General features: G+C 37.0%; 13 protein-coding genes across 14 annotated transcripts in view; 8 read left to right on the top strand and 5 right to left on the bottom strand.

Moving 5' to 3' along the window:
• rft1 (RFT1 homolog) overlaps window positions 1-10243 on the top strand; it is an 11064-nt gene extending 821 nt beyond the window's left edge. The window contains exons 4-13 of the mRNA XM_056460294.1: window positions 1394-1583; window positions 1685-1786; window positions 1865-1999; window positions 2084-2162; window positions 3283-3333; window positions 4722-4852; window positions 4937-5081; window positions 5186-5291; window positions 7327-7576; window positions 9483-10243. Of these exons, the coding sequence (XP_056316269.1) occupies window positions 1394-1583; window positions 1685-1786; window positions 1865-1999; window positions 2084-2162; window positions 3283-3333; window positions 4722-4852; window positions 4937-5081; window positions 5186-5291; window positions 7327-7576; window positions 9483-9647 (1354 nt within the window). The 3' untranslated portion in view covers window positions 9648-10243. The remainder of the gene's footprint in view (window positions 1-1393; window positions 1584-1684; window positions 1787-1864; window positions 2000-2083; window positions 2163-3282; window positions 3334-4721; window positions 4853-4936; window positions 5082-5185; window positions 5292-7326; window positions 7577-9482) is intronic.
• Window positions 10244-10971: 728 nt separating this feature from the next.
• mustn1a (musculoskeletal, embryonic nuclear protein 1a) lies at window positions 10972-12742 on the top strand. Of its 2 annotated transcripts, none has more exons than XM_056460288.1 (3): window positions 10972-11083; window positions 11169-11292; window positions 12552-12742. In XM_056460288.1, exons 1-3 carry the CDS (start codon window positions 11075-11077, stop codon window positions 12638-12640), a joined length of 222 nt encoding a protein of 73 aa, XP_056316263.1. In that variant the 5' UTR covers window positions 10972-11074; the 3' UTR covers window positions 12641-12742. The 2 variants fall into 2 exon arrangements, with proteins under 2 accessions (XP_056316263.1, XP_056316264.1); XM_056460289.1 differs by having other exon boundaries at window positions 10974-11083; window positions 11172-11292.
• Window positions 12743-12983: 241 nt separating this feature from the next.
• Window positions 12984-22758, bottom strand: ruvbl1 (RuvB-like AAA ATPase 1). The gene is made up of 11 exons (XM_056460287.1): window positions 22487-22758; window positions 21072-21158; window positions 20781-20913; window positions 19103-19254; window positions 18897-18986; window positions 16782-16931; window positions 16643-16706; window positions 16361-16559; window positions 15231-15333; window positions 15027-15118; window positions 12984-13450 (listed from the first exon to the last, which is right to left on the bottom strand). The coding sequence occupies exons 1-11, from the start codon at window positions 22625-22627 to the stop codon at window positions 13291-13293; spliced, it is 1371 nt and encodes a 456-aa protein (XP_056316262.1). The 5' UTR covers window positions 22628-22758; the 3' UTR covers window positions 12984-13290.
• Window positions 22759-23072: 314 nt separating this feature from the next.
• On the top strand, window positions 23073-32438 carry eefsec (eukaryotic elongation factor, selenocysteine-tRNA-specific). Its single transcript, XM_056460286.1, has 7 exons — window positions 23073-23644; window positions 25938-26145; window positions 27714-27810; window positions 28175-28339; window positions 28899-29528; window positions 30451-30607; window positions 32183-32438. The coding sequence occupies exons 1-7, from the start codon at window positions 23353-23355 to the stop codon at window positions 32362-32364; spliced, it is 1731 nt and encodes a 576-aa protein (XP_056316261.1). The 5' UTR covers window positions 23073-23352; the 3' UTR covers window positions 32365-32438.
• A 17176-nt stretch (window positions 32439-49614) lies between these two features.
• gata2b (GATA binding protein 2b) lies at window positions 49615-64567 on the bottom strand. The gene is made up of 6 exons (XM_056460285.1): window positions 64481-64567; window positions 63827-64114; window positions 62238-62774; window positions 61464-61606; window positions 59110-59235; window positions 49615-50395 (listed from the first exon to the last, which is right to left on the bottom strand). Exons 2-6 carry the CDS (start codon window positions 64083-64085, stop codon window positions 50162-50164), a joined length of 1299 nt encoding a protein of 432 aa, XP_056316260.1. The 5' UTR covers window positions 64086-64114; window positions 64481-64567; the 3' UTR covers window positions 49615-50161.
• A 9442-nt stretch (window positions 64568-74009) lies between these two features.
• Window positions 74010-80593, bottom strand: si:ch211-157b11.8 (fibroleukin). The gene is given in 7 exon segments (XM_056459121.1): window positions 74010-74341; window positions 74433-74632; window positions 74634-74696; window positions 76915-77027; window positions 77147-77245; window positions 77909-78095; window positions 80304-80593. Coding segments are annotated over 7 exon segments (1179 nt in total). The 5' UTR covers window positions 80490-80593; the 3' UTR covers window position 74010.
• Window positions 80594-84890: 4297 nt separating this feature from the next.
• LOC130230954 (histone H1.10) lies at window positions 84891-86796 on the top strand. The gene has a single exon (XM_056460284.1). It carries the CDS (start codon window positions 84968-84970, stop codon window positions 85541-85543), a length of 576 nt encoding a protein of 191 aa, XP_056316259.1. The 5' UTR covers window positions 84891-84967; the 3' UTR covers window positions 85544-86796.
• A 1381-nt stretch (window positions 86797-88177) lies between these two features.
• On the top strand, window positions 88178-95703 carry arpc4 (actin related protein 2/3 complex, subunit 4). The gene is made up of 6 exons (XM_056460273.1): window positions 88178-88255; window positions 89202-89320; window positions 91635-91746; window positions 92987-93082; window positions 94682-94852; window positions 94948-95703. The coding sequence occupies exons 1-6, from the start codon at window positions 88253-88255 to the stop codon at window positions 94951-94953; spliced, it is 507 nt and encodes a 168-aa protein (XP_056316248.1). The 5' UTR covers window positions 88178-88252; the 3' UTR covers window positions 94954-95703.
• Window positions 95704-101569: 5866 nt separating this feature from the next.
• myhb (myosin, heavy chain b) lies at window positions 101570-112092 on the top strand. The gene is given in 45 exon segments (XM_056460279.1): window positions 101570-101587; window positions 101809-101860; window positions 101999-102209; window positions 102284-102427; window positions 102525-102681; window positions 102780-102807; window positions 102893-103004; window positions 103293-103385; window positions 103499-103562; window positions 103649-103747; window positions 103854-103957; window positions 104088-104226; window positions 104319-104437; window positions 104526-104675; window positions 104755-104925; window positions 105029-105124; window positions 105126-105336; window positions 105495-105562; window positions 105649-105736; window positions 105856-105973; window positions 106276-106353; window positions 106355-106397; window positions 106475-106611; window positions 106685-106904; window positions 106906-106941; window positions 107032-107278; window positions 107353-107415; window positions 107418-107524; window positions 107652-107797; window positions 107902-107992; window positions 108071-108460; window positions 108547-108673; window positions 108969-109087; window positions 109164-109384; window positions 109444-109627; window positions 109720-109885; window positions 109980-110104; window positions 110196-110504; window positions 110591-110794; window positions 110880-111005; window positions 111091-111261; window positions 111339-111443; window positions 111526-111621; window positions 111704-111835; window positions 111970-112092. Coding segments are annotated over 43 exon segments (5829 nt in total). The 5' UTR covers window positions 101570-101587; window positions 101809-101860; window positions 101999-102005; the 3' UTR covers window positions 111991-112092.
• An 826-nt stretch (window positions 112093-112918) lies between these two features.
• p4htmb (prolyl 4-hydroxylase, transmembrane b) lies at window positions 112919-122767 on the top strand. Its single transcript, XM_056460259.1, has 10 exons — window positions 112919-113200; window positions 113422-113812; window positions 113889-113970; window positions 116480-116670; window positions 117071-117167; window positions 117283-117445; window positions 117533-117718; window positions 119905-119995; window positions 120104-120227; window positions 122128-122767. The coding sequence occupies exons 2-10, from the start codon at window positions 113447-113449 to the stop codon at window positions 122331-122333; spliced, it is 1506 nt and encodes a 501-aa protein (XP_056316234.1). The 5' UTR covers window positions 112919-113200; window positions 113422-113446; the 3' UTR covers window positions 122334-122767.
• Window positions 122768-124488: 1721 nt separating this feature from the next.
• slc26a6l (solute carrier family 26 member 6, like) lies at window positions 124489-135615 on the bottom strand. The gene is made up of 19 exons (XM_056460280.1): window positions 135384-135615; window positions 135157-135296; window positions 134970-135080; window positions 134649-134824; window positions 134293-134457; window positions 134061-134213; window positions 133667-133749; window positions 133277-133424; window positions 133065-133178; window positions 132601-132678; window positions 132370-132465; window positions 131547-131653; window positions 131374-131443; window positions 131050-131142; window positions 129754-129864; window positions 127905-128327; window positions 127755-127809; window positions 125609-125754; window positions 124489-125513 (listed from the first exon to the last, which is right to left on the bottom strand). The coding sequence occupies exons 1-19, from the start codon at window positions 135515-135517 to the stop codon at window positions 125490-125492; spliced, it is 2427 nt and encodes an 808-aa protein (XP_056316255.1). The 5' UTR covers window positions 135518-135615; the 3' UTR covers window positions 124489-125489.
• Window positions 135616-137256: 1641 nt separating this feature from the next.
• kbtbd12 (kelch repeat and BTB (POZ) domain containing 12) lies at window positions 137257-142248 on the top strand. Its single transcript, XM_056460254.1, has 6 exons — window positions 137257-137367; window positions 137610-138784; window positions 139402-139672; window positions 139873-140023; window positions 140317-140514; window positions 140647-142248. Exons 2-6 carry the CDS (start codon window positions 137703-137705, stop codon window positions 140814-140816), a joined length of 1872 nt encoding a protein of 623 aa, XP_056316229.1. The 5' UTR covers window positions 137257-137367; window positions 137610-137702; the 3' UTR covers window positions 140817-142248.
• Window positions 141367-143818, bottom strand: LOC130230952 (interactor of HORMAD1 protein 1). Its single transcript, XM_056460281.1, is given in 7 exon segments — window positions 141367-142504; window positions 142609-142706; window positions 142821-142911; window positions 142979-143027; window positions 143123-143274; window positions 143487-143643; window positions 143763-143818. Coding segments are annotated over 7 exon segments (1629 nt in total). The 3' UTR covers window positions 141367-141478.
• Between the last annotated feature and the right edge of the window lie 361 nt (window positions 143819-144179).

Here is a 144179-nt window from a genome sequence, read left to right as displayed (position 1 = left end):
TTTCCAAGTAACTAGTGAAATTATGCTTTTAAATAAAAAATTCAGAGGTTATTTTTTTGTTTAAAAGAGTTCTTGCCTCATTAACATTTTGTAAACAATAGTAAATAAGGTGAAAGAAAGAGTGAATGATTGAATCATTATGCAATATACACTCATTGGCCACTTTATTAGCTACACCTGTCCAACTGCTTGTTAACGCAAATTTCTAATCAGCCAATCACATGGCAGCAACTCAATGCATTTAGGCATGTAGACATGGTCAAGACGATCTGCTGCAGTTCAAGCCGAGCATCAGAATGGGGAAGAAAGGTGATTTAAGTGACTTTGACTGTGCATGGTTGTTGGTGCCAGACGGGCTGGTCTGAGTATTTCAGAAACTGCTGATCTACTGGGATTTTCATGCACAACCATCTCTAGTGTTTACAGAGAACAGTCTGAAAAAGAGAAAATATCCAGTGAGCGGCAGTTCTGAGGACTCAAATGCCTTGTTGATGTCAGAGGATAATAGCCACACTGGTTGGAGCTGATAGAAAGGCAACAGTAACTCTGATAACCACTCGTTACACCCGAGGTATGTAGAAGAGCATCTCTGAACACACATCACATCGAACCTTGAGGCGGATGGGCTACAGCAACAGAAGACCACACCGGGTGCCCCTCCTGTCAGCTAAGAACAGGAAACTGAGGCTTCAATTCACACAGGCTCAGCAAAATTGGACAATAGAAGATTGGGAAAACGTTACCTGTCTGATGAGTCTCGATTTTTGCTGCGACATTCAGATGTTAGGGTCAGAATTTGGCATCAACAACATGAAAGCTTGGATCCATCCTGTCTTGTATCAGCAGTTCAGGCTGGTGGTGGTGGTGTAATAGCGTGGGGGATATTTTCTTGGCATACTTTGAGCCCCTTGGCACCAATTGAGCATCGTGTCAACACCACAGCCTACCGAAGTATTGTTGCTGACCATGTCCATCCCTTTATGATCACAGTGTACCTATCTTCTGATGGCTTCTTCCAGCAGGATAACGCACTGTCATAAAGTGCGAATCTCACAGTCACCAGATCTCAATCCAATAGAGCATCTTTGGGATGTGGTGGAATGGGAGATTCGCATCAAAACTGCAGCAACTGCGTAATGCTATCATGTCAATATGGACCAAAATCTCAGAGAAATTTTCCAGTATCTCGTTGAATCTATGCCACGAAGGATTCAGGCAGTTCTAAAGGCAAAAGGGGGTCCAACCCAGTACTAATAAAGTGGCCGGTGACTATAAGCAAATATTTAAATATGTTAAAACAAATGTTAAATGTATTTAATCTTGTTTTTTTTCCCCATTTTATTTCCTGCCAACCTCAACATCAGTGTTGTTGTTTTATTTTCCTTCCTCACAGATTTCCTCTGGGTTGTCTGTGGGGTGTGTTGTTGGTGTGTGTGTGGTGGTGGGTTCTCCAGGCTCCAGATCCGGACTCCATCCCTCATTACGTTCCTGCTGTTGGATTGTTCTGTCTGGCTGCACTTACAGAGCTGCTGGCTGAACCTCTCTGGGTTCTTGCACACGCACACATGTTCGTCCGGCTCAAGGTGTCAAACTTCACCTTTTACTCTTTATATCAAACTTAGTGGACTCATTGTTCAATTAATAAGATGAAGCTCCTCTCTGATCAAATGATGCACATTCACAGGTGATTGCTGAAAGTTTAGCCATGATTGCTAAATGCCTTGTTACTGTAGTGTTGGTGGTGTCTGCCCCTCAGTGGGGGCTCTTTATCTTCTCTGCAGCCCAGGTCTGTATGTTTCCACACTGAACATAGATTGTGCTTGCAGTGCCTTTTTGTTTATAATCTCGTGTTTTCGTTTGACAGTGTGTCTATACAGGGTTTTTGCTGACATGTTATGTGTTATACTTCATCCATTTTCTTGGATCAGAGGAAGCAGAAAAGAAATCCTTTCCCGTTCATCGAATGACAGATCTTCTGCCATCCAAAGTGGATCATGAGGTAACTTTTTAAAAATAAAATTACTCTACTTTGGAGTAATACAAATATGGTATATAGGCCTATATTTTTTTGTTTTGTTTTTAGCCACTGCTAAACTGGAAGTTAACCACACTAACCTGGAGCTTTTTCAAACAGTCATTTCTTAAACAAATACTCACTGAAGGTAAGTGACTGTTGTGTTCATTTATACAGAATTGTTTAGTCTGAAGGTTATTCTTGAGGGTGGGTATACACTACCTGACAAAAGTTTTGTCCCAGTTGTAAGAGCAACAAATAACTTGACTTCTAGTTGATCAAGCGGAAAAGTGGCAGAAGGTAGAATTTTCAGATGAATCAGCTGTTGAACTGCGTTTCAAGCATTACAAACACTGCAGAAGATCTACTGGAACCTGCATGGACCCAAGATTCTCACAGAAATCAGTCAAGTTTGGTGAAGGAAAAATCATGGTTTGGGGTTACATTCAGAATGGGGGTGTGCGAGAGACCTGCAGAGTGGATGACAACATCAAGAGTCTGAGGTATCAAGACATTTGTGATGCCCATTACATTACAAACCACAGGAGAGAGCAAATTATTTTGGAGGATAGCGCTCCTTCTCATACTTCAGCCTCCACATCAAAGTTCCTGAAAGCAAAGAAGGTCAAGGTGCTCCAGGATTGGCCAGCCCAGTAACCAGAAATGAACATTATTGAGCATGTCTAGGGTAAGATGGAGGAGGCATTGAAGATGAATCTTGATAAACTCTGGGAGTCCTGCAAGAACTCTTTCTTTGCTATTCCAGATGACTTTATTAATAAGTTATTTGAGTCATTGCAGAGATGTATGGATGCAATATAATTTTTTTTCCACTGCACCATGACTATATTTTACACTCTACATTATTTCTGTTAAGTGACAAGACTTTTGACTAACAAAGTCAGACCTTACTGTTCTAATTAAATGATTACAAATCAAGGCAAGCATAATCTAGAGGCCTTTGATATAAGCCACTTCTGATACTAAATCATCAAATAGAAGTCAAGTTAATATTTGTTGTTCCTAAAACTTGGATGGGCTACAAGACTTTTTCAGATAGTGTATTTTATTTTAAGGTGTCCCTGTTACAGTGTAACTATTAATTTAACTAATGAGGAATATTAATAGACTATATGCACTTGCTATATTGTTAGGGTTAGAATGCAAGTTAGGTTTAGTTGCATGTAATTAATGATGCATTAATAATTGTAATGTGCGACAAGGATTAAATTTTTTTTTAAAAACAAAAGTTTCTTGTTAATTTACAGGCGAGCGTTATGTGATGACTTTTTTGAATGTGCTTAATTTTGGAGACCAGGGTGAGTTTGTACACTCGTACACAAAATCAATTTACACAAACAGTTAATTTCTTTTGATTGTTTTTTCAAACATCAAAACAATAAAAGTGTAATAGAGATTCAAGTTAATGTCTGTACATTAAAATATGTCCTGTTTACATTTTTTTTAATAAAAAAAGAATAACTGTGATGCATTTTTCACCCTGATTTACAGAAGACGCCCACTAAAATGTAATTTAATGTAACAATAGTTTAAATACCAAAATATTTACTCAGGATATTTAAATTAAGAATAATTGTTAACACTTTACAATAAAGTTGTATTAGTTAAAGTGTTTTCTAACATGAACAAACAATGCACAATACATTTATTACAGTATTTATTCATCTTTTTTAATCTTAGTTCATGAAAATAAAGTCATTCATTGTTAGTTCGTTAACTCCCAGTGCATTAACTAACATTAACAAGCATGAATGTGGATTTTAATAATGCATTAGTAAATGCTGAGCTAGTCAGCCAGTCTTTATTCATTTTCCCAAAGGCAATTTGGTTGCAGCATACAAGCATGTCACACTTAATACACAAAAACACACCGTACATAACAATCTACACTAATTTTAAAAACTTTACAGCTGAGGGGATAAATGAAAGTTTAAACCTATTTGTTTTACTAATAGGACTTCTGTATTGAACATCAGAACGGAGAGATAAAACTCATGATGCATAGGATGAGAATCATCTGACAGAATACTCTGAGCTTTACCCAAAACTTGCCTATGGTTTAACTGAGCCATAGTCATCTGTTTTCTCCCTGATATTGCTCCTCCTAGGTCCACAATTCTCCAAACAACTCTTATATTTTCACACTTGAACCAATAAAGCAAAGAAAAAGAGAACAGTAACTGAATATATGAACTGTAAAATATGCACATGAGTGATTTATGATCAACACTCTCAACACCCACTTCATGAATACTTGTATGACTAATAAATGCTGTAAAAGTGTTGTTTATTGTTTATTATTAGTTCATGTCAGTAAATACATTAACTCAAATTAACTAATGAAACCTTACTGTAAAGTGTGACTGAATCATTCAATTACATATTAAAATACTCTATTTAAAGATCTCTGCCCTAAAACACAATTTAATTGTAACATTTAATCATTTTAAATCTAATAAAATTGAATATGATCACTTATTATTTTATATAAATTAATAATCATGTATAATATTTCATTTTTAGATAAATATAACCCATTATTGTCATAATGGAGCGTTATTTTACCAATTAATTTATTTTTTTTTAACATTTTATTTGCATAAAAATAATTCATAGTTTTGAACTATGCTTTCTATTTAGATAAAATCACTTTTGCACATTTACTTATTTAAAACATATTTTACAGGAGTTTATGATATAATAAATAATCTGGGCTCAATGGTGGCAAGATTTCTGTTCTTGCCCATTGAGGAGAGTTTCTACGTGTTCTTTGCTAAAGTCCTGGAGCGAGGACGAGATGTACGACATCAGAAACAAGTCAGTGTTTGTTTATGTGCCTGACATTTATTTCACCGGCCAGATGTGTGCTTTGATAATTGTTACATGCTGATTGGTCCACAGGAGGAGGTTTCCATGGCAGCTGAAGTACTGGAATGTCTTTTGAAGCTGGTGCTTTTGATTGGTCTGATCATCACAGTTTTTGGTTACGCATATTCTCATCTCGCACTTGACATCTACGGCGGGGAGCTTCTGAGTAGTGGAGCTGGTAAAATACTGGAGAACTTTTATTTTCAGTTTAAAGGAATACATATTTTATTTGTGTTTGTGTGTGTCGTAAAAGTTGAAATGGTTTGTTTGTGTGTTTTGCAGGGCCAGCTCTCCTACGGTGTTATAGTTGTTATGTTCTGCTGTTAGCCATTAATGGAGTGACGGAGTGTTTCGTTTTTGCTGCCATGAGCAAAGAGGAGGTTGACAGGTGAAAAACCAAATGATTATATATATATAAAGTATTGTTCCAAACTTTAGGATCAGCATATAATTACCATCCATTTTTTTAAAAAGTCTGTTATGCTCACCCAGGCCTTAATTTGTTCAACAGAAAGAGTATTTATTATATATATATATATATATATATATATATATATATATATATATATATAGGCGACGCAGTGGCACAGTAGGTAGTGCTGTTGCCTCACAGCAAGAAGGTGGCGTTTCTGTGTGGAGTTTGCATGTTCTCCGTGCATTCATGTGGGTTTCCTCCAGGTTCTCCGGTTTACCCCACAGTCCAAAGACATGCGGTACAGGTGAATTGAAGAAACTAAATTGTCCGTAGTGTATGGGTGTTTCCCAGAGATGGGTTGTAGCTGGAAGGGCATCCGCTGCGTAAAACCTGCTGGATAAGTTGGCGGTTCATTCTGCTGTGGTGACCCCGGATTAATAAAGGGACTAAGCTGAAAAAAGAAAATGAATGATTGAATGAATATATATATATATATATATATATATATATATATATATATATATATATATATATATATATATATATATATATATATATATATATATATATATATATATATATATATATATATATATATATATATATATATATATATAAATATTTTTCGATATTTTATTGGATATATATTAATAAATTTTTTATAAATTAAAATATTTTATTTTTATGTTATTTATTGATTTTAATATATGTTATATTGGTGTTGTTCTTATTATATATCATATTAATATTATTATATTTTTACCATTTTAAAAATGTATAATTTATTCTTGTGATGTCACATGATCTTTCAGAAATGAGTTTAATATACACTACCTGACAAAAGTCTTGTCGCCTATCCAAATTTAGGAACACTTTTAGGAACTTCTAGTTGATCATTTGGGATCGAAAATGGCTTATATGAAAGGCAAAGGCCTCTAAATTACGCTTTATTTTAGCAAAATAAAATATGATCATGCTTTGATTTTTAATTATTTAATTAGGACAGTAAGGTCTGACTTTGCTTAGACAAAAGTCTTTTCACTTAACAGAAGTAATGTACAGTATAGACTATAAAGTCATGGAGCAGTGGAAAAAGAATTAATATTGTTTATGACTCCCATGAGCTTGGAGGACTGCATCCATACATCTCTGCAATGACTCAAATAACTTAAGTCATCTGGAATGGCAAAGAAAGCGCTTTTGCAGGACTCACAGAGTTCATCCAGATTATTTGGATTCATCTTCAATTCCTCTTCCTCCATCTTACCTCAGAAATACTCAATAATGTTCATGTCTGGTGACTGGGCTGGCTAATCCTGGAGCACCTTGACTTTCTTTGCTTTCAGAAACTTTGATGTGGAGGCTGAAGTATGAGAAGGAGTGCTATCCTGCTGTAGAATTTGCCCTCTCCTGTGGTTTGTAATGGGCAGCACAAATGTCTTGATACCTCAGGCTGTTGATGTTGCCATCCACTCTGCAGATCTCTTGCATGCCCCCATACTGACTGTAACCCCAAACCATGATTTTTCCTTCACCAAACTTGACTGATTTCTGTGAGAATCTTGGGCCCATTCAGGTTCCAATAGGTCTTCTGCAGTATTTGTGATGATTGGGATGCAGTTCAACAGCTGATTCATCAGAAAAATCGACCTTCTGCCACTTTTCCAAATGATCAACTAGAAGTCAAGTTATTAATTGTTGCTCTTAACTGGGATCAACGACAAGACATTTGTCAAGTAGTGTACTGATGTGATGATCAAGAAACATTACTCATAATGTTAATAAAGCAGCTGCTTAAATTGACGGTGCAATTATTTTCAGGGTTCTTTGATGAAATATTTAAGCAACACTTCATTTTTGTGCATCAGTCAAATGCATTACCTCTTGTATATTAAATGTATTAATTTCTTTCATTAATGTTTTCGAATTGAAAGTAGTCAAGTATTTGACCATCGTCAGTTTTTACAATCAATTATTTAAACATCCTTTTGTCTCTCTTTCTTTCTAGATATAATCTAGTGATGCTGGGCCTGTCAGCCTCTTTTCTGCTGCTGTCTTATTGGCTAACCTGGATGTTTGGGGGTGTTGGCTTCATTCTGGCAAACTGCTGCAACATGGCTTTACGAATCACACACAGTATTGTTTACATACGTCAGTACTTCCTGCAAAGTGAACACAGGCCACTGTGGGGGCTCCGCCCACATTCTGCTGTCCTTGTAGCACTTGGAGTGAGTGCTGTCGTCACAGCTTTCTCTGAGGTATTGTGCACTGTGACTTGTTTTAAGTATGTTTACATGACAAAAAAGTATTAAAAATGGGATTAAATGTATTACAAATTTATTTTTAAGTGAAGTTTCACAAACTAATTTCGAGAGGAGCACGTGACTGCAGCTGGCCACTCATCTACATTCACTAGTTAGCCAATCAGATTAACCCCAACTCACTATAAGTAGCCTAGCTAGAACTACTCTCTTATCTTCGTTTTTCGAAGAAAACCCCCCATCCACCCCTTCTCCTCCTTTCTTCCTTTACCATGGGGAGCTCTCGAGAACCACCTGATCTCGTACTCCCCTCATATGCTCTATGGACCAGGCGGGAGCCCTGGGCTCACCTATCTCCGAGCTCAGGGTTCTCTCCCGGAACAGCATGCCAAACCTTCTAACAGTTGTCAAACAATATCTAAGTGTGAACTCTTGAAATCTAGTATTCAGTGCCAGTTAAATGTTTAGAGATGAAGATTTATAAGTGTTTTTAACCGAAGATTCCTCTGCTCACTAAGGCTGCATTAGTTTGGTAAAAAACAAGGTAATTTCAGCATATATTAACTATGTTTTGTATGAATGTAGGTTAAAATGTTACTTATTTCTGATTCAAAGCTCCATGCATCAGTGTCACATGACCCTGCAGAAATCTTACTAATAAATCCTGATTTTCTGCTCAAGAAATCTCTTTTTGCTTATTATCAGTGTTGAAAACAGCTGTCACCATTCAATATATCAGTTCAATGAACCATTCAAAAGTAGCATCATTTAAAAAAATATGAAAAAATACTTTAATTCATGAAGGATGCAGAAATTGTGACAGTAATGACATTTTAGAATGTAAATAATGTAAAATATGTACGATTCAGTAAAATAAAACTTTTCTGTTCATCATAGAATACTAAATGAAAAATGTAAAATGGTTTGCACAAAAAAATAAAGTACCATTATTAATAACAGGACATAAGTAATAACTGATCATAACATTACAATGATTTCTAATGCTTCATTTTTCATGTGACTCTGAAGACTGAAAAAATAATTTGTAATAAATATAATATAAAAGTATAATATTATAATATAAAATAATATAATAAATGCAACCTTGGTGATCAAGAGGTGACTTCTTAGTAAGTAATGTGTATTTATATAGTGCATTTATCGTGTATGGTCATACACTCAAAGCGCTTCACAATCATGGGGGGGGGGTCTCTCCACACCCCCACCAGTGTTCAGCATCCACTTGGATAATGTGATGGCAGCCACAGGACAACGGCGCCAGTGCGCTCACCCCACACCACCTATTAGTGGAGTGGAGAGATCATGATAGAGCCAATTTAGTAGATGCGGATGATTGGGAGGCCAGAATTATAAGAGCCTATGGAGGGAATTTGGCCAGGACACTGGGGTTAACCCCCCTACTCTTTACGAGAAGTGCCATGGGATTTTTTTTTAATGACCACAGAGAATCAGGACCTCGGTTTTAACGTCTCATCTGAAACACGGATGAGACAATAAAATACTTTAATAAACAATAACATTTCAAAAACAATAGCATGACTTAATAGTTATTAAAACTATTATGTTTAGAAATGTATTCTTTCGGGAGGGGGGGTGCATGTGTTATCTATCCCTATTCACATGGATTGTCGAAAAGACAAAATATACTGTATAATGCATTCCGGGCCTTTAGTGTTGTAACACTGTAAAGAAAAAGATTGCATCAGTTCACATTGGGTCCTGTACTCCAGCTTTGGTATAATAAAAAAAAACAGCACTTTGAAACCTGTTTTCAAAGTTTGTATTTTCAAGCTCCCCAAAACTCTGTTGATATGCACATAAACAGCCAAATGTTTGACCGTACATTATCTTAATTGACAATCAACTTCTTTGTGTGTTTCAGAGCGTGTTTTGCTGTGATGACGGCTGGCTGCTGAGACTTTTCCATGTAGCTATTGGAGCGGTTTGTCTCTTGACTGTTGTGATCACAGTATTTCTAACAGAAACAAGACTTGTGCAGTTTGTCAAGACTCAGTTGTTACCCAAATACAACAAGAAACGTACATGAGCTTTTATTTGGAAAGCAGCTGACAGTGAAATCTCTCTGAACTGAGGTCGACACTAACATGGCATGGACCAAAGGTTGCAGATTTGAATGTCTCACACTTTATTTTGTTTCTTTGCTTGTTTTTTTAATGAGAAAAGACGTTTAATCTGAAAGATACAGTTTCTCCATATGCAGATTTTGCTTATGATGTCTAAAGAAGATGCTGACAGTTTGAAGATGGTAAGATGCAGGATATAACTTAGTTATAAGTTACGCAAAGATATCAGAGTCCATCAGATCATACCAACTGTTCTAATGTGCCTGTCATTCCTTTATTGATACAAGGATTTCATTAAGATTCTCTTTAAATCAAACCTTGAGGCTTTATTTGAGAGACTAAAGGTGTACAGTACTTTGACTAAATGTTTTAGAACATTGTGCTACAATGTTACTAGATGTACACTGCAAATCAGTGGTGACTGTATAAATGGCATGTATGAATGAAGTGGTTAAAATAAATGTAAACGGTACTGGTTGCCATTGTTTTTGAAAATATTTTAGATGATACTGGATACTTTATTTACTCTTTAAATTTGTTTGGGTACAAATAAAAGTTTTTCTATTCTGATAGTACTGATTACTGACTTTAATTTGCATGCAGCACAGTTGGCGGTCAGTAAGTAGTTTTTTTTAATCAAAGTGGCTATCATTTTTGATGGTGTCTTAATGATTTATAGGGGTATGTTTAAGTAAAATGTGATTTTTGTTTTGTTTTCTAAGCCAATGATCACATTTATTAAAACTTATTTATAAAAATTGAGTAAAACAAACAAAAATGTTGTTTTCAGACATTTGAAATTATTTGAGATCAAGCAATACCAACGCTTCAAAATAGCTATAGAACGGTCGTCATTTTGTGCGTTTTTCAGAGAATAATTAAAAGATACATTCTAACATTGAATTAATTGTATTAACGTTACACTTACATTTGTTTTGTTGGTTAAACGCTGACATTGAAAGAAAAAAGGGAGGATATTGTGTCATCCTTCAAATAAAAAAAGTGTAATTCCAAAGCAATAGGTAAGAGAGACAAATTACTGCCCACAAACAAGCACATAGCAACCCTCAAAACAACAAACACCAGCAGCACTCCAACATGAGCAATAAAGCAGACACAAACCACTAACTGTTCATTTCTGAGCTGCTGGAACTAATTGAAGATGTCATCTTTAAACAACCATGTGTCTATCTTACAACAACAACAGTGACTGAGATTAAATGGGAGGAGGAGCAGTGACTCACACTTTGGCCAAAGGAATTATGGCCCATTTGGGATTGGACTCTGGGAAGGGACGAGTTGTGTGTGTGTGTGTGTATACCATATAAACGCACACGCGACGAGTATAAAACAGAAACTTCAGAAAGACCGCGGACTTTGAGAGTTGACCATGTCTCAAGTAAGACAAAGAACTGAAACTCATTTTTGTTGTCATTCATTGTTTGTCATTCTTTTTTTGTTTGTTTTGTTCTTCTCTTCTTCAGCAGAGCGAACAAGAGGAAGTGAAGAGGCCTGAGGTGAAAACGGAGGATTTGATTGGAGCCAGAGATAAACTTGCATCTGGAACTGAGGTGAAGAGCAAGACTTTTGAGGTGATGCAGGAATGTGGTGAGTCCAGCAGCAGAAACTGCCGTAATTCAGTGTTTTATGTGATGTTTTAAGTGTCCTCACGTCCTTGTTTGTTTATTTGACTTCGCGCCAAGAAGAAAAAGAATAATTGTGTTTGTGTGTGTGTGTGCGCGCGCGTTTGGTTTAGTGTTTCCACTCCATATATAGCAGGAAATATGAGAGAGGACACTCGTTTATCATGTCTTATGTGCTTAAATTTTAGTCAGGGTTTCTGCAGGTTTCACCAAGTTAAATCTTTTTCAAATATCCCAGTTAAAGATTTTCAGTTGCTCTATCAAAAGTACAATAAGAATAATTTAGCTTGAATATTTTTTTAATTCATTTTCAAATATATCCATTCACAAACCCTATAACCTTTGACAAGAATAGAACAAAATATAGCTGTCAATTACTTCAGTCTACAATAATAATAATAATAATATAATAACAAAAAAAAAAAATAGGTCAGGTCAGCAGTAAATACATTGAGAACTTTTAAGCAAATGTTACTGTAAGAAAAGTAATTAAATGCTATTTTTAAATAAAATATTGGAAGTTTTGAGATGGATTGTTGATGATTGTACTGTATGGGTGTTGATTTAGCTGAATAGCTAAAATTTTGCTATTCAGATTTAGGACATTTTAAGACCCCAAGATACCCTGGTGGTAGCCTTTCATTATCTTGAATAGAAGACCCTAGCTGTTACATTTTACAAGATAAGCTTATCTCAATTGTATATGGGTCAACAGTTTTATGTGAAATAGAATTTAGAAATGTGAACACATTAAATACAGTCAACTTTACTGTGGTAAATAATGTAAAATGGGTTCTTTCATTCAGCCAAATATTGTATGTGTTCAAATAAAACATTTATGTTGATTTATAAAAATATAACATGGTGTTTAAATTTACCATAATGTTTAATATAATTTAAAAACGTTTATGTTGGCAAATGGACAAAGCAGAGTGTTTTGAAGGAAGGTATAGAGATTTAAAAGGGCAGTTAATCAGGATTTTTGAGGCTACACTGTGATTCTTAAATAGTGTTTTAATTTGTCATCAAATAATTCTCGTTCAAAACATGCCTGACAAGGTATTTGATAAATAAAACTATTGTTAACCGAAATCACTTTGTGTGTTTTTTTCTAAATTTGCTTTGTGTCAATTTAAGCATGTTTATTTCTGGTAAATGTAGCACTTAGCATTGAGGAAACTGAGATTAAATGTGTTCTGAGTATCACTCTGTCTCTGCTTTTAGAACGAGCTGGGAAAGCCGCTCCATCTGTCTTCAGCAAGGTTCGCTCAGGATCAGAGACTGCCTTTAACAAACCCACCAAGAGGAAGTAACACTGTAGGACTATTCTGTTTTATTGAATCATACAGCTGAAGCACGTGGTGCAAATTAAGATTGTAGGAAAATAAATAAAAGTTTGAAAAAAATCTTAATAACCTGCATCAGAATATAATATTAATGATAATAAAAGTTGAGTCATCTTTTGTGAAAGTATGACCTCAAAAACAAACTCAACGTGCATTTAAAATAATTAATTTCCCATTTAATGTTTCTGGTCAGACACAGAAAATTATTCTGTTGGTTTAGTTGAAAAGATGTTAAACATTTAATAATAAGACATTAAAAACTTGTCATATTAATAAAAAACCTTAATTCAATGCAATTTATTTCACACTATTATCAAAAAAGATTTATTTTCAAAACAACACAAAAATAAGCAAAGGACAACAGAGAAGCATTTTTTAACCTAAGAATAACAAAAATGGGGTTTAAAACTAAAGAAATCAGTTTGAAGTTATGTAATTCTTAAATTTACGCTGCTCTTCATCCACACTCGTGACTGAAAGAGGTATAAGATTGCAGTAGCCATGCATTGTTTGGCTTAGAACAGCTGTCATGTTTTGAGAATATCACAGCAAATGTGAACTAAACAACCGTTAAAGCAAACTAAAGCAGGGGTGTAGAGAGGGGGCAAGTGCTGAAGTTATTTCATAAACTTGGTGTGCTGATCTTGTAGAATCTTTGCAGAAGACTTGGCATCATAGAAGAGTTCATTAATTTCTTCCACGTGTTCCTTTTCGACTACTTCCCTCCCCTGAACTCGTGCCAACAGACTGGCAGGGGTCAGCAGTTGTACTGCATATCTGCATTTACAAAAGAAGACACATTCGCCAAAATTATAAACAAACTGCAGAAATGAAACACTCGCCGGACACTTAATTGGGTACATCCATTCATTTAAGTGACTTTGAAGATAACATGGTTGCTGGTGCCAGATGAACTGATCGGAGTATTGCAGAAACTGCTGTGGAGTTTCACAAACATCTCTAGGATTTAAAACGAATGATCCAAAAAAAGATCAAATCCTTTGGGTGCCAGAGGTCAAAGGAGAATGACCAGACTGGTTCAAGATGATATAAAAAAAAAATCAACAGCAAGTCAAAAAACTGTGTTAAGCCAATGTTTTCTCTCCCGCCTTATGGAGCACATTTACTTTGGGCAGTACAACTCTTACATGTTGTGCTGCTGACTCTTATGGCATTACATCATATTGCCTATATTAGAGGCATGACCTGACATGGCAGAGAAAACACTGGTGAACAAAGTTTTTTTTTTTGGTGTACAACTGTTCTTGGAGCTTCATATGATTACAGTTGAACCACTGAAGTAACATGGACTTGTTTTGACAATGTTTTTGGTTCCTCTTCTGGACTTCGAGCATCTCATGACCCTTGCTGTTTATAGAGCTTCAAGATTTACGTCCTATTCACACGAGGTGTCAGCATCAACACTTCCCATTCACTTTGAATAGGTGATGTCAAGCATTGGCCGAACTGAATTGTGGATCCGTCGGCACCACGTTAGAGGTGTTGCTCACTGGAGAATTTGGGAATTTCTCAACTTTTCAAGCACCAATGGAAGCTTCAGCGAATCAGATCACTTTGTGCAAATACCCCAGTTCAGACGGAAGCCAATTGCAGTCTAATTAACTGACTGACGCTGCTATGATAATCATGTCAGCTCCAACTTCAGACGCCCTCTGTCAAGTGCTGACGGCCGTTTGAATGTACCATTAATCTAAAATATCTTCATTTGTGTTGTGAGATGAACGAAGGTCTCAGCATTGCATCAACATGAGGGTGAGCAATTTTTAACAATTTTCATTTTTGGATGAACTAAACCTTAATGTTCAGGCTGCGGTTACTATAATGGTCTTGATATTATTTCCTGGCACACTTTGGACGTGTTACTACTAAAGGAGCATCATTTAAACTCCACAGCATTCTTGATTATTGTTTCTAACCACATCCACCTCTTTATAACACAGTGAACCCATCTTGAGTAGACTATATAATGCAGCAAGTCACAAAGCTCTAATGATCTCAAACTGATTTCTTGAACATGACATTCAACATTCAAATCTCGTCCGCAGCCACCAGATCTCAACACAGTTGGAAAGTTCTAGAACAGGAGTTTCACATCACTGATGTGCAGCCTATAAATCTGCAGAAACTGGGACGCCACCACTTTAATATGGAACAAAAAAATCTGAGGAATGATCCCAGCAACTTCTTTGCCAGGGAGAATTAGGGCAATTCTAAGGGCAAAAGGGGTTCGATGCTGTACTTGAGATGTACCCAATAAAGTGTCTGGTGAGTGTAAATCCATAACAATAAAAACCAGAGAATAAAAGAATTGATTACAAGTAATGAATATTACCTGAGAGTTGTTTTGGTACCGATCTCTCCAAGATGAGATAATGCCTCCTCACTGATGTTGAGGCCTTCTGTCTGTGCTCGGATCTTTATGATCTAGAAGATCAACATGCACATTAAACAACAGAATGTAATGTCTACTTTATCTATTTATAATGTAAAAGCTTATTTGATTGAGGACTTGTTTTGTCAAATCGTTGATGCTCACCTGTTTCATTTCTTGAGGAGTGTACAGCATAGTTCTGATAATCATAACTCGATCCAGTAGATCCAGTGGAATTCCATGAGGAGAGCTGATGTCCTCTGTCCCCCTAAAACAGAAGCACAGAGAATAATCTTGTCAATCCAATGTAAATTCTAATAGCTGGTCACGGCAATACTGGTTCTTTTAAACAAAATTTCCTAGGCTAAAATGAGTTAAACAATACAGTTAGAGCATTTAATAGTCTATGAAATGTTCATTTCTTTTCTTTACAAGCTTTACAGATGATTAGTCTATAATGAACATGCATAAGTATATTTGTAAAATAAAAGTTCCAATTGTCAACATTTTTTTAACAAACAATGAAGGATACAGATTCCTGCCACAATTGCCAAAATGTTTTAATTTCACAGAGATTTTTCAACAGAAATCGAAAGTATTGATATTTAATATGAATTATAGTTTGAAAGTAATTCTTCTGATTTTAAGAGTATAAAAACAATGTTTTTTTTCAAATAAAAATGTGTTTAACATATTTAATTTTATTTAACATTACATTATATTTTAAATAATTGAATCTGTTTTAGTAATAAATATTAGTTTGTTCATTTCAGTAGACCATTTCAATGTAGTGATGTCATTGGCCCATGAACATTTCCTGCTTGTTATCAAACGATTTCATAACTGTAACGGGGCGATTTAATTATAATTTAATGTTAAAACGGCTATAATTTATCAATATGTGGCTCTTTTTGGATTCTTGGAAGCTATAAAAATTAAAAAATGTAAAACAGGAAATACGTTGGGACTATTGTTTTCGTTTACAAACCTTAAAATGGTCTATAATTACGAATACATTATTAAATCTATTCTACTCAATAAAATTAATGGACCTGAGCTAACGTAAAAATACACCTAGTCATTTATTAACAAATGTTACAGAATAAATACTAAAAACTATCATTTATGGTTACTTATTGCATTAATCTTAACTTTTATAACCTAAAGTGTCACAAAATATACATTAACCGAAAAATGCTGTGTTCATTTTCAAGATACCTAATGCATTAATGAATGTTGATAATTATTACCTACATACGATAACACACGTCCCACTTTATCAAACACACACACACCTGATTAGGCAGTTTCCTCGATTGGATGCAAACACTACAATGGGGGCGATGGAGCTCTCCAGGGCTCGGTGCAGGTAAGTGAAACACTCAATGTCCAGCATGTGAACTTCATCAATAAACAGAACACCCGGAACCAGCTCTGCAACACCCTGATCAATGTACTTGTTCACAACCTTATTGATCTCCCCTCGCAGTTTATCTGCACACACACGGAGACACAAAGACAGTTAAACATGGATTGATCCAAAATCCTGTCAGGATAATCAGCTTCATTCACGTTACCTGTGATTTCTGTCTTTTTGGGTTTCATCAGTTGACCCATCATAGAAAGTATGTCCTGGCCTCCCTGAAAAACACAGTCACTAAATGATTAGATTTATTAAGATACATTAGAAATAATGTAATGTTGGTGGGCTCATACCTGTGGTCTTGCATTAGCAACATCCAGGTCATGAAGTGTAACATCCTGAATGATCTCTTTTTTCTTGTGTACGTCACCTTTGGGTAGAGGTACATACTCTTCCGCCTCCAAATCAAACTCTGTTGCAAATGTGTCACATCGTCCCTGTCTCTGCAGACCCCCAAAAAAGGAAAGATGGATTATGAATAAATTCCATAAATGCATTGAGACATTGTGACGCACAACACATGAACATGATCTCAATCAATTTGGGTGATGCAGTGTATATCGCCCATACATATAAACCAATTCTAGCAACATTTTAGCTGATTGTGCAACATTTCGAACTCTACTGGAGGTGTCCGTGTCAGAATGGTTAAAAAAACACTATAGTTAGTATTTACTATAAATTACTGGCTGTTTCTCGTCCTTGTGTGACGTCATCATCAGCTGCCAAAGGTCAGTTCCAATACTCAAGACCGCAAGAAACTTCCCGGATGTGTTCTTGATATCGATGACGCAACAATGCAAAGACTTGAGCACCGATCTCGCTCTAGAAGTCCCATAAGTCATTGCGACTGGAGGTGGGAAGCGCAGCATTTTATATTGGTTTATTATTAAAGTTCAGAGATATCGTTTATTTACACAGGACGCATTCTCTGTTCTCGTGGTCTCCAGAGTTCGTTCTTCCGAGGACACCTGGCAAGACCGGTCTTCACAAGTCTGTTCTCTGCGTTCTTGGAATTGAGAAACAGCCACTGTGTCTGACAACTGAAAATAGATCTGGTAGCAGATATCACAGCCTCTGTTACTTTTTACCTTGCACTTTTTTTTGTTGACATTTATTATTATTATTTAAGATTATATAATATTATTATATTAAGAATTTCACATTCTGATTTTAAGGCCTAATTACTAAATTGTAGAAATGACTATAATTAAATATTCTTAATAAAATTATGTGTTCTTTGGAAAAGTGTAATTGCAATGTGATGCTATTATATTGTCAATCTGGCATAATATATGACAATAAATGGTCTTGAAATTACAATAATATCGTTTATCACAATATATTTTGGTGCAATATATCATACAACAAAAATAGATATCGTGACAGCCCTAGTGCCGTGAGATATTTAGCATTTACGTTAATATTATAACTATTTTATGAGCCTGTTAAAATGCACAGAATTCAGGTACCAAAAACACATCTAGAATTTTTTATTATTATTTTGCTTTTATAACTTTACTAGGATATGATATAGTTACGATGCAGTAACATCACACAAGCAAGAATGCCATTTTCCAAATTACCATGCAAATGTTGTATTAAATTTATTCAATAGGTTAATAAACAAGAGGTTGCATCTACAGTTGTATTTTAGAAACAATATTGCCTGATTTATTTTATTTTTGTAACTAATAATCAAACTAAAATCATCCATTCACAAAGGCATTCATGTAGTTTCTAAACGAAGTAGCCATACTGAACAAATCATTTGAATAAATAGTTCGTTAAATCACGTATTAATACTTACCACGATCTATTAGTGACTTTCAGAATCACGTTTATTTCCCAAAACAAACTAATGTTTACTGTTCAATTATTATTCACAAAAAAGGCAGTTGTGAGTATCATACACAATAGCTGGAATCAAATTTGCCCAGTCTATTTACTAAATTTCTAATTTCAAAACTGCATTTATTTAAGCTTTTTTCCTTCAAAAATATAAGTTATTCCCGTAATGGCCAGAATTTTCAGCATTGTTAGTCCAGTGTCCCATGATCCTTCAGAAATAATTCTCATATGCTGATTTGGCATTCAAGATTTTTTTTTTTTCACTTTCCAAAAGTAAAAACTATTTTAAGGCTTAATATTTTTGCTAAATACATCTTTTTTCTTTTAGGATTTTTTAAATGAACTCAAACTGAAATCTAATCTTTTGTAGCATTATTAAAGTTTCTTTACTTTGAATTCCCTTAATCCATTCTTTCTTAATAAAAGTATTACGTTCTTTTAAAAATTCCTTTATTCCACTGCCAGACTACCTGCCCACCTGCACTGACAAAAGATTACTTCAACATGCCAACTCTAGAACCGCAGGAGAGAGAATAGCTAAGCATATCTGTCCATACCTTGACTGCCCCACTGTTAGCCTCAATGTAGATAACATCACCGACCTCCACTCTCTCCTTCTGCAGACTTTCATAGATACTGGGATCCAGCTGCATTAGAGATGAGATATGACTTCAAACAACCACATAATCAGCTTCTATCCAGCTTATCTCTGAAATATAAGCATGAAGAAAAAAAAACAACAACATGCTTGCACCTTCCTTACCTTCAACTGTTTGGTTCCCTTAGCTGTCTTCAAACCAATAATGACATGACTGATAGTTTTACCGTAGCCTCCCATTGGGTTCTCTGTCTCACAAGGAGTCAGTTCGGTGACCTCTCCTTCATACACCTCTTTTGTCTCCTTGATACGCAGACCTAGGTGTCACAAAACCGAATTTTAGGTACTAGACTGATGTAAACATTTCTAATAGGTTTTCAGTTTTACTGCACCACCACATTGGTTTACAAAAACGACCTATTTAGCTATATATTAAAAAGCAGAGAGTGTGTTTTCAATGGTTCATGCAAGTACATTTCTCTGTCAGCGCAGTAATAATGTGTGCATTCATGCATATCTCATTTGATCACATAGTCTACATTGTTTCAAAGTCATACTGGCAATGTAATATTATGCTACAGTGTGTTGAGGGGTGTGTGGTAACTAGAAATGCAGTACAAGGTCAGGCTCAAATCTATAGGAATACATAAAGGAAACTACAGATTTAATAGTTTCTTTATTGTAGGAGTTAGGGCTGCACAATATATTGCTTCAGCATCAATATTGCAATGGGTGCATCTGCAATAGTCACATCGCAAAATCTGCAATGTTGAGTCCGAATTATAGTTGACCAGGAGCTACAAAACACGTGATTTGTCACTGCTAAGTTTATCCATAATAGAGTGAAGGTTTATCACTTGAAGGCCAGTGACTGAGCATTTCAAGAGAATTTAAAACATTTGGGCACAAAAAAAAGATTGTTGGAGGTGCAACAAAGATGAATTGCATTTAATTATTTTTACGGAGATAAATGTTTTTCTTGCATAGAATTTTTGTCTCGTTTCTAGTCCAAATATCTACATTTTAAAGTAAAAAAACTACATTTTAGCTCCCTATATGCAGATAATTTTGCTTGTCTTAAGAAAAAACTCAAAATTGACAAAAGAATATTGTCACTTGATTTATGCATTTGAGATATTTCATCTAGAAATGAGACAAAGCAAAGTACGAAAAGCTTTTTTTGCATTGTGATTATTCAACTTCTGTACCTGAATGCTGTTAGACTCCCCAGAAAAATGTTAGAGCTATTCAAACTCTTGTGAAACTGTAGTCATATCGCAATATTTATCGTAGAAAAATAAAATATTGCAAGATCAGATTCATCCAATATTGTGCAGCCCTGGTAGGAGTTTATCATCTAAAATAAAATAATATTCACGTCATCCTGCGGTTTAATGATGCACGAGCTGATATTATAGAGTCCAAAACACTGTGATTAAGCCTATAACAATGAATTTGGATTAGCCTTTTAATTCAAGTAAACATGCAAAAAAAAAAAAAAAAAATCAACAACTCAACAAACAGAAAGTTAACATTTTAAAACAAAAATAGTTTTTTTTCAATGGATAACTTACAATTGTTAACTGTTCAACAGTTCTGAACAGTTGTACTAGAACATATTACACATTTCAGAGCAACACTGTCATGTATTGTTCCAGAACGAATCTGTTTTTGAACAAATCGAATGAGCCAATGACTCCATCTAATATTAAATACAGTCACTTGCTTATTTTCTATATGAATCAGCTGTTTTAAATGAATTGATTAAATGATGTAAGGAATCACTTTTTTTTGACAGGTTATGGTGAGATACCGGTGCGTATTTACTGGTGTGAGAGCTCACCTATGGCTCTTCTGAAGTTCTCCATCAGCACTTCAGTCTTCTTGATTTCTGTTGAATAAACTTCACTGCCCACCATAGGACAGAATGGCACTTTATTTCCCAATTCCTGTGCCATGGCCAGTGCTAGAGCAGTCTGTGGTGGACAGAAAACATATCAGCAAACTATAAACACCATCGTAAACAACAGCTCTATTTTAAACTATTCAATGACACTATTTATTAGACTAGAAACTATTTCAATGTCAATTTAAATTATACAGCGCTGAATAAATAGAAGCAGCCTGCCCTTACCTTGCCTGTTCCAGGTGGTCCGGCTAGTAAAATAGCTCTTCCAGCCATCTTTTTGGAACGAATCAGCTCAGTGATGATGCCACAAGCCTAATAAATATGCAAGAATTCGCCAAATGTTTTAGTCCCAGAATCAGATTTTTAAAAATCTCTTCACTAAACTACAGGCCAGAAAATTTCACAAATATGAAAACATTAATACTTTGCAAGTTACACATTTGTGACCACAATATTCCACTCTTACTGAATGTGAAATTGCATCTTTTATGGGAAGGAGAGAGGTATGTAAAATGTAGCTTTTTAAAATGTTTTTTTACTATTAGTTTTGCATATATATTTGTTTATTAAAGTGTCAGGAACAATACATTTAGCTTTCAAAGCTGTTAAATTGTCCGTTTCAAAATATCATCCTTTTTTAAATGTCAACAATAGTGGACAATCAGGACCATCTTAATGTAATTAATGACTGCATGTGTTGTAGGAGGCAGAACTGAAGCAGAGAGGATTCTTTATAAGATAGTTGAGGGAGACTCTGACTTGGAGCTGTCAGATGAGGAAAGAGGAGGATGAATTTGAATGTAACATACAAGAAGTTGTTGATGAAGAGGAAGAAATGACAGGAGACTCAGATGAGCAGACAGAGACAGAAAGGGAAGAACAGGAAAGATGTCACACTCTGTGGACCAGGAGTGACACGTGAAATAATTTTGATTTATTTAGCAGGATAATTCAGTTCTAACATTTAGCCTCTGATATAAGTCCATGCGCGCACACACACACACACACACACACACACACACACACACACACTATTTACTACATCATATGATAAAATATTGATAACATTTATTATTGAGACTTAAAGGTTAATCATATGGGATCAAAATTATTTTTGTTTTAATTGAGTTCGGCTCTCTTTCAGATTAAACTGTTCCAGGAATTTCAATACAAAAGAAAAATTGGCTTTTGTTTTGTTTTTATACATTAATGTTGGATTAATATCCCTTTACAGCCATATCCAGTACAGTTTTGTTGTCTTGAGTTTGGCTGTCGTTTCTAACTAAAATGGTCCTGTGGTCCGCTACAGTATACATGCTGTAAAATTAAAAATAAAAACAAAACGTAAAAACTCTAAATTGTAAATTTTTTTTTACCAAAAGGATGTAGTAAATCACAATAAAACAACGAAAAAAGACAAATTTGGGGTCTCAGGAGGATATATATATATATATATATATATGAAATAACCATATTTACAAGACTTTGCTTGCTGCTCCTGACACAAGCAAATAAATTTGCAGTTTTATATTCATTCTTCACATATAGCCAGCTACATACAAAACATTCGTGATTATCAAATTTACAGTTTTTTTCCTTAATTATTAAAATAAATAACGGAAATTGGTCTCTAGCATTACCTCTCTGGCGCTTTCTTGTCCCACTAGCCCGGACGCGGACTGTTTAGCATTACCGGCCTCATCCAGACCGAGGCCCTTCACATGGCTGTGAGAAGCAATGCGTTGCGTCTTGGTTGTGCTTTTTACTTCTTCGATCTTCATGTTTCCTAATAATTAATTAAACGCGCTGTACGTGAATAAAACAACCACACGCCTGTCTCACGGGAGGCCGTTAAAATCAAACACAAGAGACCCGCGTTTCCATGTGGGTAACCAAGGCGATTTGAGGAAGTACCGCCTGCGAAAGGGTTTTCAGTTGTTCTTTGCAACGATTGTGGAAATTCTGCATAATCATTGGACGCCACTGCTGTCTGTCTGATCGCTGTAAACCCGCCCCTATTTTCCGTTTGTGTTACATTTGAAATGTTGTACTGGAACAGGGATATACGCTGTGGGTTCCATTAATAATTTCTCCAGAATTGTAGATAACATTGTTATTTCCAAGGTGTAGATTATTTATACTTTTAAACTAATTTATAAAAAACTTTATTTATGAGGCATGTTTCTTTTCTCAAACAAAATGCTGTGAAGCGGAACCAATGAAAGGAGATGCTACCAGGTCAGGGATTGTTTTTTGACAGCGCAGGAAGAGCAACTGTCAAATTTCTGAAAAGTTTACTGAATGAAGTAAGAGCCGAGGAATTTAGTATGCACTTTTATTTCTGATATCAAAGTTAATACGTTGATATTATTAAAATTCACTAAATTACAGTGGTTTGGCTCTCTGACGGCTTTGAGCTGGTTGGTTTGAACCAGCAGCGTCGCTGTCAGCAGTTCAAAGTCTGCGCATTCAGTTTCTGTTACCCAACCGCGGTGTTCATCCAGAGATGGCAGATGTTCCCAAAACACTGAACTTTAACGTCGGTGTCCTCGGCCATGTGGACAGCGGGAAAACATCTCTCGCCCGGGCGCTGAGCAGCACCGCATCCACCGCAGCCTTCGACAAGAACCCACAGTCCAAAGAGCGGGGCATAACGCTGGATCTCGGCTTCAGTGCGTTCACGGTGCCGTTACCGGAGCACCTGAGAGAGTCCTGCGGGGAAAAACAATACGACAGTCTGCAGTTCACATTGGTGGACTGTCCAGGACATGCCTCCCTCATACGCACCATCATCGGGGGTAAGTGGGTAACAGCCCGTGTATTTATTTTAGTAAGATAACGGTTACACTTATAAAATCCACTGTGACGTGTGACTTTATGCATTCTACGTAAACAAAGCACCAGAAGTTACTGACTTGTTTTTAATTTCTAATACGCCTAATTAACTAACTAACAGAATAGCAACATGTCAGGGTATTTTATAATCTGTGCGGAAGTACCACTTTTGATCAATAGATGGTGTGTGTGCAGCGTTTGAAGATGCCATGTTAATCACTGTAAAGACAGGAAAAATCTGACTTTCTTCTCAATCTAACAGGTACTGCCAGTTAATTGAATCATTTTTATTTAGTTTAATACACTTATTGTGTATTTACTTGTATTTTAAAACACCTCCATGTAACTGGAGCTAATATAAAGTTCTCCATATAACTCTGTAATTACACTGTTCACCCTACACACCTTACCAAACATTAAACCTGTTCCTGACATTAACTGTATCCCACCTAATTAGTTATAAATGTGATTTTTTAAAATGGAAAGTGATTTATGTAAGTGCTTTATTTTTGATGTAAGTACATAATCAAAAAATAATTATTTTGAAATGAAACGGTTGATCAAACTGTTTGACCAGAGATGCTCAAGCAATTGTAATCTTTAAACCTAATTTCAAATCAAACTTTTTCTTTATTTTTGAGCTACAAAAAATGTCAATTAAAATTAAATAAGCATCATGTACAGAAATGAATTGGCTTTAAGCAATTAGTACAGAATAATTAGTACAGAATAATTATTAGTACAGAAATGAATTGGCTTTAAGGAGAATTGGCTTTAAGCAGATTACAGTGTAATGTGTTCCTTTTTTACTTTTTAAAGAAAAGCGAAGCAAACAAGGGACCCACATTGTGCTGAAATGTGCAATTTAATGTAGATTTTGTCACTTATATGGCATACAGTTTAGATAAAATTCTGATAGTTTGTAAATTAATGTGATTTTATTAACCGAAAAAATAACAGACTCATACATAAAATTCATATAAAATATAAGTTGACACTTGCTTTTAAACTTTAAATATGTCTTGGTAAGATATTTTATGTGTATCGTTTTTTTTATTTATTATTATTATTTTTTAATTAAAGCTTTATCAGTTGAATTGGAAAACATATAATATAGCACATATATAATGAGAGGTCAAATAACTATTACATTTTTAAAAATCACAGCGGCGCAATAGGTAGTGAGCCTCGGCTGGGTCAGTTGGCGTTTCTGTGTGGAGTTTGCATGTTCTCCCTGCGTTCGCGTGGGTTTCCTCCGGGTGCTCCGGTTTCCCACACAGTCCAAACACATGCAGTACAGGTGAATTGGGAAGGCTAAATTGTTTGTAGTGTATGAGTGTGTATGGATGTTTCCCAGAGATGGGTTGCAGCTGGAAGGGCATCTGCTGCGTAAAACATGTGCTGGATAAGTTGGCAGTTCATTCCGCTGTGGCGACCCTGGATTAATAAAGGGTCTAAGCCGAAAATGAATGAATGAATGATTTTTAAAAATCATATATATTAACATTATAGTTTCATACCAAAAGGCAATTAACTTTCTAAACAGATGAGTGAATAGAACGCATTGAAAATAATGTATTACGGTAGTTTACAGCAAAAAGGAAGCATTAAAATGTGTCTGATGTGATGCAGTAGAAGCTCTCAAATTACAAGACAAATCTGATTTGTAATGTTACAATGAGACATTAACATGTTTGCATAGATTATACAAAAAATGAGAACCCTTTTACTGTTATGATTAGAATAATTAATAACTAACTCTCAGTATTGATTATCTCCAGTACTTGTGTTTACAATAAATGCATGTGATATTCCACTATACTGAAGAAATGTAGCTCACATGGTTGCCTTCCTACGTATGCAATCTGATAGGTATTATAATCATGGAGGGATGTATGAAGAAATGGATGATAATTAGAAAAAATGTCTTGAGGGTTTTTGAAACCTGCGGGACCAAACAAACTCAATTGTAGTGGGAATGTCTGGTGCAATTGCATTGATGGCATTGGTGTGTGTGTGTGTGTGCACATTTATGGCACATGTGGTTGATTAAGGCGGAAGGGGGCTCCAGCTTGACTTCCTCTCTCCCCCCAAAGGGGATCTCTCAGGAAAGAATGAGTGCCAGAGAGAGGGAGAGTAAAAGAGGGAAGGAAAAGTCAATATTCAGCTCTCCTCTTATTTTCTGTCTTTTTCTGTAATGTTTTCTTGGTGACTTGATTTAGTCATGTTTAATCTGACTCGTGTGCTTTGATTCAGGTGCTCAGATCATTGATCTGATGATGTTGGTGGTTGACGTTGTGAAAGGAATGCAAACACAAACAGCAGAGTGCCTTTTGATTGGTCAGCTCACCTGCTCCCGCATGGTCGTCATCCTCAACAAAACAGACCTCTTGCCTAGCGACAAAAGACAAGCGGCTATTGACAAAATGACCAAGAGGATGCACAAAACTCTGGAGAACACAAGGTAGACTCTGTTAACTTTTAAGTCTACATATTGTACATTTCACCATGCTCAGGCATAATTAATAATAATGAAGTCGATTAACCCTGATATTGCATTCAAAGGCTATAAAAATTTCACATTAAGGTTGTTGCCTACATTATTTCACTAAAACCGTATTGTATTTGATTAACCACTTCTCATTATGTAAGTGTGAAAACTAATAAATAAAACAAAAGGTTTGGAATTTGATCATGCATTTACCATGTTATTACTGCAAATATCATTGTATAAAATCTGCAAATAATTCTGGACACTGGAGTGAATGCAACTGAATAAAATTTCAAACTAATTAACTCATGATTGCTTGAAAAAGTACAAATTCATGAAACTTTACTTATTTTTAACAAAACGTAATAAAAACCAGTTAAATAAGCTTTGTTTATTATTAAAAGATTCATACAATTTTATTATTTTATTCAATTTTTTTATATCCTATTGTTTATTATTATTATTATTATTATTATTATTATTATTATCATCATTTCATGTTATGAATGTATGTTTTTGTGTAAATATGTGATATTTTACCTTGTTATTTATATACTTATTTAGTGTAATTTTGTTTTCCTGATAATTTCTTGTTTGGTGAATTGTATCAGTGCGTGATTTTTATGGCATGCTACATATATTTACATGTATTAATATTATTTATTTTGTATTTATGGTGTTATTTTTCGTCTGACCCAAGTTTAACCTGTTAGCCAGCACTCGATTTTGGGGATTTACACCTACCTAAATTTAAATAGTAACAGTTCCTGACACCAGTAAGTTACAAACACAAATTATGTATCATTGGAAAGAAGACACTTTGAGCTTTACTCTGGTAAAGGAAAAGTTACATGTTAACAAATATAAAAAGTTATACATTTATGAATTCCCCTTCCCTTTCAAAATAAACCGTGATGTACAGCAATGAATGCGTGCTAATAAAGCAAAACACACACATATATATATATATATATATATATATATATATATATATATATATATATATATATATATATATATATATATATATATATATATATATATATATATATATATATATATATATATATATATATATATATATATATATATATACAATTTATACAATTATTTATGATTTACAAAATTTTTAGGTGGCAGTGATTTGTTAATAAGCATACATTCATGTTGTATAAATGTATTACAAAAATGTATGTTTAAAAACAAAATATAGTCCCAATTGTGTGTCCCAATAGGCTAAATGTATTTTAATGTAATGTACTCCTTATATTCATGTACAAAATGAACTGACTTCAGAACATGTAACATTTTTAAAGTTACACTTCTTTAATAATAACTTGGAAGTAAGTGCAAAACAGACTCAGATGCTTAATAATTAGGGTTAATATTGCAGCCCAACTTGACCCAGAAACATAAGCTACACCCAAAACAGCAACATGGAAATATTAAAATAATATAAAATATTTCCTGTAAAGCTGCTTTGAAATATCGTGCATTATGTTATAACATTGATTTGACTTCACTTCTTTTTTGCTTGTCAGATTTAAAGACTGCCCTATTATTGCTGTGGCAGCAAAGCCAGGTGGTCCAGAGGCCCCGGATACAGATGAGCCTCAGGGAATTACTGAACTCATAGATGTGAGTGGACGTGTTGTCAACAGCACAGACTTAACATACAAAAGTCAAAGACCACTTTTAAAATGTGTATTTTTTTACATTTGAAAATGCTTAAGTAATGATGTAAAAATATATGATGGAAAAATCAGAATGTCAATTAAATATAACACATTAAATTAAATTTGGACAAATTTGTGATACTCATTCAATACAGAATATTTCCTTCTTTCTGTCGATGCATGTTGTAATGCTCTTGTTTTTTTTTAGTTTGTCAAATCATGCTGGATGCACATGTTATTCTAGCCTGAGTGAAGGACTTTCAAGGCTTTTCATCTGATATTTTTGGAGGCTGCATTTTTAAGGGTGTCTTTGTCTTTGTTTTTAGTTACTAAAGGCCCAGTCGTTCCTTCCTCATAGAGATCCGTCAGGCTCTCTTCTGATGGCCGTAGATCACTGCTTCTCCATCCGTGGCCAGGGAACTGTCATTACTGGCACAATCCTACAAGGGTCACTCAGTGTTAATGATAATGTGGAGATACCAGCGTTAAAGGTAATGATAAAAATCTACACTTTAGGATACATATAATGGGGTTCAAAGGTTTTGCTTTGTTTTTAAAGAAATAAATGTACTTGCATGGACGCATCGGACATTTAAACACACAGAAGTGGCTGTTTGGGCATTTATAATGTTACAAAATATGAAATGAAATATGCTCCTTTGATACATAGTTTATCATGAGGATATTAAACAACCCTATTTTCAACATTGATATATGTGTAAAATGTTTCTTGAGTATCAAGATTTTCAGAGATTTATTTGACATTGAAGACTAGATTAAGCACTGCTGAATATTTAGCATTGCCATTACAAGATATATTACTTCTATCAATTTATAGGAAACAGTTCTTTTTACTTTATAATAAGATCTCACAATACTACTTTTTATTGCTATGATGCACATCTATGAAGAACAAAGCAATTTTTGTGCCAAAAAAGCATACAAACCTCAAATTGTTGCTTGTTTTCACATTTTCACCATAATATGTAAAGAAATATTTAGCGCTGTAATGATCAGCTACGTTATTTCAGATCTTTTTTGATTCCTCAGGTCACTCGGAAGGTCAAATCTGTGCAGATGTTTCGCAAGCCGGTGCCTAGTGCTATGCAGGGGGATCGGGTTGGCGTGTGCGTGACACAGTTTGACCCAAAACTGCTAGAACGAGGTGTTGTTTGCACACCAGGTTCATTGCAGACTCTTTACGCCGCTATTATATCCGTCCAAAAGATTGAATACTACCGCGGAGCACTTCACAGCCGTGCAAAGTTTCACATCACTGTTGGACATGAAACCGTTATGGCGCGCATCTCCTTTTTCAATCGAGTGCTTCCAGCCAATGAAAACGGAGACTGTAAGCCCACATCTCAAGAGCAAAGTCCAAACTCTTTCTCATTTGACTGGGAGTTTCATCACCTGGATGAGCATTTGACTAGTCAGGCAGAAGGTGGGAAAGGGGAACCACAGCAGTGGGCTTTGCTGGAGTTTGAACGACCGGTCACATGTCCACCCCTTTGCTTAGTGATTGGGTCACGACTGGACTCAGATATTCATGGTAACACTTGCAGGCTCGCTTTTCACGGAAAGCTTCTGGAAGGCTTTGAGGACAAAAACTACACGGAGACAGCACTGCCTCGACTCAAAATCAGCAAAGACAAGCAGAAAGAAGGAGCAGTGGAACGGGTGACTACTAATATTTATAAATTGATAAACACTACATGCATTCTTAAAGTATATACAATAATGTTCCAAGGATTAGGAGTCAATAAAATTTATTTAAAAAAATTCTTATGTTTATAAAATACTTTAAATTCTTCTAAACACTGACAGTAAAGCAATATATATAATGTTGACAATTTTATTTTGAATTTAATTAATCAAAATTCCTCAAGGAACTAGATCTTGGTTTACGCACATACACAAACACACAAACTAAGTAGCACTGTTATTAATAGTTAATATTTGAGTATAAAATTTCTGACGTCTAGGGTAATGGCTGCTGTAAATGAAGTTTCGCCTAATATTTCAATAATATAAAATATTTTACGATATAACTTTTTAATTAATTCAGATATGGAGCAGTTATATGCAAATTATATCCAAATGTACAAGGTGGCACGGTTGCTCAGTGGTTAGCACTGTCACCTCACAGCAAGGTCACTGGTTTGAGTCCTGGCTGGACTTGTTGGCATTTCTGTTTGGAGTTTGCAAGCTCTCCCCTTGTCCGTGTGGGTTTCCCTACCAGTCCAAAAACATGCACCATAAGTGATGTAGATTAAATAAATTGGTCATAGTGTATGAGTGTGTGTGAATAAGATGTATGGGTGTTTCCCAGTACTGGGTTGCGGCTGGAAGGCATCTGCTGCGTAAAACATATTCTGGAAGAGTTGGTGGTTCATTCGGCTGTGGCAACCTCTGATAAATCAGAGACTAAGCCGTGAAAGAGTGAATGTATATGTACAATTTATTGCACTGTTTGGTATCAAATATTGTTCAACTGTTTGCTATATACGTTTTACAGTTCTGTTTATCTTATATTATTTTATGTATTTATGAATACACCATATATTCTAGCATCAGTTTTGTATTTGTAATCTTCGATCAGGTGACAGATGACTATACTGTGATTGGTCGAAACCTGTTTAAGAAGGAGACAAACCTTCAGCTATTCGTGGGTTTAAAAGTCACACTGTCAACGGGGGAAGCGGGGTCCATTGAAGGTGGATTTGGCCAAAGTGGAAAGATCAAAATCCGAATACCAGGTAAGCAAAAACAAATGCACTCATTTATTCTCCCTTACTTTTCTTGGCCCCTTTTTTCCTTCCTCAAACATTTCTTGTCAGGTGACTTGCATATTTATATTCATTCATTCATTCATTCATTCAAAGTCAGCATATGCACAAAAGCTACTCCCATATAAAGTTACACTCAACAAAACTGCACCCTGTATCTTAAATATACTGTACGCACCCCCCCCCCAAAAAAATCACATCCTTTTCCTGACTCTAAAGGCTCTCTTGTGTAGGTACATGCACATACACTCATCGGCCACTTTATTAGGTACACCAACTGCTCGTTACCGCAAATTTCTAATCAGCCAATCACATGGCAGCATTTGAATGCATTTAGGCCTGTAGACATGGTCAAGACGATCTGCTGCAGTTCAAACTGAGCATCAGAATGGGCGCAAGTGCCTTGTTGATGCAAGAGGTCAAAGGAGAATGGCCATACTGGTTCAAGCTAATAGAACGGCAACAGTAACTCAAATAACCACTCGTCACATCAGAGGTATGCAGAAGAGCATCTCTGAACTTACAACACATCGAACCTTTGGGGCAGAAGGGCAAGAGCAGCAGTAGACTATGCCAGGTGCCACTCCTATGAGCTAAGAACTGAGAAAACTGAGGCTCACAGGAAACTGAGGCTCACAGGTACATTCTGAAACTGAAGCTCATTCATTCAGGCTCACCAAAATTGGACAATGGAAGATTGGAAAACTGTTGCCTGGTCTGATGTGTCTCGATTTCTGCTGCAACATTCGGTTGGTAGGGTTAGAATTTGGCATCAACAACATGAAAGCATGGATCCATCCTCCCTTGTATCAACGGTTTAGGCTGGTGTTAGGGTAATGGTGTGGGGGATATTTTCTTGGCACACTTTGGGCCTATTCTTTCCAGTTGAGCATTGTGTCAATGGCACAGCCTACCTGAGTATTGTTGCTGACCATGTCCATCCCTTTATGACCACACTGTACCCATCTTGTGATGGCTACTTCCAGCAGGATAACGCGCCATGTCATAATGCGTGAATTAACTCAGACTAGTTTCTTGATACAATGAGTTCACTGTACTCAAATGGCCTCCACAGTCACCAGAGCTCAATCCAATAGTGCACCTTTGGGATGTGGTGGAATGGGAGATTAGCATCATGGATGTGAAGCCGACAAATCTGCAGCAACTGTGTGATGCTATCAATGTCAATATGGGCCAAAATCTGTGAGGAATTTTCCAGTACCTTGTTGAATCTATGTCACGAAGGATTAAGGCAGTTCTGAAGGCAAGAGGGGGTCCAAATCAGTACTAGTGAGGTGTCCCTAATAAAGTGGCCAGTGAGTGTACAGCAGCATACACATGCATATTGAATAGGTGTAATTTGCATGTTTTTCTATAAATAAAAAAAGTCTAGTTGACAAAAAATATATGTCAATCAAAATTCTAATAATTTTCCACATATTGTTGATTTGTGCCTCATGCATCACCAAAACATGGGGCATTCTGTCTAGTAACTTTGTATGCTGCGTGTTCATAAATGGCTGTTCTTTCTGTCTCTTCTGTTAGAGGGACTGAAAGAAGAAACCAAGCAGCTTCTCTCCTCTTCCTCTAAGAAGAAGGGAAAGGGTGGGTCAAAGAATGAATCCCCCAAATCGGAGGAAGCCAAGCCAGATGCTCAGCCAGTCACCATACACCTGAACTTTAAACGCTATATATATGATCCCCACAAAAAGATGGTACAGTCCTGACCCTCAGACTTAAATCTACTAAAACTAGGATGTGCAGCAGAAAACGTTGAAGTTTAATTATGATATTTTGCATTTTTTATTACTCCTTCAAATATGGAACATTAAAATCATCCGAAAAAAGAGAAAGATTAAATATTTCTTTTTAGGCACATCATTACCTGCTAATAAAACAACTTGAGAACAAGATGAACTGTTCTATTTGCAGTTTTGTGTATTTTGTGATTTTACATCTTGTTTACAGGAGTGTGGGGAAAGTGTTTCTGCGCCTCTGTGTTTGGACATTGCTTTAGGGCATAGAAAGCATTGTGAGCATAGGCAAATATTTCCTTTAACAAATCGTGGGTGAAATGCCTAGTTTCCACACTAAGTCCACACTAAGTTACTCTTACGTTTCTATGCATGTAGGATTGCTTGTGCATAAAACTTTTGAAACTTAAAAAAACATAAAACTAAATCCAATAATGTATATATATTAGAAGTCATATAGGTTAGAATAACATATTAAAGACATAAATAAGTCTTATCGTTGCTTGATTTGCTTCCCAGATTTGCATATCATTTACAGTTACGTTGTGGCAACTTGTGGAAACTTTAGGCAAATTCATTTTTAATATAAGCAACAAAAACAGCTGTACTAAATATGAAATGCCATCTGTGTTATACTTCCCTGTTTGTACCTGACATTGCAGGTAAGGACAAAGCCCGTATTTGTTATTCATTACAATTGCCAATAACTGGACTTTTTTTAAAGGATGCATATATAGATAACTGCTTACGGCACTCATTCTCTTACGCACTCTTTCTTTGACTAGCAAATGTGCTGTCATCAAGTGATTAACACTGAAAGATATGTTGGTCCAACTGACTCTAAAGTTTTGTTTGTTTATAGGTTTCTACGCAACCTTTGACTTCATCTGTGACTTTGTTTACAAATTTTGGTTAGGGAACACGAAATGAGATCATTGCAGAAATGTAAATATAGTTGTCCATAAATAGTATAGTTTATGATAGCTTTGACTGCAGTTATAACTGAAGATTGCAGTCAATCATAGGAATAAATTACATTTAAAAAATATTATAAAGTACGAAGCAATTTTTTTAAATATACAGAATTCAACGTTACTATATTTTGGTCAAATAACTAGCCTTTGCAAACATACGATAATTTTTTTATTTGAAAGAGAAACAGACTGATTCATTATGTAAGGTGAAACTCTTTTGTGTGTTTTACTTTGCATTAATATTAATGAAGCGAATTTCAATTTCTATGGAGCCAGATCAGTCTCAAAAATAATACATTTACAAAGCAAATTTCATACATCCACAACATAATTTACAAAATCTAATTTGTAAATGAAAAGAATGATTTAAAAGTACACAAATCCAATTTGTAAGTCTAAAACACGATTCAAAAGTGCACAAATCCAATTCGTGAGTTTAAAACACGATTCATAAATACACAAATTCGTAAGTGCAAGACACGATTCAAAAACACACAAATGCAATTCGTAAGTTCAAAACACGATTCATAAATACACAAATCCAATTAGTAAGTTCAATACAATCCAGTTCGTAAGTTCAAAACACGATTCAAAATTACACAAATCCAATTCGGAAGTTCCAAACACGATTCAAAAATACACAAATCCAATTCGTAAAATCAAAACGTGATTCAAAAATACACAAATCCAATTCGTAAGTTCAACACACGATTCAAAAATACACAAATCCAATTCGTAAGTTCAAAATACGATTCAAATATACACAAATCCAATTCGTAAGTTTAAAACAAGATTCATAAATACACAAATCCAATTAGTAAGTTCAATACAATCCAATTCGTAAGTTCAAAACACGATTCAAAAATACACAAATCCAATTCGTAAGTTCAAAATACGATTCAAAAATACACAAATCCAATTCGTAAGTTTAAAACATGATTCAAAAATACACAAATCCAATTCGTAAAATCAAAACGCAATTCAAAATTACACAAATCCAATTCGTAAGTTCAAAACCCAATCCAAAAATACACAAATCCAATTCGTAAGTTCAAAACACGATTCAAAATTACACAAATCCAATTCGTAAATTCAAAACCCAATTCAAAAATCCAATTTGTGAATTTAAAACACGATTAAAAAATACACAAATCCATTTTATTTGCAGAAAATATTTATGCTTTTTAATTGTGTATTCACGAATGGTGTATTTAAAAATTTAATTTTATAAATGTGAATTGTGTTGTGCATGTATGAATTTTAGTTTGTAAATGTATTATTTTTGAGACTGATCTGGCTCCATAAATTTCTCATTATTACAGGAGGAAAGAGACAGAACTCTGAGTAAATGCTTCAGGCACTAGAACTCTGTGAGTTTAACACAACATGGCTTTCATGCCATGTTCGGCCTGTTCAGTGTTTGTGTCGTTGACTCTAGAGATCTTTAAACACACACAGGCACACACACATTGCATTTACTGTCCTTTTCCCTTCAGTGACTCCGATAGGAATCTCAGTCTTTTATTTTGTGTGTGAGTGCATGCATGTACAAGCCTTTGATATGACAGCTTGAGTCTGTTAACCTCTCTAATCAGGGTCCTTCATCAGAAAGGTCTTTCAGAGTGCCTTTTTAAAATTCATAAATTGAAAGAGAGGGACTGGAAAAGGGAATCGAGAAAAAGGAAATAAAAACATAAGATTTCCCATGAGGTAGAAGCTGCAGATTGTCTCCTTCCTGACCCCTGGACCTGTACTGATCTCGAGATGAGCCCGGCGAAGGGTAAAGTCACGCTCGGTGTTTGAGTTACCACTAGCATTAACATTATCCTCTTCATCAGCACGGCCAGTTGGCATTTGTGTGTGTACGTTTTTAATTATTTTCTTTGATCTTGTGGCTTGTTTCCTTGCAGCCCTTTTGCGCTCCCTCCTAAACGGGGCTCTTCAGTACTGACGTCTGCGTGGACGCTGCAATACCACCGACTCCCCTGTAGAGCACGCCGATTTTATGACTCTTTCTTTGTTTTTGTTTTCATTTAAGGGGATCTATGTAAGTTTTTGACCCGTCTAAAGCATACGAATACTATAATATGTTTGCAGATATTTAAGAAACATGCTAAATGAACATTCTTGATTATCTGAAAAACAATGCTGAAGTCAAATATTCTGCTTTGAAAATGTGCTTTCCATGCCAGAACCAATGTCTTTGTGTTGGTTCTTTTAACCCACCCAATGCCAGTTTAGCCAATTATATTTTAGCACCCAGGGTTGCCTTGGTGGAAAACTGTGTATTTCATTCATTCAGAAAGGCTCTCAAAGCATGTGCTCGGGACCGAAATGTGACCTTCAGTGAACCGTAGCAGACTCTGAAATGAGACGCAGATTTAGAGTTCCACATGAGGTTATTAATTTGCAAATAATATTTAGGTGAGCAGGTTACATTGAGATTTGCAGCAATTTGGCTGTTTGCATCAAATTAAACATGACAGAAGTTTAAATGCAGTCATTAAGAAGCACAGAATATGCACTCACTCATGAAATAGTAAGGTTTATACTCTAATACATATTAAACCTTTTTAACATTATTAAATGTACATGCTGAATTACTGTTCTAAAGTTCATTTTCAAACGGTTTATTTTCAAGATCTGAGGTGAACTATCTGCTGCTGTTTTCAATAGTATGACAATAAATGTAATGTAAAGTTGCATTCAAACTCACATTATTAGTATTTAACACTGAATAAAGCATGTGAGGTTTACCTGAGGTGTCAGTTTTCTGTTGTTCACCTGTGAGAAATGGAAGCAGTTTCTAAAATATCAGTTCGAGGTGGTGGTTAGAACTAAAACTTATTTTAATATGAAATTATTGATTCTATCGCGTTACTTTTATTTAGAACAAGATTTAAAATTGATTGTCAGACTCGATCGTTCCTTGGTTCTCAATCTGGCAACCTGCGTTTGCGTGTGTTTTGATCCAGGAATGCAATATCTAGTTCAACCACTTGGTGTCAAACTTACATACTGCAATTTTAAAACAAAACTTGCCTCTGGTTTTGGAAACAATGTTCTTTTCAAGTCAGTATTTGTGCCATGGACGTTATATCTGGATACATCAAAGAGTGCAGCGCATTTAGGTGAGCTATAACTTTTCTAAAGTTAACTTACACAACTAAGTTAACGCCAGAAGTTAACGCTAGTGATATGTAAGTTGAACGCTTGAGAAATTGACGTTAGCAACGACCAGTAACTTAACGGCATTGAAGAATCAGATAAATTGCATTTTATTAACGCCTACCCCAACTCTAAACCCAACCGTCACAGTACTGTAAAAATATTAGTGTTACAAAAATGATGCTATATTGATGTGCGTATCCGCAGCTGTATCCAATCTACACTTTACCCACACAGAACACAGAGTAAAGAAATTGGGCTTAGCAATTTCCTAACTGAGAAGCTTCACTAAGTTTGTTTGAATATTTATTTGGGTCGCGTCTGCTTTTGTTTAGAAAATGTAAACACACAAATAAGTATTTCCTATTGCCCATCTGCATCAACTAGCATCCTAAATTACATGTTAATTTTGCTAAAATATTTTGAGATATTTAAAGATGTAACAGGCCCGTAGCCAGCCTGGTGAAAGCGGTGGACCTTTTTGCAGTTATTCGCCTCATTTTCGATTTAATTAAGAGATTTAAATACTGAATTTAGGTGACTTAAGCATTATTTTTAGCTGAATTAGCTTGTTGGATGGTCATCATAACCACACTTTTTGAATTACCAAAAATATTTCCTAAATATTTAGAATAAAGCAATATGACAAATATTTGTTTTAAAATAGAAATTGATTACATCATATATGATTAGGAAAAAAGTTTTAAATTAACTTTAAACTGTAGCCTATTTATTAAGCAAATGACAAACTGGCAAGCACTGGCCACCAACTTTCAGAATTTGTCCATTTGAATAATAAAAAACTGCAACGTAATAATAATAATTTAGAGCTTCACAATGTTTCTAGCCTCTCTTGTAAAAGTGCTTCACAATTTAGAAAGAGTAAGCTCCAACATTTAGAATAAAAGTTTCTTGTCAAATGTTTTCTTTATTTAAAAAACATACAGTAGAAAAAGATGACATTGCTTTTGTGAGATGTTTACTTGCATAGCTGGATGTTGGAAAAATAATTGTTTGAATTGGTCAAAACTGATTAACTGAAGTCACACCAGGATTCGGCTATGTCTTAAAGCCTTTTTTGATGAGTTATTTTCACTATTTATGATTGCATAGCAGTCAAAATAGGACAAATGAGCTCATGTATGGGACAAATTCTGGACCTTTGTCAGTGAGGGGTGGGTCGGAACCCGCCCTGGCTACGGGCCTGTGTAATATATTTTTGTGCTGCAAAAAGCGTACATTTTGTCTCCTAAACATAACCCTCACAGAAAAGTCTAGTTTTTTTAATAAGTTGCAGAAAAATACCATTTTGTATTATTTATAAGCTGTTTTCCCTCAGTGGGACCAGAAAAATGTCTCCACAAGGTTAAAAATGATTGGTGTTACTGTACTAGAATGGACTTCTGGTCCCCGCAGTGTAATGTACACAAAGACCACACATAAAAAATTAATTACTTGTTTTTCAATAGTCAAATTTTGCTGCTTGTTCAAATTACTTATTTAAAATTAGTTGAGACAACACAATTCTTAAGTTTTTTTTGGGACAACCAAATTAATTGTTTTATGTTCAGTCCACTTAAATTTGTAAAAACGATTAAGTTAGCTTAATAGATTTGTTTTGGGACAACATGAAGGAATGGGCTCTATGCACAACTAGAGATTTAAAGCCAATGATAAACTTCCGGTGAAAGTTTAATGTGACTATTTTCAATTTCACAAAGTTATTTTTACAGCGTTGCTGTTGTAATGTAATTACAATACATTCAGTTAAATAGACTTCAGCATTCATTTAGTTGTTCAAGCGTAAAACAATATGAAAGGCAGTGTAACCGCTAGCCGCGTCAGTAGCAACAGGTTAGCGCAGAAATTCCACTGAAAATATGGGGTAAAATAAACTGTGATATTTTAAAGACGTGGAGGGGGGAAATGTAATTTAACGCAGTGATTCTTGTCCGATCTGAAACCCACTTTATATCGAATATCTATCAGGCAGTGAAGATTGCTGATTTATATTAAACGTGACAATTTTATAATGTAAAGAAAGTCAGTTCACCGGAAGCTCTTGGGCCGCCTGGCTGGAAATTAAAAGTCTGTGTGCATCTAGCCCATTGTGTGGAACCCAGCATTTGTTACAGTGGATATTTGTCTCCAAAATTAGTAGACACACAAATTGGGTTTCTGTGTTTTAAAGGGATTTTGCACAGACCTAATACTTCTCATTCTTATTATCCGCTGATAATGAAAACATTTGAAACATGTATTAACTGTATTTATTAAATATCCTCCATTCAGTTCGAACAAATATCCTTGCATGAATTCACACAAAAAGAAAGTGCATGCAATGCAAGCCATGAAAAAGGCCTGTTTAGTCTTGATTTGTAATGGCACACGGTTGTCAAAATGCATCAGTTTTGTTTTCTCCATCTCTAAGAATCAATCACTTGTGCAACTGAGCAAAAAAAACATCAATCTGTCTATAAATCAATAGACGACCGCTACAGAGCTCTGTACTAATCTCATCATTTCTTTAGCTGGGCTTTTAGCTGGATGTTAGCATCCATGCATTTTATAGATTTACCGAACTCTCTAGGTGAATCAACAGTTTAGTGCATTTTAGGCTGCGTTCACATGTGTAGTTTGGTTCTCTTGGTTACATTTTTAGTCCTGGTTTTATTTGTGTTCACACTGTCGTTTTTAAGAAGATACAAATCTAAAATCAGAACATCCAAAACAATGATTTGTGCTGGGCCAAACATGCTTGTGTATGTATATTGGTCGCCTCACAACAAGAAGGTCGCTGGTTCGAGTCCAGGCTGGGTAAGTTGGCATTACTGTGTGGAGTCTGCATGTTCTCCCCGTGTTCACGTGGGTGTCCTCTGGGTGCTCCGGTTTCCCCCACAGTACAAAGACATGCGCTATAGGTGAATTGAATAAGCTAAATTGGCCGTAGTGTATGTGTGAATGAGTGTGTATGGATGTTTTCCAGTACTGGGATGCAGCTGGAAGGTCATCTGCTGTGTTAAACATATGCTGGATAAGTTGGCGGTTCATTTTACTGTGGTGACCCACATTTATTGATGAATAAAGGGACTAAGACGAAGGAGAATGAATGAATGAATGTGTATTGGTGTGTGTTTTCACATCACACTAACAAAGAAATTGCACCAGATTTAAGTTTAATAGAATTAAACCTGGCAAGTGGAAACCAGTGAAATTTCATATCCACTTACAGAAGCTGCATGAACATTCTTAATATTACTCACAGGTGATATGACCTGTGATATGAAGTTCATTTATGGGAGAATCCTCTTACATCGTGAATTTATTTAGGTCTTTTTAAAGCCTCAGCGAAAGTGATTTGAGGCTGAAATATTATAAGTGTTTTTGCGCACAAAAATATCTTGTTTCCTTGTGTGCTGAAGTCTGTTGTCTTCAGAGTTATAAAGTAACACACTCTTATAGCATAAAGGTCATGTAACACGTTCATTCAAGAGGCGCTTTGTTCCAGTCCATTATCCCACTTTCTAGCCTTTCATCTAATGCACTTTATCTGCTTCGTCCCTTTGTTCTCTCTTGCCTTTTCTTTATGTTTGCATTGTTTGGGCCTTTATGTGTCGGTGCAGCCTTAAGCCCACACCTGCTTTCTCTTTTCTTCTTTATTTACTGTTCTGCACTTTTGTCGGTCAGCAGAACTGTCACTCTATCTGCTGAGGAATGTGTGCGTTATGTGTAGATCGTTCATTCATTTTCCTTCGGCGTAGTCCCTTATTTGTCAGGGGTCGCCACAGAGGAATGAACCACCAACTATTCCAGCATATGTTTTACTCAGCGAATATCTTTCCAGCTGCAACCCAGTACTGGGAAACATCCATACACTCTAACATTCACACACACTCGTACACTACGAGCAATTTAGTTCATCCATTTCACCTATAGAGCAATATGCGTTCTTCAGCGGTCTTGCATCCTCGTGTTCTCATGTAACGTCATCATCAGCTGCCAAAGTTCAGTTCCAATACTCAAGACCGCAAGAACACATGAAACTTCCCGGATGTGTTCTTGATATTGATGACGCAACAATGCAAAGACTTGAGCACCGATCTCACTCTAGAACTCCCATAAGTCATTGCGACTGGAGGTGGGAAGCGCAGCATTTTACTTAGATTTATTATTTACCTCAGGAGTTTCCCTAAATGAAATGGTGAATATAAACATTACAATGGACATCCTAATAAAGGAATAAACACATTAAGGGTGTTTGTTTGCTGAAATTCATATTAAAATTTTCTATTAAAAAACGCGCGAAGGTCATGTGACCATCAAGAAGAACGCAGTATCTCATTTCTCACAGGACGCGTTCTCTGTTCTCATGGTCTCCCGAGTCTTTCGAGAACACCTGGCAAGACCGGTCTTCACAAGAACGCAAGTCCGTTCTCTGCATTCTTGGAATTGAGAAACAGCCCATGTCTTTGGACTGTGGGGGAAGCCAGAGCACTCAGAGGAAACCCACATGAGCACAGGGAGAACATTCAAACTCCACACAGAAATGCCAACTGGCCCATTTTAAGGCGACAGTGCTAACCACTGAGCCACCGTGCCGCTTATGTGTAGATCATTCAGTGTGCATTGTCTAATAAGCAGTTTATTAGTATAATGTGGTAAATGCATAAGTCAGGGTTTTGTTTTAGCTGTGTGCCGCAATAAGTGTTGAAGGAATTGTGACCTCTGGCCTGTGGGGTTTGCGTGCGATTGTTTAGAAGTGCATCAAACTGTCATTTTATGTTTTGTGATCAATTTGTTGACACAAGTGACAGACACTTCAATATGAATTGCTCAAGGAAGACACAGAGGTCATTCTGTTTTGAGCAGTTGGGGTTTCGCTCGTCCCCTGTCCGACTCGTTGGACTAATTAGCAGGGCGGTAAAAGCCTCCCACATCCCTTACTGAAGAGACTAATCAAATTGGCAGGCCCTCCATCTTATCTTTGAACGATAAACAGCCAGCTATTAGATTACAGCTATTCAATTAGAAACAGCCTCGAAACAAATAACAATTACCTGAATTTAAGTGTGGGTAAAAAAAGAGGGTTAAACAGTGTGCAGTTGAAGTCAGAATTATTAGCTATCCTGTGATTTTTCTTTTTCAAATATTTCCCAAATGATGTTCAACAGAGCAAGGAATTTTTCACAGTATTTGCTATAATATTTTCCCATATACTTATTGGTTTTATTTCAGCTGGAATAATTCATTTTTTTTAATAATCATTTTAAGGTTTTTTTCGTCCTGTCTACAGAACAAACCATAATTATACAATGACTAGCTTAATTAAGCTAACTTGCCTAGTTAACCTAATTGACCTAATTAAGCCTTTAAATGTCACTTTAAGCCGAACACTAGTATCCTGAAAAATATCTAGTAAAATATTATATACGGTCATCATGGCAAAGATTGGCCAAAGAAATGAGTTATGAAAACTATTATGTTTAGAAATGTGTTGAATAAATCTCTCCGTTAAACAGAAATTTGGGAAAAAATATGCAGGGGGGCTAATAATTTTGACTTTAACTGTATGTGGAAAGCATTTATGATTGTGTGGAGAGTTTTGAGCATGATGTTTCCATTACTTGTCCAGAAAGAAGTGTTATGTTTAATGGCTTGAATTAGTTTGATAATATCAATATATCATTTTTCACATTTAATGCATGATAAAAATCTAAATTGTTGCGCCACATCTGCTACATCTGTATCTGCATACGCAAAAGTATGCAAACAGTTTTTTTTATGATATACTAATATTGGATTTAGGCATCTGTCAGTACATCTCAGGCTATTGTAGCAATTCGAGTGAGTGGTATTATAACCATAAGCCCATGGGCTTTTCAATCACAACAATAAAAACATAATAGCAACTCACAGCAAAGCCACCTTTGTGTTGTCTGTGAGCCTTGATTTGGATTTTGCAAGATTTGGTTTCTCTAAAGTATCAAATAGATTTTATTATGTAGATATTGCTCTTTCTTTCTTTCTTTCTTTCTTTCTTTCTTTCTTTCTTTCTTTCTTTCTTTCTTTCTTTCTTTCTTTCTTTCTTTCTTTCTTTCTTTGTACATTTTACAAATGTTTGTCAGTCAGCCAGCTTATCTTAAATCTGTAGCTGCTCTCTCCCTTCTCGTTTTTAAAACCATTTTTCCTCCCCTTATGCCTTCATTTATAAGTGATTCATCTTCGCTTTCTCATTGACTTTGTTTATTTGTTACTCGAAATGTTTATTCATAATTCATGCGCAGATATGCTGAAAATTCAATGACGTCACTTTGTACCAGCCGGTACAGACATCCAATCTCCACACTGGAATTTACACAATGAACTCATGGCCGTGACGTAAGAACGGATTTGCTCGAAACAACGCAAAAGTGTTTAGTGAAATATATGTGTCCTCATAGTGTTTTTAACAGCGCGGGACACATATATATGACTGGCAACATCTCAAAAAATGTGTTTTGGTGTTTCGTGACACTTTAAATCCTTTTAAACAAGTCTTAATTTTCGTCTGTCCATGTGACCAATTACCATCAATCCATCTAAAAAAGCCTTCAACCAAACTCTGTATAATAATATCAATAATTGTTTTTTTGTTTGTTTGTTTGTTTTTGCTTGTTTTGATACATTATATAAAATATGTGGCAAACAAATAACTAATTAGACTTTTTTTGGGATGAGGCAAGTAAACCTCTTTTCCACATGACCAACCAGAAAAAAATGCTTAGTGTTTAGCCCTGTATAAGTCAGAATTTTTATTTATAACGGTCTTAAACAGGTCTTAAATTTGACTTTGTGAAACCTACAGAAGCCCTGCATGGGAGTTATGAAGTCTATGAAGTCACATATCTTCAATGGAGCTCTGAAAGCTTTTTGAGTTAGATTTTGTGTTTAACACATACATTTGATCATTGATTGAATCGAATTAATTTGATCAGCATTGTGTAAATATATTTTACAGTAGATATACAGTCATTTGTTCCAGGTATAATTGCTAAAGATATTTTTTTTTGAGATTAAACTATAAAAATTATATGCTGTAACTTATCTAAAGTAATATTCATGTACTTGAATTACTGTCTCTAATAAGTTTGAATAAGTATTTTAGTTTCTAAGTTATATTTAAGTATAAATCTAAGGCTGTTGTCTTTTTTCAGTGTAACTATAAAAAATAAATAATAGTCGGTGCATATGGTGTACTGGAAAGTGCACCAACACATGCACTCCGCTGTTCGCGGCGACCCGGGTTCGATTCCCGCCTCAAGGTCTTATGCCGATCTTTCCCCTCTCTCTGCTCCCCACACTTTCCTGTCAATTCTCTCTACTGTCCTGTGAAAATAAAGGTGAAAACCCCTAAAAAAATATTATTAAGTAAAAATAAAAATAAATAATAATTAAAAATATATTCATGTATAAAGCAGTTATTTTTAACAATAGTACTCTCTCACAATATTATGTTTATGTTTAGGAGATTTTAGAAACATTTAAAATCATAATTTTCAGAAATTATGAATCATTACTATTTTTTATATTAGATGTGTAAACATGTTAGTTTAGTTTATATTGAGAATGCTTCTTAGTAGAGCTGGGCAATTTGGCCTAAAATCAAAATCTCGACTAACTGAACATTTTACCTTGATTACGATTAACGAACGATTATTTAATTTATTTATTTTATGTTTTTGCCCTCACAGTTCACTGACAAGTTTTATATAGTAAATATGCTCACATATAAGATTAGTAGTATTAATAGAGAGATTTTTGAATGTAGGATAGACTACTTGATTTTAAAATAACTGAACACACACCATCTACTATCTATGATTATTTAGTGAACGCCAACGCTGAACAACTGAAATTAAAACACACATTGCCTAAAGCCCACCTTTTTGTCACCGCCAGCAAACCAACCACTCACAAAGCTTGCAACGTGTAAGTAAATTTTTTTGAGAGGTGCAAAGTATTTTTGTGCAGTATGCAAAGGCTTTTCCAGACTGTACTCATGCCACTGGCAGAAGTGTAATATCATAATAATAGAATAAGTATAAATCATAATATAATAAATGTATTTCAGCCTTAACAGAGTGGGGTGATGTGACTTCACATGTGGTAGGGAAAGTAATTGAAAAAATTGACCTGGAAAAAAATAGATTGATTATAGATTCTGAATGTCTATTTCGATTTACTTTTCGATTAATCACCCAGCCCTACATCTTCAGCAATGCAATGCAAGGCAAGTTTATTTATATAGCACAATTCAAACACAATGATAATTCGAAGTGATTTACATAAACAGCAATAAAAGAAACGAGTATAAGAAAATAAAAACAACAAAGACTTAAAATGATTAAAAACACATTTAAATGTGTTAAAACAGATTTTAAAGGACTGAAAAAGAAAAAATGACATGATAGTGCAATCAAAAACGTTTCGTTTTAACAAGGCCTCTATAATAATCACTCCTGATTTACCAGATATGTCAGGATTTACTGCAATTGAGCCAAATAATGTGTAACAGTGTATTTAGACTCAATCCCCTCCTGCCTCCGGCCTACTTTCCTGCCTCTAAGGTTTCTCTATGGACAAAACCACTAGGACAGGGAAGTAAGCAGATCTTGCAATAAAACACACACATACAGTTCATATACACACTCTCGCAGCACACAGGCTGTCCCGAGAGTGGAACTGAACGCTCACAGTCGGTTTGTCATTTAAAATAGGTGATTGTTCTGAGACAGAGGATGAATTAATTTACCTGCTGAACAGGAAGATGAGGAGAAGAAAAGAAAAGACAGACTGAAAGGGGCTGAATGCTGCTTGGCCTGTCTTATATGGGAGGGTTCTGTTGTGTCCTAGTTTTCAGACCCAATGTTTGCAAACAGCTACATCTGTTAGGTCATACTGAACAACATGAAATGCTGATGTCCTTAATGATTTTATACTCAGTCCCTCTATAAAAAATGTGTATTTTTACAGCTATACACAAGAATTGAAGGAAGTTATAACGTGTTTTGAGAAGAGTCACCAGAAAATCAAGTCATTTTAGGCCACAGAAATGAAAAAGTATGTCCCTATACAAAATTCTGAAGGGACTGTGCTTTTTTTTTTTTAAATGTGCTATATTCATTTCGGTTTGGGGTTGTTATAATTTTAAAATATCTGCACACTGAGGTCGCATTGTATGTGAGATGAAATAGAAACATTGTGATTTCTGATTAGTGCTTTCCGTTTTAGTTCATTTTGATTTGTTTCCCCCTTTTACTCTCAAAAAAAATTTTGCTTTAAAATGAGCCGAATCAGATGAGCAGCCTGCAGAAGAGCAGGAGCAACTATGAGAAGCTGTGCTGGAGAATAACTGAATATGTAAAACAACTTAAAACATAAAGCGCTGATTATATTAGGACTGCGACAACGAATCGATTACTAAAAGAGTTGGCAACGAATTTCTTAATCGGTTCTTTGTGTTGCGTGACGCAGGGACGTTTGATTATTAAAAAATCTTTAGTTGAGCGCGAAGCGGAGTGAACACACTTGCATGTATGTTGGGAGTAATTTACGCGATGAATTTACGGGCTGAATCCTGCCTGTTCCGCTTTTATGAATGAGGCAAACGTGCGGCCCCAAGTAAACATGGCGACGCCCATCTCACGATATCGATCACAATCAAGATCATTTATACAGTCTTTTAAACAACTAAATACATTTACTTTTTTACATCAACTACATTTAACAGGTAGTTGATGACATGATGAGCAAGCGTGTGATGTATACAGGAGATACACTGCAAAAAAAGCTTGACAGTCCACAGACGTGGTATAGGTGAATTGGATAAGCTTATTATCCGTAATGTATGTGTGTGAATGCAAGAGTGTATGGGTGTTTCCCAGAGTTGGGTTGTGGCTGAAAGGGAATCCACTGTGTAAAACATATGCTGGGTAAGTTGGCAGTTTGTTCTGCGGTGGCGACCCCAAATTTATAAAGGGACTAAGCCGAAAAAAGAAAATGAATTAACAAAAACCATCATGACAATGTATGTAAACCCATAACCATACTAGAAGAATTTAGCAAAGGCAATACTGGAATGTAGACCTGAGAAGGGTTGAGAGCTATAAATAAAAGAGGAAAAAGTCACAGTACCATAAATACCATGTATGTATGAAATGTATACTGGGTAAAAACACAGGGAGGAGAAATGTAACATATAAAAGCAGGACCATGGACACAGACAGACAGAATCCTCCAGGAGAGACTTCAGATTACTCTGGGAATTGCTCTTGAACATCTCTGCTTTATGTTAAAAAAAGTCTATCTTCTGGAATTGAAAACTTCCAGTCTGATCGTGGTTAATTAATGGAAAGACCGGGAATTACAACATTATCAGAAACCAAAAAAGAATCGGATCTGTTTGTAAAAGTTTTGTGTGTTCTTTAGCTTGGCATGAGTAGCATATAGAAAAACAGGGAGATTTAGGGTAGCCATACTGAGGAATAGGAGACATGATGCTCTGATTGAGGGGTGAGATACAGAACGACAGATGAAAGAATGAAGAATCTGAGATGAAATCTCTTTAAGATTTAAACTCAAATCCCATGGCTATTTACTCTAGCTAAATATATAAACAGATAGATAGATAGATAAATGAATATATAAAACTTGCATTGGAAACACAATGTGAAATTTGAAACCATGCGGCTGAAAGAAGTCTTATTTAAGGGGGACCTATTTTACCCCTTTTTCAAGATTTAAGATGAGTCTTTTGTGTCTCCAGAATGTGTTTCAGCTCGAAACACTCATCAGATTATTTATTAGACATTTCAGAATATTAGAATTTTCTGCTCTGAACACCATGTAGCTGTTTTTGTTGCCTGTGCCTTTAATGCTAGTTTTCCCCGCCCACCGTTCCCACATGCCTGTTATGCCGAGTTCAGACTGCAGGATTTTCAAAGTAGTCCTGTCGGTGCTGTGTTCACACTGCAGGATGGACTGGCGACAGGGGGTTTCACACTGCATGACTTTACAATAGGAAGAATCGCCGACAACTTTCTCTAAACTACGTTTCGCAACCAAACACACGTGAGAAGTGACATGCAAACAACGCAAGGTCACATAGTTTATCTCATGTTATTTACTACGTAATGAGAAAGAAGCCTTTAGTGGGGCATAAAATGTACTTATTTTGCTCACGGGTGACACGGGTGCTCCTGACAAATTTCCACTAGTTTTTCCTTAATTTTTTGATTTCAAATAAACTAAATATGAGCGCTTTTAACTTCTCCCCCTAAACTCCCGATGGCCTGCAGATACGCATACTAATGGATGCTGCTCTCTCATTGGCTGTAGGTAATCGCCAATGTTATTTTCAATCTGAACACATTTCATATGGCATGATATTGAATTGTCGACAGCTCCAGGTATTTAGCATGCCAAGTATCTCACGGGTGTCGGCAACTCATCAGCGATTCTCTCAGATCCCCTCTTTTCACACTGTGTGATTGTTCACACTGTGTGATTGTTACTCACGTGAACGCACCGATTTGCTTGTGATTTCAGGCATTTGTCACAGATTTCTCAAAACCTGTCAAAATTGGGGCTAAAATCAGTCTGAACTCGCCATTAGAGTGTGGCTCAATCAGTCCAGCTGTGTCAGATAAACAACACAGTAAGTAATTGTGGAGTTAATTCAAGCCTTTCGATGAGTCACACACAATGTTGCTACAGAGTTCACGCACATACACACACAGCACGTGCGTTTAACTTTGCACTGTTTTTGCATGGCAAATATGACAGGAAACACGTTAATATCCACTGCTGTATGGATATTCGTTATGTTAATGTACAAAATAAACCTCATTGAACATCCACTAATTGGGATTGAAGCGTCTTCTTTGAAAACTATACTGGCATGCGGCTGCGGTGATAAAGACGGTAAAATCGCTGTAATTTATTACAAACATGCACTGTTTTAAAAACATTTTAAACTTGTAAAACTCATTCTTGATCACATTTGATGATGACTGATGATCACAGAGAGCTGAACAGATCTTTTAATCCCAGTTGCTTTGCACACATCCTGTGTTTTTGATTTGATTGTACACTTTACTACAGAGACATGTCAATACACAGCTGTCAATCAGTTTGGTGGGCAAGGAAACTGCACTCCTACGTCACTTCAAGTCGGCCTCAAAATTGGAGGAATTTGAATCCTATTTTAACATCAGGAAATTAAAAAAAAAGAAACTTGTTGTGTTTATATCCCTCCAATATGACAGTGGACACACTATACCTATACACAGTTCTGTCCAAACAGCTTCCAAAAGATGATTTTCATCATAGGTGCCCTTTAAAAATAATAAAAAAATCTGTATTTAAATAGAAGTAGTTAATTAAAATGTACTAAACACTTTTTAGCATTTTTAGTTTATAAGGAATTTTTGCAGTTGAGTTGAACTTTTGTATTTATGTCAATAGGAATAAATTATTACAATACATAACTTTATGTTTGTATAATAATAAAAAAGTATTAATTAAGTTAATTCATAAACAAATGTAATTATATATTTCAGATGCATTTTGTATAGAATATTGGTTATTATCTATACATTATAAATGCGTAATAAATGTTTTTATATTTATGCCATTATTTTAATTACATTCTAATAGTGGTTGACATATGTGCTCCTATGTTTTGGCATATTTAATATATATTTTATAATTCATATAATAGGGACGCCTCTATAGTTCAGGTCTCTTGCTTTAAATCACATGCTTCACATACTTTTGAAATCGTAATAAACATTTAATGTAAGCAGGGGTTATGTCAAAAGGCTGGTCTTGTAAAGGCCTCACAAACACAAAGCCTAAGACTGTCTGCTCTTTCATCTCACATCTATCCATTTCCTCCTGTCTCTCTAGAGTCTTGCTCTTCATTCAGTGTTTGAGTGCAGTCACCAGGCTGATAAGCTCTTTTCTCTTGTGCTTGCACACAGCTTTGAGACATCACTTGGACTGTTTATATAGAATCTCTGCAATGGGAAGTAATTCAATAAACAGTTTTAAAATCATTTATTTACTAAAATTTGAAAATAAATGTACAATAAAAAAGTGTCTTCTAAGTGTTATATGTGTATACAGTAAATAAGGATAGTTTAACTTTCTATTGATGCTAATAATAGTTCACATAAAGCTTGGAAATAAGTAATCAGAAAAATAAATTAAAGACATAATTACAAATGTTTAAAAACATATGTTATGGTCAAAAACATGGGGCTTTTTCCTTCTTCACAAGTACATAACAGTGCAGTCGGATGAATGACATAATCAGGCATGAAAGTTGAGATTATACTTGAATAAATATTTATTAAAATTGACCAAATTAACGAAACTCTTGGTGTACTGCGATCAAATTCCGTGTTGGCTTAAAACACATTTCATGAATCCACAAAATAAAGTGCATCTTTTTAAATCAAGACCAAATAGAATTTTAAACCTTGCATAATGAACATCTGAAGTGTTAACGAAATGTCCTGTACAGTGAAACCAAAGAATGGAGATAGTAAGTGTTGATTAGTTGTGTTGCCTTCTACAGCTGTCTCTCATCCTATAGCAGTGACTAAGCTGCTGTGACTGAATGCAGGATGTAATTGTATTTGCGGAGTCATATTGAACGGGTGGTGCATGTTAGCCATGTGGCTGAAGGTAGAGGGTTTGTCGTGCACACAACTGTCAAACTGATGAAAGTGTTCTCCTCTCCTCTTCTTAGATTTGCCGGACATTTTCCTGTTGCGTGTCTGAATCCCATCCTTCTTCATAGTAAGTGGACGGTTCACCTAAATGCACAAACACAGTAAAATAATGTTAACCATTTAAGGATTATTAGTCAATAGTGCAATTTTTATTATATGTACAGTTGAATTATTAACCCTCCTGAATTATTAGCCCCCCTGTTTATTTTTTTCCACAATCCTGTTTAACAGAGAGAAGATGTTTTCAACACATTTCTAAACATAATAGTTTTAATATCTCATTTGTAATAACTGATTATTTTATCTTTGCCATGATGACAGTAAATAATATTTCACTAGATATTTTTCAAGACACTTCTATACAGCTTAAAGTGACATTAAAAGACTTAACTAGGATAATTTGGATAACTAGGCAGGATAGGGTAATTAGACAAGTTATTGTATAATGATAGTTTGTTCTGTAGACAGTTGGGAAAAAAATTAGCTTTAAGGGGCTAACAATTTTGACCTTAAAATGGTTCATAAAAAATGAAAAACTGCTTTTACTCTAGCCAAAATAAAACAAATAAGACTTTCTCCAGAAGAAAAAATATTATCAGACATATTATTTGTCCTTGCTCTGTTAAACATCATTTGGAAAATATTTAAAAAAAGAAGATAAAAATCAAGGGGGGGGGGGGGGGGGGGGGGGGCTAATAATTTGTTTATTCTATCATTCACTTAGTTGTAGTCTGTCTATAAAATTTGTTGTTAGGGCCAAATGTTAAATGTTTTTAATTTAAATTCTGTTTCTCATGTTTCCATTTAAATTTCAGTAAACTTTTTTGCAATTTAAGTCAAGATTTTAGCACACATGACTTGCAAGAAGAAAATAAAATAAAATGGTTTCCTTAATTTAGATTGTGCCCACAATTTATTTATTATTAAGTAAAAATGTCTTCACAAAATAGTCATTATCTCTTTATAAATCTTCTGTAGTCTACGTATTAATGTATATCTATATACGAATGACTGTATAACTTTATATATAGCTATCATCTTTACAAAATATTAGAGTAATGAGAATGCATACATGGACAGAAGTTACAGCAAATAATTATTTTGTGCGCACAATCTACCTAGAATAAGGGCAGGCATAATTGCATAAAGCACATGATTTACTTAAAGGTACAATATGTTTGATTTTTTAATTTATTTTCCCAAATGTTTAGAAGAATGTTGAAACCCAGAGAAACAAGCCAATAACTATTGACATAGACCGTATCCTATGTTGCGATGCTTATCACGTCATACCACCGTAGATTTCTAAATTGTATTTATATAATAAACCATGCTTTCTATTATAGGGCTCTATTTTGACGATCCATGCGCATGTCACGGATTGGTCAGGCTCTCACGATCCCCACTCACGAAGATCACCATCACCTGACTTCTAATGAGCACACAGCTGCATCACATTCACGAGCACCAGATAAAAGCACAGCACTCCAGTCGCTCATTGTCCGGGCTCGTCTCGACGTAAGCGGACAACTGAGCGACCACTCAGCGTAGTCCTCCTCAGCTAAAACAAACGATTTACTTACCTGTTCTCTTTGTATTCCTCCTAGTCTTCCTGGTCCTCCCGAATCGTCCTGTCTTCCAGTCCTTCCAAGTCTGTGTCATCCTCTGTCAGCTGTATCTGGTGTGTGCTGTCCATCCTCGTGTATTCCTGTTACCCAGCCACGGAGGAAAAGACCCCAACATCATTCCTGATCCTCCTGGCTATCCTTCATGTGCTCCTTGTTGTCATTTAATAAACACCCTAACGTTTCCTTACCTCTGTCTCCTGTCCGCTTCATAACAGAAGCCCGGACCTATAACGACGACAACATGAGCACCCCCGATCACTTTCAAGAGCTGGTGGACCAGTTGAAGCGGATTCTACAGCCACCAGCTCCACTTTCCAACGCACCACCAGCACCGAGCACTTCCGCCTCCCACAGTTTCTTCTTCGGCCCTTCCTTCCAGTCCCATGGCCCGACCAGCGCCCTACTCAGGCGGAGCGGGGGAGTGCAATGGTTTTCTGTTACAATGTTCCCTCATATTCGAAATGCAACCTTCTCTATATCCCACAGATAAGTCAAAGATCGCCTACATCGTATCACTACTCTCTGGACCTGCACTTAAATGGGCTGAGACGATCTGGAACCAAGCCGGGCCGGTCATGAATTCCATCACTACCTTCACGGAGTATTTCAAAGAGGTGTTTGGACGTTCTGATGGGGAAGTAGCCGCTGGAGAGCAGCTGTATCATCTAAAGCAAGGTACTCTATCTACACAGGAATATGCTCTCCGGTTTCGCACTCTAGCAGCTGCAAGTGGATGGAATGAGAGATCGTTGTTGACCACGTACCGGCTCGGCTTGGAACCCACTCTCCGAATCCAGCTGGCCACATTAGATGATACTATGGGTCTGGAGAGATTCATCCAACATTCTCTCCGATGTTCCGATCGTCTCCGTTCCTATCAACAGGACACCATCACCCCCCTCGTCTGCACTCCTCCAATCGCCTGAGTCAACAGCCTCTCCAGAACCAGAACCCATGATAATAGAGTCTGGAAGACTGACATCAGCGGAACGACAGAGGAGGCTGACCCGGGGTCTGTGTCTATACTGCGGTGTCAGTGGACACACCCGTATGGAGTGTCCCCTTCGTCCCATTCGGACTTCAGTGAGTGTATTCAGTACGAATATTGAACAATGTAAACCACTTACTACCACCGTACAAATAACTACTTGCCTCTATTTCTCTCCTTGTCACAGCCCTCATCGACTCCGGGTCAGCAGGGAACTTCATCTCCCAATCCCTCTGTCGTCAACTCCACCTACGTACTGAGGCGTCCTCGCATATATACCAGATACAACCGATAACCCAGTGCACTCGATCTTCGACCCGTATCCATCGACAATGCGAAGACATCCTTCTTCAAGTGGGGTTGTTACATCAAGAGAGGATTCAATTTCTGGTTCTGGAGGGTTGCAAATATGGACATCATTCTAGGGCGCCCGTGGCTGGTGAAGCACGATCCCATCATCTCTTGGGGCACAGGAGAGTAAAGAAATGGGGATCTGGATGTACACCTACCTGTTTTCCAAATCTCCCTCTTCAAGGTCGGAACCCCATTTCTTTGTTTACAACATCGGTCGAGAGTCCTCCTGAGAAGCAGTCTATCCACATTCCTAAGGAGTACAGCTCCTTTCATGATGTCTTCTGCCCCAAGAGAGCTTCCCAGCTACCGCCGCATCGGCCATGGGACTGCGCGATCGACCCTAGTTCCAGATGCCCAGTTGCCAAGAGGTAGGATCTCCCCGCTCTCGCTTCCAGAGAATCAGGCAATGGAAGATTACATAAGGGAGGCTCTGAGTCAGGGGTACATACGTCACTCAAAATCACCAGCCGCCTCAAGCTTCTTCTTTGTGGCCAAGAAGGACGGAGGGCTGCGTCCATGCATCGACTACAGGGTCCTAAATAACGGTACAGTAAAATACCGATATCCCCTTCCTCTGGTACCAGCCGCTTTGGAACAGCTCCGAGAAGCTAAAAGTCTTCACTAAATTGGACCTCCGCAGCGCGTATAATCTGATAAGAATACGTGAGGGGGACCAATGGAAGACAGCATTCGTGACCCCTACTGGCCACTATGAATATGAGGTCATGCCTTACGGTCTGGTCAACGCCCCCTCCGTATTCCAAAACTTCATTCATGAAGTCCTCCGGGAGTTTCTTCACCACTTTGTAATAGTGTACATAGATGACATCCTCATTTACTCCCGGAGTGAGGCCGAACATCGCCAACACGTTGCGGAGGTCCTACACACATTGAGAGAACATCACCTCTACCTCAAAGCGGAGAAATGCTCATTCCACCAGAAGTCGATTCATTTCTTAGGATACATCATTGACCAAACCGGTATACGTATGGATGGGAAGAAAATTGAGGCTGTTCTATCCTGGTCAGACCCCACTTCCATTAAGGAGCTCCAGAGGTTTCTTGGGTTTGCTAACTTTTATAGACGGTTTATCAAGGACTACAGCAGGATTACATCACCTCTCACTAATCTCCTCAAGGGTAAACCCAAAGGACTGGAGTGGACCAAAGAAGCAGCCGCAGCCTTCCGCCTTCTTAAGAAGGAGTTCACAAGGGCCCCACTCCTGACTCATCCCTGACCCCAATCTTCCTTTCGTGGTGGAAGCGGACGCATCCACCACCGGCGTCGGGGCAGTATTATCCCAACATCATGATTACACCGCCCCGACTGCATCCCTGTGCCTATTTCTCTCGGAAGTTGAGCCCGGCGGAGCAGAATTACAGCATAGGAGACAGGGAGCTTCTAGCAATCAAGCTAGCCTTGGAGGAGTGGCGTCACTGGTTGGAGGGAGCCAAACATCCGTTCCAGGTGATCACAGATCACAAAAACCTCCAATATATCAAAGAGGCCAAGAGACTATGTCCACGTCAAGCCAGATGGTCACTTTTCTTCTCACGTTTTGATTTCTCCATTTCCTATCGTCCAGGACCCAAGAATCTAAGAGCAGACGCTCTCTCTCGTTTACACGAGCATCACGATCATGAAGAACTCCCAACGAAGATTCTTCCCGAACACATCTCCATTTGTCCGATCACCTGGAACGCTCCTCCAGTCGTTGCCACTCCGGAAGCCCCTGCTCCGCCGGGATGCCCTCCTCATCGGCAGTTCATACCACCTGAACACCGGGTAGATCTGATCCACTCCTTACATACCTCGCTAGGCACTGGACATCCAGGGATCAACAATACTCTCTCGCTAGTATCCCAACGATTCTGGTGGCCAAACATGGCAAGGGATGTGAGGCAATATGTTCAGGGCTGTAAGGACTGTGCCCAATCCAAGAGCCCACGTCATCTACCCGCTGGAAAGCTCCATCCCTTGCCGATTCCGAACCGTCCCTGGTCACACCTAGGAGTGGACTTTATCACTGACCTCCCTTCGTCAGAAGGTAATACCTGTATTCTAGTCATCGTAGATAGATTCTCAAAGTTTGTCAAACTAATCCCTCTGAAAGGTCTTCCCACAGCCTTTGAAACAGCCGACAATATCTTTAATCAAGTCTTCAGGTCATTTGGTATTCCAGAAGATATTGTGTCGGACAGAGGTCCACAGTTCATCTCACGTCTATGGAAAGCCTTCTTCAAGCTCCTAGGTGTGGCCGTCAGCCTCTCTTCTGGATATCATCCCCAAACCAACGGGCAGACAGAGAGGAAGATTCAGGAGGTGGGACGGTTCCTGAGGACCTTCTGCAGTGGTCACCAGAGCTCCTGGAGCCAGTATTTGGGCTGGGCAGAATATGCCCAAAATTCACTGCGGCAACCCTCCACCGGACTCACGCCATTCCAGTGCGTCCTGGGCTTCCAACCACCGCTCTTTCCCTGGGATGGCGAACCATCTGATGTCCCCGCAGTGGATCACTGGTTCCGGGGAGAGCGAGAGAGTCTGGGACGAGGCTCATCAACATCTGCAGAGGGCAGTCCGTCGAAGCAAGGTAACCGCCGATAGAAGAAGGTCTGAAGAACCCAGATACACACCCGGACAAAAGGTGTGGCTATCCACCCGGGACATACGCATGCGACTGCCCTCTCGCAAGTTAAGTCCCCGATTTGTTGGTCCCTTCACCATCGTGGAACAGGTTAACCCCGTCACCTACAAACTACAATTACCCTCTCACTACCGTATTCACCCTACATTCCACGTATCACTCCTGAAACCCTATCACGATCCTGTTCTTCCTCCACAGAGCCTGACCACGAAGAGGAACCCCCCTCCTCCACTGCTCCTAGAAGAAGGAAGCCGTCTACGCAGTGAAGGAGATCTTGCGTTCCCGACGTCGTGGTGGCCAGTTGGAGTACCTGGTGGACTGGGAAGGGTACGGCCCCGAAGAAAGGACATGGGTTCCCAGAGCTGATATTCTCGATCCTAGTCTCATGGTGGAGTTTCATGAGAGCCACCCTGAGTTCCCAGCGCCTAGAGGCAGAGGGAGACCACCACGGCGTCGGAGGTGTCGGCCCTCAGGAGCGGGCCCTGGGGAGGGGGGTACTGTCACGGATTGGTCAGGCTCTCACGATCCCCACTCACGAAGATCACCATCACCTGACTTCTAATGAGCACACAGCTGCATCACATTCACGAGCACCAGATAAAAGCACAGCACTCCAGTCGCTCATTGTCCGGGCTCGTCTCGACGTAAGCGGACAACTGAGCGACCACTCAGCGTAGTCATCCTCAGCTAAAACAAACGATTTACTTACCTGTTCTCTTTGTATTCCTCCTAGTCTTCCTGGTCCTCCCGAATCGTCCTGTCTTCCAGTCCTTCCAAGTCTGTGTCATCCTCTGTCAGCTGTATCTGGTGTGTGCTGTCCATCCTCGTGTATTCCTGTTACCCAGCCACGGAGGAAAAGACCCCAACATCATTCCTGATCCTCCTGGCTATCCTTCATGTGCTCCTTGTTGTCATTTAATAAACACCCTAACGTTTCCTTACCTCTGTCTCCTGTCCGCTTCATAACAGCGCAAAGCACAGGGCGCAAACGCATTAAGGGCGTGTCAGAATCCACTTTTGCTAATTTATGGATGGAAGGAGCTAATTTTCTTAATGAGTTATAGGTGTGTTTTAAGAATAAACCAGAGACTCAACTCCCATTCCCTTTCAGAGTCAGTTGCGTCGTGTCATAGCGCATTTGCTATTTACATGACGGACTTTGTAAGTGTAAAAACTGAACCCTTCACTAGAGAGAAAACAAATAAATAGAACATCTACAGCGCGAGAATGAGAGATGAGCCTCCTCATTGTTTACTTTCGCTTTCACTCTCGTGGATAGGGAAACTTCTTGTACGCACAGACATCCATTAGCCTATAAATAATTAATTTAGTTTGTTAAGCACAAATATTTGTGTCAAAACTATTTCTTAATTCAGTTCTAATTTCCAGCAAACGAATAAATGAACAATAATAACGAAGTGTGGTCAAAAAACTGAGTTTTATCCAAATACACATGCTGTCCCCCATATGGTCTAAAACCTGACAGATGGGCAAATCTAAGCTTGTTCTTAATAAAACAAATATAAATATGCATATAATAAATAATACTGCTAATAATAATAACATTATACAAAAGCTAATTGTTATGAATGAACTGAAAAAGCCCCCCGAGATGAAGAAGACATGAAAGTATGGTTTTTATATTTATGTAGGCTAGAAAATAATATGTTTGTTATATTTGAATCCTTTATATTTATACCCTATATAGATCCTTATTATATCCTATATATATCCTTAATATTTTAATTATTTTTCATAAGTAAAGATATTTGCGTATTGCTGTTCATCCTGTTTGTATTAAGCAATGTGTAAGCGAGGTGCATAACTAACGCGCTCTGCGCTGGACAATAGACCGGCTTTGTTCTGGTCTATAGAACAGTCTATTAAAGTTTCTCAAAATAGCAACGCCCCAGCAATGCGCCTCATCACACCTCCTTTTTTAGATCAGAATGCCTATGGGCGCACATATGAGCACAAATGCATTTGCTGTTTAAACATTGTGCCGCAAAACGTCAAAACGACTCTTGCGCCAAACTAAAACTAGCAAACAACTATTGCGTCGCGCATTGCGCCGGGTATATGATAGGGCCCATAATGTCTATGAGCAGTACGTCAAATGTATGGACACACACACACACCAAACCGCAGCAGGGCAGAGGTGCACCAGTCACTTAATCCAGCGGATTCTCAACTGTCCGCCACATTCTGTCTTTATTTTATGCACTGTGTTTGTCCTAAAGTTATCTGTAGCTAAAATGACTGTATTCTGTATTTAGCTTTTTGCTTGTATGGTGGCTCTGAACTGTCAAAACATCTCTCAAAGCACTTTTTCGGATGCGAAAAGCAGGAACAAAATCGAACCTGGTTTAAATTTTTTTTATGAGAGACGAAAGTTTCGGAGGCAGTGTGTCAATATGACTGACACAACGTGAGGTCTAATTAATTTTTTACAAAATTACGGACGAAAATTTTGGATTCAGTGTGCAATAACCTTTACTTTGCTTCATATTACCATGATAATAAGTTTTAAACAGTTTAACCATGAATGATTTCAGAAGAGCTGTAGGATGTAATGAAGATGACAACTTCCATGATTCCACATTCGGTCATTAAACTACGTTTTTGTTTGTTGTGAATTCATTCCCTCTAGGGGTGAAAAATATGTATTGTTCTTTTAAAACAAGGGAACAGATTATTTCGTGCCCACATTTTTTTCTGTCTTTCCTGCAGTGCTTTGTCACTGTTACATGTCTTTTCTGTCAGTATTTCTTAAATTAATTAAGATAAACCAATGTTTAATTCTGAAAGGTGTTTGTCAAGATGCTTCAGTGTCTCGGCAAACATGATATGAAAATAGGAATTCTTATTTAAAAGGTAAAATACTAGAGCAGCATTACACATACTTAAGAAATGTATGTGTAATATAAAAAACTGCCATTAATTCGCAGGAAGACAGAACATGCCTTCCTAGCTTTAACACTACATAGACTTCATCTTTAAATAGTCTTTTTGCACTTTAATATTCATAGACTCTAATCCATATGGCAATGTGATTAGGTGAACGGACCTATTTTATATTTATTTATTACAAATTTGACAATTTATGTGACATTAGAGTAGATTGAATCTGCAATTTTGTGTTTATATTCTACATTGTGCATTGATGCATACAAATTTACTCACATTGTGTAGTTTGTAGTATAGACCGCAGGCATTGCAGACGGGCTCTCCGTTGGCATTACGTCTCCAGAGTGTGGTGGTCCCAGTCTGGCAGTTGGCACAACAGGTGCCTGCTCGTCGAGATGCTGACTGCAACAGACAAAGACATTAAGATCAAGTACTAAGAGTTGTGAAAAAATTAAGTAGGGTTGAACAGCGAAAAAAAAAAAAGATTCTGTAATTCTGCAAAAATCGGTCACTTCAGCATACAAATATTTACGTACAATCTGATTCATAAATGAAATCATACAACTCAAGAGGGTTATTGTAACTAAAATGTACTATATAATAAAACAACATGCATGTGCAAAATGTATTTTTAATTCCTAAAACTTTCAGTATATTACTCTTCTTTAATTTCAGCATATTATATTTTGGATTTGTCTTTTGGGCAGAGTATCGTATTACACATTATACCTCACTGAAAGACAAATGAATAGAACTGTGGTTAGACCTCATAACAATAATATGAAGATTGAGACTCCAAATCCTGTTTGGAATGTCCTGTTTTGGAAAATTCAAACCTGTCCTGTTCTTTTGGACATAGACTGCATTACAGACATGCACAAAAATGTTTAAAGCTTAAAGCAAACTGTGGTAGTGCTTTATTTTACAATCCTGTTTCACACGTGCATATTTATTATAGTCAATAAATAAATTGTTTAATAACTAGGGATTATCCCTAAACCTAGCCCTGAACGTAATCTTAATCTTTGTGTAGCTTATTGTTACCTTATACGATCCAGTAATTAATTGTTAAAAAAGCACAACCCAACTTTAATGACAAAACTGCCAAACCAATACAATGACATCTTAAGATAGTTTTCACAGTATTCTTCTCTCAAGAACATGTAAACCTAACAAACTGAATGCAGCTTTGTGTTATACAAAGCAAGAGCATTAAAAATGTTTAATTAAATTGTTTATATAGGCAAGGAAAACATAAATACTGAAGCTATTTAAATTAACAAGTTTCTTAAGGTGTCATTGTTACAATGTAACTTCATTTCACTTCTGAATTATACGAATGAATAATTACGTGTACTTACTACAGTATATGGTTAGTGCTAGAAGGCAGGTTAGGTTTAGGGTTACTTGCATGTAATTATGCATAATTAATTGTAATTACTATACTAAGTACGTAAAACATTGACACCTTAAAATAAAGTTTGACATAAACAATTAAATATAGACAAACAAAACTTACAAATACTTTCTGGAATTCAATTTAAAACTAAGAAACTGATCAAAGAAGCCGGTTGATGCTGGACAGAATCTATGACTTGACTCTCAAATTCCTTAGGCCAAACAGAAGTGCGCCATAAATTCACAGAACTATACAGGTAAAGTAGGCACTCAACATGCTGAAAGAAAACACGGCTAGAAAACAACCACAAAAGGAAGCGTTTTTGGGTCTCACAAAGTTATCGGTACCGGACAGACATCCTGCCAAGGAAACAAATGGACCGAGCTGTCTCTGCTCTTCTAATATACGACCTGTAGCTGGTGCAGAAGCACTCGTCACACACTGACTCAAGCCTAATTTACAGCTAATACCATCTTAAACAAAACACCGTCACTTTCAAGCAGATTTATTATGTTTCCTTTTAGTGGCATTGAATGTGCTGCTGCTTTGTGCTCAACCAGTACACCAGACATCTATAAAGTTGATAGAAAGCTGAAAAAATATCTTTCAACATGAAAATATCTTTGGAGAAGCTGAATTTTTAACATTGCAGTCATGGAATACTCAATTTAAGGTAAGATGATATAGGCCAGTCAGGAATAGCAGAAGTATCTGATTTCTGGTCAAGTTTACACTTCTCTTCAGGTTAATGAATTCTAATTTATTACTTGCTATTTAAACCCATCAATAGGGCCATGGTCCAGTACACACACCCAGACATGTGCTTTTTTCTCTTTTTTCTGTCCCTCTCTCTCCATTTTGTGTACACATTCTCTGTTAGTGCGTCCAGTGAGAACAGAGATCAAAACACTGTTCGGAAATGCATGGCAGTTTTCCTTAAATGTGTTACTATTGTCTAAACCTCATGAACCAGTTTCTTTGTCATTAATATTTAGACATTATTCACAGACTATTCATGGCACTATCAAATTATAAAAGGCTTTGTATGACTGATCGTGTAGCTCAGACAACATAACAATGTTACATAAACTGATCATAACTGCTTGAACACAGTATATGTTGTTTAGAGCAGGTTTCAGTTGTCTGTTAGAGTGGTGTCTTTTACTATGGTTGTACTTGAACTGTGTAATGGTGTGGTTAAGACGTGTGTGTGTGTGTGTGTGGCACATACCAATCTGCGCTTGGGTCTGATGAGAGGTCTGTTCTGCCCATTCATCTTGTGGTAGAGTCCACATGCATTACACAGATAATGACCTGTGCCATCTCTCCGCCACAGAGGAGTCGATGTAGCTCCACAGTTTACACATTCACGTCCTTTTGGCACCCGATACACATCAGGAGAGAGAGAGGGTGGGAAATAGAGAAAACAGCTTATTTGTGCTGACATTATTTATTACAGACTGATTATTAAAACTTTTTTACTTTTCAGTTCTTTCGGTCATGTCTATGTGCCATCTTTTGGTGGGTTAAGAATTGCGCACAGGAAGCAACTGTACAGGTAATACCTTATTTTAATGTGCTGCTTTCATAAATCAAGTGTTAACTGATAATTTTATACGTTGATATTCATTGTCAAGATAGAATTGTGTAGCTGGTTAATTGCGCTGAACTATTTGACTTCCCAGAAAGTGGATAAATAAAGTAGATTTGTGACCATAACCAAACATGTTTCATAAAACAACTTAAATGTAGGCTAATTGGCCTATTTATGCCATTATAATTATGAATAGTACTAGTGCTTTTTTATTTTAATATTGCTGTCAAAATTAAACCTGGTTATCATGTTATCACATTTACAAATACTGTAATTCATTGCATTGCGTCTCCTCATGTTTTGCATTGATTCAAAAGTATAGCATCTTCATTATTCAGTGCTTGCTAATATAGAAAATAACTTGGACTGACTATTACCTTTTGTTGGTTTCGCTATAAAATCTCAACTTACCTGAGAAAGCGCGGTTTTTACTTTTGCATTTTGTCGACATGTTTCCGAGCAGATTTCTGGAGTGAAACACACTGGCGGGATACTCGTGCGCTCCGGCTACTGAATAATCGGGATATGAAGGTATAGGGGGTGTCGTTTGCGCCAGATGCGGATTGCTACGGATTGGACTGGAGCCCTCCATCTTCATCCCGTCAACTAGATGGAGATGGTACTTCGCGGCATCCCTTACCGCGGCACAGGTCGGGTCCGGGGACGCGTCTTTGGGCGGGGTGGGCGGCAGGCAGTAGAGCTGAGCGCTGCAGTGTTGCGTCATCGACAGGCACGGCATCGAACCCGAGGCTGGCGCACCGGTGCCCGCGTACAGGCCGGTGGGGGTTTCGGCGCCTGCTGAATGCAGAACCGCTTTGCCCAGGTGGCTGACAGTCCACGAGCCGTGGTGCTGAGCTGTCGAAAAGGTCGATTTGCTGTTGTCCAGTAAAGAAAGACCGTGAGTGTTGATCAGGTGAGGTCGACACATTGAGCCACCCGTAAGGCGTGCTGGCAAAAAGAAAAAAATGTATAGTCTTACAGGTGCATTGCCAGAGTCAGTTCAGTTTTGCATGTTTAATTACGTTGTAAAACGGGCTGGATAAATTGGCCCGTCTGCACACAGTTCAATTGAGGAAGCTCCAAAATGTTTTACATTGCAAAATTGAAAAGTGATTGAGAAGTTGACTGATTTGAAACAGTGTGAATTGTTTTTACGAGAATGTGTAGGAGTAACCTATGAGAACATTTATTTGCCATATAATGAAAATTGCCTTGATCTCAAGGGCTGCCACATACAAAACACACAGTACATAAAATAATAAATAAAAAGAATCATAAAATATCATAAATCTGTCATAAAGATCGTTTGCCCCGTGGATTAATCAAATTTATTAAATGTTCTCCGTGGAACAGTTGATGTCATTTGAAATAGCCTAATCTTTAAATATAAGATCAAAACCAAAAGAAAACATTATTTAAAAATTAATAATTACCTTCAACCCGATGTTTTTTGTTTTGTTTGTTTTTCTTTACGTCTGCGAAACGATAGCTATTTTGTTTTCATGATTAGCCTATTTATTTAGAAAATGTAGACAAAAAGGCAAGTTTGTTTAATATTGGATATCATAATATTATAGGCTAAATTATATTAAAATTTAAAACATGGCGTAGCCTATGTAAAATAGTATTTAATTTGTAATATTTTAACACAATAATTGCGGTGAGAAAACAATTTGCGAATAAGCTGAATTAAATTAAGCTGGAACTTGCGTTCATTGAATGACACCACAGGTGAGAACTAGATTGCCATTTAATTATTCATTTGTAATTTTTAAAAAATCCTAATAATTTACTTTTAGAATAATAAAAGAAAATTATCTCGCAGATGAAATTATTTTTTCTTTTAAATCTGACAATAGTGGATATAAAAAATATGCATGCTCTATTTTCAGTATTGTGGAAATCAAAAAAAAAAAAGAGTAAAAAAACAATCCGTTCTTCTAAAATATAAAAAAGCGACACTGTCAAAAAAGGCTAGATCTCGACGCAGGCCTACTCACCATGCGTTTGGCTGTAAGACATCCGTGCACGGGAATGAGAGTGGGACCCGTGTGTGTGATAGTAGGGGTTTCCCTGAGAGTCCAAATGACTGAGAAATACATCCACCTCGTCTGGTTGTAATAACGGGGCTCCTGGCTCCATATAGCCCGAACTATGATGTCCCAGACCAGCATGAGGAGACACCGAATCAGAGGTGCCCATTACGGCTGAATGATGAGCATGCATCATCCACCGGGGTTCCGCAGCGGGCTCCATCATCTCTCTTTCCAGTAGGGATGCCGATATTCCTGTGCGATTAGAAAGCTTGATAAGTTAATCCAAGTTCATCCGGCGTGTTTTATTCTTTTGATTACCTTAGATTAAGTTATTAAATACGACTGCGTAAACGCTAGCCCAGGCTAACAAGAATATGTGAAATCAGGAGTTCGCGTGTCTCCTGAAACGCAATACAGTTTTTATCACTTCCCCACTTTCAAGTGGCTGCACGCGTCGACGACCTCAAAGATAGAGATAACACACTAATGCCACAGCTGATCACCACCGCTTTGTGCCTTGGTGTGAACTAATGTAGATCTTTAAATCATGATTGAGAGCAAAATCTTGGTAAACAAACAATAAAGTGGGTTGGAAATAGTCCAAGAACAGTTACCGACCTTATCTATCTCGTCACTGCAACTCCATGGCACGCGCATACAGTTCAAAAGGTACAGGGATCAGCATCAGGATGATGGGCACAGGTGGTCACAGAGCAATCTGTCAAAACCAGCGTGCAAAAGAGTTGTATATGAAGCAGAGGCAGAGGGCAGACTCCTCCCGGCAGGATAAATGAGTCTCCAGCCAATAAGAATTTACCGTTTTTCCAGCTTGACACCTGAAACCTAATTTACACCACGCGTCTATATTTATTCATTGGTTTCATGTTTATGCCTGATTAATCCACATTTCGCTCAAAATAATGTTTGTTTTAATGGATATTAATAATTAAGGGATTCTGAAAATGTTTAGCACTTAAAATATGCTATACGACATCTACAGGCAATACAAATATCATAATTTTTTTAACTTTATATTGGACAAAAATTGTATTGTATTGCATTGACAGTGAACTCGCATCTTAAGAAAAAAATAATTGGAGTTCATAAAATTAAAGACAAAGCAGCGCTTAGAGAAAGTGGCAAAACATTTGCTCAAGGTGAGGTGAGTATTCATTTTTTTCTCTCCTTTGCTTAAACGAAGCAATACAACGTCCTCCATTGACTTCTCCCGAGCTTTAATTATTCAGGGAATAAGTTTCTGGCCAGCGCGCGCGTATTGTCTGTCTCGGCAGATCCGTCTCGTGCGCGGTCAATGACAACACGAAACCGCTGACCACCTACCCTGACTCTCATAAGATCTGTCCATCACTTTGATGAGTGAAAGAGAGAGAGAGAGTCGGGCAGGGTGAGAGAGAGAGAGAGATGACATTCCTTTACATCGCTTGCCGCCAGTGTTGGGTGCAATTAGTTACACAGTTACTAGTTACTGTAATTATACTTAAACGTAAAGGAAGCGATACTCTTCATTTTTAGCTAGGTAATACGGTATGTACTTGCCTTATATAGATTCAACAATTCTGTCTAAATCAATCCAGAGCAGCAACATTTTTATTAAAATGCTTAAGTATTAAAATGTTTTTTTATAAAGCTCAAGGTCATGTTTGACTCAAATTTAACCCTTTGCGCACTCATTGAAATACTCATTGGAAAACCATTATTATAATAATATATAAAACTATATATTGCAATCAATGTCAATGAATTCACTATATGGTTCTTCGCCCAATAAAAGGTTAAAGTATTAAAATAATTTAAATTCTATTGAGATTTACAGCGATTTTAGTTTTGAGTCCTTAAATTCCTTAAGGAATAGTTCATTACTTTACGTAATTAAAATGCAATTTAAATCCAGTTTTAATAATGTAATTAGTATTATATAAATACTTAAAGTATCTTACCCAAGATTGCTTGCCATCGCCATTCAGAATTGTCATTTTTTCTGGTTTTGCTTAAATCAATTGGCAGCTTAAATAGTAAACATTTTCTAACTTGAGGATATAAAGTAGTGTTAGATGATTGTGATTATACCTGTGATTAAACATTGGAAATGATGGAAAGCTTTTGATTTACACTCTTAAAAACATGTAAACATTATTGATTGGCTTGAAATGCGTGAAACAGGCTACCTTTAACATTCAAAAACTTTTCATTGGACAAAAGGTTCTTTAGCACAAAAGGTTCTTTACAATATTCAAATATTCTAAACCCAGTGGAAAAATAAGTCATTTAACCTTTGGGCACTCATTGAAATGCTCATTGAAAAAAACCCTAAGGTGTTATTTAAAGATAGTACATGACATTTGAATTTTTATATTGTAATCAATGTCAATGAAGTTATAAGTATGCTACTGCCCACTGAACGTTTTGGTTTAGGGAACCAAAAATAGTTTTTAGACCCCCCCTTTGGAACCTTTATTTTTAAGTGTGAACAATTACATATAGCAGTATCTTTGCTTATCTTAATCTTTGCCTGTAAACCTGTTTGACAAAGTTTTGACAGTGTTTAAAATAAAAAAAAAAACATCGCTCATCTGTTAATTTTACGTTTATTTATATATATATATATATATATATATATATTATGAGAATATAGGAAAGAGCTCATTTATAAAAGTCTTTTAGGTTAACTACTATACATTTAAATACAGAATAGCAGATCATTATGCAATCTGGGTCCCTTGTAAAAACAAAGATCTGGTAAGGCACATGCTTGAAACAAATCTTAAGATTAAAAAAAAAAAAAAAAAAAGACGTGCACATTAAAACGTATCCCTGTGCCCCCTTATTCCCTCCCCCTCTCTCTCTCTCTCTCTCTCTCTCTCTCTCTCTCTCCTCTCTCTACCTCTCTCTCCTCTCTCCTCTCCTCCTCTCCTCTCTCTCTCTCTCTCTCTCTCTCTCTCTCTCTCTCTCTCTCTCCCCCTCTCTCATAACAGCACAAGCTCAACAATGCTGCCCAGATTCCTTAATTGCTGTTCATTTCCTCCGCAAGAGAATCAGGAAGACAGTATTAACAGCATACTCTAGTAACAACCTGTCAGTCATATTTTCCCTTTCTTGGGCACAAGACAAGAAGGGAATATTAAACTATAACTACAATACAGTACACTACCTAACAACAATTACCAGGCATCAGCTAACTATCACTGAAAGTTATGAGTATGTATTTTAGAGAGCGGACCTGCATTTCAGTTCTTTGAATTTTACACAAACCTAATTGTTAATGTGTTTTTTTTCCTTCATTTTTATTAGAACACCACATATGCTGCCAATATTTTATGAAACCATAGTTAAACATACATATTACAAAATTAAGACTTCAATTATGAAATGTTATTCAGTTACATTTCAGTTACATTACTATTGAATTATTGTCAATTCCGTATATGATAATGAAGTTTATATCTGAAAGCATATGGAGCCAGATCAGTCTCAAAAATAATACCTTTACAAAATTAAATTCGAAAGTTCAAAGCATGATTCAAAAATACACAAATCCAATTCGTAAGTTCAAAACATGATTCAAAAATACACAAATCCAATTAGTAAGTTCAAAACACGATTCAAAAATACACAAATCCAATTCGTAAGTTCAAAACACGATTCAACTATACACAAATCCAATTCGTAAGTTTAAAACACGATTCAAAAATACACAAATCCAATTAGTAAGTTCAAAACACGATTCAAATATACACAAATCCAATTCGTAAGTTCAAAACACGATTCAAAAATACACAAATCCAATTCGTAAGTTCAAAACACGATTCAAAAATACACAAATCCAATTCGTAAGTTCAAAACACGATTCAAATATACACAAATCCAATTCGTAAGTTTAAAACATGATTCAAAAATACACAAATCCAATTCGTAAGTTTAAAACATGATTCAAAAATACACAAATCCAATTCGTAAGTTCAAAACATGATTCAAAAATACACAAATCCAATTCGTAAGTTCAAAACACGATTCAAATATACACAAATCCAATTCGTAAGTTCAAAACACGATTCAAAAATACACAAATCCAATTCGTAAGTTCAAAACACGATTAAAAAATACACATAACCAATTCGTAAGTTCAAAACACAATTTAAAAATACACAAACCCAATTTATTTACAGAAAATATTTATGCTTTTTAATTGTGAATTTACGAATCGTGTATTTAAACATTTTATTTTGTTATTGTGAATTGTGTTGTATATGTATGATTTTTAGTTTGTAAATGCATTATTTTTGAAACTGATCTGGCTCCATAAAAGCATACTCTTGTCTTGATTTTAACCCTAATTATGTGGGAATCTGTGAGTGTGTGTAAATTTGGTACATCTGTTTGTGAATGTCAATGAAAGTGTGTGAAGATGTTGTAGTGTGAATAACCCATCTCCCCCTCCTATACCCAGAATGCCTTGCAGGCCTGGTTTTCACCACATCAGGATACAGGGCTGCTGGCTGAATTCCGGTATGAAACGGAGCGCTGGTGCACCGCAATGTGTGTGTCATACACATGCACATCCCTCTTCAGACAGATGGACAGGTGCTGTAACGGACACTTGCTTTTATTCACGCCTTACAGTCATTAGGTGCAATCACTCCCAGTTCGACCAGTTAATTTCATGTTGCACAAACTAACTTTATACACACTGATCCACTCTTTTTTAAAAGAGCAACATCACACATATTAGAGTTGATATGATGAGATTTTAGCCAGGACATCTCAGCCCTTAATTGTGAATCTGCTAACGTTTCTCTGTGTAAAATATTTTAGGGATGGAGTCAGGTCAATTTTGTGTGTGTGTGTGTGTGTGTCATGCCAGGAAGTTTAGGAGTTGTCTTTAGAGGCCTAAAAGGGAATTAGCCAGTCCAGTGTCTTTTTATTCATGGATTTGAAGGTATAGCATGGAGTTACTTGTTCAAATCATGCATTCTTGAGCATTTTAAAATATTTAAAGTCACTTGGAAATTTTAGACTGATAACTCATTTAGCTTTAAATGACAAAATGTGTCCCTTTTTGGTTAAATGTAATAAATAAATAAATAAATAAATACAAACATACATAAATAAGTAAATAAATAATAAACAAATAAATAAATACATTAAAAATAGATAAATAAATAAATAAATAAATAGTACATACATACATAAATAAAAAATAATTAAACACATAAATAAAAACATACATAATAAATGATTACATAAATAAATAATAAATATATAAATAAATACATAAGTTAATAAATAATAAACAGATACATAAATAATAAATAAATACATAAATAATAAATACATAAATGAATAAATACATAAGTAAATAAATAAATAAATAGTACATACATAAATAAATAAAAAATAATTAAACACATAAATACATACATACATAATAAATGATTACATAAATAAATAAAAAATATATAAATGAATACGTAAGTTAATAAATAATAAACAAATACATAAATAATAAATAATAAATAAATAAATAAATAAATGACAAATGCCAGTCTGTAAGACATTTACTTTATATATTTTACTTCCACAAAGACTATTTCTGTGAACTGTTCTTAAAAAATGACTTGGTATTATAAAAGTTAGTGTAAAGAATATTTCGATAATGAAAAAAACCTTTTGTGTACCATAGATATCAAAGGTTTTTTTTTATTATAACAATAAACAAGAGTGAAGATAACATGTAGATCCATATTAAATAACTGTTTCAGTGTGTTTTGGTATTGTAATTAAAACTGGAAGGACATAAATCCTCAATTAATACGGTGCACAAATGACACTAAAAGCAGTATGTTAGTAAACGATAGGGACAAGATGAATAACCGCATGGATCTCCTAAATCCTCAGTCTCTTAGATTCTGGATTTCCAGCTGTTTATTTACTCATAATTTACCCTAGTTTCAATTATACAAAGCCTATTAAGAATCTACTGGCAATCAGCATCTTTAGTAAGCTTCAATCAAAACACCAGAGATCTGTTTCTTGATCATTTTTAGCACAAAGCTGCCATCTCCTGGCCATTCTCGGCATTCAGAATCATTGCACTTCACTTAAAGCTACAGTAAGTGAACATGCCAGACACCTCAGGCCCTGTTTTCCAATATACCTGCCTGATTAAACAGGAATACTGGCAAACACATATATACATATGGCATTATTTAGATGAACAGACTACCATATATCATTGATTACTTAACATTAAGACATTTCTAGCTAAATCAAGGCCTTCTGATGACATAAATATCTCGATTTTGACAGTTTCTTGGAGGCCAATGCACAAACGCTTATCTCCAGTTTGTGCAGTAAGCAAAGATGTGTGGTAAGAGAGTAAGTGTATGTGTGTATGAGTGTTTTCAGCTTTAAGGGGATGTGCTGGGTAACTGTTGCCCGCTTTGGGTTTCCGGACTGGGTGCCTGCAGACTGTCAGTTCCCCCTCTCCTTCTCTCTTTATCTCTCTCTCCATCACTCCTTTTATCTCCTTATCATACCAGCCAGGCACTCAGCCAGGATACTGTGGTAACAGGCGAGCAGGCTTCTGCTTCACCATGATCTAGATGGTAAACGAGAGGCCTTTATTGAGAGTTTATATGTGTTTGTTGTTATTTTGATCTTCTTTATTCATTCACGAACTATAAAAAAGATGAACGGACAAAAAAAAACCACCAGTGCTATTAATTGTGAGCATCAAATCCTCATTCGCATAACTTAAAGGTTCACTGCGTGGCCCTTTGGCGGTGCATAAATAAAACTGCATGGAAGAACATTCATTTAGTTGTGCTCTGGCTCTGCGTTGATGAATGTGGCACTGATTTGCAAAGTGAAATCCTCTAAAAATGTCATAGCAATGTTGATTCAGGTGTTATTACAGATACGTCCGGTTTTGTTTGTAGATTCTTTTTACAAGCTATTTTGCATGGTCCACACTATGCTTCTTGACAAACATTTAGCTTCATGCTACTCCCACACCATACATGTGCAAGAGCAGACAAAGCAACTTTTGAATGGGGAAGGATTCATGTATGCAATGTCCCATTAAAAACACATTAAAGGCTGATCACAGTAATTCAGAGAAAGGCAAAAACACAAATCGGAAGATAGAGTTACAATCAAGTTAATTTTGAAAAATGCTACATGATGTAACTTTAAATATAGAGATATATTGAGGCTGTCGCCTCTAGCTTGCATAGTTTGGGAGTGGTAGAGCTGTGCATCGTTGGATTTGCTCTTCAGTGTTTGGACTCTCAGTAGTGATTATTAAACCACACTGAACTGAGCTGAACTGAACTTAAACTGAAAACTGAACTACACTGTTCCAATTTACTATGATCTTCTATGTGAAGCTGCTTTGACACAATCTACATTGTATAAGCGCTATACAAATAAAGGTGAATTGAATAGATGATTTCTGCTTTATAAAATACTGACATTCTCTCGGGAGTGAGACATTTCTGATATCCCATATGTCCCATATATAGTATGCTACTGAATATATGAAAAATACTTAAAACGGCAACCTACTACAGCATGACTTTGTGTGCATGAGTGGGTTCGAATGTGTACGTTAGCGAGTGTCTGTGAAATATCACATCTGGTTGGCAGTCTGCAGATCATAGGCGAAAGATTATTAATAGATGCAGAGAACGTGTAGAACAGACTGGCATCTCTTTGTGAACACAGTTAAAAGGGGTAGATTCAACAGATTCCCACTCCCTTTGTTCACCCTCTGCCACACACAGGGTTCAGCTCCATGGTCCATCTTTTGAATGCCATGTGCATGCGAGTTTGTTTGTGTATATTTTATTAACTATGATGCCATTGCACAAAAATCTCAACACCTTGACTGTCACGACTTACAAGAAACCCTTTGCTCTTTACAGCTCCAAACCCAGCAAGTCCACAGTTTACTGTTATTCCATTTAGTCAAAGATGCAATAAGGATTTATAGGTTAGAATGTGTCAGTGGCAGGATATTTTAGGGCAGCCATTCATCTGGAGGCTGAACAGAGAGAGTGTGTGAGTTGAAACAAGCTGAGCATACAGCTATAAACCAAAGCCTTTGATCAGCCATTTGATACCCATTTATTTCAGATCAGCTTGTATTGCTTTCATAATTTTGGATTTAGTTTCATTGTTCAACACAATCTCATGTCAATTTGTACATTTTTATTCAGTGGCTTATTTATATGAATTTGTACAATCTCATTCATACGTTTTAGTATTAATTGTTCATGCCCTAAATGATGAAACGCCGCCCCAGACCTGTTGAACCTCTTTTCAAGGCTACAGGGTGATCAGGACCCTGATGTGAAGACCTGACTCTTACTTTATAGGAAATTGGTTGACTGGAGCAATGGACAAATATTGGGTAAAAGTATTGACATGGAGGAAGCTGTTGCCATTTTGGGATGTCAGTCTTCGGGGAGGGGATCACCAAATAAGTGTAAAGTATTGTGCTGTAACTTGGTTCGATCCTGCTGACTGGAAAAGGGCAGATCTGTTTACTGAAAGCTTGAATTTGATTTAAATAAAAAGGTGGGATTTACATAGACTAAATTGAAAAGTCTGTTGTTTAATCAGAATCAAGTTATTACATAGTAAAAAATCTGGTGGTGACAGACCCATTGCTTTTAAAGTGATTAGTTGATTTCACTTCAAAAAAAGAGAGTAAACCTGTTGCCTTAAAATGAATATTTGCATAATTCTAAAAATTAAGTTAAGTAACTTAACTGTTACAAAGTTACAATGGGTTTACTCAAATTATAACCATAAAAGTGCATTCAAAGATGATTTTCATTTCATGTTGACTTTAAATAATGTTTTATTTATGGTTAAAATAAATTCCTGTATTCACAGCATGATGCTGTAAAAGTAGTATATTTGCATCTCATAAAGCTCCTGCTCTCTTTAAAAGAATAGCAAACATTGTACTGTTAGAATAACAGGTCACAACATTACAACAGGTTGTCACTGGTCCAGAACCCACAATGGGACATCTTGTACTTTAATAGAGAGCTAGTATGAATATCAATATCGAGACTTTGGAAGATGATTTTGCTAAACTAACAGAAAACAGAAACAAGTAGACACTAGCTGATATGACGAAAAAATAACTATAGTTTTATTCCGAGGTAATACAGAAAAACTCCTGCACTGGTGAGTGCCCAGCAAGCATTTTTTGTTTTTAAAAGATGTCTAATAGACGTCTAAACAAAGTCGTCTTGGCTAAACCAAGGCATAATTTGGACTGTCAGTGAAAATCGAATAGACATCTAAGAATAGACCAAAACTAGACTAGTCGTCAAATAAACAGAAATGAAAGACTACACATATAAAGTCTGTCTATTTGGTGTCTAGTCTAGTTTTGGGCTATTCTTTGACATATATTCGATTTTCACAGACAGTCCAAGTTTAGCCTTGTTTTAGCCAAGCTGTCTACGTTTAGATGTCTATTAGACGTTTATTAATGTTTATTATTTGTTTGCTGGATGGTAACCCCATTATGTCCGAAATTTAAATCTTGTCAATTTTTACAATCATTTAAATATGTAAAATATGATTAGAACTGTGAAAGTAACATGTTGACCATTACAAGATAGTGAATGCATTGAGGTGTCTAATGTGGTTAAATGTGGCATCACTGTGAACAGCTGTTAGTTGACTTTACTTCTAAAAAGTGAGTAACCCGTTGATTTTAAAGTGAATTGGTTGACTTTACTTAAAAAAGTGAGTAAACCTGTTGCCTTAAAATTATTAAGTAAATTAATTATGTGCAGAATTTTAAAAAATAAGTCAACTTAGCTGTTCAAAGTTAGAGGGGGTTTAATCAATTTATTTATCACTCTTTACAGATTATGGTGGATAAAATCCACAAATTCTTTAGATTTCTTTTTCGGACAGTGTAACGGATAAATGGATAGTATACTTTGAGAAAAACAAGATTGTTCAAAACATGTTAATTGACATTTATTATCTCATAAATGTTCATAAATGTGTTCTCATGCCATTATTGAGATGAAATGCAGTGCAAGAGTTTGATTATATATCAAGAATTTAGAATTTATCATTTAAAAAAAGCTTTTTTCCTAGCTTCGCCTGGGTCTCGTTTTCATTTCAACGCTCTTAAATGAATATCTTTCCCCAGTGCGATACTCGGTCAGGATATACCAGGTACCCCAGTAGATGCCGTCTGTGATGCCGCTGTAACGGCCGTGATGGAAGCGTCCATTGAGGTTTGCAGCCAAACAGGAATCAAACCACCAGCCTGCACCATAGTAACGGGCACAGTTACCAGCAGCGTAGCGGTCATGATCCCGGTCATATGTGCTGAACGCTCTGCCATCGTGATTGTACTGTTTGCTGTAGCTGAATGCATTGCCAGCATCACCGTGGTACTCTCGAGCAGTCAGACGGAACCTCGAGGAAAAAATATCATATATGCGGTTATAAATAATTCACTTTTTTTTCAATTTGTTGCTGGACTTTAGATGAATGTGTGTGCGTATACCTCTGGTTTTCTCCAGCCACTTTAAAGTTGTTATAATTAGCATGGCGTGTCTGTTCATGCCAGTCTTGTAGAGTGATTCGGAGTGTGTGTTGCCCGTTGGCGGTTAATGCATAGAGAAATGTGTTCCCTAGCCAGTGCTCTGTCTGCGGGGAGCCAAATCCATCACGGTACTCCTGCCAGGTTCGGTTAAAGTCAGTTTTTTCCATCAAATCGACGCTGGAACACCGTCCATCCTCCTCCAGCTGAAACCATGTCACACACAGCCTGAAATAGACAAATCATCAGGAAATCTCTCACAAAGTACACTTAAAGGTTTTTCTGCGTCCTGTAGAGCTACACTGTAAAAAAATCTGAAAATTAGCAGTTTTCCATATTTTGTGATTTATTCATTCAATCATTTCTTTTCCGCCACAGCGGAATGAACCGCCAACTTATCCAGCATATGTTGTACCTAGCAGATGCCCTTCCAGCTGCAACCCATCACTGGGAAACACCCATACACGCTCACATTTACACACTCATACATTATGGTCAGTTTAGTTCATCCAATTCATGTCTTTGGACGGTGGGGGAAACTGGAGCACACGCGGCAGCAGCCAAGGCTCGAAACAGCGACCTTCTTGATGTGAGGCTGCGCCGTCAACATATTTTGTAATTTATGTTTTTATTTGTTATTTTTCCTCATTTATTTATACTTTTGGATTACATTATGATACCTTGATCTTTCTTTCAACAACTTTTAACCTTTAAAAGTTAAATAAGTGACTTTTATTAACATTTAATAGTTTAAAGTGATATATTGTTTGAATTGATGTTGTATATTACGGTACAAAAGCCTGTTTCTGTAATAATAATAATAATAACTCCTTACATTTATTTAGCGCTTTTCTGAACACTCAAAGCCCTTTACACATTGGGGTGAATCTCCTCATCCACCACCAATGTGCAGCATCCACCTGAATGATGCAGCTATATTGCGACAGACCACATACCAGCTGATTGGTGGAGAGGAGACAGAGTGATGAAGATTATGATATGGGGATGGTTAGGAGGCCATGATGGGCAGAGGCCAGTGGGCAAATTTGGCCAGGATGCCAGGGTTAAGCCCCTAACTTTTTCAAGGGACATCCTGGGATTTTTAACGACCACAGAGTCAGCACCTCGGTTTAACGTCTCATCCGAAAGACGGCGCTCATAAAGCAATATAGAGTCCCCTTTACTATACTGAAGCGTTAGGACCCACACAGACCGCAGGTTGAGCACCCCCATGTGGTCTCCCATCCAGGTACTGACCAGGCACAGCCCTGCTTAGCTTCAGCGGCCGACCATGTGAGGGTTGCAGAGAGCTAGCTGTCGGCTAGCTGTACTATTTCTGTTATTTTACAGACTTTTCTCTCTATATAATTTCTTATTCACTCATTCATTCATTTTTCTTCGGCTTAGTCCCTTATTTATTAGGAGTCGCCACATTGAAATGAACTGCCAACATATCCAGCACGTTTAACGCAGCGGATGCCCTTCTGACCCAGTACTGAGAAACACCCATACATGCTCACAATCACACACACACAAACACTATGGTCAATTTAGTTCATCCAATTCATGTCTTTGGACTGTGGGGGAAACCGGAGCACCCAGAGGAAACCCATGCGAACACAGGAAAAACGTGCAAACTCGAACTTGTGACCTTCTTGCTGTAAGGCGATGGTGCCAACCACTGAGCCACTGTGCCGCCTATAATTTCGTATAGATTTTAATTATTTTAAACTGCTAAAATGTAAATAAAATTCACTTGTTAAACTGTAAAGTTAAATTTTTTACATCCAAATTCAGCAGAGCAGAGATTAAGCTCCCATAATGCAATTCACAACTGTAAAAAAGAAAACATTTGTGAATCACAAAATAGGAAACAATATTTTTTTACAGTGTACTACTCACTATTTGATCTTACATGCTTTAGACAACATTGAATGTCAGGAAAGGTCTCTCTCTTTATAAAATTTTTTTTTTAATCAAATTGCCCACACAATGACAAAAAGGGGGATAAACATTTATTCTCATTAAAGAGATGATTCACCCAAAACTGAAAATTTACACACTATTAGCTCACCTTCAGATAGTTCTAAATCTTTATGAGTCTGACCACATAAGAAGATATTTTGAACAATGTTAAAAACTTGTAACCATTGACCTCCAAATATGGTGGATGTCAATAGTTAGAGGTTTCTAGCTTTCTTCAAAGTATCTTCTTTTGTATTCAACAGAAGATAATCAGGAGTGAATTTTCAGTTTTGGCTGAACTATGCCTTTCAGTCACATTTGATATGCGTTCGATTTCAAACTAACAATCACAGTGGCGTTTATTATAACAAAAGTAGCTGTTTGCTGTATCATTTTAAATCAAAATATATTTAAAGATTTAATGTAACATTTTGAAAATATTTAGGTTTTTAGGTTCCTCTGCCTGATGTGATGTTTGTACCTCCAGCGCTGGCTGCTTTGGATCGGGCTGTATGGTGTAGATTCCGTTCTCTTTGATTCCTAATTGGTAGATTTCATGACAGTCTTGAGGGTAAAGCCCTGCAGATGGAGGCGCTGCCGTATAGATGCAAACAAACCATCTGTGAACATTTGTGCAATAAATACTCTGCTGGACTTCACAGGGTGTTTGTTCTGTGTATCTGGCTGGCTATCTTTGTGTGTGTGTGGCTCACCTGTAGGAGTCCTTGGTTTGAGGCCATTAGGTTTAGAATGTGTGATACTCTTCAGTAACAGCAGCAAGTCTTTCTCCCCGTTTTTGCCCACCACATTTTCTAAGACCGAAAGAGAGAGAGTCAAGGCAACCCTCAAGGAGTTCATTAAGATTTTTAACATTTATCTTAAAATTTTCCATCCATAAATGGGATTAGAAATGATCTTTTATCATTCTAGCACAATGAGGAAGATACAATGAGGAAGAACACACCGTTAGAACTGTTTTTAATATACCTTATAGTTATTTTCCAACTACAGGGCCTAGATTATTTTTGATTTGGGAAGTTCCTCTCTGAATTAAATTCTATCAAACAGGCTATAGCAATATGATATAAAGAAACAAAAAAATAAATTCAATAGAGGTCAATCGTGGGGAAGAGATAACATCTGATGCAATATAGCTTGTTTAAAGAGTAAATTATTAGATTATTTGCTTGTAGACTATTTCAGTATTGTTTGGTTTGTTGTAAGGTTATACAAAGGTTAGAGAAAGGTAATGAAAGGGTCAGATGGAGGCTGTCGCGGGTCCGTTTTCTTGCATTCCTAACAGCACCTCTGTTTGCCAAGTGTGTTAGCTTAATTGAGAGAATAGCAGGAAGGAAATAACAAATGATGAAGAGTGGTTAGTTTAATAAACAAATTGGAAAAGGCCCTTATTTCAGCCTGTTCCACATCATTTATAAAGGAAATGTAAGTGGTTGTATGTTGTGTTAGTTAATGACCGAGTCTGGTGGCCATCTCTCGCAGTCTCTGACTATGGCAGTGGAGGTTACATTCAGTCAGCACCGCCGCCATTAGAGCCAGAAAGGCGACCAGTGAGTCTGACCCATCTCCCTGACTCACAGCCACTGATTCATGTTGTAGCATACAGCGCTGCAGCTGGATGAGCCGCTCAGAGGTGTCAGACACCTGCGGGACACAAATCGATGAAACACAAATGTCTATTCAGTCTCAGTATTCCAGTTCTTCATATGTTAACACTTTTTATTAATGTCAGTATTGTTATATGCAATATTTCCAGTAGTTAATATTCTCTATAACAGTGATACCCAAAATAGGGCCTGTGGGCCAAAGTTGGCCCATTGTAACCTTTCATTTAGCCCACCATCCCATCTGACATAAACATTTTTTTTGGTTGTTTGTTTATTGCTGAGCTACAAATAAGCAAACTGAATTAAATGTTTCAACTAAATGTAAATGAATCTGATTTTTAGAAATATAAATACTGTCACACGACGAATAGTGGACCATGCAGAAGACATCGGAGAGCAAATCAAGGCAAAAACTAGTGTAACCATTCTGTTATAAATGAGATTGTTTTTGTTTTTACGATAATATGTTCATTATAAAATGTAAATAAAATTATACTGTATTAGTTAATATAAAGCAACGTTTTCTAGTTATTTTTTAAATATTATTAAGTAAATTAAGAAATTACCCATGGTAACTATATTTAACTTTGGCCCACTAGCCTTAATCAAGTTTGCTTTTTGGGCCTACATAAGAAAATGTTTTGTATATATATATATATCAATAAAAAAGACAAAGCAAATATAAAATATACTAAAATCCAAAATCAAGCAAAAAGTGCTTCGGGGTAATTAATGTGTCGTTGCTCCTTGGAAAAGGGATTAGGGATAAGGTAAACAACACAATCATAAGTCCAAGGCACTCATAAAAGTAAGTAAAAAAATTAAAAAGCCTTTAATAACATAATGTTTAATATTAACATAATATTAATAAAGGCTTTTTAATTTTTTTACTTACTTTTTGAGTGCCTTGGACTTATGGTTGTGTTTTTTACAAAGTATACTAACTTTGCCTCACATAAAAAAATATGTGTGTCAGAAAAATCATATATAAAACAAGTCAAATAAAGTGTGTTTTTGAAATATTTAGCAAAAATTTCCAGGTGATCACATTTTTTCCAGACATGAAAATGTTCCAAAACTACATGTTTCATATGTTTTACATGTGAAACTTATGTAACGCATGCATATACAACTTTATATTTTAATTGTTTGTTACTAAATATTGAGATTAGCATTAGCATTAGATTAGATTAGCATTAGCATTAACTTAAATTTATATGACTAATATAATGAAGTATATTTAAATGTTTGGTAATACTAGTGCACTTGAGGAACATTAATAAATGATATCTGTTGGAAAACAAATGAGGGTAACACTTCACAATAGGGTTCCACTTGTTATCATTAGCTAGAACACGTATCAATAAATAACAACCCTATGGCATTTTTACTATTAAACTATTTTACTATTTAGGTAAAAAAACTAATTAAATCTAAAAACGATCTGTTTATATTACACAATGCACCAGGAACTAACAATAATAATGTTTGACAATTAAAAAAATATATATATTGTCAGTGAACATTTATATTATCTAATGCATTAACTCAGGGGTTTCCAAACTTTTCAGCCTGCGACCCCCAAAATAACAAAGCCAGTGACTAGCGAACCCCACATTCCTCAGATGTGGACGGATCAATAGGCCTATATAAAAACGAGCATATTGACAACACAAAAATGTGCAGCAGTCCAACAACCGTAGGCTATAATTTATATAGTAATTTATTAAATTAATCTAATATTAACCTTATCTAATGAGACTGGTGGGCACAATGTTTTCAGCACAAGTCTATTCTTAGTTTAATTTTGGAGACCACCACTCAGAGATCCTCAATGTTCAGTTGTGACCTGTGTTCATTTTTAATGTATTTGATTGCCATCAAGGTGTCAGAATATTTAAGCTGGTGCTATAAAATCAATCTGCTGCAGTTAACACTATTGCTGTGTTATTACTGCAACGTAACACAATCAAATTAAAAGGCTGATGGCTTAATTTACATATTTTTGCTATTTTAATGTTCCTATTTTTATCTTCTGTGGGTTACGGATTAAATATGGTCATTCTAATAGTTTAATTACATTTATTTGACTTTTGGAAATCACCAAGAGACCCAATGTCCTGCCACCTCCAGTGTGGAACCACTGCATTAACTAATACTAACAATGAAGATGTTATTGTTAAGCGATACACTCTTAAATCTCCCACAGAGATCATGATCATGTTTTCCTATTGCTAATGCTTACCTGTGCATGTTTGCGGTTCTCTGGAGTCTTTCTGAGCCTCGAGTCCTGAGAGTGAGGCTGATGTATTTTGGGGGGTGATGTTGCGCTGTTTGGGGGTCCGGCCACCAGAATGTCCCTCTGACACCACACACGAACACACATCATATACACTCCCAGCAAAAACAACAGCACAACACGCACACACATGCTGCTCAGGCCACCAGAAGTGTCCAGAGAGATAGAGACACCTGTACACTGCCTAAAAACTCCCGTATCCCTGATGTTTTCTCTCTCTTCAGATTTGTTGTTGCCCTGTGTCATCAGGCCCTACACATTATCCTACAGGGAGTCTCCTGTCCTTCTTTTCTCTTTTATTTGATCTTCTCTCCTCTTTCCCTCCCTCTCGCCCTCCTGCGCGCTCCCTTCTGTTTGTGAGGCTCTTTTGGCTCAGATGCCTAGATAACTCTTTGCTGTCTGACATGCACCGGTTCACCCACCCCCTAACACACACAAACGCACACTCGTACCTATACACAGACACACACATGCAAACACTCACCGTCTACCTGAAGGCATGTTTTCCCACCATCAAATCCATCTCGAATCTACAAATAATCACACACAGTCATACAGGCGCATTCAAAAACTAAGATAAAATCGGGGTTTAGCTCAACCTCTTCACTGCTTGTGTGTCCTGTTTTGGAGTGAGTGTGTGTGTGTGTGTAAAGTTTATTGAGCTTGTTAAGGGTCATAAAAACTTGGAATTCCTTTTTTAACACTCATATTAAAATACACTGTTGCACACACTAACATACACACACGGAGACAGGGACCGGGAAGGATGAAACTTGTTTGAATAGGATGACCTGTGCTACACTGACCTTTAACCTTTCTCTGTCTCAGACAGACTTATTTTATTGAGAGGTGTTTGCTCTTTGTGTGCATGTGTGCAACAGGAAGTGGTTATAACATTTGTAAATGTGCTAGTACAGTCACAGGAAGGTAACGGATAATTTAAGTATCACTGTGCGACTATATGACAACACAATCTCAGGGCAGTTCATTAGTGTACTATTTAGGTAAATTAGTGGCTCATTTAAATTCATTTGTACATTTTGTCTAAAAGGCTTGTTTTTAAGGGCCTTTTATGTGCTTTAGGTTGTTACTGTTCACTGGGGTGCAGCAAGGAAACACTCATTCACAATTTGTTATTAATGCAGAACTTGGCTGATGTGAACTTCATGTACACATCACAACACAGACCGTATCTGGAGAGAGGCTGCCATCTAGTGCTGAATGTCCAATGATGGCATTTGATGGCAGCAGGGAGATCCCTCACGTCCTCCTAAAACATTTCCTTTTGTTTTGTTTCCTTTTTAATGTATATATTACTTTGTTTAAAAATGACTGCTTATTTTAGCTTAGCATTTGAAAAACGTTCTGAAGTTTGATTTATATATTCAATTCAATTCACCTTTATTTGTATAGCGCTTTTACAATGTAGATTGTGTCAAAGCAGCTTCACATAGAAGATCATAGTAAATTTAAACAGTGTAGTTCAGTTTTCAGTTTAAGTTCAGTTCAGTTTAGCTCAGTTCAGTGTGGTTTAATAATCACTACTGAGAGTCCAAACACTGAACAGCAAATACATCGATGCGCAGCTCTACAGATCCCGAACCATGCAAGCCAGTGGCCACAGTGGCGAGGAAAAAACTTCACCAACTGGCGAAAGTGAAGAATTAAAAAACCTAGAGAGAAACAAGGCTCAGTTGGGCACGACCATTTCTCCTCTGGCCAAATGTCTTGTGCAGAGCTGCAGTTTAGGCGCCGGAGGCTGGAAGCTGGACCTCAGCGAAGACTCGTAATGAGCAATTCCATGCAAATGTCAACCTTACCATGAAAAAGTTTTCAACAAAATAGTAAAACCCTTAAGAAATGTAGAAGTTTTTTTGTGTAGGCTTGTATTTGACAGTACTGTAAAAATACTTTAAAAATTCTGTGTTTTACAAACAATTATATTTGATTTACCAAAGTCTAGAGCTGGGCGATTAATTAAAAAGTAATTAAAATCAACATTTAGAACCTACAGTATAATCGATTTAATTTTTTCAGAACAATTTTTTCAGTTACTTTCCCTACATGTCACGTAAGCCCACTCTGTTAAAGACTGTGGCTGATTCTTGAGCCGTTCTTTGCACTCTATTGCACCAGAGATGCCTTGAAACGGCATATTCTCTATTACATTAAGATTATTATTTACTTAAAATATTTGTGTACAGAAGATGCAAGAAATGCAGTGTTTTAAAATAATATTTACAGGATATACAAGAGTTATTTTATTTAGAAGAGATGCTGCTTATTTTCTTCTTTTATTATGAAAAACATTGAAAATTATTTATTTTGTTTCCAAAAGTGTAAGTTATTTATAAAAAAGTGACTTAGTTTTAGGCAATGTGTGGTTTAATTTCAGTTGTTCCACATTGATGTTCAGTAAATAATCATGGATAGTAGATAGTGTGTGTTTCCTTCAATTATTTTAAAATGAAGCAATGCACCTTCATTCAGAAATCTCTCACTTGTAATATGTGAACATATTTACTGTCCAAAATCTGTCAGTGAACTATGAGGACAAAAATAAAAATAAAAAAATAATCGTTCATTAATCGTAATCAAGTTAAAATGTTCATTCAAAATTTTGATTTTAGGCCAAATCGCCCAGCCCTACCAAAGTCACACGAGTGCCAATTTCACATCTGTCACATCCATAATGGAGAGGTGTCACATCCATAACCAAGCTTTTTCCTCATTTTATTCTTTTGATTCACATTATTTCTTTTGGGTTGTGTGGTTTAATTCACAGAATTTCTACAAAGTATGTTGTATACTGTAAACTCGCTAACTTTTTGTTGGCCACATTCATAATGCATGTTTATTGTCCCCATTTAAAAAATAAAAAATGTTTACAGATTGATATTTTTCTGATCATAACTCTGTGGTTAGTAGTGTTGGAAAATATAAACAGATGTTTTAATATAATCTTAACATATACTTTGTAAATGTATGTTTAGAGTTTTTACTGCAAATGTCACAAATGCTGAATTGCTAAATATATATATATATATATATATATATATATATATATATATATATATATATATATATATATATATATATATATATATATATAGATAGACCAGAGGTGCCCAAACTGTTTCTTATGAAGGGCCAAAATCCAAACTTTATTTTTTTTGGTATATTTACCGAAGGTAAATATACCAAACTTTTACATTAAAGTTGCCATGGTAATTTTATTTTATTAAGATTTAAAAACAAATAATACTTTTAAAATACTTTAATCGTATTAATACTTAAATATATATTTTCTTTACATTCTATAATGAACTTTTTATTGATTTGCTCATCAATGTCTTGTGCACTGGCCTCTATCTTCAAGCGACAGCATTTACATTTTTAAAAAGTGTGCTTTATGCACAACATTTAATTTAAACATTTAATTATAGTTAGCTTTTTTGTAGCTCAACAATGAAAGATTGAAATAAACAAAAGGTTATGTTAAATTAGAAATGATGATCTCTGTTAAAGGCATTCACCCTAACCTTCAGCCACCTCTTCGCAGATGGGATGGCGGGCCAAATCAAAGGTTACCAACTTTGGCCTGCGGGCCCTAGTTTGGGCATCTCTGATATAGACAGACACAGGCAGACAGGTGTATCTTAAGTCATAGACTATTTTTTTATTTCAAAAAAAAAAAAAATCTAACTTACAGGGTATTCGGTTAAGGCTTTTTGTTTTAACTATAATTCTAGGTATGACTTACAGCTAGGTATGACTTACAGGGATCTACTGCTATGGGCGGACCCTGAAGTTCTTAAAAAGCTCATGCCTCTATGAGGGCGGAGTTCCATCAGCATTTTTTAAAACATTACTTTTTTATTATATAAGCAGTAAAATGGTGTACAGTAGTGTACTTTTGATATAATAAATAATTTAAAAACCTTGAATGATTACTTTATTGTAGCATAAAACGACAAATACACACATCGTACCTTTACTTGTGCCCAAATTTAGTACTACATTGGCAGGAAATGCAGCGAGTCATCAGGAACACAAGATATATGCAATGAAAAATGTTGCAGCCACGCGAGGGCGTTTGATGTGTTAGTTAGAAGAAATTAAACTGCTTGTATTTCTAATAGATATAAATAGCGCCGACTCATTAAAATAATTCCATAATCTTTCATTTCTAAGCTTTCATAGCAGATTTAGACCACAAACTGTCTGTATGTCCCCGAATAGAATTTCGTCCTCAAAGTCTGTGCCCCTACCCCAAATCGCTGGGCATTATGTGGGTATGATCTTTTCTTTGCTTTCAGGTGCCACATTGTTGCATTTATTCGTCCACTTTTTCACTCCATCTGAAAGACCACCTTCTGGACTTCCCATATGAATAATCTGAACGAGTAAAGTATGTCTAGCTAACAAGAAAACAGTTCCCAACGACGTGGAAGAAAACACAACTCCGCAAGTGCCTCCGCTGACGATGTTGTTGTTCTCAATCACGTCCGCGTTCCGCCGTTAAATCTGTTGATACAAACTTCGTGATGATGCTCGCACATCTGATCTGACCTTCTTGGGAAAAACACTCTTAACGCATAAGCTTGATCATGTCTGCTGTCGTCGAAGAGTCAGCGCCCGCCCAAGCGCCTGCTCCAGCGGAGAAAAAAGCTAAACCTGCCGTGACTGCTTCTCCAGCTAAAAAGAAGAAAAAGAAGAGCAAGGGCCCCGGGAAGTACAGCAAGCTTGTCACTGGTGCCATCCGTACTCTGGGCGAGAAAAACGGCTCGTCGCTTTTCAAGATCTACAACGAAGCGAAGAAAGTGAGCTGGTTTGACCAGAAGAACGGACGCATGTATCTGCGCGCCTCCATCCGCGCGCTCGTGCTCAACGACACGCTCGTGCAGGTGAAGGGATTCGGAGCCAATGGATCCTTCAAGCTCAATAAGAAGAAAGTTGAGAAAAAGCCAAAGAAAGCTGCCTCAAAAAAGGCGACCAAGAAGACGGAGAAGCCGACCTCCAAAAAAGCCGTGAGCAAGAAAGTGAGTGTAAAGAAGAGCACCAAGAGCCCTGTTAAGAAGAAAACCCCAAAGAAGACGAGTGTGAAGAAGGCGACCGCCAAACCCAAGAAAACTGCTGCAAAAAAGCCAAAAGCTGCCGCCAAGAAGCCGACGAAATCAAAATAGACTTTCTGACGAAGATGAGAATTATATTTTTACAGCCTATTTAGTGTCTTTGCAAGACAAACCAGACGATTTTATTTTTGATATTCATGTTGACATTTAGGGGCTGATGTATCTTCTATAAACATTTTATAAGCTGCAATCATGCTTTCTCTGAAATGCATTTTAATATTTTGTTTGCTACACTGAACAGAATAGTTACTGGCAGTAATCTAAGAGCACTGATAGTATTTAAGTTAACATTAACAGTGTTTTTGCTTATTTCATTTGCAAAATATGTTTTTTTTTTCTTCATATACAATGTTACTGAACTGCAAAATGTCCAGTGAACCAGTTTTTTTTAAACATGTTCGTGCATCCTTTTGCGCCGCATGTAAAACAGAGATGCCTGGCCTGTTTATTTATTCCAGATTTATGATTAAATGTATCTTCATTGCCATATTTTACCAGTTTTACACTATCAGTCAACAGTCTGGGGTCAGTTTTTGTTTTCATGTTTGTTTTTTAAGAAAATTATTCTGTTCATCAAGGCGACATTTAATGTAAAAGTTTTTTTTTTTTATATTTATTACAATTATAAATAACTGCTTTCTTATTGTATGTAGTTTCAAATGGAATTATTACTCCAGTCATTATTACTATTAGCATTATTAATATTAATAGAGTGATTTCTGAAGCATCATGTGACTGTGAAGACTGGAGTAATGAAGCTGAAAATTAATCTTAAAAATCACTGGAATAAATGATTAAATTAGATGATAAACTACTTTTGAACAGTTATTTTATAGTGCAATAACAATTTTACAATTTGTACTGTATTTTTGATTAAGGAAATGCAGCCTTGGTGAGCAGAATGAGCTTATTTTAAAAGATTTAAAAATCCTACAGACCCCAAACTTTTGACCAGTAGTGTATACAAGACATAATTAAAGATTTGGTATCTAATGATTGTTGTGGAACAACTGAAGTGATTCTTCCTCCAAACTAATACCTTTGAGGATATGGCAAAGTTTTGAAAACAACACGAAATGTGAATTAATGATGAATTAAAAATTTCATACTGCTGACACTTGGGAAATGTCAAATGTGTGACTTTTATATATCCAAATTATTTGTACAGAAATTAAATATTAAAACACTTTCCATGTAAAATAAAGTACACATCAGCTAAAGACGAGACATCACCATTTTTGGTGTCCAGCTCAACGTGAATTTATAAATGTGATTTTGTAAGAAATAAAACACAGATTAAATAATGTTCCTTCATCTTTATGCGTAATATATATTTGTGTAAAAATTAAACAAAATAGTTATTTTGGCCTGTACTTATTAAACATGTAATATAAGCACTCAGACTAAAGTGTATTAGATTTTAGATGATTACAAACATATTATTGACATAAGTAAAGCCTAGTGTACTGAAAGATGGTCAGAGAATATAAATATTCATTTTCTTTTCGGCTTAGTCCCTTTATTAATCCGGGGTCGCCACAGCAGAATGAACCGCCAACTTATCCAGCACATTTTACGCAGCGGATGCCCTTCCAGCCACAACCCATCTCTGGGAAACATCCATACACACTCACCCACACTCATACACTATGGACAATTTAGCTCACCCAATTCACCTGTACCACATGTCTTTAGACTGTGGGGGAAACCGGAGTTTCCGGAGGAAACCCATACGAACGCAGGGAAAACATGCAAACTCCACACAGAAACGCCAACCTTCTTGCTGTGAGGTGACAGCACGACCTACTGCGCCACTGCGTCGCCACAATATAAATATTTTAAATAGAAAAATAAAATAATATTAAAATAAAATAAAAAAAATGTATGGGGTTGCGGCAACAAGGTGGCTCAGTGGTTAGCATTGTCCCCTCACAGCAAGGTCACTAGTTCGAGTCCTGGCTAGACCACTTGACATTTCTGTGTGGAGTCTGCACGTTCTCCCCGTGTTTGTGTGGGTTTCCACCGGGTGCTCTGGTTTCCCCCAGTCTAAAGACATGCGCTATAGGTAAATTGAATAAACTAAATTGTGGATGTGTGTGAATGAGTGTGTATGGATGTTTCCAAATACTGGGTTGTAGCCTGAAGGGCATCCGCTGTAGGGGGACTAAGGGACTAAGATAGGGGGACTAAGATAAAGAAAAATAAATGAGTAAATGGGGATGCTTTTTGATCCTTAATTTCATTATAAAACGTTTCTTATTCTAAATATTCCTGCTATTTTTGCTATATAAGTTGTTACACTATATAAATGTATATTAGTCAATGAATTTTTGCTTAGAAAAAAATTATGTATTGCACTTTTATTTTGATGCTTGAAAAAAAATCGATCTATATACAAATAAAAAGTGCTGCCATTACTCGTTTTATACAATTTATGAAAAAAAATCTGTATCAGGCGAATTTTAAACACCTTGTTAGGTTGTCTGGAACTGCATGAGAACAAAGATCCATTTCGCACTGTAAACTGATTTTAACCCCTGAATCTCCGTGTCATATTAATGATGCATCATGAGTGATGTACAATCAAATGATCACATTTCAATATCCTGATCAAGAGTCTAAAAAATAAATCGCATTACATTTATACTGCTGTCGCCCCCCGCTAAGACAAAGTTGGTATCTTCCTATGAGTGGCGTTACTTGCGGAAGTCGCCCGGTGTTTGTAGCACTTCCGTCTTCTGCTCCAGCGGGTACACAGAAATGGTAGGATTTCCTTTCAGCACTTCCGAAAAATATGAACCTTTTCTTTTGTATAGACACTTATTATTATGAGAACGTTAACACCGCCATGACGCAAATGTCTTTCTGCTGTTATTTATTTCTGGGATAATGTGAAGTTGCTCAATCGCGGTAGCGCTAAATTACTAGCTAACATCCCCACCCAGATTCCCCAGTTTCGAGTAGACTTGTATTGAATTTACCTGTCTTATTAAAAAAAGTGGTAATATTGCCAGCATTTTGTAGTCTAGGGGTTATGTATTATGTTTAAACTGGCAATTTGACCCAATTTAAACTCAACTTATTAATAGCCAGTCTGTTATTATGAAACATCAGTGTATTCTACATGTTTGATATAAATCCTTTCGTCTAAATGAATGAACAAATGCACATCTGGTCGACTTGTGTATTGGTTACTCGTATGTTTTCCTCTTCTACATGCACAGCACAAACTCTACAATATAACTGCTCATATCACATACTGCAACTTCTGATACATAAATGCTTTATGATAGAAAATATTGATCATGCATACAGACATATGTCATATTTATACAGTGAGTTTTCTAAATGAAAGGAAGCCCACATAACACTAAACAAGGTCACTTCAGCTTTAATAATGCATCATCTTTCTTGCAGTAGCTTTTGCACTTCCTCCATGACTTGCATTAAACTTCAGGAAGTGACAGACTTCTTCAAATGCAGTCTATGAAAAGATTTGTGGCGTTTGCAAGCTGACTGAACCATATAATAGTTTGTTATCGTTTGGAGGGCTTGAGTACAGTATCCCAAGAATTCTCCTGCAGGTTCAGGCGTGTGTGGAACAAACAGAGTGGAAGTTGTGAGCCGCTTGCTTGCCTGCTCTGAGATTTCGAATGTGATTTATAATCACAGGTAATACTGTTTAATTTGCTTTGCTTTGTTTTGTCAGACGGCGACTCTGCGTCCGTACCTGAATGCTGTGCGTGCTACACTGCAGGCAGCTCTCTGTCTGGAGAACTTCTCCTCACAGGTGGTGGAAAGACACAACAAACCCGAGGTTGAAGTCCGGTATGTGTGAAAAGACTGTATTTTTTGAGTATTTGATATTTGTGTGTGAAGTTACTTGATTCTTACATGCGTTTAAATGCATGCATGCATACATCTGATCTAAGTGCTTTGTGTTTTATCTGTGGCCTAATGGTCATATTTAGTTTTAAAAAGTGCATAATGATGTAAACTTGCAACCAAATGTACAAACTCAAGTTCTTCAAATGATCTTTTTTGGCTTTTAAAGAAATTTCAGTGAATTTCAGGTTATGTTTTTACTCATGTGCATCTGGGCTTTAGATTAGTTTACGTTATTTGCAGTTTTTGATTCTCTTTCAAGGTGATATGAGGCATAATGAGACTTCTGTCAGTTTAATTCTTACCTAAAGCTTAATCACAAGTAAAATACAGTATTAATATTCAATAAAAATGAAATTAGATCTTTACATTAAAAATAAAACAGTTGCTACATTACAAAAAACTAAGCTAAAAGGGAATCAAACGAATAATGCTAATAATAATAATATTAATTTCACGTTGCTGAATTACTGCATTACAACTTAAAACTACTATGTTAATGAAATATAATTTTAATGTGTGATTGAAATAGTGTAAAATGTGCACTTAAAGGGCACCTATGATGAAAATCATCTGTTGTAAGCTGTTTGAACAGAACTTTGTGCAGGTATGGTGTGTCCACAGTCATATTGGAGTGATATAAAGACAATAAGCCTCTTTTTTTAATTTGCCAGAGGTTAAAACAGGATCCAAATCCCTGCCATTTTGAGCCCCACCGCAACATGACGTAGGAGTGCAGTTTTCCCGCCCACCAAATTGATTGACAGCCGCGTATTAACATGTCTCTGTAGTAACATGTATAATCATATCAACATGACAGGATGTGCGCAAAGCAACTGGGATTAAAAGATCGCAGCTCGCTGTGATTATCAATCGTAATCAAATGTGAACAAGAATGAGTTTTACAAGTTTAAAACGTTTTAATGTAATGAATTACATCGATTTTACCATCTTTATCACCACAGCCATGTGTCAGTACAACTCCATAACAAATACATCAAATAATCATTGGGAAAGTTCTTACTGTAGTATTTCTCACAAACGTTACTTGAGATCTCCTTCCTTCTTCTCTGTCACTGTGCTTTTTATCTGACGCAGCAGGAGATTGAGGCCCCGTTTACACTAATACGTTTTCGTTTTAAAATGCATACATTTTGCTACGGTTACGCCATCCGTCCACACTACTCCAGAGTTTTTGAGCACCGAAAACGGAACGTTTTGGAAACGCTGAAGAGGCCGTTTTGATTCTAAAACACTGCTGCTCCGTGTTAGTGTGGATGGGGGGAAACGGAGACATCTGAAAACGGAGGTGTGGCTGCAGACGTTCACCTATCTGATTGGGGCCTTTTCCTCAATCTTAAGTAGCCTACACACAGTTCAGTCTTGCATCCTTTCCTTGTAAGTCGAGACTTCGCAAGTTTGATATGAAAAACAAACTCCCGAGGACAAGTCGGGTAAATCTTCAAAGGGAAAGGTGTCCTAAATAACCTCATCCACATCACCCTGGCTACGTTGTTTCACTTTCTTAACAATAAAATGATATAAGGAACTATTTTCATTTTGATATTAGCAACTTAACAGACACCAAAAATGTTGAGGCATCGAGTAGCTACATATTTATATGATCGTCATCTTCACTGTATGCATATTTATAACAAAACGGAGCCTATAACATAATTGCCTCCTTTCATTTTCATTGAAAATACAAAACATACCCTCTCTTTTGCTGAATATCAGTTTTAATAATCAATAATGGCCATTATAAAAGTATAACGTACAACAAGTCTATACAATATAGGAAATAAAGGCAAGCAATCAGTCGAATGTGCAGAATCAGTGTATGTGGTTACATTGATATATTAACCTAACTTATCTTTGCACTTAGCCAAAACACGTAACCTTAGAGAGACGCACTCTGACAAGCGCATGCGATAGGTGAGCTAGGAGAACTAGCATTAAAGGCACAGGCAACAAAAACAGCTACATCGTGTTTAGAGCGGAAAATCCAATATTCTGAAAGCTATAATAAATAATCTGATGGGTGTTTTGAGCTGAAACTTTACAGACACATTCTGGAGACACAAAAGACTCATCCTAAAGTTTGAAAAAGGGGTAAAATAGATGCCCTTTAAAATCACAATATGCATTAAAGTGGAATGTGATTATATGATTATCGTAAATAACTTGAATTTAAAGGTGCTTATCTTATTTCTACCACTTATTAGCAATAACATTTTTTGTCTAATTGTCTCACCAGGAGCAGTAAAGAGCTGTTGCTTCAGCCTGTTGTGATCAGTAGGAATGATAAAGAAAAGGTCCTAATAGAAGGTTCCATCAACTCTGTGCGGGTCAGCATTGCTGTCAAACAGGTAAATGTTGCTGTTTTACTCGAGACACTCACTCTTGCCTCTATATGGTTGTGTCTTCAAATGTCATTATAGAATACTGAAAATGCTACTAATAATATAAAAGAGAAGTATTGTGGTGTGGTGAGATGAGTGAGGGAGGCTGGTTTCACTCTGACGCAAAACACTTGCTGTTCACTAAATGTGGTAAGACAGACTGGTCCTTAAGCAGTTACATTGTAGTAGCCTCTGGATTTCAATTAAAAGGACAGACAACCCAAAAATGTTATGGTAAGATCTAGTTATAGACCTCTCTTCAGTAGAGCATTCATTTTTATTTATTTTTTAGCTGAAAGCATGGTACTTGGTAATCCATACAATGCAGGTCAATGGTTACAGGCATTTTTGAGTCAGATATATAAAGGCAAAATTAATATACAATGACGTCTTGTAAAATAAAAGATTAGTAAATGCATGAAAGTAGCTATACATTTCCATCCACTTTTTTTATGCGCATAATAAAAACGGTTGATGGAAACGCCAAGATGTGCATAATTTAAAAAAATGTGCATAAAAACATGTGCGCATAACTGAGTAGGATAAACTTTTTATTCGATACAAAAAGATGCACATAAACTATGATAGAAACACTTTTACAGAACAAATTCCCGTGTGCGCGTTAAAAAAAGTCATGTGATTTTGTTGTAGGAGATCATGTGATGATAAAAATTTGTGTGAATGGACAAACCAGCAGGCTGAGCACATTGTAAAACATCTGTTAATAGTGTTATTATATTATTAATAACCTCCAGAACTGTCAAGAGCATCTGTTCTCTTCGCCTCATGCCTTCAAACGCCACCTTGCGTTCATTGCGTGCCAGGATTGCCTTCTGAGGCACAAGTCATTTATTAAATAAAGAAAAGATTCACGCAGCTTCTTCTACCGCAGCAAATTCTGTTTTTTCCATTATATTTGGTGCCAGTTAATCAGGAAGTGACCATTTTGTTCTGTTTGTCTCGTTGGATGGAAACGCTGCTTTATTCGCACGTCTTTTATTTGATAATCCAGTTTTGCGCATAGTTAATTTGCATTTTTGATGAAAGCATAGCTAGTGTCTGCAGTCTGTAAATAGCAGTGGGTCTTGTGATTATGTTGATTACTGTGGTGAGTTAAGCACACAATATGTTTTAAAGAACAAGCTAAGAATCCAGTTTTAAGTTGTTTCTGTCTTTACTGTCTGTGATTGGATGATGCTCCTTGAAGGCTGATGAGATCGAAAAGATCCTGTGTCACAAGTTTATGCGCTTCATGATGATGAGAGCCGAAAACTTCTTCATCCTTCGGAGAAAACCTGTGGAGGTAAGAGAGCAAAGAGGCTTACAAAACACTATATCTGTTCACTTTTCCATTCACTGCTGTTCAACTGTTCTTTTGCAGTTTGTTGTTATCTAAAATAATTCTTTGCAAACTAATTCCTGTTTACACCTGGTATTAAGATTTAAGGTTTTTAGTTTACCATAACACAATTACACGAGAAAGACATACAGTTGAAGTCAGAATTATTAGCCCCCCTTTGAATTTTTTTTTCTTTTTAAAATACTTTCCAAATGATTTTTAACAGAGCAAAGAAATTTTCACAGTATGTCTGATAATATTTTGTTCTTCTGGAGAAATTCTTATTTGTTTTATTTCAGCTAGAATAAAAGTAAAAAAAATTTGTGAACCATTTTAAGGTCAATATTATGAGCCCCTTTAAGCTTAATTTTTTTCGATAGTCTACAGAACAAACATTATACAATAACTTGTCTAATTACCCTAACCTGCCTAGTTAACCTAATTAACCTAATTAAGCCTTTAATAGAAGTGTCTTGAAAAATATCTAGTCAAATATTATTTACTGTCATCATGGCAAAGATAAAATAAATCAGTTATTAGAACTATTATGTTTAGAAATGTGTTGAAATCTTAGAAGAAATATTCTCTCCATTAAACAGAAACTGGGGAAATAATAAATGGGGGCTAATAATTCTGACTTCAACTGTATTTGCCAATTTTAAACATTTCATATCTACTATTGATTACTTTCCTGATTTTATTTATTTGAGTAGAGAGCCAGTGGCAGGTGTATGTATTGGCATCTGATCTTTGAACCTAATATTGCAAAATAAGTATATCTCTCATTTATTCTTTAGTTTATCCTTTTTGTTTTTACTTTTATAGTTGATCTTGATATTATTATTATTTTTATTATTAATATTAACAACCTCCTGTATTCTGTTTATTACATGTTTTTTTGCTCACTGTGGTATGGTGGTCTTCACATAATTTCAAAATAAATGATTCAAATTTGCTGGTAAAATATTGCACAATAAACTTGTATAATAATATGAACCTGAAAGGAGATGATGGAAAATGACAAATAATGCAGAAAGCAAAGTTTTTTTGTTTTTTTGGTTTAATTGAATTAGGTTTAAGCAATTTTTATTTTACACTGAACCAAGTTTTTTTTAATGACAATAGATATAGAAAGCAAAGTTTTAGTGTTTTTTAAGTGAATTTAATCAGATTTAAACAATTAGTTTTTACACTTAACTAAGTGATTTTTTTTTACTTTCAATCCAAGTTTATAATTTCAAACTGGAGTTGAAATCCTGCACTTCAACAACGTGTCCAGTAATGTTTAAGAATTAGGTCTTTTGTTGTCTTTTGTTAATGTTTGAATGCAGTCAACATGGAACTACAAACGCAATTTAATTAAAAGTGTTTTCTAATACTTTTAAAAAGTTGTCAAGTGTACAACCTCAAATACTTTCAGTAACAACTGTCGCATGTAATCCGATCACATGTAAATGTCTTAATACTAGTAAAGAACAGTGCCAAGAATCGTGTGCTTTCTGTTGTAAAATGTTCATGTGCATAACATTTAAACAGATAGAAATAACCCTTCTTTTTTATCAGGGATATGACATCAGTTTCCTCATTACCAACTTCCACACAGAACAAATGTACAAGCATAAGTTAGTGGACTTTGTCATCCATTTCATGGAGGAGATCGACAAGGAAATCAGTGAGATGAAACTGTCAGTCAACGCCAGGGCTCGCATAGTTGCAGAGGAGTTCCTCAAAAACGTGAGTCTCTATTGAACATAATTTAACACCATGAAGAATTTCACTGTTACTCCAACAATCCTCTCTCACTATGCATTTCTTTCGGTGCTCAACAGTTTTAAGAAATGATCAGTACACCTTCTGCTGGCTGCAATACCCCTGTCACCGTAAAACACCTACGGAGAGCTTTGTGGCCAATGAGGAAGGAGCTAAGGTGTGATTTGATTCCTGGACCATCACCACAGCTGGATCCAGAAGGGTCACAGGAATGATTTCAGAGTATTGCATTATTGTAACTTGAGAGCAAAGTGACGGATTCAACAGACAGGCACGGTACTTCATTTGTTGTCTGACCTTCTTTTTTTTTTGCCCCTCTTTTTTAACTTTTGCTAATGGCCTAATTTTTTAAAATATATATTCGTTTCTTCACACTCTGCAACTTTCTTTCATTCCGTTTCTTTTCATCTGATCCCAGATACCTTGGTTATTATTTAGTAGTAGCAGTAGTAAAGTGCTTACAACTTTGCAATATTCTGAATATGCCTCAGCGTTCCCTTGTGCTCATGAATATTAATGAGCAGCATATTGTACATATTAAATAGGATAGACTCATTTTACCTCTGCCTTTCTAACAAACTTTAAATCAGGGCGGGTCTATTGGATGAATGCGCATCTATGTTCACGAGCACAAAGGAAATGGTGTTCCAATAATTTAAAAGATTATTTGTCAGTGTTTTTTATAAATATGTATACTGTGTTCAGACAACCATTTTTTCATGTTGAGTTTTGATATAAAAATCCTCACGCTGGTGCACATGGGTCTTACAAACCATATCATGATGATGATGCTAAATAAATCCCTTTATTGCTTATATTGTGTTGTGTACTGTGGGAATGAAAGCTTGTGGATCGGTTGCTTTTATGGTTTACCTACAGTTTGTCTGCATTTTTTTTGTATTGATTTCATCTTCTGATGCTCAGATATTTTTAAAAGCAAGTGGTCAGACCGATACAAACCTAAATGGTAGGCACATATCACCCCAGCACGCATTTATTGTTTTTAAAAGATGTCTAATAGATGTCTAAACATAGTCGTCTTGGCTAAAACAAGGCTAAATTTGGTCCATCTGTAAAAATCTAATAGACATCTAAAAATTAGCCAAAACTAGACTAGTCATCAAATAAACAGAAATGAATGACCTATAAAGTCTGTCCATTTGACAACGAGTGTAGTTTTGGCCTATTCATAGATACCTATTAGATTTTCACTGACAGCCCAAATTTAGCCTCGTTTTAGCCAAGACGACTATGTTTAGATGTTTATTAGACATCTATTAGACATCTATTAGATTTTCACTGACAGCCCAAATTTAGTCTTGTTTTAGCCAAACTGTCTACTAGCTGTTTAGATGTCTATGTTACGTCTATTAAACAAAATTGTTTGCTGTGACCTTTCTTCTGTCACATATGTAGAAACTGTTTAATGGTTTACACTTATTTTAAAATGTAGTTTAAACAAAAAAAATCTAGATCTATCATTTATCCTAGAGTTAGAGAGTCAAATCGTTTAATACGGTTCACGTTTTGACTCCTTATTTAAAAATGGTTAACTTCGCAGTTAAATATTCCGTATTACCAGTATATGTTTTAGCATAAGATAAAGCAATGGAGCTCATGTTTATACAACCGTTCCTTCTTTTTTACAATAAAATTGGATCAACACAAAGTGCTCACCTATCTCTTTTCCCTTTCGGCCTCTTGTATGTTTTGTGTTGTTTTTGAAGGACAGCTGCATGAGTGTGTCTATATTTGTGCTGAGTCCTTATAAGAAGATAATGTGAAATCTAAAATATCATATATCCATCTTTTTATTGAGGAGATGAGCTCACCCTTGTGGGTAACCTCTTCAGAATCTTACTGGGCCCTTATCTTATTTCTCATCCCAAAGAAACCTTATGTGATTGGTATAAATCATTTGATCTGTTGTTTCAAGAAATTATAGGGAATGAGGATGTGAATATTTATTTACAGTGAACAAAGCGAATTGGAAATGTTCTGAGAATTTGAAATCAGATAAGAAGAGAATTGCCTGATTGTAAAGTTGGCAACATGCTGTCAGTTTTTACACCTGTCTCTGTGGTAATGCATCTACTTTCATAATTAATTAATTAATGTATTTTGTCAAATCCATCTTTGAAAGGAATTTGCAACTGTATACAAGTGACATTTGCAGGCCCAACACTGCTAATGAGAAGCTTAACAGTGCCAAGAAACATCCTTAGGACAGATCTGACACAATTACACCATTGCAGTGTGATACATTTCAATATACTGCATACATTTTTTAAGAGAATGAAGGTTTTGCTTGATTTTGATGGTATTATTTCAAGTTTTCCATTATTTTGATCACAAAATCAGAATATCCATGTTTACTTTGTATAAGACTTCAGTGCATGTCAAAGCTCCTCAATGTTCTGGAAAAGTGGAAATATTGGAACAGCAAAAATGCTCTGTCCAAACTCACTAGATTTATCATCAGATAAAAATAATATTCCAGAGAGACAAGTCGGAATTGAAGGCAGTCTAAGCATCAAACAGGGAGAGACAGAGTTGAGAGTGAATCCATTGCCTTTGACTTCAAGGTGAGTCAAACTAAAAATGTTAAGAAATTAGTCTGAAGATCAGTAGTTTGCATGCAAAACAGATAAAGAAATATACTATTATTATTCTGTGTGCAAATGTGCTTAATTTCACTCACAGAAACTGTTTATTTTAGATTGTTCACATCATTTGACCAGCTTCAGCTGACAAGAGGAACAAAAGAGGTTCAAAAGAGAGAGTCCAATAGACTATAAAGCAGTATTCCTTTATAATCTATTTAGATTTGAAACTATTTTCTGTTTCAGTTACTGATTTGTATGATTTACATCATTGTTTTATCTGTCCAGTAAAGCACCACCATGAATGGGGAAGTGTTTTGGCTAGACTGTTTTTCTCTGCAAGCCAGAGAAAAAGAGAATTGAAGCTCAAAACGAGAGCACCATTTGATCCAAAGACTAAGACTGCTTACTTTGTTACTGACCAACAGGAGATGGAGCTAAAAGGGGTCCTAGTCAGCAAAGAGGGTGCAAAAGCTACTGCGCAGCAAAACAAGTTGAGAGATTTGCAGCTTGAAACCAAGTAACGGTAGAAACAAATCAGGTACTGCAAATTCAGATTTGGGAATAAAGCAATGCAGTGAACAAAATGTAGTATTTTATGGTTTAAATTTGTTTACAAACCTGTGACCTATGGTTTGCTATTGTAAGACTGTGAAGGAGGATGAAATTCACCCAAATGCATCCGCTCATGTTTGATGAGATTGAGGAGATGGCCATGATGACCCACCTCATTGAGCCCATCGTGCTACTCTGGGTTGTTTCGTGTCACTGTGAACCACTGATTTGTCCTTTTGTAGTACTTCATCAATAATTAAATTTGATATCATTTAAGTGCAGAATCTTGTGCAGGAAACACTGAATGCCAAATGTGTCCTCCAGTACTTCAGGATTAGAAGGATTGAACCGGACTGCAGGATCTGCTGGACAAACAGCAGATGAAACTTAAGTCTTAAAAGAGACAAGCTGAGAACTCTGTAAGAAGAGCTTTATACGGTCATAACTCATCAGGATTCAATGAGGAGTGTGTTCGGTTATTCCTTAATTTATCGGTGACTAAATCCCACCACAGGAGGAACAGGTCAGAACTTACCTGTCCAGGTTGACAGTGATTATTCTAGATTATTTTGTCAGAAAATAGTTAAACTGTACAGTTGTTTGAAAGTGATGTGAAATTCACCTTAACAGTTTAATGTAAAAGTCACAATCTTTTTGTTCTAATTATTTATTTATTTATTTTTTGGTCAGTTGTTAGACTGATTGACCATTTTAATGTGTGTATTTCTTAAATCATGGTAAAATCAAGTGGCATACTTATGGATCAATCAAGTCATTAGGATTTATTTTGTAATATACTACATTTCACACGAAAAAAACAAATTCATCATAGAAATCAGAAATCGTCACCAGCTCTGAAATAAACAAGCACAAAATAATCATACTTCACTGGTCAACAAATATTTTAAAGTAGATGCCTTGTTGAATCTTTTTAACTTAAGAGGTTTTAACTTTGGAGGTTAATTTTAGCTAGAAGTGAGTGAGCTATGTAAGAGTAACCCACCAGAGTAACCTATTTTCCTCCCTAGTCGTGTTGTGGATAAAGTATCTGCAAGAAACATGCTACATTAAAAAAAGATACAATTAAACATACCATCTGCCTCTTCAGGTTGGTGCTGAATAAATATATCATCTGTATATCCCTCATACTTTCACAATACTTGAACTTTATTACAGTATCTACACTTTCACTCAGCCCTTAGCATCTACCAAAATTCATCTTAAAATTCATTGTATCGAACCTTCAGATTTAAACATTTACGAGTCAGTTCAAGTTCACACTGCACAGGCAGATACCGAATTGTTCTTTGCTTGTTTACGCCAAATGCACATGTTCAATCAATGTTTGTATCTGCAGTAACTTCATGTAATCTGGGGATTTTCCACATTGTTTGCCGTCTTTCGGAGCAGTGGAAACTGACCCTAAAATAATCTACCTCACAATCCTTCATCTGAGAAACATTTCAAAATCCTCAATTTCCTTTTTCACCAAGGGGTTGGGCTGCAGCCTATTATGCTTTGTGCAGGTATTTTCTTAACAATTGCATTTAATTGATACACAAAATACGAATCATTAACAGATATATAGCAAGCTAATTCCATAACCATTCCAAATTTGAGCAATTTTATATTAAGGGAGCTCATTGTGGACTTGCTAGAGAGGATTGTTTTCATACTTGCATTCATGCTTGTGTAGCTCACCAAATTGTTGTGAGATATTATTAAGAGTCTCCTTTCTTTCCTTCACATATTCATTTGCACCAGTTAATTAGACCCAAACTCTTTTAGTGATAAAATGATGCAAAAGTGAAACACTTCAAACCAAGTCTGCACAATATCATGCAATTGCATCTAAGATGTCAATACTAATAATAAAGATTCATACTCATCTCCGGTGGCATTCAAGAAACCCAACTGCATCCACCAAAAGCTTCGTTGGCAGTGGATCTATGCATAGTTAAAGTGTAAATGTGCCATACTTGCACACTGAACAATCAAGTGCTGCAATTTCATTTGTCCTTTGCCATTAGATGCAAAGATGCTGTATTCAGTTTCAATGTCCTAAAATAAGAATCAGCATCATTACGCCTTGAAACTATGATACGACCGTCTCATCCAAGAACGATTAAACCACCAACCTACAATCTTTAATGCTGCACACATGCAGGCTCTTGACAGATGCTAAAACACTTGGATTTTGTTTTGTAATGCAATGCAGTAGGTTCAAGACACAATAAATCCCCAGAGTATGCTGCCATTTGGTGGGCCCAGTCTGCACTGGTGTCTATATTTGTATTTTGTCCAAATAAGAATGTAGTGTTATGGATGGGTGATCCAGTTTCACATTTTTATTCAACGGAGCCCATTATATCCTAAGAGTAACTCCTCCACAATTTTTGAAAGCTTTCTGCTCTTTGCCAGTATAGGATCACCTTTCCTGTGGGAAGACTGACCTTAAGGCTCACAAAGCCCACTTTAAATCAGATCTCATGTTACACTTGGCCAAACAGAGGAGGCTAAAAATCTTGGTGAAGTGCAATTGTGTTTGATGGTTTAATTATAATATGTTATTGGTTTGAAGTCATATGTACAATGATTTATAAATTTATTTTAAATCTTGAAAGTGAATAAAAGTTCGCTCCCAACACTATAATGTGGATAGGCAGCACTATTAGCACACAATGACTCAAGTTTGCCTGTTGACATCGAGGCCTTTGTCACCACCTTGGACTTTGTTTCATCCCCTGGAGAGGCCTGGAGTGCCTCAGCTGTTCTTAGCAAGGATCTTTTGGCATCCCCGTTTGTTTCTTGAAGAGATAAATGTATATCATTCGAATTTCTTTGTAACATTGTATTTGCATGGCTCCTGCAACTTTATACTAGTCACATTTATTGCCAGAAATTACTTGCATATTGCCAGAGATTCACAGGGATTTACAGCTATCTGGGTGCTTGGGCCACTGACTTGGGTATTGTAACTCTTTATTTGTATCTTCTGAATTCTTTACATTGAGAAGAAACAATGCAACCGTTATAAGGTAAAATTTTAGAATTAATTCGGTAACACTTTATTTTGATGGTCCATTTGAATATTAGTAGACTGTCTGCTTAATAGCTGTTGATACTGCTCCCTCAACAGACATTTAACTGACTACAAGAAACTTTGCAAGTACATGTCAACTTACACTAACCCTAACCTGACGGTCTACTTATAATCTAATGAGAATTAGTTCGCATGTAGATGCAATGTAACTAAAATTCAACAAACGGACCATCAAAATAAAGTGTGACCAGTAATTCTTGACTGCCAAAATGCTCTCATCAGTGCTGGACTAGAAATAAACAATTTGGAGACACAAAGCCATCTTGGAAGTCCTGGCCATTTTAAGAGATAAAAATAATACAGTGATGCTGCTAAGGGGGACAAATGGAAGTGGGCAAACAGGACTCATGACCAAAATTAAGCTGACAGGACACTTACACACAAGTATAAAAGAGGGCTTTCCCGACTCCTCCCAGGGCTCACAACTACACAGCTGAGGTGAGTGTATATGCTATACAGAGTGAGCGAGTGGGTGAGTGATGCTACACACAGTTCTGCTTTTTTTTTTCAACAAATAGGAATATTTAGGCTTGTTTTGTTACACATTATAGCACTTCCTATTATATTACTTTTGTATAATAGCATTATAACAACCTCAACAAAAAAAGATTAAGATTGAACATTTAAATAAATGTCTTGTATTTGCTAACTATTATCAGGTGGTGAATTGTAACATCAAGATCAAGTCCTAAGAGTTGGTCCAAGACAAAGGTAAGCATGTTAATATTTACTTAAGTAACTAACTAGCCTACTTGAAGCATTTTACACTTTAGTTTAAATTGATGAACATTAATGGCATGTAAATGTTCTTTTCCAGTGCTAACTTGCATTTTTTTTCCCCTATAAAAGTGCCACCATGAGTGGGGAATCAGAAATGGAGTGTTTTGGCCCGGCGGCCATTTACCTCCGCAAACCAGAGAAGGAACGTCTCGAAGCTCAGAATAGGCCGTTTGATGCCAAAACCGCTTATTTCGTGTCTGAACCCAAGGAGATGTACCTCAAGGGTGTTCTCAAAAGTAAGGATGGTGGCAAAGCTACTGTGCAAACTCTCTGTGGAAAAGTGAGTATCCGAGATATTCAGATACAGATCAATGCTTTGCTTCCTTCATAACTGTAAAATTATACTCCCCCCAGACCCTCACAGTGAAAGAGGATGAAATCTTCCCAATGAATCCACCAAAGTTTGATAAGATTGAGGACATGGCCATGATGACCCACCTCAACGAACCCACCGTGCTGTATAACCTCAAAGAGCGTTATGCAGCATGGATGATCTACGTAAGTAAATAAAAAACACTGTGGTGATCTGACACACACTTATTTTACTTAGTCTCTTGTCAATATCTAGTGGTAAATGTGCATTATTCTCTTGCAGACCTACTCTGGGTTGTTCTGTGTCACTGTGAACCCCTATAAGTGGCTCCCGGTGTACGATGCTGTAGTTGTGTCAGGCTACAGGGGCAAGAAAAGAATTGAAGCCCCACCTCACATCTTCTCCATCTCTGACAATGCTTATCAATTCATGCTCACTGGTAAGAAACAATTGTCTTAAACATATTTAAGTTTGTGAAAAGAATGCATTCATTTTGCTTTCATTTTTTATTTAATATATGACTTTCTGCGCTTGTAGATCGTGAGAATCAGTCTATCCTGATTACGTAAGTATTTTCCTTCAGATGCAATAGTGTTGCTGTATGGTAAACATGTAGAAACTGTAAAGTCTGATGCACATTTTATTTTCAGTGGAGAATCTGGTGCAGGAAAGACTGTGAACACCAAACGTGTCATCCAGTACTTTGCGACAATCGCTGTGGCTGGCAAGCAGAAGCAAGAGCCTATTCCTGGAAAAATGCAGGTATATAGAGAAGTTGATTGCTGCAGAGCCTGTTGGTGGGGCTTCACATCCAGCTCTCCCTCTCTGAACATAATGGGTGGAGCTTGAAGGTCCAACCCTCTCCTTTAACATAACTAGATCAAGCTCCATCTATTGGGCTCACAGAGAATAGAGCCAGGCTAGGTCCAACTATTATATTTGGCATTATACTTGGCTCTGCAGGGAGTTCCATAAATGGGATTTGTTTGTCAAAATGATAATGTAAATTCAATATTTACTGATATGTCTGCCACATTATGACTCAATTAGGGGTCGCTGGAGGATCAAATCATTGCAGCCAACCCCTTGCTGGAAGCCTATGGTAACGCCAAGACTGTGAGGAATGACAACTCTTCCCGCTTTGTGAGTACCAAGCAAACAGCCACTGAGCCACTGTGTTTTTATTCTGTAATGGGAACATTTTATACATATATGTTTGTGGTAAAGATTTGTTATCCTGTGCCTGAATCCTTCAGGGTAAATTCATCCGAATTCATTTCGGCACCACTGGAAAACTGGCCTCAGCTGATATTGAAACTTGTGAGTTCTTAATTAGTTTAGATATCAAATGACTGACTTAACATTTGTTCATATTCTTGCTGTTATAAGTACCTTTTGACCCATAGATCTGCTGGAAAAGTCCAGGGTAACTTTCCAGTTGTCTGCTGAGAGGAGCTACCACATCTTCTACCAGCTCTGCACAGGCCATAAGCCAGAACTGCTGGGTAAGAAAATGTACATCACTACATTAGACTGAGACACGAGCAAAGACAAGAGTTATATTTGTACAGCCGTTTAAAGTCCTCATTTCTTGCGGTATTCCTCTTGTAGAGGCTCTTCTGATCACCACTAACCCATACGACTATCCCATGATCAGTCAGGGTGAGATTACAGTCAAGAGCATCAATGATGTGGAAGAGTTCATTGCAACAGATGTAGGTGGAAATCAAATGTTTCAGCAGCTAATATCCGATACATAATAATATGGATGTATACTCTGTATATCTGATATACTGTATTAAATATGTTATCCAAGAGGCACACTTGATTGTTTTTGACTTGCAGACAGCCATTGATATTCTGGGCTTCACTGCTGAAGAGAAAGTAGGCATCTACAAGCTGACAGGAGCTGTGATGCATCATGGGAACATGAAGTTCAAGCAGAAGCAGAGGGAGGAGCAGGCTGAGCCTGATGGAACTGAGGGTGGGATTTCAGTTTAAGCTCAGCCTTTGGAAACATGCATCTATGGTATAATATGGCTACATTTAGGTAATAAATTGAAATGCTTTTTCCAGTGGCTGATAAAATTGCTTACCTCTTGGGACTGAACTCTGCGGACATGCTGAAAGCTTTGTGTTATCCCAGAGTGAAGGTCGGGAATGAATTTGTGACCAAAGGTCAAACTGTTCCTCAGGTAGGTGCATTAAAATTCACCTTGAGTACATCATTAGATTAGGAATGTAATAAAGTGAAATGGTATTAATTCTTGTTTTATATGTTAGGTTAACAATGCAACCATGGCTCTGTGCAAGTCTATCTATGAGAAAATGTTCTTGTGGATGGTTGTGCGAATCAATGAGATGCTGGACACCAAACAGCCAAGACAGTTCTTCATCGGAGTGCTTGACATTGCAGGATTTGAAATCTTTGATGTAAGTTCAAGAATTCAAATTTGAAATCAGTGTTGCTTCGTTTTATTAGCTCTCAATATTGAATTGTTGCTCATTACAGTTCAACAGCTTGGAGCAACTTTGCATTAACTTCACCAATGAAAAACTGCAACAGTTTTTCAATCACCACATGTTTGTACTGGAACAAGAGGAATACAAGAAAGAAGGTATTGAGTGGGAGTTCATTGACTTTGGTATGGACTTGGCTGCCTGCATTGAGCTGATTGAAAAGGTACAAATGTCGACTTCCAAACATAAAGTGCTTTTCTTTTTTTGACAAAACTGCTTTGCTTTAATTCGTCTTCTTATCTTAAGTAAATGTGCTCTTTTTTCAGCCAATGGGCATTTTCTCCATCCTTGAGGAGGAGTGTATGTTCCCCAAGGCAACAGACACAACCTTCAAGAACAAGCTACATGATCAGCATCTTGGTAAAAACCAATTGCTTCCAGAAGCCCAAACCTGCTAAAGGCAAGGCTGAGGCTCACTTCTCCCTTGTGCACTATGCTGGAACTGTGGATTACAACATCTCAGGCTGGCTGGATAAGAACAAGGACCCCCTTAATGACTCTGTGGTTCAGCTGTACCAGAAGTCTTCAGTGAAACTGTTGTGTCACCTGTATGCTGCTCATGCTTCATCAGAAGGTTTGTGAAACAAATTCATACTGTTACGATTACAACATTAGGACTAGGATTAGGAATTTTTTGTTACATATAAGGTTTTGTTAAATATACTTTCTGTTTGATTTCGATTCATGGTTTTGTTTAACAAAGATTACTTAATTTTATTTCTTTATCGACAGCTGAATCTGGCAAAAAGGGTGGAAAAAAGAAGGGAGGCTCCTTCCAGACTGTGTCTGCTTTATTCAGGGTAATGAAATGATTTCGTTTTAGCCTTTAAATATTTGAAAGTGTACTTGGTGTCTATAGTTGAATTGTTTATTCTACAATTAACAGGAGAATTTGGGCAAACTGATGACCAACCTGAGAAGCACTCATCCTCATTTTGTGCGTTGCTTGATTCCAAATGAGTCAAAGACTCCAGGTCAATATTTTTGGCACAATTATGTTTAAATACAGAAAAACATGTGACATATATTCTATGTTAGAAAAAAAGAGCAATCTCTCTAAAACAGTCATTATGTATTAACTCTCTTTATTTAGGTCTTATGGAGAACTTTCTGGTCATCCACCAGTTGCGTTGTAATGGTGTGCTGGAAGGAATCAGAATTTGCAGAAAGGGTTTCCCCAGCAGAATCCTCTATGGTGACTTTAAGCAGAGGTAATTAATGTGCATTACTTGTATTTCACTAGTCTTTGATGAATTAATGAATATTAGAATATGAGCATTGACAGTGTTCTAATAAAAATGCCCAGGCCTTGTTATTTGCTTTGTTCTAATGTTGAGGAATCTGGATTATTGTAAATGTGGAACATGTGCCAAACACTATTAATCTGCAAAAAATATGTTGACTTTCTTTTATACATGTCTGATGGAATAAATGAACACACATGCAGATGTTGCATCCAAATCCATGTGTATAAAGGATTAGTGATTAGGACTGAGTCATATCTTCTCTTTAGATACAAAGTATTGAATGCCAGTGTCATCCCTGAGGGTCAGTTCATTGACAACAAGAGGCTTCTGAGAAGCTTCTTGGCTCATTGATGTGGATCATACCCAGTACAAGTTTGGACACACCAAGGTACACACAATCAAATCATCTGACTTATTATGTAATTATTAACAGTGCATAATTGCTTTGTGAAATATTTGTGATAGGTGTTCTTCAAAGCTGGTCTTCTGGGTACCCTTGAGGAGATGCGAGATGAAAAACTTGTTATCCTTGTAACCATGACTCAAGCAGTCTGCAGAGGCTACGTAATGAGGAAAGAGTTTGTCAAAATGATGGCAAGGAGGTATGGTTTTTGCTTAAAGAAATATACAGTCCGCATTCATGCACAGGATTTGACGATTTCTTCTATGTTACAGAGAGTCCATCTACTCCATCCAGTACAACATCCGCTCATTCATGAATGTGAAACACTGGCCATGGATGAAGCTGTATTTTAAGATCAAGCCCCTGCTGAAGAGTGCAGAGACTGAGAAGGAAATGGCAGCTATGAAAGAAAACTTTGAAAAAATGAAAGAGGATCTTGCCAAAGCACTTGCAAAGAAGAAGGAGCTGGAGGAGAAGATGGTCACCCTGCTGGCAGGAGAAAAATGACCTGCAGTTACAAGTGGCATCTGTGAGTTCACAAATGATCAGTCCATCTTTATAAGATAACAAATACACACGTTGGAAAAAAGACAACTAATGATGATATTATAATCAACAGGAAACCGAAAACCTTTCTGATGCTGAGGAGAGATGTGAAGGACTAATCAAAAGCAAGATTCAGCTTGAGGCAAAACTTAAAGAGGCAACTGAACGATTGGAGGATGAGGAAGAAATCAACGCTGAACTTACTGCCAAAAAGAGAAAGCTGGAGGACGAGTGCTCTGAGCTGAAGAAAGACATTGATGATTTAGAGCTTACCTTAGCCAAAGTAGAGAAGGAGAAACATGCCACTGAAAACAAGGTTAATGTCTTGAAGTTTAGTTCAATCATGATCTTTCACTCAGGTTGCAGTCACATAAATATATTTGTCTCCTAGGTTAAAACCTTACTGAAGAAATGACATCTCAAGATGAGGTTATTGTAAAGCTGACTAAAGAAAAGAAAGCCTCCAAGAGGCACATCAGCAAACTTTGGATGATTTGCAGGCAGAGGAAGACAAAGTCAATACTCTGACGAAAGCCAAAGCAAAGCTTGAGCAGCAAGTTGATGATGTGAGTTTGAAATTGAACAGATTTGTGCAAATTCACCTGTTTATTTACTATTACAAGAAGCAGAACTCAACCACGGTAGTGATGTTTTAAATATCATTTTCGTTAATCTTTCCACATCTGCGAATAGCTCGAGGGTTCTCTGGAGCAGGAGAAGAAACTCCGTATGGACCTTGAGAGAGCCAAAAGAAAGCTCGAGGGTGATTTAAAACTTGCCCAGGAATCCTTAATGGACCTGGAAAATGACAAGCAACAACTAGAAGAGAAATTGAAAAAGTGAGAAGCTAATCATTTTTAATCCTACCCTACATAATTCAGACCCCTTGTTCAGTTTCAGAATACTTCAAACTTATAAATCATTTCTGTTTTTTTCAAAACAGGAAGGACTTTGAGACAAGTCAGTTTCTGAGCAGGATTGAAGATGAGCAATCTCTTGGTATTCAGTTCCAGAAAAAGATTAAAGAACTTCAGGTGACTCAATGTGCTGTTGTGACTTTGTGATTATTTCTCTTTAATGAGCTTGTAACTTATCAAGTTTTGGTACCACAGGCTCGCATTGAGGAGCTGGAGGAAGAAATCGAGGCAGAGCGAGCTGCTCGTGCTAAGGTCGAGAAGCAGCGATCTGATCTCGCCAGGGAACTTGAGGAGATCAGCGAGAGGCTTGAAGAAGCAGGTGGTGCCACCTCTGCCCAGATTGAGATGAACAAGAAACGCGAGGCTGAGTTCCAGAAACTACGCCGCGATCTGGAGGAGTCCACCTTGCAGCACGAAGCCACGGCTGCGGCACTCCGCAAGAAGCAGGCTGACAGTGTGGCAGAGCTGGGAGAGCAGATCGACAACCTCCAGCGTGTGAAACAGAAGCTTGAAAAGGAGAAAAGTGAACTTAAAATGGAGGTTGATGATGTGTCAAGCAGTATGGAGGCTGTTGCCAAATCCAAGGCAAGTATTAGCATATTTATGAAGCACTCTTTGTGAAACACAGTCCTAAACAACAACATCCATTAAAATCATGTTGTATTTGGCAGACAAATCTTGAAAAGATGTGTCGTACACTGGAAGATCAGCTGAGCGAGTTTAAGTCGAAACATGACGAACATGTTCGCCACATCAATGATCTTAGTGCTCAAAAGGCAAGACTTCAGACTGAAAATGGTAAGTAGCTTTACTATAACTTGATCCTGGAGGGCCAAAACTTGATCCTGGAGGGCCAGTGTCCTGCAGAGTTTAGCTCCAATTCCAAGTAGACACACCTGAACCAGCTAATCAAGCTCTTACTAGTCTTTGTGAAAACTTCCAGGTAAGCGTGTTGAAGCAATTGGTGCTAAACTCTGCAGGACACCGGCACTCCAGGACCAAGTTTGGAAACCCCTGGTTTATGGGTACGATATAAAAAATTACATTCTTCATAAACAGCATATACAATACTAAATCATCAAATTCACAATAGGTGAAATGGGTCGTCAACTAGAGGAAAAAGAGTCTTTAGTTTCTCAGCTGACTCGAAGCAAACAGGCTTACACTCAACAGATTGAGGAGCTGAAGAGGCAAATTGAGGAAGAAGTTAAGGTGAGAAATTAACCATTTTATAGAACGAGTTCATGAACTAATCTATTGAATAACTCTAGATACTTGTATCTTTAAGGCCAAAAATGCCCTGGCACATGCTGTCCAATCATCACGACATGACTGTGATCTGCTCAGAGAGCAGTACGAGGAGGAACAGGAGGCAAAAGCTGAACTTCAGCGTAGCATGTCAAAGGCCAACAGTGAAGTAGCTCAATGGAGAACCAAATATGAGACCGATGCTATTCAGCGTACTGAAGAACTCGAGGAAGCAAGTAAATGAAATCAGCCATGTTATAAGTCTTCAAACAAGAAATGAAGTAAAAGCAATGACTAATATTTCATTATTGCTTACTCAGGAAAAAGCTTGCTCAGCGTTTGCAGGATGCAGAGGAGTCCATTGAGGCTGTGAATGCCAAATGTGCCTCTTTGGAAAAGACTAAGCAGCGACTGCAAAATGAAGTAGAAGATCTCATGATTGACGTTGAGAGAGCTAATGCTTTGGCTGCCAACCTTGACAAGAAACAAAGGAACTTTGATAAAGTAAAGCGACCATGTTTTTGTACATAACTTCAGTTGCACATGATATTTTTGTGATGCACCTCACCATAGGTTTATTGTTCACTTTCATAAAGGTCTTGGCAGAATGGAAGCAGAAGTATGAGGAGACCCAAGCAGAGCTGGAAGGAGCCCAGAAGGAGGCTCGCTCTCTTAGCACGGAACTTTTCAAAATGAAAAATTCTTATGAGGAGACTTTGGATCATCTAGAAACTCTTAAGAGAGAGAACAAGAACCTTCAGCGTATGTACAGTTTACTGCAGAACTATATGTTTTTTGCTTTTTAGATATAAATAGTACATTTTAACCAATTGTTGGTGATTTTTTGTGTATACAGAGGAAATCACAGATTTAACCGAACAGCTTGGCGAGACTGGAAAGACCATCCATGAGCTGGAAAAAGGAAAGAAAACTGCGGAAATTGAAAAATCTGAAATCCAGGCTGCTCTTGAAGAAGCTGAGGTAACATCTAGGGCCTAAAGATTTTTTAAATTCCCAATATCACCACTGAACTTCCAGCAAACAATACACTACAAACCATCCTATTTTTCAGGCAACCTTAGAGCATGAGGAATCCAAGATTCTTCGTGTTCAGCTTGAACTGAACCAAGTGAAAGGAGAGATTGATCGGAAATTGGCGGAGAAGGATGAGGAGATTGAACAGATTAAGCGAAACAGCCAGAGAATCATCGATTCCATGCAGAGCACTCTGGATGCCGAAGTCAGAAGCAGAAACGATGCTCTGAGAATCAAAAAGAAGATGGAAGGAGACCTGAACGAGATGGAGATTCAGCTGAGCCATGCAAATCGGCAGGCAGCTGAAGCTCAGAAGCAGCTCAGGAACGTCCAAGGGCAACTCAAGGTTTGTTCTTTTAGAGTAGTATTTAGCAGTATATCTTGATTTGATTACCTAGATCAAACGATCTAATTGAAACTTGATTGCTTCAGGATGCTCAACTCCATCTTGATGAAGCTCTGAGGGCTCAAGAGGACATGAAAGAACAAGTTGCAATGGTTGAACGCAGGAATAACCTGATGCAGGCAGAGATCGAGGAGCTGAGAGTTGCTCTAGAGCAGACCGAAAGAGGCCGCAAAGTGGCTGAGCAGGAACTGGTGGATGCCAGTGAGCGAGTGACTCTCTTACACTCCCAAGTAAGAAGAATGATTTATTTTAAAGAATGTTTTAAAGAATAACTGTTAAACAACATTACTTATAACTTGATCTCAATTTCCTCAGAATACCAGTCTTATAAACACCAAGAAAAAGCTGGAAGCAGATCTTGTTCAGATTCAAGGTGAGATGGAGGACGTGGTCCAGGAAGCTCGAAATGCTGAAGAGAAGGCAAAGAAAGCTATAACTGATGTAAGTAAATCTGTTCATGGATAAATTAGCAAAGTTTTCAAGATGTTCCATGTAAACTAAAAACTGGGTTAAAAAAATATACCAGGCTGCCATGATGGCAGAGGAGCTGAAGAAGGAGCAGGACACAAGCGCTCATCTTGAGAGGATGAAGAAGAATCTGGAGGTTACAGTCAAAGACCTGCAGCACCGTCTAGATGAGGCTGAGAGTCTGGCCATGAAGGGTGGAAAGAAGCAGCTCCAGAAACTGGAGGCCAGAGTATGTGACTGCACACACTGTTCATTAATTTACTTTACCATAAATCAGGAATGACCTCAGTTAAACCTGTGCGTCAGGTTCGTGAGCTGGAGAGTGAAGTCGAAGCTGAACAGAGACGCGGTGCTGATGCTGTGAAAGGAGTCCGCAAATATGAAAGAAGAGTGAAGGAACTGACTTATCAGGTAATAATCACACAAATATGCCTATGTAGGTATTGTAAATGGTCAAATCAAAATGGTCAACATTCAAAATGTTTTCTGACAGACTGAGGAAGATAAGAAGAATATTATTAGACTGCAAGACCTTGTGGACAAACTTCAACTGAAAGTCAAGGCCTACAAGAGACAGAGTGAAGATGCGGTGAGTTATTTTGGACTTTGATGAGTGTTGTGCAACATTATTCTAATTTGATCAACCTAAACAAAAATGATTTCACTGACAGGAGGAACAAGCCAATACTCACCTGACCAGGTTCAGGAAGGTGCAGCATGAGCTAGAGGAGGCTCAGGAGAGAGCTGACATCGCTGAGTCCCAGGTCAACAAGCTCAGAGCTAAAAGCCGTGAATTTGGAAAGGTAAATATCACAATTTTATTAGTTCTATTATTTGTGCACAAATATTGTATACAAAATTAAATGAGGCATTGATAAATAGTTTTGTTCTTCACAGTTTTGTTCTCAATTTAGTAATCTTTTGTATTTATTTGCAGGGTAAAGAGGCTGAGGAGTAAACTCTCTGAGAAGGAAACTGGGCAAAGAAACAAGAACTCGTATAATATGAACTCCTTGTCAAATGTCCACAAGAAGTAACTAATAAAAAGTAAATGACCTGAGGTGTTTGTGTACTGAATATTTTGGTACATTTCTGTCAATAGTGTGTACATGATGTGTCCAAACATAAGAAGCCATTTTGTGAGACAGTTTAGCATAACAGCATAAAATGTGGTAAATTAATCACAAGGCTGTTTCTGACAGACCTAGCCATCTACTTACCTGAAATCCATATTAGCATCCAGGAAATGACAAGCATTATCCCAAAACCACCAACTCTTAGAGAGACTTTAAAACGCTGTAATAAATATTAGTAAAGAAATACGTCTTCCAAAGTTATTTTTAGTAAATATTCGCTTTATTCAATCTTTCCTCCATATACGATATATCGGACCACCAGAGGTCGCTAATGCTTTCTTATAAGTCTGTCAGTTGCGCTATTGGAAGATCAGATTCGAACAATTGATTTGAACAATTCAATTTCAAAGAACCGGTTCAAAAACTGATTCGGCTTTTTTTCGTACGTCCTAATTCAATGAGTAATTGGTTTTTCAAGATTAATTTTATTAACAACAAAAATAAACACAAACAGCTTAATTTGAGTATGAATATTCAAAAACATGTCGATTCATTAGATAATATTGATATTTCCATTTCATATGAATATATTAATAATTATTAATAGTAATATATAATATAGATCATATAAGATATCAGTCATTTTGACTAAGTTTGCCTTTAAATAGGATTCTCTGGGTTCTGTTAAACAACCGTTCATTCAAAAAAAAATTGTGAAACTTTTCAATCGACTCCTTAAAAAGATTCGATTCTAAAGAACGGCTCATTGGCGAGTCGGACGTCACGGGCGCAGGGGCAGTGCGTCGGAGATGCAGTTGTCAGGGGAATGGCGTCCCTCGAAAGTCCAGTCACTTCGAGGAGTATAACCAAGAAGACTGACAAATAAAATCTAATTATTATAAGCGGACATTACAAAATCATCCTAACAGGGATTTTAAAGAGAGTGAATTTCAAAATGGTGTTTCGACACAACTGCTCGTATGATAGCAGAAGCTGCGCAGTTGCTATAATCACGCGTCTCGATGTAAACAAGAGAGTGACAACTGAAAGTGCTGAGTGAGCCACACACTGTCATGCTACCGCAAGCCGGAGGTACGTACGTTTATACGAACGAAAGTCTTAAAATAACTTATCCATATATTAAAGCAGCTAGTTTTGTTGACTCTTTTTTTATTCGTGTTGTAAATCATCTTGTTACAAATGTAGCCCTCTAGTAGATTAGCCAGGCAGTAAAACATCTGGGTGTAACGCGTATTTGTGTATCGGTTAAATACCAGCTTGTATGAAAGAAGCTTAACTAGTATCCTAAACAGATCACTAAAGGTGTTGTCTGGAAAAATGATGGAACCCCAGGACACCATTGAGGAGGATGACAGCCCATCAGCATCAGCACCACCATCATCGTCATCCTCTCCGCCACCTCGAGCTCTGCCCCGTCAGCGCGTCTCACTGCAGAAGACCAGCGTCTGCTCTCGCTCTTACTTCATGGTGGTGATGGTTTTCTTCCACGTTTACATCATAAATGTCATTGCACTCCTGCTGTATGTTCATTATAACAACGGCTCTAACGCGATCTCCGCAAACCGGGATTTCACAAGCAGTGACAGCAGCAGTCATAAAGTTACCGGAGCGTCAGACGCGCAGGCCACTGCCGACTCGGGCTTCCCTCGAAATATGTTTCTTCCCCGCATCGAAGGAATACGGGTAAAGAGTGTTAGATGATTGGAGCTCTGAGTATTGTCATAGTCGTTGATCTTCCAAAGTATTTCTTCATTTTTAGGTGGGCCATGTCCAAAAAGTGTCACTGGTGTCAGGCAAAGTCCACGAGATGAAGACCCTCAGTCTAAAGCCTCTGCTGTTTGGTAAAGATGAATTCCTAAACAGTTCACCAAAACTTGTTTGATTTTCATTCCATCCCAGCAAACACAGAGCTTTCCCCTAAAATCCCTATTTGGTTTCTGCTGGTTTCTATTTGGTTGTGTTGGGTAAAAAAGTAATATTTTACAATCTTGAGCATATCTTTGTGCCAAAAAGACACAAAAATAACAACACATACTTTCTTATTACTGTCCTTTAAAAATAATTAACACATTTAGGATTTTAACAATTGTGTACTGTTCAAATGTACTACCCTTTCATTGTGTTTGTGGCTGTTTTGCCCCTTTATGTTTGTATTGTTGATTTTTTTTTGAAAAATTTGAAAACATTTTCCCAAAATATGTGTCTAAATAAGTTCATTCATTTTCTTTTCGGCTTAGTCCCTTTATTAAACCGGGTGTCGCCACAGAGGAATGAATCGTCAACCTATCCAGCACGTTTTTACTCTGCGGATGCCCTTCCAGCTGCAACCCATCACTGGGAAACATCCATTTACACTCATACACTATGGACAATTTAGTATACCCAATTCACCTGTAACGCATGTCTTTGGACTTGTGGGGGAAACCGGAGCACCCGGAGGAAACCCACTTGAACACAGGGAGAACATGCAAACTACACACAGAAACGCCAACTGACCCAGCCGAGGCTCGAACCAGCGACCTTCTTGCTGTGTGGCGACAGCACCACCTACTGCGCCACTGCTTCGCCCAAAATAAGATTTGTCACAAAAAATCATTCCACTTGCTGAAACACTGAGAAAGATGTGGCCAAACTAAGGTTCAAATTAACACCAGAGTAGATGAAAACATCCCCAACAGCAAACAAGTGTTAAGATATTTTAAGATTGTACTTTATTACTTTTAAAAGCAACTTTACCCAACACTAACATAGAGGGACTTTTATTTACATAACGAAAACTTTCCTGCCTAACCAACAGTGAAGGTTCTGGGAGCCAGAATTTTCATTAAAGAGCCCCTATTATGCATTAAAAAAGGTCATATTTTTTCGTTTGGGGTCTCCGACAACAGGCTGATATGCATGAAAGGTCAAAAAACACTCTCATTGTCTAATAATATGTATTTATTTTTACCTAATTATCCCAACGACTCCCATATGATTCGTTCAGTGATTAATTTGTTCTCAAACCCCTCCTTAGCACGATGCTAGTCTGCGCTGATTGGTCCAATGACCCAGTCTGTTGTGATTGGTTAACTGTGTTTAGCGTGAGACAGAGAGAAATGCTCAGCATGGCTTATCAACAAGTAGTCAGAGTGCAGAGTGTATGTGTGAGCCCAACACAGGAGTGCATTAAAGCAATGCAATTAAACAGCAGCATATTGCTCTATTCTTAACCATGATACACATTCAGTATTAATCCACACAGTGGCAAAAGCTGAACTACTTTGGAACTTGACCGCCACATGTATGCAGGAACAGCTGACGGTGGCCATAGATACGACAAACGGCAGTGGATCGTGAGCTCACAAACGCATTTAAATCCGTAAAGAAAGCGGCACCCGTCACGTTTTTAATGTGGCTTTAGAAGTGATATGAGAATATTAAGAGTTAACCAGATACAGTACAAGCGGTTACAAGTAACAAAACACAATTAAATACATCATTTGCAAGCTAGAGAAAACAAAGATGCAACCATTTTAATCGCGCTTAAGTTACATACACTTGTGAAATGGAGAAAGAAACTGATCCATGAACTGTGTACTGTAAAGTTCCTGTCAAGCTCTGACAAAGTCCCATATATCAATAGTCTCTTCTGATCCTTCCTTTAACAAACGGCTGACGAATCCCCTATTGTAAGCATGTAGATTGCTGAAGCACTCGTCAGAAAAATGACAGGAACACAGCACAAGGCTGGGGCTATAATGCTGAGGTATTTTTGCAAAAATAAACCTCAACCACTGAATCTTCACAGCCTCATCTTTGGGTAGAGAAAATAACACTAACTTTCCCTCACACTTCAGAGCACAGAGTCTTAGCCACATGATTCAACCGGGATCTGCTACAGAGTTTGTGGGCGGGGCCAGGGGTTTCAATTTTCCCGGCTCTGGGTGCAAAAAATGGGTTAAGCTTGAGTTCCGTATCTACATCATGGCAGCACGGCTAAAGACTCGTTACTGCGGAAATTCATTCGAACCAATATGAGTCGACTCTTTTATTGATGAATCAATAGTTTTAAACAGGCCACACGTTCAGATTTAAGCCTTAGCTGGATATTTCACTTCACCTAGAGCTGTTACACACTGCATTTAAGGGCATTTTCAAAGACCCATAATAGGGGCTTCTTTAATAATTCCCCAATGACACAATACCCAAAGATAAATGAAAAAGCATGATTGAGATATATCACCTCCAGTTATTTTTTTGGGGTGATCTTTTGACATAAAAAGGTTAGTCTCAGTCTGCTTAGTGTTTTGTTGATTCATTCATTGATGAGAAGCCTCATTGTGGCTGCTTGTTTGTGCGTCTCTGCAGAGATCCCTGACTTCCTGTCGGAGGAGGAGTGTGGTGTAGTTTTGCGTTTGGCTCAGCTGAAGGGCTTGATGGAGAGTCAAGTCATGGTCCCCGAAGGTCAAGAAGAACTCAATCAGCAGCTCAACCTCAGTCCTGAGGAAATCTTCAATTTTCTTGACCTCAACCAGGATGGCCAGCTTCAACCTCATGAGGTCTATCAGCAATTGCCAGTTACTACTGAGCCTTGCGATTAAAGGCAATAGATCACTCAAATATGACAATTCTGTCATCATTTACTGACTCTACACTTGTCATAAACACATTTGACTTCCTTTCGTCTGTCGAACACAAAAGATGTTTTGAAGAAAGCTGGACACCTGTAACCATTTACTTCCATAGTATTTGTTCTTCCTTCCTACTATGGATGTCAATGGTTACAGGTTTTCAGCTTTCTTCAAAATATCTTCTAATAGAACTAAGAAAAAAAAATAGTTATTTGGAGTCATTTCTATCCCAATGCTAAGAAATATAATGCTTTAAAATGTCACATGTATGTTTGTTTACATATGTTACGTGTAATCTGTAACTTGATCATCATATTTTCTGCTGCAGATATTGACACACTCTCGAGTAAGAGATGGAATCTGGTTAACTTCTGAGAATCTTAAGGAAATCTACGACGGCCTGAAAGCTGATCTGGATGGAAATGGTAACAGCCTAAGCTGGAGATACTATTTAAACTTCACATTATAACTGTGGAAGATATAAGAGTGTCCAGATTCATGTGTGTATATATGTGTACCTCTTTATGCATGCTTCTGCAGGTCTCTTGAGTTTAGAGGAGTTTGGGCGTCTGAGAAGTGATGCTTTTCAGCGTTTTCTGCTCCAGCGCGGAGTCGAGAGGAGTCAGCTGGTGAGAAACAGCAGACATACCTGGCTCTATCAGGGTCAGGGAGCACATCAGGTTCTTCAAGATCTCCGCAAAAGGTTTATCCGCTCTCTTATATATGCTTTCTTCATGCCACACTTTTCTTCTTTGTTTTTTAATATTGCTGTGTCTTTCTGTCTATCAAGAGTCACTCTTTTAACTCGACTGCCATCCTCTCTGGTGGAGTTAAGTGAGCCATTACAGGTGGTCCGCTACGAGCAGGGCGGTCATTACCACGCTCATCATGACAGCGGGCCTGTGTATCCTGAAACAGCCTGCACACACACTCGCCTCGCTGCCAATACCACCTCTCCATTCCAGACGTCCTGCAGGTAAGCCAGAGATTAAGAGTATTATTAAATAATGTCACAAATTATATTTAAAATCCTGAAGAAATTCAGAGATTTTACTATAATCTACAATACTATCTTAAAGGGATAGGTCACCCGAAAATGTCAATTCTGTCATTTCTTAAATCTGTGAGTAAAAAAGCGACCAACATTTTTTAAAATATCTTTTTTTGTTTTCAAAAGAAAATCTTAAAGGTTTAAAACCACACTGTAAATTTTTTGTTGTTATTTCAACTTAAAAAGTAAGTGTTTGTGCTGCCTTAACATTTTAGGTTAACTTCACTTAAATAGTGAAGTTGTTTTAACTCAGGTTAAAGTTGACAGGACTTGACAATGTAAGTGTAATGGATGTGGTCTAAGTTTAGTAAACTTAGATAAGATGTTGTAATAAAGAATGATGTTGATAGGACATTATAATTCAAGTATGAAGGACATGGGCTGCGTCCGAAACCGCCTACTACTCAGTAGATGCTGCATTTCAATTTAAATGTACTACTCAGCCGTTGAATATATGAATGTAAGAAGTATGAATGGAAATCGGACATACTACATCCGCCATTTTGTCATGGTCACATGACCTACCTGCGTCAGTTGCGTCGCTTCACTCCCATTCATGAATTTTCCTCGCGGGGCATCATGGGATAGCACAGCGTGCATGGGATGCGTACTTCAGAATCTCGCTGGAAGTAGTAAGTCATCCAGGTACTTCTCGCTTACTGATTTTCGAATTCTATGAATTCGGACATACTACTCGGCTCGCATACTGATTTTAGCGTACTGTATAGTATGGAAGTGTGCAGTTTAGGACGCAGCCATGGTTTAGTAAACTTAAATAATAAAGTTGACTTCCTTATTCACACACACTATGGCCAATTTTGTTTATTCAGTTCACTTAAACCACATGAAACCGGGAGCATCTCATACAAACACACCCAACATAGGCTCATTCTGAAACGTAATACATTTCTGGAGATCGCGAATTATGTAGCCAGAGCTACGTATGCTGCATTTCATCTTTAAAACGAACGCTACAGGGCGGTATGATGCCGTTCCGTGTCTCACTTACCAGCTGACCAGAGTTAAAAGAGCGGAGTTGACCATGACAAAGAGCGTAGTTGACCGCGACAACGAGGTTCGAGTCTGGTGAAGAACGGTTCCAGAAAGCAGGTAAGACAAAAACAAAAGCTAAAAAATAAAAAAAGGAAATTACAGGGTAAGAAAGTGATAAAATCTGAAAACGTGGTAAAAATCAGGGGGCTTTTCTTAAACACTATTGGTTGGGTTTAGGAAAGGGGAAGGGTGGTGGATTGGTTGGTTGGTTAGTCAGTAAGTCAGTCAGTCGACATCGGCCTCTGGTGGATTTACGTGAGAACACCATGCACAAATGGCACTCACAAGAGAATTTTGAGATCTGAAAAAGTGTACACAGCGGCCTCTGGTGGATTCGCGAAAACAAGAACTGTAAAAAATGTAGCTCCTGGGGCGTATTTGGCGCTTTTCAGAAATATATAGAAGGTAGAGGTACGTAATCATAATGAGCCTGGGTTGAACACACCACAACATTACAGTGAGAAAATGCCGATCAGTGTTGACAGATACACTCGAATGTTTCCAGCCCAAACTGTCCAAAACCCTCCCAAATTCACAAAAAATGCCTAAAAACTAAAAACACACTTTAGGTACACACATTTGGTTTTTGTTAAATATTTAACAAAACATCCCAACTGATCCCAAACCTGCCCAAATTTTGTCAACTCGATTAATCCATTTTTACCAGCACAGTCAAATTCTAAACCTGCAGAAAGACAGTCTGACGTCATCCAAAAGTTTAAATTATATATACTCATTTAGGGAAAAGTATTAAAATAAATAAAAATAAATAAATTATATGAGTAAATTTTCATTTTTGGGTGAACTATCCCTTTAAATAGCATTTGCATATTTTATGTCATGAGAGTTTGGTTAGTTTTCCACATGAACTGTTCAAAAACCTTGATTTGAGCTTAAACTGGTAAAATACTAATAAAACAATAGTGCATGCATGCAAACTTAGACAATGTGATGTTCAATTGGTGTTTTTTATTTATTTTTTGAACATGCAATTTTCAATCTCAAAGCAACAGTACATTTCCTTTTTCTAAAGTTCATAACATTTGTGTTTTTTACAGGTACATCACAGTTCTGTTTTACCTTAATAATGTTCAGGAAGGAGGCGAGACCACCTTTCCAGTTGCAGACAACAGAACTTATGAAGAAGCGGTGTGTTTTATCAATAAAATGTCTTTGCATGTGTTTGTGAGTCAATAGCAAGAGTTGTGTTGAATTGAAGCACATAATGAGATGCATGTGTTTGTGTGTGATGCCCAGTCTCTGATACAGAATGATGTGGATCTATTGGACACCAGAAAACATTGTGATAAAGGCAACCTGAGAGTGAAGCCTGTGAAGGGGACAGCAGTGTTCTGGTACAACTATCTCTCCGATGGTAGAGGTAATGAAATGTTGTTATAGTTGTTGTTTTGTAGTGTATTATTCTGACCTTTTAGAATAATTCAAAATTAAGCATAATTAATTGTAAAGTAATAATTGCAGCAGTCATTCATATACTGGGCAGGACGGTGGCTCGGTGGTTAGCACTGTCGCCTCACAGCAAGAAGTTCGCTGGTTCAAGTCACATCTGGCATGCCTTTGTTGAGTTCTCCCCATGTTGGAGTGGGTTTCCTCTGGGTGTTCCGGTTTCCCCCACAGTCCAAAGACATCCTTTATAAGTGAATTGGATGAAGTAAATTGGCTGTAGTGTATGAGTGTGTGTGTAAATGGGAGAGTGTATGGGTGTTTCCCAGTGCTGCGGTAGTTGTGGTTGGAAGGGCATTCATTCATTCATTCATTTTCTTTTCGGCTTAGTCCCTTTATTTATCTGGGGTCCACCACAGCGGAATGAAACGGCAACTTATCCAGCATATGTTTTACACAGCGGCTGCCCTTCCAGCTTCCATCACTGGGAAACATCCATACACACTCATTCACATTCACACACTATTGACAATTTTAGCTTACCCAATTCACCTATATCACATGTCTTTGGACTTGTGGGGGAATTAGGAAACCCATGCCAACATGGGGAGAACGTGCAAACTCCACACAGAAACTTAAATAGAAAAATAAATAGATACAGTTTGTTGTAATACTTTACATTAATTAACAATTAACTATTAATTTGTTACAGTATTTGTCAACCATGTGTTTACATGCAAAAATACATCCAGTCAGGGCTAGTTCATGTTAGCTAAAGTACCATAAATTATATTAATGGATACATTTTTTATTTATAAATACTGAAATTACCCAGCAGGCACCTTAAAGACAAAACAACATTAAAAAATGTATAAGAAAAGTTTTATTCATCAACTTCATTACAAATTTTCCCTGGATTGTTCATAATTTTGTTCAATGCATGCAAACTGAAACATTGGGGTAAAAAACAATGTCTCCTGTATTAAATTTATGACGCCAATGATCGATGTCAAATTGATGTCAATTTGGTATCAATGTAGTCAAGACATCAAATTGATTTTCTTTTTTGACATGTTTATGACATGATTTTATAAAAGATAGATAGATCGAAAAATCTTATTGTGTTACACTGATCACAAATTTATTAAAATTATGTTTTATGTTGTCCCACACTTTTGGATCCTACTATTCACTTATCTGGACACATTTATTTAATTAATTTACTTATTCATTCACTCATTTTCCTTTGGCCTAGTCCCTTTATTCATCAGGTGTCACCACAGCGGATTGAACCGCCAACTTATCCAGCATAGGTTTTACACAGTGGATGCCCTTCCAGTTGCCACCCAGTACCCAATTTATTCAATTGTTTCAATTCACCTATAGCGCATGTGTTCAGACTGTGTGGGGAAACCGGAGCACCCGGAGGAAACCCATGTGAACATGGGGAGAATATGCAAACTCCACACAGATATGCCAACTGGCCAGCAGGGACTGGAACCAGTGACCTTCTTGCTGTGAGGCGATAGTGCTAACCACTGAGCCACCTTGTCATTTTTTTACAATTTATTCATATTGTTAACAAAATTTTATATTCATAAATGCACATTTATTAATAAGAAACCTAATTTTAAGGTATCGGTTGGCTGAAATATGCTTGTATATTACCAATATCAAAGACTCTAAACAAGAAAGCCCTACACACTTTTAAAAAATTGTGAACTCTGTAATGTATTTAATTATTTCATATGTACAATTTATATATCTGTATTTTATTTGAAAAAAGTTACGCTGCTCTTTAAACTAAAAAAAATGAAAAAACTTATCTGGACAGTTGTTGATGGGCTGTAATTATTGTGCGTTGCTGCCCTCTGTAGGTTGGGTGGGTGAACAGGATGAGTATTCTCTTCATGGTGGCTGTGTGGTGACACGGGGGACTAAGTGGGTTGCCAATAATTGGATCAATGTGGATCCAGACTACCAGCGGCAGGCACGCTACCAACTGCTCGTTTCTCAACAAGAGTCCCAAGAGCAAGAACAACCGAACTTAGACCAGCACATAGAAGCTCACCAAGACCTGTAAACAGAAACACACACACACACACACACAAATCCAGGTACGGCAGTGCACATATATACACATTCACTACCGTGTTATGATCTACTACAGTATATATAGTCATCCACTTTCTCCTTCACATCCAGACACAGTTTAATTCCAGCAGAAAATCACTACACACATGCTGGTATTGATGGTTTACAAGGACACTTTTTAGGTATATATTTTATACTGTAAAAAATGCTTATTATATGGCAACTAAATCCTTCCCTCACAGGAAGCATGTGGCAAGTTTTGAATGTCAAAAGACTTGAGTATGATTTCAAAGCATTTTAAATTATGAGGACACAAGGTATGTCCTCATAAACCACCTTAATAGGGTACAACTAGGTCAAATTCCCATGTCATTATACATATTTTTGTCCTTGTAAACCACCAAAACCAGTTCACACACACACACACACACACACACACCCTAAAGCACTGACCTCAAACCACCAAAAACACATTGATCCTGGTTTGCTCTTCCTGGCATACACACACACACACACACACACACACACACACACACACACACACACACACACACACAAATGCACAGTATAGAAATGTAGCCCTAGCAACATTTCCTTGTATTCAGAATTGAAAGCTTTACTCAGCCTCCGGGGTTGGGTTGGATTCAGGGATAAGCAGCCCGAGCTTTATGCAAATGTGAAAGACAATGCTACTGTTCCTAATGTAGATATTTGAAGGTGTTATTTATTTTTTCATGGGAATGCAGCCATATTGGACAACTTTGTTTACATACCGATTGACACTCTACTGTACCTTCCAAAGGCCGTACACATCGCAGCTAATCATTAATGCAGTGATAGTAATTTGAAGCAATAGATGGCGATGGCATGGGTAGGATTTTTTTTACTCTGGCGGCCTCCTAAATCAGCTTTCTTTCAGTGCTAAAATAACTGCTGGAGGATTTCAAATGTACAGCACATGGCCGGAGAGTGTTAAAAATACTCTGACATTTGAATCAGCAAACACTTGAGGAACGTTATCTGCAGGGGAATTCAGCATTCACTAGTTGTAATATAAAGATTGTTTAACCTAGTCAGCCTCCATCTCTGCCAGGATGTTTCTTACACTTGTTTCCTCTCAGATATTCTTGAAGCATGTAGAACTTGCACAATCTTGTAAGATTATTTTGGATTTTAATTATTTATTTTGTAATATATTGTTATGTAATGATTATTTTTCAGTTATTTGTGATGCATCCAAAGACTATCTGAAGTTTAATTCTTTTATTTATATGTTGGAACTGAATCACATTTGTTGCCCTTAAAATGCACAGAATCACTTTGTTGAATAAATGATTAAAATAAACTGTAAAGACCAGGTTTTGTTATTAAAAACATTTTAAAGTCATAAAAGCATTTGTTATTCTACATTTTGTTTTTCAAAAGTAAAAATTTCTGATTCACTGTGCATACAAATTGACATAAAAAGGTATCCTCCAGCTGGATTTGAAATTAAGTGTCCAATAATCAACATAAAAGGGATCCAGGGATGTTGTCAAGACCTGAAAGAGTGTGTTCACATTTGAAAAGTTTATATTCTTATTTAAACGTGATTGCTTTCATAGTGTGGTTCATTTGAATAAGTGTAAATGGACAAATTCCATTGCAGTATATACATCATAAAAGCTTTTTTATCATCAGGATTACTCTTAATATGACAGTGTAAACACAAAGCAAATCTGGATTAAATGTGAACTGAACTACAAGTGTGAACACACTAATTCACTGCTGGTGTCCAATGTTTCCATTGCATTTATAACAGGGTGCTTCAATTTGAGTAAAATAAAGCCTGTGTTAAGCATAACTTAATAATACATCAAAATTTTGCTCTATAGTGAATTACACACAACCATACTGAAAATGTGAACGCTGTGGTGCTTGTTTTTGTGTTAATATACATGTTTCTAATTGATAACTAGATAGGAATATTTGAATAGACCCTTTTCAAATTTCTGGGTTTCTCAGTAGCAGAAGGCATCATATTGGGTAAATTTAGAGCGTAGTGAATGGGAGAGTGCAACAAATAATTTTTTACAATCCTATTTGCTAAAATAATAATAAGAAAAGAAAAACTCCTTGATGGTGTTATCAAGATATTCAGAAAAAGAAAAATGTGCGAGACTGATGACGGCAGCCAGAGGAGAGAAAACATCAGATTTACTCTCAGTCCCATTCATGCTGCATTTTTTTGTAATTTGACGCAAAGACGATATAATACATACATAAATGCATATAAATGTTCATACGTTTATTAAAAACTTTCAAGGATTTAAGATTATGATGACTGTTAAACACATCATATCAGGCTTGTGAAAAGGGTCCATTGTGAATATGCACAGCTGTTAAAAAAACATCAGGTATCTTTACCACAGACTTGATTTTACTCATAAATCATATAGTCCATCCTCTTGATAAGTCGTGACGAATGGAAAACGGTTTTCAGGTCCACTGATTTGAATTAAAAAAAATGGTCATTTAGTAATAGCCACTGTTTGGTTGTATTACTCATAAAAGTACATTTCTTACAAAATCATGGTGGACAGCAGTCAATAGTAGTAGTAGTAGTAATAGCAGTCAGACTTGCTGCATTACAGACACTAATATTGTAATAATTTATCATCACTCTCTGACCATCTGATATTAGGCGCATATATATTTTATGATCATGATTTTCAAAAGTATTGCAGCACTTTGTAAACATTTATTAGTACCATTTGTTGAGCCTCCCTGTACAGTGGACCCGGAAGCTGCGTTGCGTAATGTCAGACTTAACAAGTGGATAGGAAATAAGATACAAACAAACATATTAAATACATTTCAATGAGAATGACATACTGGAAAACAAGAGGTAAGACATGCTTTGCAGTGTTGGGTAAAAAGTATTATATTTCTTTTTTCATTATTAATGTGAAAGTATGTGTGTTGTTATTTCTGCTTTTTCATTTTAAAATTTAAAATAGATGTAAGGTATATATAATTTTTCCCCAACACTGATGCATTGTTACAGTCAACAGCTGAGTCAAATGCTGTTTGATATCTTATGAAAAGGTTTTTGTCGTGTACATCTAAAATAAAATGCAAATGAGCATGCAGTAGAAATCTTCTCTCATAGCCGAGTGCCACTCATATCCTGAAATGAGAAGATTGAAGTCATATATATGATCATATTCCATATATATATATATGTGTGTAATATTGGTCTTAGTAAACACCTACAGATCTTACCAGAGCGTTCTCATGGCCATTGATGGTTGCAGCTCCGTGATGCTTGACACAATACAGAACTGCATCATGTACAGTAGCAAAGACACAGGCCTCAGTGATGACATCAGAGAAGAAGCCGCCACGCTCCAGCTGTTTCATCACCAGTTCTTGAGTGAAAACAATGCACGGTTCAGATTGACATCAGACAGAAAGGCTAATCCTTGAAGTCCAGCGTAGAGTCTCCATCATAAATAAGGAAACCATGTCTGAGAAAAACACCTGTCTCGCTTATAAATTGATAGTTTTTTGTTGTTATTGTAATTTTACATTAGATTAGTCAGTACCAAAGTCAAAACTGAAACTAATCAAACTAAATAACTGAAAAAGAGAATAACCCAATTTTTGGGTAGTAATTTTTTTTAGGTTGTAATTTTTTCATTTTGAAACATCCCATTTGAATTGAACTGTTTGAATGTTTTTAGAAGAAAAAAAAAACAGGTCTGCAGGGTTTCTGCAGGTTCCACCAAGTCAAATGTAAGACTTTTAAAGACGATTATGATGAAATTTCAGACTTATGCAGGGCTAAATGCTAAGGATATTTTCTAAAGGCCCAACAAGCAAACCCTTTTCAACATACAGTAACTTTTCTGTAAAAAAAAGATTGACAAGCTTTAAAAATTACAATAAATTAAATGTACAACAGTTTGTCTAGGTCAGTGTCCTCACCATTTATGGTCTATTAATCCAGTGGTTCCCAAACTGGGGGTCGCGACCCCTGCGGGGGTCGCAGAATAATTTCAAGGGGTCGCGAGAGTTATTTAAAAATTGTGTAATTTTCAGTGATTATAATAAATATTTTTCAGTATTAAAAATGAAAGCTAATATTTTCAGATTTTTAAAAAGATATCACTGATAAATTCATAAAGTATTTAGGACACATTCAGGCAGAATGCATCTTTGTACTTGGAACGCAGCGCTCAGGAACAGTTTAAAACTGTTGTCATGTCAACTTGCCGCAGTAAACAAAGCCTTCAACGCTTGCCCCGCCTTCGCGCTCTTCTTATTGGCCCACTGCTCTAAGAACTGAACACGAATGATTGGTTAAAATCAGCTGTCAATCACTCAGTCAACGCCTCCTGTCTTCAGATGACAGGAGATACAACCGCGAAAATGTAAAGCGCTGAAGACGAGAGAATGAAAACAACACTGACAAATTTAGTTTTAGAAACACCTAAAGCTACAAATATTGGCACATCTGATTACTGATCATGTGCTGAATGTTAATCCACCAGCTATACTTATTGAAGAGTGGATAAAAGACCTCCATTGGCTTCAAGTCTGCTATGAAAATAACTAGCATTCACTGTAAAGTCTGTGGGATATCTTTTGGGATATCCGTCCGTGTATCTTTTGGTCACTCAATAATGTTATAAAAATGTCTTTTCTTGTGATAACGGGATTTCATTGAGACATTTTCCTCACGCATGCATATTTATTTTTTTGCTTGTTAGTTTTGATTAGTGTTGATTTTCAAATGCAATAAATCTGTTTATAAAACTTGTAGTAACAGTGCGATAATTGGTGGGAGCCACTAAATTTTGGCTGGTGCGCCTACATTTTTAAAGTTAGAAGCACCAGTGTTACCAAGCAAAAATGTTAATTTCGAGCCCTGTAATCTATAGTAAATATAGTTAAAATATTGTGAACAGCTTAAAAAAAGCTATTTTTATTGTTTGTATATGCTTTGGTAGTGGGGGGTCGCAAGTTCTTGACGATCTTACAATGGGGGTCGCGGGTTAAAAAGTTTGAGAACCACTGTATTAATACATGGAGTACTTTTAAACACGTTATCGTAAGGAAGATAATTAAACCATATTGGTAAAGAGAGTTATACATAAAAGTTTTATTGAGATGTATTGTTGGTGATTGGATGCCTGTTGGCCTGATTGGGTAGCTTTACATGGACAGAAAAATGAAGACCAGTTTAAAATGATTTAAGAGCTACAAGACAATGTTACAATAAATTTAAGACTTTTTTAAGGCCTAAAATTTAGTTTTTGTAATTTAAGACTTTTTAAGACCCCGCAGACACCCTGGGTTTGGAACAAGTGAAGAGTGAGTAATGATAAGAGAATTTTCATTTATTTTGGGCACTGTAAAAACTTACCTTGACAGCCTGCCATATAGATATGCACATCAATCTCTCCAAAATCGTGAAATATCTACAATAAGAGGTAATAATGAGAGCGTTAACTTAAACTCAGTTGCAACACTGTCACATTTTGTTCCATAGAAAATAAAGTTTCGCATCACTTACATTCCTCAATGTCTTAATGGCCACGGTATCAATAAAGTTGGCGGTGGACAAATCTAAGATGATGGAATGAATGTCCCATGTCCACTTGCCCAGAGATCCCAGAGAGACTCTCTCCAGGTCTCGGCTTAAAGTGTCCTCACTGCTAGAGTCAATGGTGGTAACGTCGGCGTCATGCAGATCAGACACTGACCCTAGGGTGGCGGTGTCCGGGTCAGTGCCTTTAAGGTACATCCAGGTGTGCTGTCCATCAGATGTCCGTGCTGTCTCAGGTATTACGAACACTGTATTGTTTTCCCGCTCTTTCCAGCCAATCTCTGCCTCTCGGCGTAAGTCTCCGTTCATATCACTCAACTGTCCTGCTTCCTCTTCCACTGAAAATACAGCGTGTTTGGATCGCTGAGAGGCTTCTCTGAAAGCTTTTTTCTGTGAAGAATAAAATGACAGTTTTCAGATTTAAAGTAGATCAATTTATTAGGAGTTCACTAAGGGTATGTTATGGAAGCTGCAAGTGTTTGACCGCAGACATGATGCCTTGCTTGCTGCTTAATTATAATCATCATGAAATTCCTTTTATAAGGGACTATAAACCTGCTGCACTGTAAACAACTGATATTAGCTTAATGACAGAGTGTCTGGGTTTCCATCAACCAGTTTTAATGCACATTATAAAGTATCGCATGTGAAACAAGTGATGGAAATGCCAAATTCTGCAAAAAATGTACAAAAAAGATTTTGGACTAGTGCGAACAAACAGTTAATGTGAATGAGTGGAGATTGAAACTATTTGCTGAAAAAACTGATGTAGCGAATATTACACCCACTTGACTAATCAGCTGTCTTCATTATGTGTACCTTTTTTACTGTTGGTTACTAAGCTACCAATACTACAGTCAGCCGCTCTAACATCTTGATGGAAATACACCTACAGGTCCCCATGGCACAGAACAGGAATATGTTGGAAAAGATTTACAAACTCTTAAAACATCTTCAAAAAGTATCTACGTTTTACAAATTTTGTTCAAAAATTGATGACAAAAAAAATTTAAGATTGATTTGTCAAAAAGAGATATTAATAATGATAAAGCTAAAGATACTTGGAATAGGATTCTTTTCTATAGTGGAACTCCAGTTGGACTTTTTAGAATGGGATGGTTGGACAATAATAAATGCTTGAAATGTGAACAAGAGATTGGCACATACTTCCATGCTTTATGGCAGTGTACAAAGATTTAACCTTTTTGGGAATCTATCATTTAGGTGGATGCCTGGGGTTTAATATTCCTCTTTCACACAGGATATGTCTTTTAGGTGATAAAACTAAAGTTTCCACATATTACGAATGATGAGTTCTCCCTTATAACTGTTGGTGTAACTACAGCAGCATGTATAATACTGAGGTTTGGAAAGACATTCAATGCCCTACACTTAAATTAGGGATGGAATTTATGATTGAGAATGTGTCATATGAAAAAATGTTAGCCAAAATGAATGGCGATCATGAGGAAGTTTATTTATGGGAGAATTTAATTTCTTCATTTAAACTATGAATGTGTCTAACTTGTGCTCTGTAGCATTATCTTTATGCACTTGTTATTGTTTTCCTAATTATTTTTTCTAGTTTTTTTAACAGTATATTTTTCTAAACTGTGAAGAATTTGTGTGCATTTTGTTTTCACTTATCAAAATGTATTCTGAGATTGCCTATGCTGAAAATTAAGCATGTAATGCTTCCTTATAATTTGGATCAATTTTGGTATCTTAAGTGGCAGCTAAATTGTGTATATTAGTAAAAGCCTTTAAATGGCAAATCTATAGTACAGGATTAGGACTAGCTCATGAGATCATCTACCTGTCTCTTAGCTTCTCTTCGGGCTCTTCGCTCTGCTCTCCTCTCTCTGCGTCTCTGCTTGGCCTCCTGTCTGCGCTTGTAAGTGAGCATCTTCCCGATATCCAGGCCACTCTTTGAGTAAACATCAGCAATTAATATGCATAAGTGAAAAAATTATAGGTATGATATATCTTTAAAGACAGTGGTTCTCAAAATTTATAAAGAGCTCAGATTGTTTACAACAAAACTCAATGTCACCCTAGTCCTAGTTATGTTTTAAAAATGTATTAAATCTGTGTGGAAGTAATAAAAATAATATATTGACTTATTGGTTAGCACTGTTGCCTCACAACACAAAGGTTACTGGTTGCTGGAGTCCCGGTTGGGCCAGCTGGCACTTCTGTGTGGAGTTTGCATGTTCTCCCCATGTTCCTCCGGGTGCTCCGTTTTCCCCCACAGTCCAAAGACATGCGCTATAGGTGAATTGGATGAACTAAATTGGCTGTAGTGTATGAGTGTGTGTGTAAAGGTGAGAGTATATGGGTGTTTCCCAGTACTGTGTTGCAGGTGGAAGGGCATCCGCTGTGTAAAACATATGCCGGAATAGTTGGCAGTTCATTCCGCTGTGGCGACCCCTGATAAATAATGGACTAAGCCGAAGGAAAATTAATGAATGAGTCTCACATTCCAGAAATCTTTAAGGTGAATAATATTATCATAATGTGTACTCAACAAAAACATTGGGAGTTGGCATAACAAGTGAAATGTACATTATATTTAAGGGGTAATTAACCCAAAAATGGAAATTCTGCCATACTTTACTCACCCTCCATGTGTTCCAAACCTGTTTGAGTTTATTCTGTTGAGCACAAATGAACTGAAGTATGTTATGGAAAAAACAGCCCTGGACTTCCATAGTATTTCTTGTTCCTACAATGGATGTCAATGGCTGCTTTCATCCAACATTCTTCAGTATATCTTGTTTTTTGTTCAACACAACAAAGAAATTTATAGAAGCACTTGAGTGCATAAATGATAAGGAAATTTTCATTTTTGGGTGAACTATACATTTAAATACCTTTATATTTTTAAAGCATGAGCCGTCTGTAAGGAAGTAAGCGATCACTGTTATTCTTACTGTTGTATCAGCAGTAATACTGTTGGTTTCCCTTTTTGAATGATGAATATTGACTATTGATATGACTATTGATAACTGCTGAGCCCCTGATTGAGAACCACTGTTTTTTTTCTTTTTCAGAAATGTTTATTTTATATTATATTATCTATTATCATCAGGTTGCATACAAATAATTGTACCTTTTTTTTAAGGGCCTCAAGATAAAGTTCAGCATTAGCAAAGTACATGGTGGCAGAAGAGCGAAATATGGTGATACCAGGTACCTCCCTCACCTGCAAAGCACAATGCATGTTTTTGAACGGTCTGCTTGGTAGATACACTCAAAAAAGACAGGTCAGATAGGAGTGATGAAGGCTAGTTTGCAGTGTAACTTTCCTGATATTTCTGAAGTTGCAATGGAAATGTGGTTAACTAACTGCAATAAATAGACAAAGAATAAAGAATACTAGCATTGCAGTGCCGTTCTATCTGCTAAATGAATACATATCAACTGAAAACATCACCTCTTTGTGTGTCTCCATATCTAGATAGAGCTCAGTGCCAGGCAGATGTCCCAGCAGTGAGTAACTGGGCCTGTGAGACAGAAAGAAGTCATGTGAGAAGGTCAGACATGATGAAGCAGATGACAGGAGAGAGAAACACTGCTGAAAGATTAAGAGAAGGGAAAAACTCCAACCGTTGAGTCCTGAAAATAACAGTGAGCAGAGCGAAACCCATAGAGGCTCCCAGACCCATATCCAAATTAAAGAGCACAGTGGACACAAACGTCACCAACCATATCAACTACAAACACACAAAAACACAGATCAAGCACACTTACAAACAAGAATTTAGGGGAAATGATCAACAATTTTAAATGTTAACTTTAATCTAGATTTAATTTTTTTCTAATGTTAGTGGTGAACTATGCTGAACTATGCATCCCAACAGTATGTTTTCTAAGGTTTCTATAAACATTTTATCCCATTGCTATGTGATTTTATTATTATTGTCATTGGTGATACACAACATATCAGCAGTCAAATTGGTGTCTGCTGATGCATTTTTAATGGTATTATTATCACCCCAATAAGAATTTAAATGATCAGCCATTAAAATATGAATTACTTACACTGGTTCATCAATTTATAAACATTTTTGCTAAATTAAGATATACAGTAGATATGTCCTTGGAGTTTCCTTTGTCTGCAGGTAATGCTTTGAAATATAGTTTGAGTGTTGTTTTATTCACAAGGCTCAGAAAAATTCATATCAAGATTTGTTTTTATTGGCCCATATATTATTGCCTTTCGAATATAAACAGTCAATGATTTCTGCCATCAGCCAAAATTTCCATATCGGTGCATCCCTAATTATAATTATTGTGGGATTTATTTTTGCTATTTTAGGATCCTCAAAGTCCAAAGTCTAATTTCATTCAGATAACCCTCTGTAAGCACTAGTAAATAATTGTAGTGGGAAAAGAAGTAAATTTTGTTGAAGAATGTGCTATAACTTACCAGATCAATCTTGTTACTACGCCACAATGTGACTATGTCATAGTACTGCTTGAACATTCCCTTCAGATTCACAAATACAATAGCGGAAAGAACTGCCTAGACAGACATACAAAGAATGGACATTCTAGTCACGCTCTATTTATAGTTCATACTAGCACAATGAATCTATATAAAGTACAAATAGGTTGGTAATCTGATGCACAGTACTCACAGAGGATTGTTTACACATACCTTGGGCAGCTCTTGAAAAAGTGAGCCTAACTTTAGTACGGTCACCAGTACTATAACACCAGACACTACCCCTGCAATCTAAAATAACACAATGTGATGAATACATGTGCTCAGCAAGCATTTTTTTGTTTTTAAAAGATGTCTAATAGATGTCTAAACATAGTTGTATAAAACAAGGCTAAATTTGGGCTGTCAGTAAAAATCTAATAGACGTCTATAAATAGGCCAAAACTAGACTAGTCATCAAATAAACAGAAATGAAAGACTACACATATAAAGTCTGTCTAATCTGTCTATTTGACGACTAGTCTCGGTTTGACATTAGATGTCTATTAGATTTTCACTGACAGCCCAAGTTTAGCCTTGTTTTAGCCAAGCTGTCTACCTTTAGATTTCTATTAGACGTACTGCTGGGTGTAGCTGTATGGAAGCATGCAAAATCTGTAGAAGTATGTTAATCTTGCCTGTGTCTTTCCTCCTGTGCTCTCCTGTATGAGACTGCGAGACATAGAAGAACAAACTGAAAAACACTGGAAAAAACCTCCAACTGTATTGCTGAGACCCAAAGCCACCAACTCCTGCAACACAGCGTGAGAAACACAGACATCAGCGGTGTTGTGTAATATAGTTTTTTGGTGTTCATACAGTTTGTATGGTGTTTGGGGGATTTACAAACCTGGTTGCTTTCCACCTTGTAACCATGTTTTAGAGCGAAGGTTTTGCCCAAAGAGATAGAAATTGCATAACCCACAATGGCCATAGCAAAAGCATCTAACACCACTTCAGAGAAGATGTTGACATTTGGCACGCTGGGAGGCTGAAGTCTGAGAAAGCACATCAGAATGAACACTGAAATGAATGGACTTAATATTGAATGGTCATGTTTCTTTTTTACAATATGCTGTAATGCATAAAGTAACTTGACTTTTTCTTTCATTCACTGAAGGAGTTTAGTTCTGGGTCATCTCAAAAATAAAATTGCATTGCTTGCTTGCTCAAATACTACTCATAATGAAAATTACTTGTTAAATAAGAATGCTAAATATTTCTGATTTGAAAAACTCACCCACTTGGGATGTCACCAACGACTGATATCTTATAGCTCTCATTCAGCCGAGTATAGAACGATATAACTGTCGCCACTACAATCTTGCAAAAAAAAAAAGCATACACAAACTTTTATGAATTTCACGTGCTAAGGGTAAAATGATGTTAATGATTCCTTGTGTAGTGAATAATAAGCCAGTCTAGTTGTCATTAGTTATTACAAGATATGATGCAGAGAGTCAAAATGCTGACTAAACAGATTAATAAAACAGAGAAGACCTCAAGGACAGGATGTACTGATAAACAACCAAAGACAGAGATACTCTGTTAAGGATTTAACAATTCTAATAAAATACATGCAATACTAAAACAGCTTATTGGTAGGACTGATTTTTTTCTCCTTGGTTACATACAGTGCAGAGCTCCACTGGTATGGGTATAATCATTTTTTTCTTAAGTGCATTGTTAAGCTCCTTGGCAGTGATAAGAACCACGATGGACACAACACTGGCCACCAGAGTTGGGAGATGAGTCTCTGGCAAGAGTGTGAATAAGTCTGCTAGAGTCTGCACAGAAAAACAACAGAGTAATGCTTAACTTAACTTTAACATGTTTCTTTCAGTTATGTTCTGTGATTGTACTCACATAGACAATAGACAGAGGTCCATTGAAGCGCTTGGGTGAGACTCCAATAATGTACTTCAACTGGGCCACTACGGCATGAGCAGAGGCAGCTGTGGTATAACCTCTAACCAGAGGCTCTGAGAGATATGTGCCAACAAATCCAAACTGCACCAAGCCTAATACAACCTAAGGGTGACGATACAAGACTCTAGTTAGATCCAACAATAATATTGACTCTTTAATGAAAAAATTATATATACTGTATGTGTGTCCAAATGTAATATGAGGTTCTGCTTATTACATAGATTCAAATGGTTTAATCAAAAACATGGATTTAGATATGCATATGCACATTTTGTATGTTTGTTTTTCATCACCTGAATGAGCCCTCCCAGTACAGTGGCAGCAGCTGCAACTTGTACTCTGTACAAATCTCTAGATGCAATATCCACTTCCCCAGACACATTAGTCCCATTGTAAATAAGAAAATTTGCATCAGGGGCCAGTCTCTCGGTCACACTACCAATCATAATACTGAGGATAGTAAATGTGCCTGTACATTGAAACACACACACAAATGCATTTAAAGTGAATATGAAAGTCCATTTTTACATTACAGGGTAAAAAACAGATTAAAAAGTTAGAAAAATTCCAAGCAGAAAACACTAAAGGTAATCATTTTTATTAATGTCCCCTACCTACAGAGATGTGTCTGGAAGTCCCAAAAATAAAATAAATTAATGAAGGATAGAGGGATGTGTAGAGTCCAAATACTGGAGGCAGTGAGGCCAGCAAAGCATATGCCATTCCTAAAACATAAAAATACCTCAAACACCCTATTCAAAGATTATACTGTTTTTTAAATTATAAAAAAACATGTTTTACCTTGTGGAAGATGCATAATACCAACACTGATGCCAGAGATGAGATCTGGCATACCATAATCCCAGATGGAGTAACGGGGCAACCAGGACAAAACAGGCAAGAAACCAACTATGCTTCGTTTGATTTTGGGTACAGAACAGCTGAAATAGATGAAATGGGGAAACTGTTTAAAAATGCTGCCAAATCATGTCACACACATTGTAGTTTTTATGGATGCATCACCTTACCTGAGTGATGTCTTCAGCCGATGGGAGATAGGAAGGTTGATCTGCGAAGGGTCCATTCTCTGAGATCGCTCTTTCAGCCTCTGTTCATCTATAACCTCTCTCTTCACATGATACCCTTCATGTCTTGAATCCATTCTCTCTATTTTGTGCTATTTAGCTTCTGTAGATGATCTTTAAGACTTAAATGCAAACCACACAATCACACTTCATTGTCTGGAAAAATATTCATAGGACTTTCTGCAATGCTAGAGATCTTATAAATACCTCTAAACCTGTGAGGGATACTTAATAGGGGAGATAAACGGGGCTGGTTAAAGCTGTGCTTTCTAGCAATGATTAACTTAAGAGCAAGTTCTAACTTATAATATTTTTAATAAATACATACATTTACAGAAACGTTAAATGAACAAATCAAGTTAACAAAATAACTGTAAATGTTTCTGTCTTATATAAAACACGATTCTTGTAACAAAGTGATTTTATTTTTCAACTATTGTCTTATTTGAGTGCTTATGCTGACTCAGACTTTCCTCCTGTGTTCATTAGTTGTTAGTTTTTGCACTCTAGGGTGAACTGCATGGAAACTTTTTTCTGTTCCGGTAGAAAGTTCCATTATGACATTCAGTATATTATGAACTGATGACAGAGACGACAGGAAGAGATATTTTACTTAGTTCATCCTGTTACCTTCATCCTGGAAAACCCAAAATCGTCCTTAAAAGGGCTTAAATAAATGGGTTTGGAAAATGGCTTGAAAGCTTTTAGCTATTTTGTTTTTTCTGCAGTTAATATATTAGTAATTAAACAGCTAATAATACATTTTCAGCCTATCCATGATTTTACAAAAGTTCCTATTTATTTATATTCATTCATTTTCTTTTCTGCTTAGTCCCTTTATTAATCAGGGGTCGCCACAGCGAAATGAACCAACAACTTTTCCAGGACATATTTTATGCAGGGGATGCCCTTCCAGCCGCAACCCAACACTGGGAAACATCCATAAACTCTCATTCACACTCATAAACTACAGCCAATTTAGCTTATTCAATTCACCTACAGCACATGTCTTTGGACTGTGGGGGAAACCGGAGCACCAAGAGGAAACCCATGCGAACATGGGAAGAACATGCAAACTGACCCAGTCATGGCTCAAACCAGCGACCTTCTTGCTGTGAGGCAACAGCGCTACCCATTGTGCCACCGCACCGGTGTTTTGTGGGTTTCCTCCGGGTGCTCCGGTTTCCTCCACAGTCCAAAGACATGTGGTACAGGTGAATTGAATAAACTATATTGGTCATAGTGTATGTGTGCATGTAAGAGTTTATGGATGTTTCCCAGTGATGGGTTGCAGCTGCAAGGGCATCCGCTGCGTAAAACATATGCCGGATAAGTTGGCGGTTTATTCCGCTGTGGCAACCCTTGATTAAAAAAGGGACAGGCCGAAAAAAAATGATTAAATGAATGAATAATATTAAATTTAATATTAACACTAAATGCATTAGCAATAGCTGTTGCTGCACCAAAAGTAACCATTAAGATCAAGCTTGCATTAAGCAACAAATGCTAAGGCATAGATCATGTAGAGAGCATGATGGTGTGAAATTTGACCCAGCTCTCTTGGCCAGTACTGACAGCCTGCCCTGGATTTCAAGCTGGAAAAAACAAAACAGAAGTATAACAAAATCACTATAATCACTGTGCAAAATCAAAATCAAAACTTTCTGCACATACTGTAGTGTTTGGTAACATTGAGAGTTCAAGAAACATGAAATATGTTTTCATGTCTCCCCCTTTGCTAGTTTGACAAATCATGGTCTATAATTAGCACTGTTGCTTAGCGGGAATGGCCATGGAAGGCTGAGTTGACAGAGCACACTCTCTCCCCCAGTGTTTACTGTCAGACATGAAGCAGCCAGTCTGTTTGTGTCGAGGTAATGGACGAACTGTTGCCTGAAGGCAGACACCACAGGAAGCCAGAGATCTGGTACGATTTACTGATGCATGTGCTAATATAATGCTATGTGACTAGACTGTGACTGATAAAACAATATCTGTCTTTCTGTTGATATGTCAAAGCATTGACCTGTTTAGCACTGACCCTTAGGGGGAGATAAAAATGACTGGTGCATCCAAAATTAACTTTCAATAAGGCTCTGTATACTTTTCAATAAATGACGCACTAGCATGGTAAAGCATTAGCTGATTGTTTGTTTTTTCTTTCTTCAGATATCCTTGACCCTTTTTTAAAGACCTCCAGGATGTATTTAGGCAACGTGTAACACTTCGCTAAGTTTTAAGCTATCTAGACACAGAAACAAAATGGATCTGAGAGCCAAGCATGGTTTAACGCTGTTGGAACAGCTCAACCGAATGCGGGACGCCGAGCAGTTAACAGACGTGGTTCTTGTTGCTGAAGGTGTAAGCTTCCCATGTCACCGTGCAGTGCTTTCTGCCTTCAGCCCCTACTTTCGCGTAATGTTCACCTGTGGCCTGCGTGAATGTTCCAACCGTCAGGTGGTGTTAAGGGACATGCCGGCCCCAAGCCTGGCTCTCCTGCTGGAATACATGTACAGCTCCAATCTTCCGCTCACCGCAGACAATGTGCAGGGCATCTCTGTTGCGGCTTTTCTTCTACAGATGGACGATGTGTTTAGTCGCTGTCAGATCTACATGATTGACAACATGGATACTTCAAATTGCTTGGGAATCTACTATTATGCCCGGGATCTAGGAGCAGAGGAGTTGGCCGACCAGGCTCAGCGCTACCTGCGGCAGCATTTCACTGAAGTGTGCTATGCCGAGGAAGTGCTGGAGTTGGAGGCACACCAGCTCGGGGCGTTATTGAGCTCGGACGACCTCAATGTTTCACGAGAAGAGAGCATTTTGGATGTGGTGATGCGCTGGGTGAAGTACTGTCCCGGAAATGTAGGGTCAGAAGAAGAGAACCGGGCCAGGCACCTTCCAGAGCTACTAAAGAAAGTACGTCTTCCACTTGTGGGTGCGGATTACTTGAAAGGGACAATGAAACGTAACACAGCACTGCTAGCTGATGCTGAGTGTCTTCAGATAATGGAGGAGGCAATCGAAGCAGCGAGCTTGGATTCAGATGCTCCACCGCGACGACTGAAACTGCGCTACGGTATGGAGACTACGGACCTGCTGCTCTGCATTGGTAATGAGGGCGGAGGGATACGCTCACGTTATGGAAGCTACACTGAGCGCAGCTTCTGTTATGCTCCCACCACTGGTCGGACTCTTTTTATCACCTCCCCACGATACGGTGAAGCGCTTGGATATGTCTTTGCTGGGGTTGTGACTGAGAAGAATGAAATTGTGGTGTCAGGAGAGCTAGGAGCCAGAAAGATGGCAAGGCATAAAGACAAAAACGTGGAGATTTTCATGTGAGGTTTCTGGAGGAGGAAATAACAGTAATACTTCATGCACTAAACTAATCTGTTTATTAGTTCATTAGGGCAGTGCTTCTCAACCACGTTCCTGGAGGACCACCATCTCTGCACATTCTCCTTAACCAAACACACCTGAATCAGATCATCAGCTCATTAGCAGAGACTGAAAGACCTGTAAAAGATGTGACAAAGAAGAAATCCAAAACATGCAGTGTTGGTGGTCCTCCAGGAACGTGGTTGAGAAACACTTCATTAGAATACCTAAAAAATGTGTCACATTTTTAATGCAATATAGTAGATAAAGTTCACTCAATACTGACAATGCTGCCATTATTTACTCAACCTTCACTTTTCACAAACTTGTTGGAGCATATTTCTTTATTTGAACACAAAAGAGGACATTTTGAAATACATTGGAAACCTGTAACACTTCCAAAATATTTGTTCTTCCTACTACAAAAGTCAACAGTTAAAGGTTTCTAACATTCTTCAAAATATCTTCCTTTGTGTCTCATAAAGGTTTGTAAACACTTGACAGTAAATAAATGGTGAGTTAATTAAAACTTTTGGGTGAACTATCCCTTTACAGTTCATTGCTGTGTTTCTTTCAGGTACAACAAAGAAGCCCAGGGCTCCTGGAAGCACTTGAGCTCAGCAGAGTATCGTGACTCTTATGCACTGAGCTCTTTGGGGGAAAATCTGTACCTAATTGGGGGCCAGATGAAGTTGAAGAACCAGTACCATATCACCAATAGTGTTGAGCGCTGGTCTCTACAAGGTGGGCCTTGGCGTAGTGCCGCTCCTCTGCCAATGCCGCTTGCATATCACAGTGTAGTTCGAATGAAGGGCCGCCTATATGTGCTTGGAGGACGGACACCTCAGGTAATTTACCAAATTTTAAAATCATTATGGTTCAATCTGCAAATATATCACACAAGAAGAGTCGTGAGAATGACGCATGGATACAAACTAAATAAATCACTACAATTTGGAAAGTACAAGCCAAGTGGCATGACAGTTTGTTTATTGCCTTCTCTCTTTCCCTGTAATGCACCTGCTCTGCCATGTCTCATAAACGACAGTCATTCCGCACAGATGACGAGCCTGACCGTATGAGTAATCGCCTGCTTGAATATGACCCAGAAACCAACAAGTGGAGTGAGCTCGGCCCTATGAAATATTCAAAATACCGTTGCAGCGCAGTTGCACTCAATGGAGAAATCTATGTCCTAGGTGAGAATGTCAACAGGATTAGCAGTATTTTTTTTTAAAAGCATCAGTTTTTGACATATGGGTTATTATCATTTCCATAGAGTGAGACCTCTGGATTACCCTGGTACTTATTATCATAAAAAGCTTATGAAAATAGTGATGATTACAGTGCTTTGTGCACCATCACAAAGGCATAAGGAAGACTTTGATATTTTTTCATAATCAATGCTTTTTGATTATTTTGATTAAAAAAAATGAATACAGTTGAAGTTTATACTGTACTGTAAAATGTGCGTCAATGTCTCCTGGTGCAGGTGGTATCGGATGTGAAGGTGTGGATCGTGGCCAGTCACGTTACTGCCTTAATGTAGTGGAGATCTACAACCCCGATGGAGACTTCTGGAGAGATGGTCCTCCTTTGCCATGGCCTCTCCTGACACTTCGCAGCAATGCATCAAACTCTGGTGTTGTTGATGGCAAACTTTATGTCTGCGGATACTACAAAGGGGCAGGTAAATATGTATTGTACAATTTCACAATCAGTCCACTTAGTTTAGCCTTTAACCTGCAGGCAAATTAATGCAAGCATCATGAACTACATTAATATTTGTGATTACATTGTGAGTGCTTCACTCTTTCCCAAGATCGTCATGATACCATCACTAAAGACATCCTCCAGTTGGATCCATGGGAAAATGTATGGACTGTGGTGGCAAAGCAGGCTCTGATGCACGACAGTTATGATGTGTGTTTGGTGGCAAATCTGAACCCTCGTGGACTCATGCCTCCTCCTGCTGACTTGGTAGAGGAATAACACTATCTCTCCAACAGAGATTTATCAATAACAAAATAACGCTTTTTATGTCATTCACAGGATAAGAGGACTTAGAAAGATATAGAAAGTGTAAAGCTTTCTAAAATAGATACGAATTTTTACTTTAAAATCAGTTAGGTTTATAATGCTGTATGTGCCTTAGTGGTTTTTTACTTTGATATGATTTACATTTGTGGATTTAAGTTATGTGATAATATGAAATACTCTTACAAGCTAGATTAAGTAACCCTCAGAAAAGTTGTGCTAAAATATTAACTAGAATAGTAAAAATACATTGCATGGAGTCACACAATACATATATGTACTGCAATTTATTAAACATGTTAAAGTTTCAAACTTAAAATGAGATAAATATGTCATAACTTAACTGCAAACCAAGTTGAAAATATTTTAAAACTGTTTTGTACTTATTAATGTTACACGGACATTTGTTAAGCCACAAATTTCTGGAATAAGATTTGTGAAAAAATATGACATAGGTTTATATAATATCAGTATGTGCTAAATAAACAGAAAAGCATTGCCAAAGCACAAAAACAGAAGGTAACATCCATAGATAGAAAAGTGGTTAAAGAATACGTTTCACTTGTTCAAAGGCAGTCTGAAGTTCTAACCTACTAAAAAATTAAGTATTCTCCAGCTTACTCTGAGTCATTGGTAAAGTCAAAGAGCTGCCAGAGGCCTCCTTCACTTTCTGTGACACAAGCTTTAGGTTCAGGCGCAACATTTTCCCATTCAGCCATCTTGTATTCCACCATCATTTGGGAGCTGTCTGTGTCCTCAGACCACAAATTTAAGGGATTTAATGCATGTTCAGCTACACACCTACTGACTGGTGCAACTGGGGCTTGCTTCTGTAGTCTTGGATGATCCTCTTCAACAAATGTTTTGGCAAATTTCCAGTTGTCAAGAGAAGACAAGGGTACTCTGTCTTTTTTTCCACACTGAAGGTCTTCACTTTGGCTGTTTCCTGAGAACTTTGTTGCTCCTTTTTTTCTCACTGCTTGTCTTTGTGGCAGAACCAAGGCTCTCCTTTTCCCCCGGTAGTTCAGTGCTTTTTGGCGCCTCTTAGGTTCTTTAAGTCGTGGCATGGCATTAGTGCCCAATCTATTCTCTCTCACAAACATTGGTTTTTCAGGCTCTAGGGGTCTATCTACAAACTGTCTTCTGTGGTCCTCTGTGGATGAAGTGGACTGAGCATCCACAAGTGGGTTTGAAGGTCTGCTCTCAACTAACTTTTTGCACCAAAATTCCTGTGAAGCATCAAGGGAAACCTCTTCGGTGACATGTGTCTGCTGCATTGATACAGGCAGAGCATGTGCATTTCTGTTTTGTGTCTTTTCTGTTGTAAGAGGACATTGGTTCTGTTCTACAGCTTTTCCTGAATAAATGACAGGCCTGTTATATATCATCTTTTCTCGTCATGTTTTTTCAGCCGACATTACACAGAACCTCTCAAACAGTCTGGGTGATGTCTGAACCTCACTGTCAATCATCCTGGCAGAGCCAGGCCCTGTTGTCGGCTTATGAATAGAAATCAAAGTGCAGAGCTGAGACAGAATTTTTCCCAGCATGCCCTGCTCTTTGCTTTGCTCTGCCTTCAGGGCTTCCAGATCTCGCTGGAGGTTAAGCATATTTGAGCTCAATTCTTTTGCAGCCAGAGCACTCTAATTGGATAGAAAATAAATGTGGCTTAACTGGGTAAATCAATACAAAGTACATTCACAATACCTTTAACACAGATTGTTTCAGTTATATTTTCAGCCCTTACCTTGGCTTCCCTGTCTGTTAATTCTGTTTGTGTTTGGTTCTGCAGAGTCTCAAACTGACATGTTATACACATTTTCACACTGTTTAAATAACCTTCAACTGCAATGGAGAACAAAATATCATATGCTCTGAATATCTACTACAGTTAACTTTTATAAACATGCATCTGCTATTGATATATAATCCAATATTACATAATACAATATAACATACTTGTTTTAGAAAAATGATCCATTCTCTCTACCAAAATATTCCTGGTAATGTCATTACCTCCATCAAAGTGGTTTAATAACGTCTCTCTGGTCTAAAAGGAAATAGGTAAGTGAAAGTCTAGTGATACTGAAACCATTAAAAATGCATGATTTACTTACATTTTCCAGAGATTCCTGCAGTTTTAGAATTCCATTAGTAAGAATTTCCCTAAAAAGGGAAACAGAATTGCATTAGGAAACTTAAAAACAATCATCTGTTAAAAGTTAAATAGTTTTTTCACTGTGATGATGAAGAATAAATACCTTTCATATTTTTCTTTGGCTTTTCTCTTCTCCTCCTCAAATCTGTCTAAGACGCCAACAGATTTGCCACTGGTGAAGCTTGGGAATTTCCCATCACTGCCAAACAAAAATGGCTTAGAACTGTAACTACTGGAGACAGTCATTTCCTTCATCTGTAAAAGATGTAAAGTTTCAAATTTAAATATTATGTATAATACCCAATAATACTTACAGAACTTAAATAATATTCAGTTCTCTTCCACAATGCTTAAATGTGTGGATGAATAAAATAAAACTGCAGAATACAGTCATTATTTTGCACAAAGTAAAACTGGGCATGTTCTACAGTCAAAATGAATCCATAGTTCAGGACCGATATGTTTACCTCCTGTGAAGTATGTTGTGAACCTTTGCTCTGTCCACTCATCTCCAGAGAAAACCCTTGTGAGTTGTCAGGCCACATTTGGGATCCCAGCAATAACTGAGAGTCAGACAAGCTGGAGTAGTCGCTGGTTCCCAGACCCTTACTAGCTTTCATTCCTCTGTAACAAAGTTTCGAATAAAGAGTACTATAAAATACACTAAACTGTAATGTCAGCTTCGTGTGGTAAATGTAAATGACAGTGCTCTAACGTTAGTACAGAACAGAAATGAAACATACCCAGAAGTTGAGGGGATGCTCAACATCTCCTTTATATTCCAGACACTGGGCTTCATTTCCAGGCTTTCAATGTCAATGTCAACACACTTATTTTCACTATAAATAATCCACAAGAAACCAAAACATTAATTTAGACAGTGACTTGTGTTTAAATATATTCAAGAATCTGTCTCAGCGAACGTCAGCTGGTGTCGTAAACAACTGTTACCCGCGCGCGGCCACAAGATCATTTAGGGCGGAGCTCGTTTTCTCGTAAACTTGCAAGAACACAAACATTTCACAAGACTACACATTTAAACCATTTAAACAAACAGAGACTTACAAATAAATTACGTGTTTAACAAGCAGCAATAATTCTGAGGTGACAAAAATATCCTGGGTGTCGTTGACGATGCCGTTACCGTTAAATTTTGGCGG

This window comes from Danio aesculapii, chromosome 6 (genome assembly GCF_903798145.1).
Source record: "Danio aesculapii chromosome 6, fDanAes4.1, whole genome shotgun sequence".
Lineage (NCBI taxonomy): Eukaryota > Metazoa > Chordata > Actinopteri > Cypriniformes > Danionidae > Danio > Danio aesculapii.
The sequence above is the reverse complement of the archived record's forward strand: the minus strand, read 5'-3'. Positions and strand labels throughout refer to the sequence as shown.

Bases quoted from the DNA above. Each gene is read 5' to 3' on its own strand.
- mustn1a (XM_056460288.1), top strand. The intron at 11,293-12,551 runs GTGAGTCCAGCA...CTCTGCTTTTAG, and splicing joins TGAGGTGATGCAGGAATGTG to AACGAGCTGGGAAAGCCGCT.
- ruvbl1 (XM_056460287.1), bottom strand. From the start codon at position 22,627: ATGAAGATCGAAGAAGTAAAAAGCACAACCAAGACGCAACGCATTGCT. The intron at 16,560-16,642 runs GTAACGTGAATG...GTGTGTGTGCAG, and splicing joins CAAAAAGACAGAAATCACAG to ATAAACTGCGAGGGGAGATC. The intron at 13,451-15,026 runs GTAATATTCATT...TTGTAAATGCAG, and splicing joins GGTACCAAAACAACTCTCAG to ATATGCAGTACAACTGCTGA.
- eefsec (XM_056460286.1), top strand. From the start codon at position 23,353: ATGGCAGATGTTCCCAAAACACTGAACTTTAACGTCGGTGTCCTCGGC. The intron at 27,811-28,174 runs GTGAGTGGACGT...CTTTGTTTTTAG, and splicing joins GAATTACTGAACTCATAGAT to TTACTAAAGGCCCAGTCGTT. The intron at 30,608-32,182 runs GTAAGCAAAAAC...CTCTTCTGTTAG, and splicing joins GATCAAAATCCGAATACCAG to AGGGACTGAAAGAAGAAACC.
- gata2b (XM_056460285.1), bottom strand. From the start codon at position 64,085: ATGATGGAGCCCGCTGCGGAACCCCGGTGGATGATGCATGCTCATCAT. The intron at 62,775-63,826 runs GTGAGTAGGCCT...TCTTTTTGCCAG, and splicing joins GTCTTACAGCCAAACGCATG to CACGCCTTACGGGTGGCTCA. The intron at 59,236-61,463 runs GTATGTGCCACA...TGTCTGTTGCAG, and splicing joins TCAGACCCAAGCGCAGATTG to TCAGCATCTCGACGAGCAGG.
- LOC130230954 (XM_056460284.1), top strand. From the start codon at position 84,968: ATGTCTGCTGTCGTCGAAGAGTCAGCGCCCGCCCAAGCGCCTGCTCCA.
- arpc4 (XM_056460273.1), top strand. The intron at 89,321-91,634 runs GTATGTGTGAAA...TTGTCTCACCAG, and splicing joins AAACCCGAGGTTGAAGTCCG to GAGCAGTAAAGAGCTGTTGC. The intron at 93,083-94,681 runs GTAAGAGAGCAA...CTTTTTTATCAG, and splicing joins TTCGGAGAAAACCTGTGGAG to GGATATGACATCAGTTTCCT.
- p4htmb (XM_056460259.1), top strand. From the start codon at position 113,447: ATGATGGAACCCCAGGACACCATTGAGGAGGATGACAGCCCATCAGCA. The intron at 113,971-116,479 runs GTAAAGATGAAT...GCGTCTCTGCAG, and splicing joins TCTAAAGCCTCTGCTGTTTG to AGATCCCTGACTTCCTGTCG. The intron at 117,446-117,532 runs GTTTATCCGCTC...CTGTCTATCAAG, and splicing joins CTTCAAGATCTCCGCAAAAG to AGTCACTCTTTTAACTCGAC.
- slc26a6l (XM_056460280.1), bottom strand. From the start codon at position 135,517: ATGGATTCAAGACATGAAGGGTATCATGTGAAGAGAGAGGTTATAGAT. The intron at 133,425-133,666 runs GTGAGTTTTTCA...GTGCTTTCTCAG, and splicing joins GTTGGTGACATCCCAAGTGG to ACTTCAGCCTCCCAGCGTGC. The intron at 125,755-127,754 runs GTAAGTTTTTAC...TTTTCACTCAAG, and splicing joins CTATATGGCAGGCTGTCAAG to AACTGGTGATGAAACAGCTG.
- kbtbd12 (XM_056460254.1), top strand. From the start codon at position 137,703: ATGGATCTGAGAGCCAAGCATGGTTTAACGCTGTTGGAACAGCTCAAC. The intron at 138,785-139,401 runs GTGAGGTTTCTG...TGTTTCTTTCAG, and splicing joins AAAAACGTGGAGATTTTCAT to GTACAACAAAGAAGCCCAGG. The intron at 139,673-139,872 runs GTAATTTACCAA...CATAAACGACAG, and splicing joins TTGGAGGACGGACACCTCAG to TCATTCCGCACAGATGACGA.